Raw genomic sequence first — 142,026 nt, forward strand, 5'->3', positions numbered from 1 at the left:
CGCATGCGTGCTTCTTTCTTTTTTCAGTGTATTTGTTCAAATGTGTTCAGATGTGTGTGACTGAGTTTCATTAGCGTGCTGTGAAGCGCAGGCTCTCCTGCTCTGTCTTGTCTCCAACTGACTAACATCTCGAGTGAAACCATAAAAATCTGCTAAATGTTATCTTAAGCGTGGCATTCAGAGGCAAAACTGCAGTGTGAAAGAGCTGCTGCGAAGCGTGTCGCGCTGGAATGCAAAACACAAGTCATGGTCATCGTCCTGTCACCGCACAGGTTTGAACTGCAAGGACCTACGCTCATTTTTAACTGCAGTCTGTTAAATTTCCCTTAAGCATGGCACTTAATGGTGACTGCTGTGTGAAACAGGGGGCAATGATCATGTATCCATCTATCCTACAGAAATAAAGATTAATCAGATGCTATTTAAAGATTCTCCCATGAATGTTTTTACTTTAACTGATTATGTGACGATTATGTGTATTGTTTTGAAATCTGCAGTTCTACTAAGTTAGATGTATCAGTCCTTTCCACCCCAAGACCAGAGGTCTGTGTCATATCAAAGAGTGCATGAAGACAATGTGACAAGCCCATTAAAAGCTGATGTAGGACATGAAGTGGGCAATTTAGCAGACTAATTAGTCGATACACACTTAGAAATTCATCAACATCCACCTGTAAAGACGAAATGGAAAGTTATGGGCTGGAATAAACAAAAGACTGCTCTCTTCTTCCACAGAATAATGTTGCATGGGTTCACTTATGTTTAACTGTCATCTACACATGGCATAAAGTTCACTATGCTGTATGTGCTAAAATTATGTGAATCCTATAAAGCAGCGGTCCCCAACCCCCGGCCCTCGGACCGGTACTGGCCCGTGAGTCGCGAGAGTTGAGGCTCAGGTGTGAAATGTGTGGTTTTCAGGGTCTTTATCGGTTTTCAGTGTTATTTTTTTATCGTTTTGATCGTTAACTCGGTTTTCCTGGGTCTTTTCACGTGTGTTATGAATAAATCGTCTTTTTTTCGGTACCGGTACTAATTTTATTTTGTTGTATTTATGCAAAATATTGTCAGGCATAAACCGGTCCGTGGCGCAAAAAAGGTTGGGGACCACTGCTATAAAGTGTATAATAGATTAATTAAGCTACTATGACATAACCTGTAAGAGCCTTGAGCTGAGCATTTATCACCATATTGGTTCACTGAAATCGAGCCAGGTGGGGTCTGTGAAAGCAAGAGGTGGGAATCACCTTATGATGATACTCAACTCTCAGTACAATACTATAGCACTTTAATGCAGAGTATTACAACAACATATGTGATGAAGCATGTGAAAGATGAGGACTGTGCACAAAAACACTCAAGCAATGCAAATATTTCTCAAACATACGTCTGAATAATGTAGTTTACTGAACAGTTTTTGATGAATAAACTGCAATTAACCAGTGCACTATTTTTCCCTAAATACTCATCCAGCACAACTCTCAAATATGAGGGTAAACCCACCGTGCTTAGCACAGCCACAAACTCCTACAGGTGGAATCTGGACAGTCACCTTTGGTGATGCTGCAGACTTTTCCATCTTTAGACTGTGGCGATAACGTGGTGTAGACTGTGATGAAGTGTCAGTTTCTTGAAAACCTTGCAGAGATTTTATCAGAAGTGTAATCGTTTATGAACGTGCTACAAGTGACTATCTATTAGAGATGGACCGATCCGATATTACGTATCGGTATCGGTCCGATACTGACCTAAATTACTGGATCGGATATCGGAGAAAAATAAAAAATGTAATCCGATCCATTAAATATCACGAAAGCACCTCGCAAAACTTGCAACACGCCGTAACTCACCTCAGAACGTTAGCACTCGGAACAGTATGCATCACGTGATAGAGCGGCTGTGGCATGCTGGACCTGTCGGTGGTCTGGATAGCATTTGGAGCTTCGCTAGCAACCCGGCATTTCATCTCCGACAAAGTTATCCCCGAGAGAAGTAAAGCAAGTGTGTAAGTCCATCTCTGAATGTTTGTAAAGCATTCCTGCGTTAAGCTTAACAAGCGACTGCCTCTCGCTCTCCGGCTGCTACTTCAATCGTGAAACTGCTTAAATGATCAGCTGATCGGCTTTTCTGTCGCGAGTCCCTCTCTCTTGTTTGTTTTTGGCCCACTTTGCACCAGAAAGAGGAAACCAGCGGCTGAACAACAGCAGAACGTTTAAGCTTGATAAGCTGTTGTTAGAATTTATTTAATATTTCTTTCTACTCGAGGATCTTTTTCTACGTAGCTGATGCTGGTAACTGTGCAGGGGCGGATCTAGCAAAGTTTAGCCAGGAGGGCCGATAGGGCATGAACAGGGAAAAGGGGGCACAAAGACATACTTTTCTTTCTTATTCTCATTTAAAATGTCGAGCTTTTAATAAATAATTATCTGACACCCAAAGTTTTAATTTGATGTAAAATGAATAGAAGTCAATTACTGTATATAGTGACTATTAAGTCTAATATATACCCTAGTAAGCTATAGTACTTTTTACTTTGGGAAGGTACCATCTGTGCAGTCTGCAATTTTGTTGAAGAAAGATGTTGAATCTATTTAATATTTCTTGAAAAATAATTGATTTCTGTGCATTTTTTTCACACTGCATCAAATTAAGGTTGATTACGTCGATTAAGCATCATGAGGTGGCGCGTGAGGGGTGGTTCCCTATTTTTTATTTATTTCTTTTTGTTGTTGCTGGGAGTTGGAACCCTATTAGTTAGGTTGCTTAATATTTACGCTAAGTACTCTTTAAAATACCAGAATAGGGAGGATGGTGTAGGTCTAAGTTTATTAGATTGATCAGTATTGCTGAACTATGAAATATTTTTTTTGTATACAGGTATAACAGAATAGCTTTAGTGTAGTTGTTGTTTTAAACTTGAGTATGAACTTGCAGACTTGCAAAATGCAGCAAGATATTTTAAAAAACAGTTTTGTTGATTAAAAAACACTATATCGGATTCATATCGGTATCGGCAGATATCCAAATTTATGATATCGGTATCGGTATCGGACATAAAAAAGTGGTATCGTGCCATCTCTACTATCTATTATACATAATAGTCACTAAACCACAATCATTTGTGAAATATACACCTGACATCTTCATATTAAACATTTATAGAAAATAAAGACAGAAATATGGCTTCTATTCAGAGTCTAGTTAGAGGAAAATTTTAATATAAAAAAACTACAATTCTCGACCGGGTTGGTTTTTGCATGGAGTCTACATGATTGTGACATATTGCAATGTATTACCGTTTTGTTTTTTTTCAGGTGAAAATTATGCAAACTTTGTTCTGTTCCTCTCACTTCAGTAATTTTTATTCCTTCAAAATGGGATTATCAAACACACACACACTGACCAACACTGTTACTGAAACCTATGGTAAACCTGAGAAAGTGAACTGTTCAACTCTTCAAAGTTTAACTTACCGGTAAGTGGAAGCAAAAATGTGTGAGTTATGATACTATTAAAAGTATTTAGTCTCTAGTTTTCTGTGAGATATGAATGCACAGTCAGTTCACATGTCACAATTTAACGCAGCTCTTCCTGCTGTACTCAGGCTTTGCTCAGGTCTTCGTTAGCCCGGGTACGGCTGTGCTCGTGCAGCTCTGTCACATACCTGCATTTGATTGTTCCAGTGGGAAAAAACGTATTTCCCACAACATTTTATTAAATTTGCCTAAATGCAGTTGATGGATTTTTATTTTCACTCTGAAGTGTAAGGTAGTTTTGTCAAGCTAAGTGTGTCCAGTGTTGGTTGGTTTCTCGGTTGATTTAACGTTAGCTTTGCTGTGACTGGCTAACGTTAGCTTAAGATGGTGGGACGTAAGATAAACCTTCATTTTTGTAGTATAAATGTTGCTTTCATATGACACTTCTTGCAAATCCCACGTGACATGTCCATCTCATTTGTTCCACAGGTTTGTGATTTAAACCTGGACAGCACTTTTTTCAAATTTCTTTCTCCAAAGCCTCCATCTTTCTTCCTTCCATACACTGACCTCATGTCACTCACTAGAAAAACTCAATAGCATCTGCTGGTATAGTTAAAAGGTAATTCATTTTATTATTATAGTACTAAAAACGTTGTATTTCCAGTTTATATATAAAGATATCAACATTTGGTGTCCCTGTGTTAATAAAATATTGATATGTAAAATATTGCAATGCGATGCTGGGAACCCCTATGAACCACATCTCATGTCCATCCTGTATCCTTTTTATCACTGATGTATGTGAAATTTTTATTTATTAAACAGATGAAAGATTTCCAAACCAACCTGCCCTGTGTGACAGTCATTGACATCTATCAGTCGGGAAAGGTTTGCAGTACAAAGTCATTTCTAAGGCTTTGACACTCAGGTGAACCACCATGACAGTCATTATTTACAAATGAAGAAAAACTTGGAACAGTGGTGAACCCAGGAGTGACTGGCCTACGAAGTTACTCCAGGAGAGCATCAATGACTCGTTTAGAAGGTTAGAAAAAAAACCCTGAAAAACAACTAAATACACCATTTACCTCAGTTTCAGTCAGAGTTCATGATTCAACAATAAGAATGAGATTAGACAAAAATGGCATCCACAGTACAGCTCCAAGGTAAAAAATCATTGCCCACCAAAAAGAACATAAAGGTTGGTCACATGTTTGTCAAAAAAACAGAGGAAAAAAAACATTCTGAAGAGCCCAAAGACCTTTGGGAAAGTATTCTGTGCACTCATGAGACTAAAGTTAAACTTCTTGGAATTTTTGAGTCCCGTTACCTTTGGAGTAAAACTATACAGCATTCAATAAAAAGATCAGTCAAACATGGTGGTGGTAGTGTGATGAGCTGGGGCTGCTTTGCTGCTTCAGGACCTGGACGACTTGATGTAATTGATGGACACATGAATTCTGCTCTCTCCAAAAAAATCCTGAATCCTGATTTCTGGACATCAGTTTGTACATGAAGCTGAAGTTCACTCAGGTTAATTTAGACAGTTCTGCAAAGAAGAGTGGACCAAAATTCCTGCACAGCCATGTAAAAGACGCATTGCCAGTTATCACAAATGCTTAATTGCAGTTCTTGCTGCCAAAGGTAGCACGACCAGTTATTTGGTTTAGGAGGCAAAGATTTGTTCACAAAGAGCCAAGTAGGTTTATTTCCTTTTAATAAATAAAATCATCATTTAAAAACTGTATTTTGTATTTGTATTTATGCGACAAATATTACAATTTGTGTGATGATCTGAAGCATAACAAATATGACCGAAAATAAGAAATCTGGAAGGGGGAAAATCCTTTTTCACCTCAAAACAAATGAATTATTTTGCAGCTGAAATTTTCACCCTTAATGGCACTTAAAGACTTGAAGGTTGCAGAAACAAACCCAACAGCCCTCACTTACTAAGATCTTATTCTCGTGTAAAGCTGCCTGCATAGCTCCTCTCAGAAAACACAGTTATTAAAAAATAACAATGTCTGCAAGTGCATGTATGTGCGTGTTTCCCGGGAAATTTACCCCTTTGATGCTCTCAGATTAGTAATCCCCCTGAGTTGTGGTTGTGAATGTGGTGGTGGTACTTGTGACCTGGTGGGTGGGTGTTTTATACTGCAACCTGCATGCTAGTTCAAAGCCCCCTGTGCAGTACGAGGGGGATAAGAGGACACATGAAAGCAGCACTTGACAACATATACCGTCTAAAAGATCACAGGGCCAAATAGCAAGAAAGGTGCACCAACATAAACAAATCAAACACACCTACATTTTAGTTTGTCCATTGAAGTGCACCCACATGTTGGGGGCTCTTAACGGCACTGATGTAGCAGATGTATCAAGCAAGATAAGTACTTTGGAGGGTTACTGACGCAAAGGTTTGCAACTTGCTAATGTACTACAGAGAAAGGAAATTCAATTTTTGGAAAATAATTCACATATCTCTTGACTCGTTATACATTTGTTATCTTTTTTGGTTTTTTGCAGAAAATAGATGTTGGCCTGTTTGAAAGCGTCCTCATCATTTTTCATATATCCATCTAGTGTGTCAAACCTGACACTCGACAGCAGGAATACAGTGACATTTATGTCTTCTGAACAAGCCAGGTTGTTTGAGTATTTTAGCACACTGAGCTCCCAGGCGGGCTGTAGCTTTATGAAAGCCCTGTATTGTATTTCTTTCCTGTGCCAGAGCCCGTTTCCTGTGGCGGTGCTGTGTCAAACAACGATGACCCTCTGCTTCCTGCAAGTCGCATGTAGACAGGCCTGCCACGAGCCCTGGGGCCTCACCGTCAGCCGCCGAACAACCTCCAAGCCCCTGCTCCGTCTGTCTGTTTTCAAGTCGTTTGCCACCTTGCCCTTTCTGGATCTCACTTTTTTTTCTCCCACTTCATGTTTCCCTTAATTTCTTGCCTCCCTTTAACTGTTTTTTATTTCTTTTTCTTCTCTCATCTCTCTTGCACCTATCTCTTCCCCTCCATGCCTAATTTATCACTTGCGACCTCCTTCGTGTTTCCCTGTATCTACACCTCCTTTCCTTTTTGTATCCCTTCTTCCCTCCTCCCTTTGTCCCGCCGTCCAGGTCAGAAGATGGTCTGTCAGACGTTTCCTGTGCAAGCCGCAGTGCCAGACCACACCTCGTGAAGGGGATTTCTGCAGCTAAAGTCAGTGACGCCCCATAGAAACGCAGAGACACGCACAGTCATGTTTGCACATACAGTCATTTGATAAAGTAAAAACTTCTTATGGAAAATTGTAGCTTTTCTTAAGAATATTTGGACAAGTAGATATCTGATCCGCCTTTAAACAGGACCTTCAGTTAAAGGTATCAGCGTATCAGAACTCATCCACAAGGAAACTATCAACATGTTAGATTCTCCAAGATGTTTGTTAGTTTAGTGGACATTTGAAATCCTCCCACGTTCCTCTGAAATGCCATTCTGGGTTCTGCTTAGGCCTTTCCACAGTGGATCTGCCAACTCTTCTTTTTGGGACATTCCTTGGTGGATTTCCTAATGTGATCTGGATAATTACCCTGTTGAAATGTGCCTGTCTGGTTCAACTTCAGCTTTCAAACAGCACTCTTTGATATGATGCACAATTCATAGTCAAATCTGTAAATGCGCTCTGCCCAGTCAGTTAGGCAATAAAGCAACCCCAAACCATAACATTTTCACCACCATGCTTCATAGTTGATTTGAGGTTCTTCCCCTGAAGAATCGCCTACGGTCTGCATCGAGCTGGTCTAACGTCACTGCGGACAAAACTCTAACATCCATCTGTCCAAAGTACATTATTTAGAAACTCTAGTTTTGCATGTACTACTTACACAGAACCCATCACACCAGTTTCCTCCAGGCGCTTGAATAAGATCATGACAAATATTGAAGATTTCTTTTTGCATTAAATGATGTGCTAAGCCACTTCTGAATACCCTTTTAGTCACTCAAGTCCCTGCAATACTGCATATTAATAATTCTTGCATTCTTTATCTTTTTTATATCTTTACATTTGAGTCTTTATTCATCTCGTTTGCACACTGTGGGCCAAAGATGGAACTCTTATTTTGTCCTGTTTATATGGCAATACTGACTTTGATAGTTCTTACATGGAAACTGTTAATTGCAAATAAATGGGAGATCTTATCACAGTCATAGGTATCCAGAAGCCCCCCCCCCCCCGTGAATCCTTTTGCTATCATACCTAGCTTTTGGCATGATAGCATCACACTCTTCAACGTCAGAAAGAAAAGCAGACTGTAGATGTCAGAAGTTTAAGTAAGAGATCGTAGGGCCTGCAATTTTGACTTACTTTTTCCAAGCACCTTGGAAAACTATACTCAATAAGCAAGAAAACGGATCATTCTGAAAATGACCAAATAATGTCAGTTAAGTGTAATTTCTTTTAAGTATCTTACCTTTTTAAATAGCCACTTCAACAAAGATCACAAGCTAGCTTGTATGAACACATAATTAAAAGGCAACCAAATTTTGGTGGGGTGTATGCAAGGGATTATTTTTTACATGACTGCATTCAGTGTTTCTGTACACAAAGAAAGAATATGATTGTTTTGGGAAATGGGGTCCTACTGTGCTGAAATTGTTGTGTGTAGGATAAAATGTAACTTGTGGGAAAATAATATATATATATATATATATATATATATATATATATACACACACACACACTCAGAGACCGTCAGCAGAAAACTATCCTTTGTTAACTCACTTTGTTTTTGCACCATTAAAAAAAGTGTTTTTTAATCGTACATAAAAACCCCAGGGCCACATCTCTGCTTGTGAGTATGAGAAAGATGTCAAATTTTATGTTACCATTTTTCCCACAGAAGTCACCCACATGGCAGAGGTCAGAGACTCGTCTCATGTTTGGAATGGACCAAATCGCGACTGCTGCTGCCAGTATAGATTTTAAACAGTTGCTATGTGGGCTGAGACAAACTCTGAGGCCTTACAGTAAGTTGTCTTCAAACCGGTCTCCCGCACCACACTGTAGATAAGCTTGGATCCTGGACACCATCCCAGTGATACGTGAGCACGTGTGTGTACATTGGCACAGTCTTACATGTTCCACAGACCAGCGGGCCACTTTCAAAAGGCTTCTCACCTCCTTCCACTCAAGGTCATGAACACGTGCAGCAATAAACACACTTCACCGTGCATCTCTGAAAATTACCCTTCTGGTCTTCTTCCAGTCCAGGTCAGAGGCAGGAAGTGAGCCGAGAGAAAATGAGGAAGCAGCAGCAGCGCTCTCTTGCTTCAGGTAGTGACCCTGAACCCTGACCTTTAACCTCACCTTGAATCACTCTGACAAAACACAGACTTGCAGCTCCTAATAACCTTAAAGTATATATTTTTTTAAAAGTCAGAAATGCTTAAGATGTTAAAACACATTAGTAATATTAACTGAGCATTGAAATAAATTTAAAATAAAAACAGAAAGCTCCTTTATAATTTATCTCTTTATTTTCGGACAACAATAATAACAGTATGTTGCTTTTGTTCACTTTTTTACATTTACAGAAGTGGTGGACTCATGGACTTTGTTCCTTAATCAAACTATTGGACAATGTTTGAGGTACAGCTGCAAAAAAAGAAATGACTGTTCAGGCATGAACCCTGTCCAAATCCAGCATCCTTAATGCTCGTGTTTGCAGGTCAGAAATTCAAACCTTAGAACTATCTTAGAAGTATCAACAGTCACAAGAAGCCTAGCTGTTTTTGGACAGAGCCCACGGCTTTGGAGGGTGACTGATTTTCCAGAGCTGCCTCACCAGTTCCAGAAGAATAACCTGCTGCCATGTTTGGCAGGCTCCAGTTTGCCCTCGATGGTTTGGTTGGGCTCTGGACGAGGTCTAGAGTGGTAGGGGTTCTCTGGCAGGGGCCGCGAGGTTGACACTTTGGTGACCTAAGGAAGAAAAGCAACACACAAACCATAAATTCTCAGACATACACAGTATAAACACACTGAAGACTCACTCAAATATTAATTGACACACTGATGTCAAACATGGCAGTTATTAGGAAACAATAGAGCACATGCTCCGTGCCAATCTCTGACAAGAGATTATGCTTAAACCGCATAATAGGTCCATGCTAAAATGAAACCATACAAAAGTTGTCAACAGCTGAAGCCCTGAACATTTCCTTAGCCTTTCACTGGGCCTTCCATCTCATCCCTTGTCATGATTTATATCCCTGCACCTCTTTGTTTCCCCCAAAATCATCCAGACTGTCCCCTTTGTCCCACCTTCACACCATTTGCCTCCTAACCTTTCTTACAAAAAACAGTTTGCTAATTTAAGTTCCAAAATGAGTAACAAAAATGGAATCTGTTTTAAATATATAAGCAGCCAGAAACTTGGTCCAGATGCACATTAACTCATTCACTGCCATTGACGTCTATAGACGTCAATTACGTTTTCAATGGGAGGGGCTAGAATACAACCTCGGGCAGCTTGTCAGTGAACATCAGACTGCTTGAAATGTATTTTTCACAAAAAGCTCGTTTTCTCCCTTTTTTTGGTCAAAACAGGCATTTTTGGTGGAACCCACCTCTCTTCTACAGCTGATTACTAAAGAACGGAAAATGGTAGAAACAAGCTTTTTTTTTTGGGATGGAAGAAGAGAGTCTGTTCCTCATTTTGGTAGGTTCAGCGTTTATATGATCATAACACACAGTTTTCTGTGGCTCTTCAAAAATGAGTAAAAATGCTCAAAAACCCTGGCAGTGAATGAGTTAAACAAGAACATTTTTCACAGTTTTACAAAGTCACATTTTTGTTCTTTTCTTTGCCGGCTCACATGTTTGAGTCGGTGCACAATATCTCTGTCTAACAAATGAAAGACAGCCAGAAAGTTGATTACAACCATTCAAACGCTCCCAGGTTTTTGGGTTGTTGTTTTTTTTTTTTTTGCAGAAGTCCTTTTAAAAGACTACATAAATAAATGTCTAATAATCTATTGTTGGCATCGCTTTTTGGCTCCGTTTTGATTGCTGATACCTAAATTAGTGATTGCCAGTGTTATACAAGCCCCTTAAAAATGCTGGTTTTATGGAAAGAGAAAAAAACAAAGCAGCATAAAACTATTTGCCTGCTCAGAACTGTAGCTGAATGAGACTGCATAAGATGCAATCATACATACCCCACAATCAACATGAATAGAGCCCATCAACCGAGCTACAGTACTCACACTGCAAATGCACAAGTTAATCCCTCACCAGTCTCACCTTAGACAGATCTCCCAAGTCAGGTCTCTCCCATCCCAGTTTCTCAAGGACGCAGCTGTCGAAAGCGTGCTGCTGTTTACGGCAGTGACGGAGTTCTGCCAAGTTTGAGTAATCCAGGCAGGTCCAGTACTCCGTGAAGGACTCGGCACAGTTCCCCTTGATTTGCCTAAAAGGCACAGTGCAGACAGACACACATCATAACATGCAGAAGCAGGATTAATCTTCATACAGACTGAATCTGCAACGCATGAAGTGGAAATCTTTCTCTTAAAATATAATTCATTTTTATCCATCATCCATTATTGAAACATTAAAACCACAAAGATGAAATTCATAATATTGACTGTATTGTTTAAATGCGGTGTTCTCTGGGAAATGATCCCAGCATTCATGTGACTAGCACTTTGACGCACACCACCCATGTCGCAGACAGACACCAACACACCCACTGCTAACACCTTCACCCTCCAAAAAGTGAAAGCACTCCCCGACAGCAGTGGCCTCCACCCTGCGGAAATGTGCCCTGTCAGAGTGCAAAAGTGGCCTAAGTCACTGGCCTGACCTCCAGAGTTCCTAGATCCCAATCTGGGAAGTTTGGAGGAAGCAAACTAAGTCAGATGCACAGAAGCTCCTCTCCACATCCTACAGGACACCATCCAGAGATCCCATCAATCCAGCGACCACTGAGAGATGTTTTGGTGGGTGATAAGGGGTACCTACACAATATTAGGCAGGTAATTTTGATGTTTTGATGCCTAGTTGTATGATACTGGTGCTGACACCAGTCAGCTGACACCAATCAGCACCAGTATCCCACCAGTCAGTGGGATTTTCAAAAGAATGCATATCATAGGAGTCAATAATTCAAGAATGTAAAGGACAGAGCTGCTCAAATTTAAGAAACCAAATGTATTTAAGAACTTATATCAGCGTATGGTTACTCTGCTTGTGAGCAGTCACTTGTTGATTGAATCTGATTGCTATGGGCTGGTTTTCTATAACAAGAACACCTAAAGGTGGCTGGCAGTTGCCAGAAACACCAGAGAATCAAAACAGGCCCCTGGTGCAATTACAACTTTTCTCAAATCTATCTTCATTATCATAATTGCAGGTTTTTCTCTCACAAAAGCACCTCAGTTGCTGCACAGGCGTCACAACATAACCAAAGCTCAGAATAAAACTTTTCAGTAAACACAGACACTGCACTTAAGAGTGAAAAAGGCCAGACCACAAAGTTTTATGGACACAATACGCTTCATGGGTAATTTTCTTATTCATGTTCTAAATCGGCCACTTTTTCTACTAAAGAGAGGGAAAATTACTGGAGTGTTTTCTACATCACACTTAATGAGCTCAAGTTGATGATTTATTCTTATGTTTTTGGATAATTTAGAGAAGAGGCTGAGTAACTCAGAACAGAGAAATGACAATCTGGAACTGATTTTTATAAAGTCAAAATCAATATACTGATCAATAAGTAAAGAGAACATGATAAATAAAAAGCTTTGTGGAAACAAATAGTGACTCAACAGGACAAATGATGCAAAAGTGCAAGCGGCTGTGTGATTATCACACATTACACAATGGAAAATAACTCTTCAACGTATGCGGCAACAACCCTAAAGTTGAAGTAACTGAAATTTTGATGAAATATCTATTGAGGCTCATACTGATCTCATTAAAAAATGTCACTGCATAAATCAACCAGCAAAATACAACAAGATTTAAAGGTTTCTTCCCATAACTTAGTGCACAAGTTGAGCACTCATCCTCCCCCATCTTACATTAGGATGTACTTTGGATAATTGTCACACTGAACCACCGACCTTCTGATCAGTAGATGACCAGCCTTACAGGGAGTGCAGAATTATTAGGCAAATGAGTATTTTGTCCACATCATCCTCTTCATGCATGTTGTCTTACTCCAAGCTGTATAGTCTTGAAAGCCTACTACCAATTAAGCATATTAGGTGATGTGCATCTCTGTAATGAGAAGGGGTGTGGTCTAATGACATCAACACCCTATATCAGGTGTGCATAATTATTAGGCAACGTCCTTTCCTTTGGCAAAATGGGTCAAAAGAAGGACTTGACAGGCTCAGAAAAGTCAAAAATAGTGAGATATCTTGCAGAGGGATGCAGCAGTCTCAAAATTGCAAAGCTTCTGAAGCGTGATCATCGAACAATCAAGCGTTTCATTCAAAATAGTCAGCAGGGTCGCAAGAAGCATGTGGAAAAACCAAGGTGCAAAATAACTGCCCATGAACTGAGAAAAGTCAAGCGTGCAGCTGCCAACATGCCACTTGCCACCAGTTTGGCCATATTTCAGAGCTGCAACATCACTGGAGTGCCCAAAAGCACAAGGTGTGCAATACTCAGAGACATGGCCAAGGTAAGAAAGGATGAAAGACGACCACCACTGAACAAGACACACAAGCTGAAACGTCAAGACTGGGCCAAGAAATATCTCAAGACTGGTTTTTCTAAGGTTTTATGGACTGATGAAATGAGAGTGAGTCTTGATGGGCCAGATGGATGGGCCCCTGGCTGGATTGGTAAAGGGAAGAGAGCTCCAGTCCGACTCAGACGCGAGCAAGGTGGAGGTGGAGTACTGGTTTGGGCTGGTATCATCAAAGATGAGCTTGTGGGGCCTTTTCGGGTTGAGGATGGAGTCAAGCTCAACTCCCAGTCCTACTGCCAGTTTCTGGAAGACACCTTCTTCAAGCAGTGGTACAGGAAGAAGTCTGCATCCTTCAAGAAAAACATGATTTTCATGCAGGACAATGCTCCATCACACGCGTCCAAGTACTCCACAGCGTGGCTGGCAAGAAAGGGTATAAAAGAAGAAAAACTAATGACATGGCCACCTTGTTCACCTGATCTGAACCCCATTGAGAACCTGTGGTCCATCATCAAATGTGAGATTTACAAGGAGGGAAAACAGTACACCTCTCTGAACAGTGTCTGGGAGGCTGTGGTTGCTGCTGCACGCAATGTTGATGGTGAACAGATCAAAACACTGACAGAATCCATGGATGGCAGGCTTTTGAGTGTCCTTGCAAAGAAAGGTGGATATATTGGTCGCCGATTTGTTTTTGAATGTCAGAAATGTATATTTGTGAATGTGGAGATGTTATATTGGTTTCACTGGTAAAAATAAATAATTGAAATGGGTATATATTTGTTTTTTGTTGAGTTGCCTAATAATTATGCACAGTAATAGTCACCTGCACACACAGATATCCCCCTAAAATAGCTAAAACTAAAAACAAACTAAAAACTACTTCCAAAAACATTCAGCTTTGATATTAATGAGTTTTTTGGGTTCATTGAGAACATGGTTGTTGTTCAATAATAAAATTATTCCTCAAAAATACAACTTGCCTAATAATTCTGCACTACCTGTAGTTCCTGAGCCTGGGTGATGTCATGATCGAGATGCTGAATCACCCAGTAATAGTAATGTTTCACATACTTTAAATTAGCCATTGCAAACATTTTAGGCAAAACTGATTTCGCAACAGCAGTGCACACAGTCTCAAACCAAATGGTAGCATGGATTTCAGGATGACATACTTTGGATTTTATCATTACAATCTTTTTAATTAATTAATTAATTTGTTTAACTGATCTCATGCTGCTCTTTTAGCTGCTTTAATACACTGGCAGCATCTCCTCCTTTTGTGTCTGGAAAACACAAATATATTGTTTGCATATTGATTTTTGTATACCACTTATCGTCCCTTGGTCCTTGGATAACACCCATATAAATTTTTATGTGATATAAAAAATGTCATATCACTATATCATTGCTATAGCAACGCCATAAATTTATGTTCCCTAGTGCACAACAACAGGATCAGCACGGCCGTGTCTGAAAGCCAAGCATCAGCCTCCCATGATGAGTACCTAAAAGGCAGCTACCTCAACAAACTCCAACAGTTCTTTCCTGTTCCTGCTAAAGGTGGAAATTAACACATTTATTCGGACTGGGTTGTTTGATACCAGGCTGCGAGAGTTGAGGCTCGGGTGTGAAATTTATGGTTTTCAGGGATTTTATTGTTAGCTTGGTTTCCCTGGGTCTTTTCTCGTGTTGTAGTTGTGTGTCTTGTTTTGAAAGATATATTTACCCGTTACCATAGCGACCAGAGAGCATAAAGGGGCAGAGAGGAGGGTGTTACTCTCAATGTTGTTGGTGCATTTCAGGAGGACGCTGCTAATAAAGTTACACAATTACACAGTGAATTCGCTTATTATTAATAAATTTACAAAATACCACAGTTTTTGTCTTGGTCGTATCATTTTATTTTGTTGTATTCATCCACGGCACCTTAAAGGCTGGTCCGTGAAAATATTGTCTTACATTAAACCGGTCCATGGTGCAAAAAAGGTTGGGGACCGCTGTATTAGGTGATAGTACCAGGTACATGGTACTTTTTTAGTACCTACTCAATCGAGGTTCAAAGCAATCAGAAAATGTGACGTTGTCAGACTGCATGTCACCGATTGGCTAGTCAGTAGCATCACTTGATAAATAATGAGAGTGTCTCCTTCACAAAAATCAAAACCACCATTTTTGCAAACCAGCAACAAGGGAACTAACACTGACTAACACTAACAGAACTAACACTGTGGTCCCCGATTCTGACAAAAAGCCACTGACTGCACTGCAGGTATAACATCACCTCAATGTTGTAGCATTCATGTTGCATACAAATGATGTCACGGGACGTTGAGCCGTGTTAATATAACAACCCCACGTACACATTAGGTAGTACTCGACTGTAATGGAAAATGACTTGTCGCATTGAGACGAGTAGGTAATAATGGAAAAAATGCTTACTTCTCTAGAATCTAGTTGCTCTTCTCCATCCTTGATGTTACATGGAAACCTGATTATCACCACCTTTTTCTTCCCTTGCACTACTTTTAAGTCACATATTCAACTTTACCATGACGTTTACTCAGTTATGTTAATAATTTATTTTAACCAAAAGTCAAAAGATTGAAAACCTTATTAGCAGTAGAAGACACAGAATATGAAACTTCCCAACTCTGCAGTCTTCAACAACTTTGAACTATGAAGGCACAACTGCCCAAGAGCAGCATTGGAAACCTCAGAACACATTCTCTTACCCACATGCCCATCACCAAGAAATGCAAAAGTATCTGACCAGAGTTTCACATGGACTCCCACAGTCTGCACTTTCAGCTGGCTCCAAAGTCAAGCCACATTTTCAATCACTCTCTGACCACAAGCACACTGTTCACTTTTGCAGATGACAACAATGCAGCAGCCCTCAGCTCTAAAAATATAATTACTCTGCCTAATCACCGGAGTATCGCCTTTCTGTCAAATATCATGACAACGTCAAGCCAAGGCATAAGGAAAAATGTTATTCTCGCAGAAATGACAAAGCCCATCCTTTCACCATTCAGACTGCTCAGACAATACGTCTAAGACCTCATCAATCCAGTCCTGTTTGTATATAGTCTCCTGCTTTCAGTGTTCACTTTCAGATATTGTGTCCATTCATACCAGAACTATATGGCACCAAACTACTACCTGAAGAAGTTGAGTGCACACTCATTGACCTTTCTCCCTTCCTCTAGGCACTTCCGGGGATCCTTCTCCTCCCAACGGCAGAGCATGAACTCTTTGTTGGGTTTGTCACATTGGGAGCCATAATGGTGGGCAGCAGCCTTCAGTACCGAAGAGGACACTTTTATCTGCACAGAAAGCAACACATGGAAGACAATTAGAATGAAAAAGGAACATAACTACAAGAGACACTAACAAATAACAATTATGCAATTGGTGTTTTCATGAGACACACTTTAGTTCACTTCAATTTTATGTATATAGCACCAACTCAACAAGAGTGTATATTAAGGTAGCACTTAGTACTAGTTTTATTTTGGTATATCAACAAGAAACATAAGACAGACCACAGTGAAGCCAAAGTTTATTTGCAATGTCTCTCTCTAGATGGGCTGTGTTTAAAAAAACACAAACAAAAGCCTGGATGCAGTTCCCAGTAGGAATTGTAAATGAACCTTGTATTGATCAGTTAATAAAGAAAAAACAGCATGATGTGACATAAAGAAAGAGCTGTGTTGCTACTTTAATATTCCCATTACAACTGCCTTGTAGTGATCACTACTAATGTGATTTAATTTATAGCTGCTATATTCATTATTATCTCATGAAGAGCAGGCACGCTCAACATATTAAGAGCTTCTGCTGTGAAAACATGTCCTTGAGCATCTGAACTGTTGACTGTTTATTTTTGTCCAATAAGAAACACAACCTATACAATAAATAAATACATTATGAAGCAAAACTCTACACAGAAGTACAAATTCTAACATGAGAATGACCACTTTAGCCCACAAATTCTGGCTTTTTTAAAATCTGAATATTTTACTAGGACTGCCCCCATGGTAAAATTGCGGCCTGGTCAGTGTTATAATAAAACTTTAGCTATAGCCAACACATGCATCTACTTGTTTTGCATTTCCATTTTATCAAAGGAAAACATTTGCTTATTTATTTCTGAACTTTTTTTAATCTCCTCGTCACCCTACACATGTAAACATTTAGCCAGCACAAAATTAATGTGAGAAAAAACAAAAAACAAAACAAAAACAGACATCAACCACTGTTTGCCATTGATGCCATTTGACACATTATGAAATGTAATGATTTGTTTTATTTTTGAAAAATAATGCAAATAATGTTTAAGGTGAAATCAAATGTTCACAAATGAAACAGGAGTGTAAACATTATTTGTGACAGTTTCAGGATTTAAATATACAAAAAGCTAAAGTAAAAGAAAAAACTGAGATTAAATAATAATATCTCTGTTGCTGGTGTTGAATTATGTAGTAAAAATGACATTATTAAACGCTATTTACATTTAAATGATTTATATTATCTACAACAATATTTCTGAGGGCTACATAAGTTAATGATATAGCTGTTTTCTTTGTGTCTTCTCTTTTGGAGGGTAAGGCAGCTTTAACAATATGAATGCAGGTCAGATATATACAAGCATTGCTTCTATCTGACCCTGTTCAGCCATTACTTCCAATATAAGTGAATTTACTATCTGTATCAAATATCAATATCAAAATCTTTCAACAAGGTAAACATGTTGGTGCATTTCTACAACATATAAATATATCTGTGTATATATACACTATATTCTTCTCTTCATGTTCTCTTTAAAATATCTGCAGGGGTCTTGCCAGGTATTTAACAAAAGTCATACTGTACTTAAAGAAAGTTTGTCTCACAAGCTGAAAGAGTATGCTTTAGCAAAAGCTTGATCAAGTGCTAGGATGTTAGGACAGATCTAATTTAATGGTGCAGGCTCGTTTATTATATCCACGGTGCTATTATTGTTGGACAGGCACAGGCTGCTGCTGCTGACAGCTATCACCTGACTTCCAAGGACAAGTTCAATATGTCAAATAGCACTGCTACAACAGACTGGTATAAGAACCGAATGGAATCGAAAGCTCCTTTCACCCTGACAGGTATAACCAAATGTACATTCTGAATGCACATTTGCTAAACTTAAAAGACTCAAGACGTTAACGCCATATATTGTTGTCAAAAATAGTTATAAAGGCGCCCGAAATATTTAACACCTTCCTGTGCTATAGTAAATATTCACTCACGTGTGTATAGCATTCATCAATATAATATAACTATCTTAGCAAGTAAAGCTAGTGGCTTAAAGTTTACAACTTTTCAAATGAACCGTGCAGCAGCTATCCCTTCAGCTAGCTACTTAGCTGGCTTGTCCCGTCTTCTTCATTCATGCTAAACAATAATGGCTGCTCACCTCGTCCACCTTCATCTCCTGCAGGGTGGGGACTTCCAGCTTTGTGGGCATGACTGCGTAGATGTGCAGTTAAAGAAATCAAGAAGCTCAAATACCGCTGGTGAAAAACATTCAAGGTCCTCGTCAGACGTGCGAGCGACGAGGCCGTAAAGAAGGTCAGTTAACTTCCCCTGCTACTGTCAGCTAGTGGCCGCGCTCTGATGACGCAATTCACAGAGCGACGCGGAGCCGCATGCGCACTGTCAAAAGACTTTTGAGAAAATAAAATTGGATTGACATTTATCATATTTTATTTAAAAATGAATAAATCCAACAAACTATGAAAAAAACATTTTTTTTAAGATGAGTAGAAACCAATAACTTGTTCAACAGTCGTATTGTTGCGTCATTGCCATGGTAACGGTATACCGCTTCACTGCTGTTTTCAGTTTTTTTTATTGTTTTTAGATCGACTTTGCATGCTTTTTCCACCCTACATAGAAAGCAGGACATTGTGTTAATGGAGCATATCGGAAGCAGTTACAATGGGGCAACAAAATTTGGCAGGTAGTTTGGCCGTTGTTGTGAAAAAGAGCCACAGACACAGTGTTTGCATGTGTGCGTGTGTTTGTGTGTGCTCGTATACTCAAACACAGTTCATAAAACAGTGTGTTTTTTCTCTGCTTCAGGATGGAAGGTGAAGGAGAGTACACCTTCCCTACAAATACAAGATATGTGGGAGAGATGAAAGATGGAATGTTCCATGGCAAAGGAGTGCTGTACTTTCCAAATGGAAGTAAATATGAGAGTACCTGGGAAAACGGCATAGCCAAACAGGTGAACAGTTTTGTATGCGTGTCCATCCCTTCATGTCAGACTGTCTGCAGCCACATGCATAACTGTGTGTGTTTCACATTGGTTATAGCTGATATTATCTGATATTACATCTGGTCCCTTTTAGTAATCACTCACAGTTATTATCGTAGTAATTAGGTTTGCCTTTTTTCGGTAGGATCTTTAGCCTCTCCTGCTCTAAAGTAAACTTTCATGAACCTCACTGCAATAGCAATCACTACAATTATTATCATCACTGCTGTTGCGGTTCATTTGAAATGATAGTAGCTCTTACCCATGACAAACCTTGGCCCAGACAACCCAGCACCTGCTTTTAGTGCCAGTGAAAGACCTGCAACTTACCTCCATGCAGAACAAATCTAAACAATTCAATAAACCCAGAAGTTTCCTCCAATTTTTGCCTTTTCTATGCGATCCTTTTGTAATACCAATTAGCTTTTTTAAAAGAACTGGCAAATGTAATAAAAAAAATAAAAGAAAAATAAGAAGAGCACAGATTACAGGCGCTCAGGATCTTTATTCACAGCCTTAGTTAGAGTTGTGCAGGTGCTGAAACTGCTTCTGGCAGTGGAGAATGAGCAGGCCTGGAGGTTCCAAGGAGCAAAGGTATGAGGTTGGAGCCCAGAGAGGCTATATGTCAGAAATGTGGCTGGCTGGCACACAAAAAGAGCTCTAGAGCACAGAGAGTCATGGGAGCAAAAACTAAGCAAAGATTGTGAGTAAGCATGACACACTTCCACTCAGTCAGACAGTGGCTGCATGATTTGGTCTTAATACATAAGGAGCAGGCTTGAAAACCAGGGATCCAGGAGAAACCAGTGAGCAGCCATGCTCCTGGGAAGACCTTACAGCATTATGACCCATATATATGCTGTATAGTTAACAGCATTAATCGAAGCTGCTGCTCCTGGATCCCTATCAGCTCACTGACATGAGATAATGGTGCACTTCAATGGAGCAGATTTATTGGTTACACACCTAGTGCAGGTTTCAGAGATGTACTCTGAATATGACTTAGACTAAATGTCAAGGTCTTAGCTGTTTTTTGTTTTGGGGATATTGAATTCCTTGTGAATATATTTGAGTTTGGGCTTCTGTGGAGGTTTATTGTTATTTCAGGTGTTTCCCGTTATGATCTCTGTGTTGGATTTCTGGATTCCTGTTTTGATTTCTTTATTGTAGTAGATTGAGAGCTTTATCTTAGGTGACATTCCTGTTTGACTTTACAGTTATCCTTTTCGGATCCTTGTCCTTATTGTCCTTACTTGTATCCAATTACTTTTTTCAAGTAATGAGTAGAGTAAGGGATTACTATTGCAAAACAGTAATTAGATTACTGTTACTTTCCCATAAGCACGCTACGATACTGCGTTGCTAAACCGTGATTTTGTTTGTGAGAGTGTCTCATGACAATGTCTTACAAGTGTGCGACATCTGTGGCAGCAACAGACGTGGATCGTAGATCAACAATGGATAGTATGGAGTGAGAGAGCACGACCATGTAGCGTTTAAAGCTTGGAAGTACTTAAATTACTTCAAGTTTTATTCTGCAAAAAGTGACAAAAACATAAACTCCACTGTAAACTCTGCATAGGAGGAAAACTTCTTTCTACAGCAAAAAATTAAACTTCAAATCCGAGCAATTATCTAGGACACTGCCATGAATGTGAAATTCACAGAGAAAGCCCCGGATCCCCCCGCTGACATGACAGTTGCGGCACCTGGCAAACCCCTGACAGCCCCATTTCTGCTAAAAAAGTGAAAATAGATTTAAGAACGGCAGGACTTAGTGCTGCTGGATCGTTTATTTTATTTATTTTTTGCTGTTTTACTTGCATCTATTTGAAAGAGTGAGTGTAAACACAAAATTATTTTATATGCTGGAATATGCAGAAAATAGGTTTTGTTACGACTCCTTCTGCTAGGCGGCAGGGGCAGTCTCACTTCCTCCAAGGCCCAGGGCCGTAACAGTTTAAATGTTAAACAAATTTCTTCAAAGTCAAAGACTGTTGCATATAATTTATTTTTTGCAAGATGCGATGTGCATAAAGTTAAAAGATTTAAAACTAATAAAACAAGTTTTAAAAAGAGTATTTTTTATTTGATTACAGGTCTATTGCTTTATTATGTATTCAGGTTGTGTATCATGTTTTTTAAAAGTAACTAATAAAGTAACTAATTACTTTTGAAAAGAGGAAATCAGTAAAGGAACGGGATTACTTTCTTGGAGAAGTAATCAGTAATTAGTAACTAATTACTATTTTCAAGTAACTTGACCAACACTGCTTATGAATGGCTTAAAATATTTTTTCAAGTGGCTCAAAAAGCTTCAGTCGAGTCATGCAGAATGTAAACAACTAAATAAATAACTATACATAATAAATGCCAGGGAAGTCTGTTTATGTTATGTGTGTCTGAAAGGGAAAAAATATCCGCTGATATGTTGCAATACCAGATTTGTAAATAGCCAAATATCAGTATTAATATTGGTCTTGAAAATATCACTATAACAGTTGAACTCTAGTTAAACTCTAATTAAAACTATCCAGAGTATCTAACTCTACTTATGCACTGAAAGAAAATGTGTGTATTTTTTGGAAGATTTTGACAGTTATAAGGATATTTTTATTGGGAAAAATTAGGAAAGCATGGAAGAACAATGAAAAAATATAGATATATAGCTAAAAATGACTGGAAAGTGTAATGCTGTAAAAAACAAACTAAAAAAAACAGGCGGCCGTCTGCCGCCATCTGCTGTGACTGGTTGGGGGGGGGGGATGAGGGAGAAAAGAGGCAGAACAACAAACAGCGTCTTTCTTGTATCATCCCTTGAGGATAAATAAAGTTCACCCCAAATACCAAAAGGCATATTTTTCCACTTTCTCTTTGAGATATGTATCTGTGCAGACAGCTTTGGTTTTATCTGCTGAGGTTTGGAGATATTCATCACTGAGAGCTCTGCGTCAATCGAAAGACAATGGAGGGAAATTTAAATTCTTCTGGGTTCTCAGAGAACTCAAAACTGACATTTGAAAACCGCAGCTTCAACTTATCTTTCCAGAAACCATGCCTGGGGTATGCAGAATAACCCAGACCCAGACCTTACATGCAGCAAAGTTTGCTGGAATATTCCGTACGATAACTGTCATCAGTGAGATCTGTGCATTATCTTGGGTTTTTCACTGATTTGAGGAGCACACGTTACATTTCTTTCACTAACAGTGCACTGGAATTGGGGAGGATACAGATATTACAGCTTTGGTAAAGAAAACCCTCACTTTCCACTTGTAAGATATCACTGATAGGTGGTTTTTATTAAGCAGACTTAATTATAAGGATACTTCACAGGTCTGTGTGTGCTTCCACACCAGGGGACATTTACCTTTGCAGACGGACTGCAGTACCAGGAGAAGGACTGGAGCTACTGCAATGGTTATGACAGACGCTTCTACACGGAGAGGTGCAATGGCCTCAGACCTGCAGGTTGGATCTTATTTTCTAGACCACTCCTAAACAAACACACAAGGAATGATGAGCATATAGTGTACAAGCCAAGTCTCTGTATTGTTTGGCTGAAAGCTTCCTCTCAGTGCTGGATAATTTGTAAACTATGAGTTTTATCTGAACAGCTCTTTCTATTTCGGTCCCTGTTTTTACCTAGCAAAGTTATGCAGGCAGTTCTGTCATCCTGCTTCATGAGCCAGAGTCTGTGTTCATCACTGGCCTGACAAATAGATGGTTTTACCTCTAAGTCATTCCTCAGTCAAATCATAATAATTCCATCTATTCATACAGGAAAATCTCAGATAACAGATTTACATCCTCCACGAGCCATTCCTGATGGATGTTATGACTGTGGAGATGGTTTCTATAACCCCAGCACCAGAGTGGTCACAGCCTACACCGGCAGGTTTCTCAGGAGCGCAGGTGAGAGCAAAGCTCGCTAACCATTAGGAGAGGTGTGCTCATTCATATTAATTTTTTGTTATATACTAGTGGATACTTTGTAGCTTGTACCCCTGATCCACACAAGAAGCAGAATTATCTGTATTTTCACAACAAAATCCTCCTCTTTCACTGCTTACCCCACTGCGGTTTTGTGCACATTTTTCCACTTGTTTTGTTGCCAAACTGGCTCTGTCCACTGCTGAGCAATATCCAGGCACCGTGGCCTGTTGCGCCAAGGTAAATTAGAAAGATTAAAGGCAAGCTCAAACACAAAATTTCCATTTCAAATTATGTACACAAAGTGTTACGTCCAGTAAAGCACCTGTCAGTGATGGATTGCTTTATGTTAAAATATATTTATTCAGTAACCTAATAAAGTATGTCCATTTGTTTCTACGACTGACCATAGCTAGAAACAATATTAATTCCAGTAATCATGTAATTAATTTAACCTTAGCTTCAAATTTACCGCATGTGTATGTACAGCAAATATAAGTTTTGCACCTATGTTTAAACTAATGCTTGGATCATAGAAGAAAGCAAATATTTCCTCACAATATGGTTCTGTGTGACTGAGAACACGCGTTGCTGAATTCAAACAGGAGGGAATCAAGTAAAAAACAAGGCTGAGAGGTTAAATGATTGATTGATTGATTGATTGATTGATTGATTGATTGATTGATTGATTGATTGATTGATTGATTGATTGATTGATTGATTGATTTGGCGTGAGGTACACAGGTGAGGAGTCTCTGGTGATCGGGTTTTACTGTAACATAATATTTAAGAGGCTACTGATGGAATGAGCTGTGCACAAATATTCCCTGATGGAGGGAGCGGTGGAGCAGGGCTGAAGAGTGATGCTAAAGAATCTGGACGGATGTGATGAACTTAGTTGGAAGGACAACAACCGTGAACACTGGTGGTGATGTAAAGCGCGAGGCGAAGAAAAGGGTTGCACTAATCGGATGCTGAAATGACCGCTGACAGGAGCAGAAGACTGTTTCAAGACTATCGCGGTGCATCCAGGTGGGAGGTGGGCAATTGTGTGAAAAATATCATATGACACCAGTTGAATTTCACAAACAAGACTTTTCTGATACTACTGCACAAGCTTGATTGATTAAAAAAAAGTAAAAAGTAGGGTATGGGGTGTAGGTGAATTTTTTCACTTTTGAAATGGGCTGTTCTAGACGTTCGAGAGCTGCTGATGAGACATGGTGAGAGAGAGAATGTAAATTGCATTAGTCTTTCTGATTGAACTTTTGCTAAACTTCATTAAACTCTATTGAAGCTACTTTTAAACATAGTAAATCCTCAGTTCCTCTTTCAGAGTTTCATACGTTCTGTTCTGTGCATCTGCCTGCACAGTATGTCTGTCAGCGAGATTACACAAATAGTTCAGGCAAGCGAGACATGGTGGAAAGGTGGATCTGATCAAAGGAAAAATCCACGAGTGACTCACTTTAAAAACGTGAGTTATGGCAATGGCATCAGTGAAGGATTTGCTTTACTAGAGCGCTTTTAGGACCCTTTTTCTTTCATCATATTTAATAACTACAACTCTCAAAGTATACAGTGTGGCCATATGGAAAGGTCTTGATAAGACTGAACCCATGGAGTGACATTAATGGATTATCCTTGCATTATCTGATTGCAGATCACTGTTGCATTTCATCTGATAGGCAAGCCTCTATAGGCTACAGCAGTAATTTTTTTTTCTCTTTTGTTATTTGTCAAAAGTGGAAAATTGAAGACACATTTTTCCACTGAACGAGTGCCCAGACTGGAAGTCTTGATTCGAAGTGAACGCAGTCTGTCGGGTGTCCCAAATTCTGACATCCTCTGTTTGTCGTGTCTCCCTGCCATGATTTTTCATTACTAGAAAATGTAAGACGTATAGTCAGTGTCATGTTTCTAGGGCTGACAACATCAGGCTGTCGTCAGGTGGCTTCCCAGTCGATCCAACAATCTGATCTGGATAAATATCTCAGCTCCCACATAGATAGCTGTGCACTTTATTCAGGCCTTAGTAGGCCTCATGCCTGTGGGGTTTGCAGTCCTTTCTCTGAACATGTGCTCTGCAATGTATTGACAAACTCCTGCAAAACTCTTGTAACACTGGTTTTAATTGCCGTAAGCCTACAAGTCAGTGTTTTCTGACATTCTTTCATTGTTAAATAAGACAGAGTCCAGCTTCAATGTCTGGCTTTTTATCTAACCATTTTCAAATCTGCTTTATTTTGTGTTTGAATCTGATTGACTCTTTTTCCTCTTTAGGAATCACAAACAAGTCTTAAGAAATGATTCTTGGCACAAGTTACAAGGTGACTCACGAGCTCCCTGAGGTATTAATGTATTTCGGGGCAGGATATTTGTATTTAGATGAGCTACTTGTAACACAATGCAGATTACTTCCACCGGTACACAAACCTCATTTACATATGTGTAGAGAGAGAATCAAACAGATCCACATCCTTGCCAGATGTCATCGGTATGTGTAAGAAGACAAAAATTTGGTTCACGATCCTTTCCTTAATGCGAGTTGTTCATCATCATTATAGTTCTGGTATTGATCTGCAGAGTGATGAAGAAAGGGAGATATGGGGGAAAAGAATAAGGGAGGATAAGAAGGAAAGATTTTTTGGGGGGGGGGTTGGAAGTTGAGTTGAAAAAGAAGAGGAACCAAAAACTTTCCAACAATACTCAGACTCTGTTTTGATTTAGATAAATATGAAGTCAAACAGGAACTGTTTAATGGGTCTGTGCCTCTTTTTTTCCCCTTTGTTCATATGCAGTTTGTGTGGAGTGATGTGTTGTGTATGTGGTGAATGCTGTTACATACACTCTTTATGCTTATGTGTACTCTCCCTTTTGTCTTGGTATACAATTCTTGAGAAGAATGTCTTCGTATCCTGTATGGATTTATTTTTCAACCCTGGGAGGTGAAGGCATATTTGTCAGAGTGGGTGTGAAGACTGAATTTATTGCCTCGTGGTTTCCGCCCAGGATGAGGACTGCGGGGATGATGGGGCACAGGGAAGGCCCGCCCTCCCAGTGGAGAAGTTTGCATGCAGCAAGTAAGAGGAAGGAGATCCCTATGTCGCTGTGGGGAAAAATTGAGCCAATGAAGACAAAGTCTCATGTTGTTTTAGTTTTGTTTTGAAGGTGCAAAAATTATTATTTTTACCCCCTGGAACCACATGTTGCTGCTTGGATATATCTGGCTAAACTTTCCTTACCCGCCAAATTGGACCTTCTGCAAAGAAGCCGTTGCAAACTTGGACAAACAGTCCTTCTTGGAACAGCGCCAAGCAGCAAAACAATAGGATCTGTTGATAATTTTCCCCAAGAGGTTTTAGATTATTTTTGGAGTCAAAGCGCTTTCTTGTCAGTTCCCGTATGTATGGAGGGATTTGTCAAAAACGGACCATGTAGAGTGATAGTGATAATGGAAAGTGGTGGGAGTGGACACAAAATACAAAATAGCTACAGGGAAGAGGATTCAAGAGTGAGTTCGAACTATACGTTGTGTATTAAGACGGCTGTAGCCAAGCTGATTGTACTTTTTGGTTAACAAAGTCCATTTGTAAAGACTCGAGATAAGCATGTTTTGGAACCAGAAACAAAGAACTCAAAGGGCATTGTTACTCTAAAACACCTTGTTTTCGCCTCCTTTTGGCTGATGCTGATCATAATTTAGAAAATGCTGTATCCAATAAGAAACCAGTGACTGAGACTGCGAACCTCTCAGAAAAATGTTTACCGAGGTCATTGCTAATGCCCTCTGCTGGCCATTGGAAAGAGTGCAACGCTAATGCACTTCCATCTTTTATATACAGTCTGTTTACAATCTCCAAATACGCTGGCTGTCCACACTCATTCTCAACTACGGTGCTCTTTTGCTTTATAAGCCTCAGATACAGATACAGCTGTATTTCATGAAAGAGGATGCTGGCCATTAATAGAACGATTGGGAATTTGTTCCTCATATTCAAGTTTACTCAAGCTCAGCACAAAACCCTAAACCACTCCTCAAACGTGAGTTACTCTGGATAAATGCCAACGCCAAATAGTTGCAACTCAAACAGTGACAACAGTAATGGATGACCCTCTCTTTCTGAATCCAAGTGGTCTGCTCAGTTAATTCCACAAAGCCCATTACAAATATTCACTTTAATCATTGACCAAAATGACTCTGCAAGCCGACGGAATGATCTTTTTAACCTATAGACGATAAGTGTCCTCCTCCAACACGCTGACGCATGAAGTCAGTGTGTCGTTCTTGGCTGCTGTTTATTATTTCATTTAAGGTCATACAGTCTTGAAAAGCTAATCCGTCCTAAATTATCTGCTAAATTAGTTTTATGATTCTAATCAAGCAAAGAATTATCTTTTTTTTTTTTTTATTATATCTAAAGTTAGTGATTTCATAGCCTCAGTTAAAATAATTTCTCATTAGGATTCGAGAGGCATTTCAAAGACTGGCACAGCTCCGCACAGTTATTGTTTTTGGTTGGATGACACTGGAAGAAGGGAGTTTGGAAAAGGGTCTCGAGCAGGAGTCAGACAGGTCACTTGGATACAAAGCTACCTCCTGCTTTGAACAGAGGACCGGAAAAAAGGAAGTGTGCACTGTGCAGTTATTGAAAGCGATTCAAAATACACATTCATCTATCGCAGATTTTGTTTCTGGTTTTACTACCTCTTCTTAAGTCCCACAGCAGTTTGTAGGTGGTGCAGTAGGTTACTTATTGCTCACCTGGAGAATAGACCAAGGGAAAATAAGAGTATAGTGCATGTCAAGCAGCAGATAGAGGGAGCACCTTTGTGCTCTAACTTTAAGAGTAGGGATGGGTATCGAAAACCGGTTCTTGTTGAGAACCGGTTCCCACTGTTTCAATTCCTTGGAATTGTTTGCCATTTTTGCAAACGATTCCCTTATCGATTCCAGTCACTCCGAATGACGTCACCACGTTGCGGAACGCCATTTAGCTGGCAGGAAACATGGCGGCTCAAACGCTCAAAAGTTTGATTGTACTTTACGAGAACAGGGCAACGTGCAATACTTGCAAAGTAGATATTTCATTTAAGGGAGGAAACACTACGAATATGCAAAAGCATTTGCTCACAAAACACATGATGACTTTAAATGAATGTCATGTTTTTAATTCCGCTCCGGACTCGTGAATCTCAACCCAGCGGCAGCGGTAACGTTTGCACGTCCTCTCCCGTTAATGCGGCAGGTAAATAATCAACTAACAGTGCATATTATGTTAGCGCGATCTGCCTTCTTACAAAACCTGCCATTACTGTGCATTTAGGTGACCATGATGAGAGAGACAGACAGAGTCTGGCTGGCTCAGATGCTGGCAGTTCTCGCTGCAGTCTACCGGTAGCGTCTCCTTTCAGGCCAGGATAGACGAATGTCACCGAGCAGTGTCTAAGTTTGTGGTAAAAGGTTTGCACCCATTTGCCACAGAAGATGCCCCCGATTTTCGGTAAGTGAATGTGTTTAATTGTTGGCAGGGACATTACTGGATATTCTTGTGTAATTGCTACAGAATAATTTATGTTATACTTTGTTATTGCTACAGAAGAATATTTATTTTACAATTTTACATTTACAATTTTTTTTCCTGGGGACCCTGTGACACCCCATTTAAGAGCCATAGGCTGTGGATCTCTTAAGATCTCACTGTTGGGTTTGTAAGGCCATGCTACTCCTAAATTTCTATCTTGTTCAAAGAGAAGATATAAAACAAAGTTCTAAGCTAATCGACCTTAGTGTTCTCCTTTTTTAAAAATAAGAATTGATAAGAGAATCGAATCGTTAAACAGAATCGAAAATGGAATCGGAATCGTGAAAATCTTATCAATACCCATCCCTATTTAAGAGTGATCTCACTAAATCAGTTGAGATTTTCTAATCCAGTTTAAAAGAACCAGATAGCCTGTAGGTGAGAAGGTTTGATAAATGCACATGATGTGAAAACAAACAACACTATAGATTTTTTTTAGACTGCAGTTCTGAAGCAGTTTGAGGTTTTTTTGTTTAATAATTTCTATTTTCATTATGATGAGATCGTTACAACAGTTGTGTCTTTCCACCCTCACTGTGTCACAGACAAACACAGCTTAATTAAAACCAACAGACTGCAACACAGGGAAATGATTACTGTTAAATGTTAAATCCAAATCACACAATCAACAGACTAAATATTTTTAAATACAAACAGCTCACAAGGCTATTTTTAATCTGCTTTGCTGCAGACTTCCAGGGACATACATTAGTACTTTAATTAGCCATTGCTGATGAAGATTGCTGCTAAAAGTTTGAAGGTACTAAGACATTTTGCACTGCTCTGTGAAACTGTAATTTAAAAAGAATGAGGGATGCATAGGTCACATCTGCGCTGGAAATCTCCACTGGCGAGTGCCTGAATACGTTCTGTTATTACTGCAAACAAACACACACACAATCAGTTGTGAATACTGCATTCTGTCTTGGCAACAGGCAGCTTCAGAAGGGGCCATGTGTTGCCATATTATTTGGAGCGTTTTCCTGTTTCTGGAATAACCGCTTCCAGTTGAGACTCTGGGCAGAGCAAGCTGCACACCGAACACATTCCACTGCCAAGGAAAACACCTCTCTGGTGACCAAAGCGCGGCCCCTCCCTTTGTCCCCTTCCAGCCAAGGTGTTTCACAGACAGATAGAAGTCAGCCGGTCCGCTGGGGAGTGCAACATATCCTCACGCTGCTTTTCCTATAAAACAGGATTCCTGTGTTAATCCTGTGAGCCCTGGCAGATGGATTAATACATTTACAGCTAGAAATTGTAAAACCATCGCTGTTTCATGTTGTATGTGTGTGTCATCAAGACACAAAACCACATTAAAATTGGAGACAGATGACTTATTTATGTATGTTTGAATGTTTGTCTAAGTGTTCATTTTGTTGATTTCCATAGAGCCTTTGCTTAGAAACCAAAAGTGTGCTCCATCGATCGCACCAGTGAAGGGTCAGGTCGTTTCTCAGCGAGTCACAGAGTTCCTGTGAATATTATCCAAATTCTGGATTTACTTCAGCAGAACCTTGTTCATCTCTTATGCAACCACTGTGCTATAAGAAAACCCATTTTCGTTTTTGTAGTCAAGCCATGCTGTATATCTTTGTGTGCATGTATACGTATATATGTATGTGTGCATGTGTGCTACACCACTGCCATTAGGCTGGAAGGAAACACTTTTCTCTCTGAGTGTATTTTGAGGATTAAGATAAACAGACTTTAACAAGGTGCCATTATCGCTTGCACACACTCCTCTCCTCTCACACACTCATATAAAGGTTCTCCATGTAGGTTGTTAGTCGACCAGAAAACTGTTGATGAATTTGTTTCTGTTATTGTTGTGTTGCTTTTCCTTCTTATAATTACCCCCCCCCCCCCCCCACACACACACACACACACACACACACGCACGCACACCCCGGGATTTCACTGCAGTTATACCCATCCTGCCTGATAATTACCACCGTCAAAACTGCTAAATTTAAAAATCACAAAAAAGTGCTGTCCTCGCATGTAAATACGCCAGCCACCTGTACCCTCAGCTAACTTTAGGTGCCAATTACACGTGACTTAAATCCAGAGATAAACGCTGCCAACACTGAAGAGAGCGAAATTGCAGCAAATATGAAAATGCCCCCCAATCTAATTATCATTAAGGAAGGTTTTGGGGGGTTGGTGGTTAATTGAGGTCAGTCTCGTGGCCGCTCAGTTATGTGTGAGCTGCCGTAATTACCTTTTCCGCTAACAAAATGCGTTACAAAGATCCGCGGCGGCAGCTGCCCGCGTGTCCGTCGCGTTCAATTGACCTCCCGATCAGAGCAGGTAGAAAAGGAGAGGCAGAGAATGAGGGGAGAGGTCGTTTCACACTTGAAGAGGCTGTTAGTGTTGACGCCCTCGGCCGGCAATTACACACAATCAGCGGGAGAGCTGCAGACCTGCTCCTCTGTACAATGGAGCCCCGCGCGCGGTCGAACCTAGGGGTGAGGCCCGCGAGCCGCTCAAGTGCGTGCAGCTGTGCGCGCTCCAGAGAGAAAAGCCGACTTCCCCTGCAATTAGCTCCTCGTTTCAGTTTTTAACAACGAAAAACTGGTTTATTATCATCTCCTCTGGCAGTCGTTTCGGTTAAAAAAAAGAAGAAGAAGAAGAAGAAGAAAAAGAAGAAAGGAAAAAAAATTGGCGTCCATTTTTTGTGTGTGGGGGTTATTATTTATTGGTGTCTGAAGTGGCTCTGAGAAGTTATTTTCTGCTAATTGTCGGGCTTATCTTGCTTTGACAGATTTAACCGAGACTTAAATGGCACTTCAACGGTGCTGCCTCGCACTCAGTGCGACCTGCGGTGTGATAATGCTTGCTGTTAGGTTTTTGATTTAAACGTTTTAAGCGAGTTCAACCAAAAATGCTTCTTGCTGTGCGCCTTTATATGATTAAATCTGTACTATTAGAGTGTAGGTCAAAAGAATGGTTAAATGGTTCACTTTTATCTGGAATAAAAAGAAGAATAAAAAGATACAAATTCTAATAATTTCCCTTTGGATCTTTCCACCAGATGACCAGGAGCATGAGTGGATTGTGCGGACTTGTCGGAAGGCTTGGAATGAGGTTTGTGGCGCTGAGCCGGAAAAATCAGCTGCAGCCAGATGTGAGGAGAGCAGCAATGTTAACTTTTAGCATGTTATTTATTAAAACCGAGCTATAGGGAATTTCTGTCTTGTATTACATTTTGCATTAATGACTGAAAAGTAAATGATCAAGTCCATGCTTTTAAATCATCTCGTTTTATTTCCCCCCCACCCACATTGCTGCTGTGGCCTATGAATTCTGGGAGGTGCAACAGCCGCCTTTCAGTGCATTCATCTTAATTTCCATAATACTGTATGCATTACAGAGAGGGAGCTAGAGGAATGGAAAGAATCTGGGAAATACATTTACAATCAGTTTACAGGCAGCACAGAATACATCCAGTTTTATTAGGTGCTTTGATTGCCATACTGTATTATTTCAGATCTACATCTCACACCCAGAAGAATTAGGACAGGCAATCAGTTTCCAACTGGGTTAAACAGTCTTTATACATGCTGCCCAAACAACTCTGTTATTCTAACTTTATCCAACAACACATTTCCCATCCCTGTAATAAGAATTGACTTATTTACAGTGAATTAATGAGGTGCAAAACACCACAGATTGCTGGTGTAACACAAATGTGCCATTCATGTGTGAGGGTTGGTTTTGAGGGGCTTTGGTGCTTTTTTTGCAGGGTTTTTTTCATGCCTAAATGAAAGATTTTAGCAGGCATTCAAAAGTGAGTGTATTAAACTACAATCTGAGGTAATTTGCCAAAGATAGGAAATTAGCAGGTAACATTGACAAGGCTTTGATCTGCTGGGCGAGCGTCAGGCACTCATTAAATTACTCTTCAACATATCGCCATAAACTCCCATCAGCAGATCATCTTTTAAAAAAATATCAAATAAAATTAATAATGAAAGAACACCCTTGAGAGCAGGAGAAATTTCCCATAATGCACTCTTTGTCTTGCACAAAAATGCAGACCCAGCACACGCACACACACACACACACACACACACACACGAGGATGTACACTGTTAACCACTAATCTAAGCACAAATGCTAAAGTAAACACACAAGAAGTGAAGTTACAGCAAAACACAATGCCTGACTTTAAAAAATACACATGGAACACAGAGTTACTTTATATTTATGGATTTTATTTGTGTATTTACCATTTGAAACTTCATTCCATCTGAGCCCGATTTAATTGTCTTACACACTTGTCTGTGCTTCGCAGTTGACATGTTTTGGAAAATTAAACGTGAATAATTGCTTTGTTAGTTTATCCTCAGAAATGATCCAAAGCCACCAAAAAAATATCACATTCTATTTTATTGCATTTTATTACACAAAACATTTATGATGCACAGTCTATCAAATAAACTTTTGTTTCATTTCATGTTTTTTTTAAACAAAACAAACAAACAAAAAAAAACATTTCAAATGGGGGAAAAAGTGCTTTACAGGGATTTACCATCTCAATAAATACAAGGACATTGAGGTCTTGTTGGATCCTGTTCTTCACACTATGGCCATGGAACTAAAATACAAATGCACACTCTATACCCCTGCCAAAACTCACACATTCACACACACAGACGCACACACATCTTAATATGTACAAACCCAGTCATTTTATACTGTCCATATTGTACCAATACAATATTCCCCGCCTGCTTGTGTGGAACACACACACACATACAGAGGCTGAACAAGCAACCTTATAAATTATAAATTAGTAACAATACACCTGTGGGAAAATCTGGAAATGTGGTCTGATTTTGCAGGAATGTGAAGTTTGACTTGTATGGTCATCTCAGACTTTCCTCTTTAAACAGGACTGTAACGGTTTAAAGTCTGCAAACTCCTGCTTATAACCGGTGTTTTATTCACGCAACAGCTCCAATGTTGTCCTTTGCAGCTTCATTAAATGGTAAACAGACAAAATGCTACAACAGAGTCTATTAAATAGTTTGTGATTTTCTGCCAATTGAAGATTTAGGAGTCTCATAATTTTTCCTGCGTAATAACAGTTAAATGTTTAGTGAGAAATATCACTTTGGAAAAGATAAGGCACGTAATATTTTCTTGTCTCTAATTCTGCACCTCAGTTCGGTGGGAAAGGAAGGAGGAAGTTTCTGGTTTTCTGAGACGTCATAAAGTCAATATGTCATTCCGAAATAAAAAATATTTCAACAATCAAAGATTCCTGTTATATTTAGATTCCTTCATGGTTGCTTAGAGAGAAAAGAGCCAGGAGCCTTACCTCTAATGTGGTCTACTGTGGCCTTTGGGCCACAAAGATAGTTCCCCTTTAAATTTCTCTTCGTGTTTTGACAGCACTTCAAGAAGTTTCCTTGCTCAGTTTATCCCTTTAAAGCTCCCTTCACCTCCACATTAGGTGGTGGCTGAGTAGAGTGGAGGATGCTGTACACGTGAAGCAAAAGGGTCCGTGTGATACATAGTCTGTGAGTTTAATGATAAACGCTTCAAAGTCGTTTTTGGAAGTCCTATCCCCAGAAAAGAACATAATCACAGATGGTTTTTTAGCTTTTATCTCGTTCATCCATTTCTCTTTTTTTCTGGTTTCAGTGGACAAGGCTCCTGCAATATTTGTCTCCTCTCCACGCTGACTCCTGGATGACCTTTGAGTTGGTTCATGAGACATCACTGATGTTAGATCAGGGGTTGGGATCGGGAGGTCAGGGGTCATAAGGGCCATGTCCGAGAACTAGCGACTGAGGGGGAGCTGAGGCAGCGACATGGCCTGATGAGAGAGACTCTGAGAGGTCAGGACAGAGAAGGGATGACCTGGGGAGCAAATCATAAAAAACACACAAGATTAAAAAAAAGAAAAAAGAAAAGCAAAATGTGTCTTACAAAGTAACTCCCATAATTTAAAAAGTCAAAACAAATACTAAAAATGATGTGCCTATTTACACCACAGTAAATGATAACTCACTGTCAATGTACCCATGAAGGGCCACCATGCGCGCTCGCTCGGGACTGCCAAACGGAGAGTAATGCAGCTCATCGGGCAGAGATGAGGGTATCCTGGACTGAGGATGACCTTGAGGAGCCCCGCTGTGCTGGGGCGTGTGCTTTTTATGTCTTGCTCTGCAGTTTTGAAACCACACCTATGAAGATGCAATGTAACCAGACATCATGTGGCTATATTCTTAAAGTTTGTCTTTTCAGTGTACTGTAAGAATGTGTTCCATTAGTTTAGCATTTTAACATTTAATTATATTGACGTCATCCATTCGTGCTTTTTATACACACTGCTCACCTGTATGACTCTTCTGCTTAGGCCTGTCATGTCAGCTAGTTTCTGTAGCGTCTGGGCATCCGGATTGTTGTCCTGAGCAAATTGTGCCTGCATGATCTGCACAATGAGACAAAATATTAGGTACTGTGTCAGGGCTTTGGCACAGTAAATCAACGTTGTGTACTTCGGTGTTGCTGAGAGCGTTTCTCACCTGTAGCTGTTCTGCGGTGAACGATGTCCGTGCTCTTTTGGCCGGTTTGGGTTGACTGTCTTGTTCTGTTGGAACTGCTCCCTCTAATGTGATGCCATTGCCTACAAAAATACACACACACATGCAAGTCAGATAATAGTTCAGTGATAAATAAAGTGACTATAGATGTCAGGAGACATAGGTAGTCTACAGGACTTGAAAAATGTATCATATCAAAGGGACCTCAGGAGTTTTGATGCCCCAGCAGGGACCCAAATTTAAGAGCCGTGGCCTACTTTTCCGCTCTTGCAGCATAACATGCTAATTCTGTAGGTATTACCGTTCTCAGAAAATTAACAGATATCAATCATTTGAAATAGTTATGACAAGGAATGATTCAATCAGGCAATAAATTTGCTGAAAAGCATAGCTTCAGATATATCTTGTCATTTACCCAACCACTCACCGCTCTCAGCTGCTCGTTTGAGGTTCTCCACCATGGTGTCATAGTGGATTCGGCACAAGACCTTCTCCTCCACCAAACCAAACTCTTCTCCCGTGGACAGCTGCCTCTTACACGAGTAGCAGGCAAAACATGCCAAGTGGTATGCGTTTCCCCTTGCACGCCGCACCCAGTCGCTGGCGTATATCTGCCGCCCGCAGCGGGCACACTTAGTACCAAACCTACTGTGAGGGGGATAAGAACAGAGCAGCAGAATGAGGAATTATGGGTAAAAAAAGGGAAAAAGATCAAATTGTTGCAGAACAGAAAATGAAACATACACAGTGACTTCCTTTTCTTTGAGAATATTTTCTTGAAGTGAAGTTTGACATGAATTTGTTTTTTAATTTCTGGCAAAGCTCAGAAGCTTTAAAGGAAACCTTGGAGGAGGAGGATATGGCTTTCAGAAAAGACTCCTGAGTGCGGCTGCAAGCTGAGCCTTGAATGCAAACAAACCAACACCTGCAATTTCCTGACTGATGCATGAAGCCCCTGACACATATATACACACACACAAAAACACACATAAGCCAGGTTGGCTTTAAACACAGTGGAATATGAAGAAAAACCCAGATGACATCATTCTAGATCGCCTCGCTGTAACTGATAGCAACAGCGAGGTTGGCGGTGAATAAACCCAAACCACCTGACTTGCTGTTATGGATGGGTGGTTGGTGGGAGAGAGAAAGAGGGTCAAAGATGTAAGGCTAGAAATGCTTCAAGACAATTCCTCATTAGCAAGAAATAAGATAGCTGAACATCTGCTTAGTTTAAATGTTTTAAATGAGGGGGATAAAACGGGACACGGGGGTCAAAGAAGAAATAAAGGCTGCTGTAGATTTATAACTAATCCCACAAAAAGGCCTTCCTATCCCGTATGTCGGTGGCCATTCTTCTAAAAAGAAAAAATGTAAATCCCAAATATTAAAAAAGTATTTTCAAATGTAATAGTACATTAGTAATATGTGTGTAGAAATTAGTCAAATTGAGCTGCAGCACTTGTGCTTTATGAAATAAGATATATCAGACATAGGCAATACAGATGGAAAAATGTCGAATATCTCATATCCCTTCACGAGATTGTGTTTACTGTGCAGCTGGGTCCGTGGAGTATCCAAATAAATCTCCATTTTATTGCAACAGAAATATTATAGATGCTCCCTGTTTTGCACAAGAATAAAAAGATATTAAGCGCCTCATTTGAAGGACCCATTATGGGTTTTAATGGGTATCAAACGCTTTAGGTTGGAGATGGTTATGGTTATGTTAAGAGCCATTGTTGGGGTCGGCAGCTGCCAATTCTGCTGGAGGAGGCCAGATTTGTAAGCAGCCTGAAAGAAAGTGCTCCTTCAAGGGTAAAACTGGCGTGGAAGGGGGTGGGGGTAAACATGCGCAGTGTGCTGCACTGTACAGCCGGATTTGTGTACATTCATCAGCCGTGCTCACCCCGATATTTCGCTCGCTGCTCCATACACAGCCACAAACATGAGCCATATTTAGAGTCAGAGGTCAGTGGAGCTGGCGGAGGGCAGGGAGCCGGAAAAGAACAGTCATGGAGAGAGAGAGAGAGAGAGAGAGAGAGAGAGAGGACGTAAGTGACTGAGACAGGGAGTCGTAGGGCTGGGGGGAAATGGCAAAGTGGAGAGCGTAAGCGGCGGAGAGAGCGAGCAAAGAGAGCTGGGGGTGCAGAGGAGCACAAGGGCTGCCAAGTGAGTGGGTTTGGCAGCGTATGCGTGCACTCAAGTCCACTCTATCTAGGATGAAAGCATACTAAGGCCCTGACATCTCACAAGCTTGTAACCCTCCTTATGTGCAGGAGCTTGTTTGCCAGAAGTCACTTTTATGCATGTAGTGTGGTGCAGACTATTTATGGGGCATCATTAGGCGACTACTGTTTGAGGGTCAGCCTAGTTTTTATCATCACAGGTCAACAAATTATGTAGATATCACAACAAATGCAAAAAATGGTATTCATCAAGGGGGAAAAGCAGTGCAACTGTAACAGCGAGTCCTTGTGATGACCTTCAAGGAAAATTGGCTGACATGGCACCCACTAAGGCCTTAAGTTGTCTCTGATATGTTCAGATTTAACCAAACAACCTCTTATGTGCCATTAAAGCCGCTCCGGGAGACAAATGGAGTGCACAGCTCACTGTACGATATCCTTTCAGACTCTTACAGAGAAGTCGGGCCTGTTTCTACAGTAAAGAGGAAAACATTGTGGAACGTTGCAGCTAATGCAGCATGACAGCTTGTCAGTTTCATGGTCTGAGACAGAACCCAGAAAAAGCTGCAAACCATCCCTTGTTTTAACCCCCTCCTCCTCTTCTGTCTTCCTCCCCTTCCTCTTACTTCTGCACCCATACTTTTTCTGTATCTTATTTTCCATTTGCACCAAAAAACTGATGTTTATTTTGGATCCGTGTCAATCCTCGCAGCCCTTATATCACTCACCGCAAAACTTCCTTTGCTCCTCAGACTTCTCCTATTTGCTCCCCTTATTCTGTCTAATTTTTACTCTTTTTTTATACAGTAATTCACCTGCTGCTGAAAGAGGGGCCTGAGGAGGTACACGTTTTTTGGATTATTTATGATGTGCTCTGAGAACATGCTAATCTCTATTAGATTTGTCCTGAGAGAGGCTGTGCGGTTTGTGTGCGAAAGGTTCACATTAGGCTGACAGGATTCTGAGCTGAGAAAAAGAGGGGGAAATGTTTCATATGCTTTGCGTCTTTTAACAGGTTTTAATAGATCAGAGTTTTATGGATAAACCCTGCAGAAAATACAAGTCCTTGACACTCTCATCCGCTGCTCTTTTAGCCTGTAGTAACTAGGAATACGGGCAGTTTTCTTTGGAACAGCCAATCTGATTTTCGGCATGAATAATGTAGTGCAGCGCTTTAACTGAGCAGCGTAACACTGTGTGTCACAGATGTCTTATTATAATTTTAATTCATTCGCTTCTTGATAAAAATCTCTGTAGCTGCTGCTCTCCTTTGTTGCTATGGAGACCTAATCAGCTAACCAGAGGTGGGTGGTTGATGAATAATTATTATTGCAAAAAAATTTAAAAATTCAAGCGCACACACACACACGCATAAAGAGACATGCACACATCCACATGTGCTCTCATCTCACCCACGAAGTTCATTACATACGTGGACTCTGGTTACAGTGTCAGTGTCACGGGGTGCCCCTGATTAGGGCAACTTCCTGTGTGGCCTGCAGCTCACGGACGCGGATGGGGTTTCTATGGGGCAAGGCGAGGGAGGGCTGCAAGGAGGCGAGGGGGGAAAGGGGAGGAGGCTGATATAGAAATGGTTTGCGTATGTGTGTGTGGTTAAGAGAGAGAGAGAGAGAGAGAGAGAGAGAAAGCAAGCCCCCAAGGCCTGACATGGGTTTGAGAGGCACAGCGGGGGCTCTGTCCTGCACCCCTATAACGCTGACATCGCCCCCACCCAACCTCTGCATACACATACACACGTATATGGAGGGAAACCCACTCTGATTTCCTGCTATTACGCCCCATTAAAGCAGCTGTCAGTCCAAAGCCAGATGAGAGGCTGACACAGATGAGGAAATATCTCCAGAGGTTTGAAAGCAGCCCAAAGGATCTGGACTTGCAGCGGTGTTTAGCCTAGTTTAAATCTGGCCTAAACCCAGATTACAGTTTATATTTACAGAAGTAACCATTGCACAGGTCCCAGCCCTGCAGCAAAGCTTCAATGCAGCATTTTTTAAAATAGCATCACATTCTCAGAGTGACTTATAAGGACATCGAATCCAAAAGTACTGATGTTATTGTGCAAAAGAGGGGTTTCGTCCACATATTGTAACCATACTAACTATTGCAGTAGTTTTTAATCTGCGTATCTGCATTATGAACTCTTTTATGACTGTGCTTGTCATCCCTGTCTTTAGAGTCATAGTTCTGTACAGCAGATAGATGACAAATGTGAGGTAAACTGTGGAGCAGTTTAGGTCCTTTGACCAGTTTTTAAACTTCTAAATTTAGGAAATTAGTTGCTTAGCATTTTGTGAAAATAACTATAAGTTTTTCTTATAAAACATCTGTCCAGAAAAACCCTTTTCATTCACACCCTTTATTAAAAAACGTTTTAAACAAAATTAGGAAAAATAACAAGAGTAATAATACGTTTTATTTTAGGGGGAAATGTGTCAGTTTATGTGACAGTTTAATTTAGACCCCCAGTTTCTATGAATTAAATATTTTCTTAGCTTTCTGTGCGTTTAAATAATTAATTAACAACCATATAGGTTTAAAAATGCCACTTAACTACATCTATGACCAAATTAACCAGAAAGAGGCCCTAAGTGACCGTCATTATACACAACAAACGCATTTCATTTTTACCCAGGATGCAGAAATCAACCACTACAGAGCAAAGAAAATTAAATTAGCACAATAATGACAAATGGCTTTTAATATCTGGGGCTAAAATACTGCAGTAATTCTAAAAAGAGATTAGATTAGATTATTGAGGTCTTTTGCGTCTGATTATGTACATTTGTTGCCACTTTCAGGCCTTTAAAACGCTAAAGAGTAAGTGACTAAATATTTGTCAGATGCCTTGATGATTAAAAGAAATAATAATTGCTGCAGTGTTGCACTTCTCCTATAATGGGATGACGCCACATTGCCGAGGTTTTCTCTGTTTTAATTCGTTGGCGCACAGAGGAGAAAGAGAAGCAATCTGATGAAAGACAACTCTACCAACAAATGACAATATATCTTAAAACAATCAAGGGCTTAAAACTCTTTGACTGTAAGAGAGCTTAAACTGTTTTATTCATTACCATCTTTGGAGATCTGATACTATGACGTATTTAAGCGTCCACATTTAAAAAGCATTTCTGAGTCTCTCAGTGATCAGTGAGCAGTGTGGAGGTAAATTCTAAGGGAGCATTTAACCAGAGCTGGGCTGGTAAAATATTATGGTGCGGCAGAGCAAACACAAAAGTCTCCATTTTCGGGAAAATATGAGCAAAATGACTGGCAGCTGCTAGACATGCATAAATAAACAGAGATCTGTGTGTGTTGGTGACCAGTGTGTGCGTGTGAGTAGGTGGATTATGTGTGCAGGTGTTTGCAATGGGCATTTCTGCTAATGCCCATTGCAAAGTTTCATATTTGTGTTTTTATGTTTCTTATTACATGTTTGTCTGTGTGCAGGTATCTGTCTCAGGGTGTGTTTTCAGTTTGGACATAAGCCACATTCACACGAGTTACATGCTGACCAGGCACTCGGGGAAGTCTAATTGCTGGTCTGGAGGCTTGAGGGTCTGGGGTGGGGGGACAACTAATTGCTGGTGATTATAAACCTCAGAGCAGTGACTTGGTGTCAGATTTTGATCAGACAAACACTAACGCTCACTTGCAGCTCCATGCACTCACTCCACTCACACACACACACACACACACACAAAGCGTTAAGCACAAATTGGCACACGTGTCCATACGATTAATACACCAGCTCCAGGCTACTGAACAGAAATTTACCATACTGATGCTGCTGTGGCTGTGAACCCCATTTAACCCTATACTACCACACACACACAGGCCTGCACACATTTTTATATTTTCCTCTTGGCACTCACAAAAACACACAAAAAGGGAATAGAAAACTGAGTCAACACATCAGACAGGCTTTCTTAGTCCAGCTTGTATTGTAATAAAATTGTACAAAATTTGCCTACGCATTCATGGCATGTTGTATACAGACGGTATACAATTTTATTTTGTATTATTTTAGATATATTATCAGAGATATTTAATTTTTAAGGTTTACTAAACAATCATCATTGGGGTTTTTATTATTATTGCTATTAGGCTTGATTCTCTAATTGAAATTGTATTTGTTTTTTAAAAATGAGACATATCCTTTTATTATAGAATAGATAGGCATTTCCTTTTTTGCACTTAAGCTCTGTTTGTCTTTAGGGACCGACTAAATCCGGACAGCTCAAACTGGCATTTCCGCCAATTTCCGTTTACATCACGTGTCCCGGTCAGGGTGTTAAAACAGTTATCCGCGCGCATCGTGGCACGTGGTGTGTTAATTTTGTACCTCATTCAAGACTGAGTCATGAGAAAATGATTTCACCAGCTTTTAGGCACTAAATGCTGGAGAAAGGATCCAATGATCGGGCAGTTGCAAAACACAAAAACACGCCCAGCCAGTCTGGCACGGTGCACTGGAAATGCATAAATAAGCGAAAAGAAACTAAAGTGTGCTAACTTTAATTTGCCTTTTAAGATCTGATATGATCAAAGCGGTAAAGAGAAGCTGGTCATAACAAGGTCAAAAGCGTTTTTCTTTAAATAGCGTAAAACTACACAGCCCACAACTTTTTAAACACTTTAGGGAAATTTTCCCAGAGTGCAGCACTCCGGTGTTTTTCCTTTTATAGGCCTAGCTGCTGAAAATGTCGCGTTTTTTGGATAGCCATAACAAAACTGTGAATCTTTCAGCCCTTCGCTGTAGGCAAAAGCTTTTATTTTGTTACACACTTTCAGTTTTTGAAAAGGCTTTTCAAGAATATATGAGGCAACCCACATGCATACGTTTCAAAGGATAAGCGTGCGTGAGTGCACGTGTGTGCGACAAGAGAGAGAGAGCGGGAGAGAGAGAGCTGTGCTGGCAGAGGGGCGGACGTGGTATTTTGAAAACACGGCCATAAACTTACCCTACCTGAAATAATCCATTTTACAGAAGATCTCTTTGTTTTTGATGTAGCAGCTGCTGTGCTGACGTAGTGACGTCCTGCACACTGAGCACTCCAGACAGCGCACGTGCCAAATCAGGTTGTTCACCTGCAAAGAGACACCAAGCGTGTCAAACACACACAAACTGATGATATAAGGCCGCATTAAGGTCTGCTGTGGTGAGTAATGACTCTGTCACACTGTGGAACACTGACGTGATGCAGCAGCATGCGTTATGAACGCGCCTGCGCAAATCCGATCGATCGTGAGCTTATTTTGAATGTTTATGAGAGCTATAAATAAATTTTTTTAAACAATTTTTAAAAATGTATTTTACTCATTATTGTAAATGAATAAATAAAATACAAAAAACTCTAAATAATAAAAATACCTCACAATTTTAAGCCATTTATGAATATTATGCTGAAACTATAAGGCGCGCATCTTATCACAGATGTTTCTGTATTTTAGCAATATGCTTTTTAGGAGGGTTTTTTTTTTTTTTGCTTGTTTGTTTTGTCCTAAAACATATTTTATTGGCAATTACGATATTATACGAAATATTAAGGCATCAACCGATATTTTCTGTGACTGGATTTTTTTTCTTCGTTAAACAGCACTATAATCGTTTAGGAAAACAATAATTTAAAAAATGTTTTAAAAACTTTTTTTTAAAAATTATACTTTTGCAAGCTTACAGGCAGCAAAGCCATCCGGCTTGTCTATTTATTCATATGAGAGTTAAAGGAGGCTGCCAAAAACACTTGCCCTAACGTTAGATTTATATTTATAACCTTAAATGATTATTAGTACTTATTATTATTATTTGGCCTAATAGATATATTTTTCGTTGATGAATTTGAGTTTTTTAAATTATTATTTTGAATACGGTGTTAAATGATCAGTCCCGACATTTAAAATCATGGGAAATATGTATTACTTTTTTTTAAATGGCTAAATAAAGAAGACAAACAATTGTTGCACACAAAAGATTTTAATTGTTTAGGTTTTGAGATCGTATAAATTAAACCTATCCAGAGAATTTACAACATGTATAGACAAAACGTCTTCTATAGATAATTGCAGATAAACTAATAGTTCTGGACATGAAAAATACAATAAAATAAAATAAAAATTTCAGCGTGACTAATTTATTATAATAGCATAAACGTTTAATTTAAGACCAGACATTAAATATTTAAATAAAACAATCTCATTTGTCTTATCTGTCCCGCGGATGGAGAACAAAGTAGGCAGATAACGAACTAATGATCTTCACACTTCCTGACACACACACAGGGCCGCGCGCGCTCTAGTGAAGATTGTTTGGGGTTGGAAAGCGCACGCGACAAAAGCAGGGCGTCCTGGCTGTGAAACAGCAAAAGAACCAAAACATCCCTGTTGTGACTGTCTGCGGTCTCCCAAACACAGAGCGCCGTTTAATCTCCGTTTCCTGAAATGTTACGGTGGCGATAACATAGCTGAGATTTAGAAACAAATCGCCTCTTGTGTCTTTTCCTGTTTTCCGAGTTGGCTAGATAATAAAAGTTTTAAGTAAGTCAGGCATATAGCTGCTTTCAAATATCATTGCAACCTTTTTTTCTTTTTCTTCTGTTTTCAGTTTGAAGTTGTATTTATTTATTTTTGCTTTCAATCTCCAAATTGCGTTAAATTCCGTGCAAACTTACGGCGGGCCCCCAAATCCAAAAATAAGGGCAGAGTCAGCACAGCATCCTTCTTCATTAGCTCCCGATTGCCTTGTGCAGACGAACTATTTCTGTCTGTTAATGTAAAAAGGAAAACAAAAAGTCTAAAAGTATGGCCGGCCTCTCACCTTCAGCAAGTATCTGTCCAGGATCTCCAGACCACAGCTGGCGCACAGGTTCTTCCCGGTGGACGGCACCGAGCTGGTGGAGGAGGTCGGCGAGCACACGGAGGGGGTGGACGGAGTGCTGGGGGAAGAGCGGGTGTCCTCCCGCTCCATGTTGGACCGCTGGGATTCTCCGTCCGAGTGAGACTGCAAGAGGGCATCAGCAGAGCTCAGCACTGACACATACACACACACACACACCGATCATCCTCATCAGCGCGTTGACAGTTTTCAGGTGTCGCCATTTTTTTTACCATGCGTTTGCACTGCAGTGCGCGCATAATTCACAAATTTTCGCCAGCGCGAATGCGCGTGGGCCAAACGGTCATCCGCTGCACGCTATCGGCGCACTGAAAGAGCCTTTTTTAAACATATATGTTTTAAAGCATAAACGGGCAATAAAACTCTCACCATTGGCGTGTGCTTAGAGTCCACACTGCAGCGCGAGGCTCCCGGTGTGCTCTGGTGCTCGGTGGAGATCACCTACAAGAAAACGATCAGTGAGCGGCGGGTCATCACTTTCTCCGTCTCATCATCAGCTGAGCCGAGCAATCCTCGGGATACATTTGCGGACAGCTCTCCGAGGCTACTCCTATTTAAAGTAGTCCTGACAATAAACCCCCGGTCAAACCTGTTTAAAAGCCCCCTGCAACAAAAGGCAATGTTTTAATGAAGCTATCTCAAATTGGATTGATTTTGTTCCCCCTGCCCTTAACCCATGCCTCTCAGAATAATAGTATTTTCTTCGCAATCCAGGACACGAGACTGGAGGATGGGGAGTGGAGTGGAGTGGTGTGTGTGTGTGTGTGTGTGTGTGTGTGTGTGTGTGTGTGTGTGTGTGTGTGTGTGTGTGTGTGTGTTTTCGGTGGGGGGGACTACCTGTAATTACAAATAGCTTGAAACGCTGGGGGGATAAGAGGGACACGGAGTGTCAATTTCAACTGTCAATCAGGGTGGAAAAAAGGCAACGGTCACCCAAAGAATTGCAAATTTGATTTTTAATGGCTGTAATTAAAATCTAATTCTCTTCACGCGAGTTGGCAGCGCTCGAGAGGCTCACGGACAGCAAATCACGCCTCACGGACAGCAAATCACGCCATTCATACGCAGAAGAAGCGCGTGCAGCTGATCTCCACATACACACAAGAAACATGATTCTTGTGAGATCGCGGAGAGACAAAAAAAATAAAAATCCCCGCACGATCCCCTCCCCGGGGGGCTGCCAAAGAAACTGCGCGCTTCTGCCGTCCGTGCCGTTCAGTGAGAGAAGAAACTGGCATGTTGAAAATATCCCACAGTAAAGCTAGAGCCTAGTATAGCATCCGCACTGCACATATGACTAGCTGCAAGTAGAGTCATTTTAAACCTTTTTTTTTTTAAAGGCCCAAACATTGCGTGTCAGTACCTGCTTTGTTGGGATTCCTTCGGACAGAATTTTATTTCCCTCTGAAAGAGGGGACAACACTTCATTTTTCCAGTACATGAACCCCTGGCGTCTCAGAGTTTCCAGAGTCTGGGATCAGGAGAATAGTCGGCGATGGGCGTGAAAAAACAAAAGAAAAAGAAAACAAAAAAGTAAAAAATGGGGAAAAACAGTTATATCCGTACCATGAATGAACTGTGGCGCGCACTTTTGTTTTACAGAAAAGTGTCTCTTTAAAGCACGAACACGGTCTGTCACGGCAGTGATGCAGCCACGCAGCGCCGGAGAGTTTTGCTTGCTGCTCTTCACAACAGATTTCTTACGTTTGCCCTTGTCTCTCTCTCTCTCTGTCTTCTTCTTCTCTCTTTCCCTTTTCTGATCGGGGGTCCGACCACAGGAAGTGAATCAAATCGAGGCGCCTCGTAAAAACTCCCCCCAAAAAGAAAAGCTTTTGAGGTTCAGCAGAGACCTGAGGGGCTGCACAGGCGAGCGGAGAACCTGAGTGTCTCTGCAGAGCTGCAGTGAAAGTTGTGCGAGACTCTGGCCTGCCTTATAGTTAAAGAAGGGGGAGGGCGAGTAAAGAGTTTCATGTGCGTGAGAAGGCTGGACGCGCAGTTCGGAACAGTTCTGATTCCTCAAAGCTCTGCTGGTGGATGTTTGATATCTTAGACACTTATAGCAGCAGAGGGAAAAAAATAAAATTATACTTGTTTATATGATTGTCATTTATTTGCTACTGGAAATATACAGCTGGCGTTGACCGCGGACAACAATGCGGCAATTAACGCACAAGTTTGCGCTCGAAAACCAAAGTTTTTGTTATATACACGCTGATTGTTGTGTATATGCGGATAAAACCATATGTATGTTCTTATTACTCATTTATATATATATATATAAAAGAAAAAATAGTCATTATTAAAGAGAAGACAATTTTGAGACTGAAATTAATTTAACTCCATGATTCAAAATATAATTCCGTTAATATTTTGGATAATTTTATGCCAGTTGTCGCTATGCTTGCAGTTATTTAAAGAACATAAATATTGCGATTCAAGGCATCATGTATTTATAAAATAAAACTGGTTGAAGTTAAAATTCATTAAAAAATAAGAATAAATTCGATGTTTAAGTAATAAGTTAAAAGATGTATATTAGTAGGGCAAATATTCACGATTTACAGATCTTTCAAACACAGCTGGCGCTACGTTTAAATCCACAGATTAATGTGTTTGTTTGTTTTTAATGTAAATCCTTAATACAATTATGCAAAAGTATAAAGACATATACATAAATACATAAACTATAGGAGCTGATGTAACTGAATCTAAACGCTGACAGAAACTCAGGGAGCCATTAAACAAAAGGCTGAGCTTTATAATTACAGGATATGTTTGAGCCTACAATAGTTTAGATCGATATGTCAATCATCCCGCTTTCCACAGCGGATCCATGATTATCTGTAAATCTACACTTCAGGAATTATTCCATCAAAAATGATCCAAGCGTTTAAAAAAAGAAGAAAAAAATACACCCGAATGTGTATCCATGAACTAAAAAGGATATATTTATCCAGTGGGCCCTTTATTGAAAACAGATAATTACAGGCAAGGAAAATAAAATAAATAAATAAAATAAAACAAAAATAGAATTTAAAAAAATGCTGTAATGGATTTCACAAATGTTCTGCAGCCGCATGAATGATTTTACAGCAACAAACAAATCCCACGAAGAGCTGAGTGATGTCAAGAGGTAGGATTTGGTCCATCGGTCTGCACGAAATTGTGCTCTTCCGTCTTCTCCAACAATTAGCCCGCTGCGAGCTGTAGACCAACAGTTCCTACTTGGTAACCTCACAAAAACAGAAAAGGCCATTTGGCCAGCAAATTCAATCATCTGCCAATTAAATCCAGTTTACAGTCTCATCGGGATTTCGTCTCTTTTTTTTCTTTTTCTTTTTTAAAAAAATCATAAGAGCCTCAAACTCCAATAAAGAAAAAAATGCCCAATATGACAGCAAATGAAAAAAAAAATGCAGTTTATAATAAGGAAAATGTGTCCACATTAATCAGTCTTACAAAAAGGCCTACAAAGTATTGGAAGTATTTACAGGAACTGCACAAAAATAGTAAACTACTTAATATTCATCATACCAGAGTGGGAAAAGTGAGCCTCAAAAGGCTACAATAGCTAAGACTATATGATTATTGTGGATAATGTTGTTACATAGATGCTCTTTCTGGTAATAAATAAATGATTTGATCCATGATGGCTGATTTTCCACAAACAAAAACCCCCAAAACGAAAGGGTTACATGTGGTGAGGAGAGGGAGCAATGGAAACAAAATATTTTAATGGCAACAAAGAACACCATCAACATGAAAAACACAGGAGCGAAGTGATTATTTACCTTTAATGGAGAATTTTAAATAACAAGAATGCGACCAGGGATGGATCTAAATGCTACGCAAAAGTCATTAAAAACAGTCGTATAAAATTAGATCCAAGAAAAAAAACAAAACAAAAAAAAGAACAAAGGGGGGAGAAATCAAGCGCACCCACACACACACACTAAAACTCGCAGTGAGAGTCGCTAAGCGGCTTGTGGCTTATTATTTTTACACTCCATTAATAGTAACCAATTAGGACAAACCGAAGCCCAACCCGCCCTCCAAAAGAAACATATTCCTTAATTAAATAATGTGATCTGGAAGTTAGAAGATGTGTTCAAAACAAAACGAGAAGCAGCGTTTACACCGCTTAACACTTTCAACTGTGTTCAATCGCTGCAAATCGTGATGAGGCAGGCCGACGAGAGGCCCGACCTGCACGTCAGCCAGGTTTGGGTCACATGTCCGGCTAAATAATGACCGATGATTCTGAGACCTGAAATAATTTTAAAAAAAACAACCCAAAACCCATTTTGGGTGCCGTCCATGATGGCTGTGGTTACTCCTTAACAGTCAGGGTTCACCTTCGAGAGCTTTTATTTTCCCCACATCGGACAGTCGAAAGTACTGAATGTGGAAACTGTTTGTGTGGAGGTGGGGGCTGAGGTGTAGACGCTGGCTTTGGGTTTAGAGAGGAAGGGGTGGGTGGCTGGGGATAGAATAAGTGGGAGGATGGGTCATCTCCTGAACTTGCGGGGCCTGCTCTGGTTGCTGTGGTGTGATTTAGAGTAGGGCTCCCAGCGTTTCCTCTCTGGCGGCTTGTTGTAAACGTAGGCAGACGGGCCTGAGTAGCTATCGTCTGGATTCTCCTCCATCATCTGGAGCTTGGCTTCGATGGCGCGGATCTTAGCACTCGTGCTGGAGGAAGAAGGAAAAAATGAGAGGAGGTGTTAGCAGCGAGGCTGGGGGGGAAATACTAGTGTTGATACTGAGTGTGAGGGACAAATAGGACTGATGTACAGACTCTGGGGGACAGAAAGAGGAGGTAATAGCAGTCTTAGTGAGAGGGGGGTGGACAGGTTTAAAATAAAATACAGAAGAATGAACAGTGAAACAGAGGACTACTTTTATTTAAATGGTGAAACAGAATTTGGAGAAGCAGAGGAGATAAGATTGTGGGAAAAAAATTGCAGTGCTTGTGGGGAGGCGGTGGGGAAATGAGGGAATGAGTATGCGCGAGAAGTAGCAAAAAAAAAAAAAAAAAAAAAAACTGGAGAGGAAAACAATAGAGGGGCCATCAGGGAAAAAAAGAGAGCTATAGTGTATATTTCCTCTCTTGTGCTGTGTGGATAGAGTGACTTTGAGGTTTGCAGCAGATAGATGAGAGGTTCCTTCACAACAACACGAAATTACTTCTTTTTTTTCAACCACGACATATTTACACAAAATTAACAGCTTCCACATTTAAAGGGTAAAAAACACTCTGCTCAGTGAGTCTGCTCACTCCGGGGAACCTAATTTGGCATTTGACCGTTTTTACACTCCATTTGTCTTATTTTAAATAGGCTGCAAATGCATTATTAATCCCCCTAAAACTGTTGTTTATGTTAAGGAAAAGATCATTGATCAGCGCACTGCTTTACCTCACAATGGTAAGGTGAATCCACCGTGAGGCCAATTGCTGAGTGTCTTCTCTTTAACATCCCATCAAAATAAAGGGTAAAAAGGCCCCAAAATAGTAAAGGAAAATATCATAGTTCAGGTTAAAGTCCAAGAGTTGCCTTTTTTTGGTTGCCAGTGGGATGTATACTCACTGAGTAGCCTGCATAAAATTCATGCTGTGTATTTCACGTTTTGCTGTGACTCTAGGCTGGATTACCTCAGTAGGAGGCGAAAACGCCACAGAGTGACTTAACAGCACTTTATTTATTTAATTGGTTGACCTGCAAGTGTGTATATGGGAATAAGGGCTGCAAATGTGGCTGCTATAATGGCATACTTTGGAGTCGGACAGAATTTCAACACTTCCATTGATGTCTTTGGAGCCAATGTGGTCTTTCAATAATTTCAGCACCACAGTTGAGTACCGTGAAGAATGTTTTATAGCAGAGGTGTCAGACATGCATCCTGGCAAAGGGTCAAATCCAGTCCTGCTGGACAGCTTTACAAAGTATCAGAATGGCTGAGGAGCTAATAATAACTCATTTTCTTTAACAAATTGCACTGCTCTTGCTGGAGAGGTGGAGCTGTGAGGATAGCTAAACTTTTTCTAAATCATAAATGATTATTTCAATCATAAATGAGTAAAATACTATTGTTTAGTTTCAAGCGTGTGCGTTTTGCGTGTTTTTTTTTATAAGATCCACTTTGATCTGTAAAATTGTAATGCAAGGAAAAACTGAGGAACATTGTTGAAATAGCTCTTTTTTTCTTCTTAAGACATCTCAGACTGTTTTTAAAATGGATGTTTCATTAAATGTGAATGTTTTCAGAAGGTACTTGGACTACACTAAAAGAAAGAGAACAGCTCTTGAGATAACATTAGGCCCGTATGCGGTCCAAAATATGTCTGAAACTTCTGTTTTTCATGTATTTGTGCTGGCTTGGTTAATTAAGGTTTAATTACAGTATGTCAGAAGATAGACGTGATCGTGGATGTAACAAAAGGTCACACTCAACTGGTTGCCAACTGGTTACAATCCTATGTAAAAGTTAATAGATAAACAGAAATATCTGAATTTCTGTTTCGGATCTATGAGGTTCTTGCTAGACTCTGAATGTAAGCAGTTGAAGTGCATTTACATTGAAGGAGATAGCACCAGATTAGCGATCTTCACCGATTTATCACAGTTAATCAGATATAGACTGCATGTGTACATGCCAACTTAATCCAGTTCAATCACAGGCTGACTGGTAGCAGACTGTCTTATTGCCATTTTATCACCTTCTCAATGCAATAAAGTTTCTCTGAGGATGGCAACTGTTATGAGGCTCAGGTTTTAGTAGTTGGAGCTCTCTCTTGTAGTAGGAGACGGTAAACTTCAGCAGCATTCTCACTGCTAGAAATTCTTTCTTAGGTTTAAGCAAGACTGACAGGTAGAGAAAGAAGAAGGCAATTCGATGCCCACTGGCTCATCTTTGCACTGGGTGCCGACAGATTAGAAACCAATTCAAATCCATTCAAATACAAAAGTTCAGGCCTTCAGCTCATATGTGAACACACTCAGAGAAAAAACAAAACCTGATACAACAGCAGAAAGTTTATATGTGTGCGTGTGTGTCTGCTGTTGATGCCAACCTGAGGTGGTTGGTTGTTATGGATCCATCCTCTGTTGAACCGCTGCATGACGGTTCCAGGCTGGGAGGCATCGTCTTGTCATTACGAAAACCTTCAAACCTCTGTAAACAACATACGTGGGCAAAAACAAACAAACAAAGACCCACACAAACAATGATGGAAACGTGTATGGACAGACAGATGAAAAGAGATAAACAGAAGGAGTAAAATAACAAGTAGAGTAAGTAATGGCAGAAGATACACAAGATACAGGGAAGCAGACAATCAGTGGAAGAGACTGAATATGTCCTAAAGATATAATGTGGACTGTGATATAGATTACAGCTCACAGTACACATCAATCAAACTTTAACTTTCTAAAAATTCCAATTCCTAATCATTAATATCAGTTTAACAGCATTTTACCCCTGAGATACATTTTAGGTCTAAGTTTGAACAGGGCCAAATAAAATAAGGCAGACATTTAGAAAACAACAGACCTTCTAATAAATACTAACAGCAGGTCTCTGAAGTCAGCTCCAGTTTTCTCCCACAAATATGAACATTACTAAACTACAGTATTGATCTTGTTTGTTTCCGGTCAAACAGACAGTAACCAAGCAGCAAGCAAGCACGTCCGGCTTGTAATCACACCCTAAGGGATGATCGAGGATAAAAGTGGGACCAGCTGATGAGCAACAACCAACGCGTGCACTCATTCCTTTCAAAACCACCTTCCAAACATCTCCAACAGCCAAAACTGAAACCTGTGGAGAAAAAAAAGAAAGAAAAAAGAAAAACTAAACAAAGTAACAGTCACATGATGGGTAATGATAAGCTCCAGCACTTGGCGCAGCAGTTTCCGTGTGCAGTACGTTTGGAAACCATCTGGCGAAGTTCAGCCGGTGGAAGCGAGACAGACTCACATGACATTACATGAAGTTACATAAATGCAGCAGAGCACACGCACACACATTCCTACATACAGTCCCATGAAATAAACAACATGTATAGCCAAGAATAAGAGTAAAAACAATGACCATGCAACCAGCCAGGACCCTTCCCTTCCACCTATTCCTAAAGGCATGTGGCTGGAATGCATAGAGATCTGAATGCAGCCAATAAGAGCACACTGAATCTGAAAACACTCCAAAACCTGCAAATAAAGCTAAATTTGGGTTGTTAAATTTGTTTTTCAGGAGATAGCATTTTAAATTAGGTTAATAAAACTAAATATCTAAATAACTGCACTATAATTGGCTGACAAGTGAGAAATGCATAGCAAATGTAGTTAAACTTTTGTTTTGTAAATTCATTCAGTGTTGGATGTATCACCTTACAATATGACACCAATAACTTTTACTTTCTAACAAGTAACAAGTTCACCCAACCGGGTGGTAAAATAGTTGAGGAGGTGCTGGAAATATCATGAAGTAAACTCAATATACTAAGAAGACTTCACACGCTCAGGATGAATAATCAACACGGACAAACTAAATGAAAACAGTTTATTGTTTCTGGTAAAGCAAACAAACTCAAACGAGTAACTAATGCATACATGATGCTTTAATGTAATAGATTACTTTTAAAATATCAAGTTGTTTTAAAAGTAAAAGCCTATTACACAACACGGAGTACAAACAAATAAAGCCAAGAAGAAGTGTACAAAACCGTAGTTCCTCTCGTGACCACTTGAGGTTGGCTCGAAAAAGGAATGAGACCCCAAAGACTCCCATGCTAAAATGCTCCACTTTGCAGCATTAAAAAGAAAACTTGCATACCTGGTATTAAAAAAAATAATAGTTTACCCTCAGATCAACTCCGAGTGAGGGTATTTTTTTTTACTCATCCAACTGGGTAACTCAGTTACAGGTAGGGTCACGGCAGGCGCCCTGACACAAGCATAAAGCTGATAAGTGTGTTTGTGTGTTGCACTTGCTAACTAAGCTCACTAGGATAAGCTGATAAATTAGCACTGCACCCTTTTAGCCACACAAATCATTTCATCTCCAAAGGTGGCATGCATCATAGATAAGCTTACTTATATAAGTATGGGTATAAAATACGCCATCTTTAACAGTTGCATTTGCAGGTTTGGAAATCTGAGGATTGTGGACATCCTTAAATAAATGATCATCAGAGTAATTCCCTCCATTTCAAAGCTTTAAATAAAGTCAAGATGTAAGCCTGGATGATTGGATAACTTCAACACCACCTGTCTGTGACTCACATATCCCAGCACATCACTCCTGGGTTGGACTCAATGAAGACAGGCTGGCAAAAATGTAATTCATTTTTAATTTGACCTGAGCCGGCTCCATCAGTGGAAGATTGCTCACAAAGACGGGACTGCAAAAATTAGTGACTCGCACTTCACAGACTAGTCCACTTGAAATATCAGTATACCGGCTTCACTGGAATTGGCAGTGATCTGCAATTGACCCCATTTTGTAATCTCTGTAGCTAATAAGAAACATAACCCTTGAAATTATGCATCAAACAAAGGTTAAGAAAGGGGAAAAGCGCACATATTGCATGCTTTAGAAGGAGGTTTAATGATCAGATACCTCTTAGGAAAAAGCTCCTGAGGTGATGGGTGAAGTTGAGCGTTGCGGTGCCATCTTTTTTGGAACATACGACATGGGTCATGCTTAAACCTCTAATCTTTTCCTCGCCTAAAACTCACAATAAGAAAATGTGGGGGAGTCTACAACATGAGGGAGAAAGATTGATGAACAATGTGAAGATGACTGTGGTTGAAATATTAATTTATTTTCACAAAGGTCATGATAATGGTGATGTGTGAATTCATTTCTGCCAGGAGGGAGGCAAATCCATGTCTGCAGGCTAGGCGGAGATACTCCCTGTTGTGAAACTTTAATTATAGCAATCAAGTCTAGCAGGACAGTTTGCTGGGTCACATGATCACGACCGTCCATCAACACACTGCAGCAGAGTGGAAAAATGGGGTTGCGCATATCTAGCTTACTTTAACAGAACAAAGCTTAAGAATACCAACAACATTCGCTGGAAGCCGAGGTCAACCCCAGTCTATAACCCACTGACAATTTAATTATAATTAAAAAACTAATTCCTAAAAAAACTTGCACTTTCTCTGACTCTGTTAGTCACGTATGCGGCAGAGAGGACAGCAAGATAAATATTCTTCAAGACTGTGTTTTAACTGCCTGAGCTGATAGACAGAAAATGGTATTTACTGAGAGGAACCAGCATTTACTGTATGCCTGCCATGCAGGCAAAGAGTCAAAAACCTGTTTATTCATATAAATCCTCACATTAACAAACCTGACGCTACAGTCTGGGGTCTGTTGAATCTAAGATGACCCCAACTTGACCCTGAAAAATACTGTTAATATGTCATTTTAAGCTTTAAAAGAATAAAACAATTATTAAGTTTGAGAATTATTTATATTAGCCTACACGTACTGCTAATTATTAAAAAAAAGAAGAAAAAAAAGGGGTCAGAACCAGACCCCATTCAGCTGATTATATTCACTCACTACAGTACACTAAATTATTCACAAGATTAACCGTGCTCTCCTGTTAGTATAACCTACGCTAGAGATGCTTCTTGCATGGAAGTGTTTTTACATGCAGCAGTTATGCAAGCTGCATAACTGACTTGCATAACTGGACAATAGTTATGCAAGGAAATGTTTGATTTCATAGTACCGCACCTAAAAAAGTGCATGTGAGCTAAGGCGAGTGGCAAAGATGTTGGGAGATTGTTACTTAAGTGGTTCAAGGTCATTTTTATTAGTGGCACAAAAATTGTTTTTTTTGTTTTTTTTAAATGAACACTTGTAGAAGCATGAATATAAACAGCCACTACTTTTGCTTGAAACGGTTGATTGAACTGTTATTAGGTAAATCTTTGAGCAGATTTATCTCACAGCGTGTTCTCTTAAAGGCGGCAGCGTTGACCTTGACCCCCTTCTACCATGTGTTTGTGTGTGTGTAGGGCGTGATTCGTCTCTATACAGGATATCCTTTCACCCTTCGCCAGTAGGCTTTCTATTGTTAACAGACAGGCATGCTGGTTGTGCTGGGATCCCTGTGCTCTCTGTAAACTGGCTCTGACAGCAAAAACACTAAAATTAAAACCACTACTGGCGGATCATTTTTATCTTTCACCCTAAGCCAGATTGACCTCTGCCATCACATATTTTGGTGATTTCTCCCAACCCTTCGGTCATTAGAGAGCCTAACATTTTTCTAATGCACAGATCTAATATTTATATTTAGTCTCTATACCTGCAGATTAAACCCAAAATGTCAGCCACATTCAGAGCAGTATTGTATGTTGGGAGTGAGCGTGATACTTACCCTCACCTGTGCGTGCGCCCAGCGCACAACCAACTTCTTGGACAAAGCTAGCTTCCCATTTAAACACTGGATAGCCCTCTCAGCCTCCTGCATGCAGCCACAGAAACACAAACGCAGAGAAAACAAGGAAGAGGAAAAGAGAGAAAGACAGAGGGGCGGCTTTTAAGTCGTGATTAAAAATCAGCTTTGATGATTGCATCCGAGTGATTAAATCATTAGTCCTCATAACAGCAGAAGGCCATAACTGAGGTGTCTGAGTGTGTGGCTGTGTGTATGAGAGGCAGTGTGAATAAATACAGTTTTATCTAATCAAATGTGCAAGTGGCTTTGTTGCTAAATTATATTAATGCAGTTCTTTATCCAAGAGTGTCTACATGTAAGTGTGTGTGAGTGTGAAAGATAAACACACACTTCCTCTGTATAATCCTTTTGGGAGGGCTTCATATCCCACTGATAGACACTAGCTGTGAAACTAGATGCTTATCTCAATCCCACAGCACGCTCCAAAACAACCTGTGAAGCTTAAACCTGCTCCCTATAAAGCCCACTTCAACAGGACACACACGCACACTGCTTCAGGTTGACTCATGAACGTTTTTACACTCAGTTTGGGTCATTTTCATAAAACATCCAACTCATAGTGGATGAAAATTGTTTCTCATCAGATCTTTAAGTTCAAATATTTTTCCTATATTGATGAAATGACTCGTTTTACTCCTGCCAACTGAGGATTTACTTTTAGAAATGATAAATCTGGTATTTCATGCATCTGAGTTTACGTACTAGTGTACAAAGCCACATTCTGTGGGTTTAAAAAAAAACAAACAAACTTTAACACAACTGACATTTATATGCAGATAAACATGCTGCACGTACCTCCCTGGTGCTAAAGTTGACAAAGCAGTAGCCTCGTGGCTGTCCCTCCAAAGGCCCAGACTTGTGAAACAGGAAGTCAAACTGTTTCACTTTGCCAAACTTCTCTAACAACTTCACCAGGTGATACCTGTCGAGAGAGAGCGAGAGAGCGAAAGAGAGAGAGAGCAAAAAAAAAAGTGTAAGAAAAGACTGCTCCGTAAAGACAGAAAATGGGAAATAAGAAGGCAAAATGACTTTGATATTTTGCAAAAGGGTCTCAGTCCATGCTGTATTTGGCCCCCGTAAATCTGTCAAGTGGGGCTAATGAGAATGACAGCTTTCTCTCCCTGACACCTTTTTAGCAGCAGGCCAGCTGGTGTGGCAGGCCGGTGACAGTAAATCTCTGACTGAGACAATGCTGAGGATACAGTAGCAGGACAATGAGGGAATAAAACAGAGGAAGCTTAAAATCCCCCCTGAGCACAGAGATCTGCACAAACAACCTCCACTGACTGTGCGGCGCTGCTTAGGACTACAAATGAGCATACATATGGTCACTGAAGAGCTATGCAGTGTTTGTGAGATTGTAGGTGTGTGTGTGCGCGCGCGTTTAACCAGCAATTTGCAGCCATGGGAAAAAAACATTTCTTTTGACAGTACAGAAAAGAGCAATGAGTTCAGGGTCACTTGGAGACTAGATTCGCTGCTACACTACTGTAAATACCCCGGGGCTGATTGATTGTTTTCAACACAAACTGAGCAGCACGTGCTTTTCCATTTCGTTAAGAAGAAAATAGGAAAAAGTGTCCATCCCAAGTTCCAATATACTGACACATTCGAGATGCTGGGGTCAACTGTGTGAGTCAGGCTCAAAAAATGACTGAAATGGTGAAATCAATTAGCAAAATTGTTGCAGACTTCTTTTAAGAGTGTCAATGGACTCATTTACAGTAACTGTTTGAGGTCCAAGAACAAGTTTGAATCACTGTGAAAACTCCTCAACAAGAAACAACACATCGCCCTGCTGATTAGTCACTGAAACCACCACAGAATTAACTCCTCATGTTCCTGAGTGAAGGCAAAGAAACGGCTTTTAGCAGTCCTCACTGTATGAAAGACGACAACACCCGTAACTGTTTGCAAACCAACTCAATCAGCAGTTTACGAAAAAAAAAAAAAAAAGGTTACAGTTACACATTTGTATACTTTAATATTTTGTGTCAACCCAAGGAGCGTGCACATGCACAAACAGTTGAAGCCAAACATTTTCAGCAATTCGTTGATTTTATTTTTGTTTACATGTTCTTGTCTTCTGTCACAGGGGAAAAAACTGAAACGCTCGAAGAAAAGAGTCCAACAGACGCCCTCCTGTGTTCTTGATTTGGTGCCATTGCCTTGTGTGACTGTCCAGGCCTCAGAGTGACCCCAGGTGTTTTGTATAACTGTTAAAGAGAAATTAATGCTTCAGCCTTTTATTGTTTAGGAGCCTGTTATTTTTAATCCTCAAGTGGTTTGTGTGTGTGTGAGAGACCAGAAAAATGTCAATGTGCAAGTGTGCAGTGTATGTGCAAGGGACTTGATGTGGCATTCTCAGAGTGAAGCGAGGTTCTAAGCTACAGGTTGTACTAATGTCTTCTACGACTCCCTGGGGGGCTTTAGACCGACGACAGTTTCTGCTTTTCCCAGACAACACCCTGCAAGCCTCCCCATGTGACAGTGGCTCATCTAGCCCTAGATTACACTTAAGTTGTTGTTTACACTTCAGTAAACAAAAACTGTGCACTAGTGAACTATGCCGTCCTTTGAAAAAGCTATATAGTTAGACGTTTGAGCATATGTGTATTTTTAACAGAGGTTACACACTAAGAACCTTATTGGATGCTAAACCACAATGGAGAGCTCCTCCTGGGGGCTGTAAAACCCACCAGAGGAAGAGGGGAAGAGAAGGGGGAGGAAAGGGAGGGAAAGGTGAGCAAACGGAGACTAAAGTTCAGAGAGGGGATATTGATGGCAAGGTGAAAGGTGTAGGAAGAGGAGCACAAGGCAAAAGAAGAGAGGAGGTGAGAAGCCAGGTATGACAGATACAAGAGTTAGGAAACAAGAGGAGAGGAAGGAAGGGACAGGGGGGGATGTGAGTCAAGTCCAGAAAAAGATAAGACAAAAGGTTCGGTCCAGAAAAGTGCAGGTCAGAAGGGAAGAATTTGGAGAGGAGGAGCTAGGGTTTGACTGTTTGACAATGCAGCTATCTGCAGTTGTAAAGAGTAAAAGAGCGTGCAACTGACAACTAGCACTGTGACAGGAACTGTGGGATTTTTACTGAAAATTTAAAAGGGAAACAACATCATAGTTTCCCCATAACCCAATGGATATCTGAACAGAATGAAAAGCAGAAAAGGTCAATTTAATTATCACGCGTGGAATAAATTCGTCTCTCTTCATTGTATGATGAACTCATAGGAAAATTTCATAATTCTCTCAACAGGGAAGCTTATAATCAAACAGAACGGTGCACAGGACTTCACACAAAATCACAGTGCTGCTTTTCACTGTATTCAAATTAAGTGTAACGTTTTACCCTGAACCACCTAAAACAGCACTGAAAACATGAAACAGAACTAAATCTCACCTAAACGCCAGCACTGAAAAATGCAACAATTTTACAAGAAGTCTTTAGGAATAGTTCTCCAGGCTTCCTGAAGGATAGTCAAAGCTCCTCTTTGGATGTTTCTGCCTTTTGTTCTGTTCTCTGTCAAATATGATCCCACACTGCTTCAGTACTGTTGAGGTCTGCGCTCTGGGGAGGCCAGTCCAGTGTTCAACTGTGTCTTTGTCTATCCAGGTATGCTTTCACTGCATTGGTAGTGTTTTTGGGAAGCCGCTGCTATTCAAATGTTTTCCAGATGGTATTGCGTTGTGGATCAAAATCAAAATGCCAAGTTTTCAGCTGATAGTTCTTTGGAAATCACCTTGCTACTGCAAAATACTGTTTCCTCCAAGTCAAACCCAATTATATTTGGCAGTGTAGATTCAACTACAGAAATTGGAACAAACTATATACTTTTGTGACAGGCTGCTAGTCACAATATACCTAAAGATACACATTAAAATTGGTTCATTTCTAAGTTGTGTGTTATGTGTAGACACAACATTGGTTCATCTAGTTTGTTAGGTGCCTTTTTAAAACTTTTCATAGGTGAGTGTTAAGTGTCATAACAAACAAAAAACATTCCTTTGGGACGACCAGGTACAAGGACTGGACTGAAGATGGGTGCAATCTAAAAAAAAATAAAAAATCATTCAAAGACCTTCAGAAAGCCTGGAGAACTACTGCTTATAAAAAGACAAAGTGTGTATCACTGGAAGCAAAAGTGTGCAAAAGTCTTAAGTGGGGCTTAAGACTTTTGCACACTTTTGTATTTTCAAATGATCCAAGCTCAAAGAAATAAAATTTCACCCTCGCAGAATAAATTACTCATGTCATCTTTTGTAATAAAATGATATAAATTAAGATTGGGGGCAGTTTAAAGTTGTATTGATTTTAAATGCTGAGAACAGTTTGTTTCAGTTCAATCACTTTTCCTTGTGGCATCAGCACCTTGCATCTGCAGGGAGTTTGGCTCACCCAGACAAACACAGGGGGTACTGCGTGCTATCCCGGAGCTAATTAATCTTCCCAATCAGCAACGGGGGCCTTGAGCATTTCTCTTGTTTTCCCTCCATACTGAGAAGTAGAGGGCCATTTAAGAAGAAGCAGAGCAGAGCAGGGAAAGGGGAAGGAAACGCCTGTCTAGACGCCCACCAGAGCTGCTGCCCGTACATTCTCCAGCAGCCCCCACAGGCGTACAAACACACCCCTCACCCCAAAAAACTACCTCCTCTTCATCACAGCATATGCAGGGATGTCTTTAGCATTCAGCAGCAAACACAAAGAAGGAGGAACAAAAAAAAAGGATTTGCATGTGATGCTCTGTCAAGACTCTTCTGGGTGTCAAAGCCTCTACCAGCTGCCACCCAAACATCACACACACACACACACACACACACACACACACACACACAGAGCTCCAGGTTGACACAGAAACAGTAAACAGGGCAGGTGATTGAGGAATGATGGCTGCTCCTTAGCCGAGCAGGTCTCCACGCTTCACTGCCTCTCTTTCACACACCCAGCCCTGTCTGCTCAGTCTCAGCTTGTGACACACACACACACTCTACACACACAGTTAATCAATCATATACGGACACACAATACATTGCCTTTCTATGGGGTAGAAGGTACAAACCAATGCCTCAGTTTCATACCATCTATTACAGTGACCACAGATCACCCACTAAAAGCCATCACTAAATGTTACTCCATATTAAAGTGGCGCTTTCGCACATTTGACGCTGAAAACGTTACATTTAACTCCTAAAAATGCTCACTATGGCACAGCTCTATTGTAATCCCAGTGGCTCTTTGACTATGAGCTCAGATCCCTGTAATCATTACTAACGGATTAAAGTGTTGTAGATAATTTACACTATCTAAAGTGATATCTGGTGGATCAATGAAGATGAAATATGAGCTTGCGTTAAAGCAGAAGCTGACTTTTTTTTTTACTCACTCTGTGATTTTGGGATCAATGTTTCCTATCCACAAGCGGTTTCCATCATGGGCCGTGCTCTCTGAAATAATAGAGGCATTTTCGACTGTCTCTGCTGCCGATGACATGTGGAATCTGTGGGATAAAAGAAGCAAAAGGCAGAGTTTTTGATTATCGCAAGTATGAATTTGCATGGAGCTGAGGAGCTCAGACACTCAACAGCTGGGCGTTTGCCTCTGGAAATCTCTGGAACATGAAGGAACCTACCAGAGAAGACCTGGACACCTATTGGGCATCTGCACGCTCAACCAAATACAGATATTCAGCTAATTATACCCTCATTGAAGGAAAAATCCAGGAAAGGTCAAAAAAGTAAAGCGTCAGATAAACAGCTTCCACATTAACTGCACATAAATAATAAAGAGTCTCAAAACTTTGCCTTTCAGCTGCCCTTTATTGGACGCCACAGTTGATCATCTTCCTTCATCTGACACTATCCCAAGCATCCTCCTCTGTCACAACAACCCTCCTTGTCCTCCTTCCCTACATCCACGAACCTTTTTCTTCCTTCTGCTTGGCAGTTTCACCACCAACATGCTTTCTACGACATAGCCACTACCACGCCAATGATCTAATCTCTGAAAAGTGTCCAATTAAACAGTGAATTTTAGGGATTTTCTAATCTAACTCAGTTAATTTCATTCAATTAAAATTTAAAGCAGTTGTGTGCAATATGTGCGCAAAGGTTGTGCCGATGTAGGTATTCATAACAGGGGTTTTAACTTAATCAGGAAACAGAATCAGGAAACGACGTAGTGTGGGTTACTTCCTCGCACTGTCAAATAAACACATAGTTCCTGAAAACATCTGAAAAAGCAAAACTCCGACTCCACATCTGGGAAAAGCTAAGCAAATAATCTTAGTTTAACAAACCGTACAATTCTACTCCTTAACTCCGGAACTTCTTCGGATAGATCCGCCCGGGTAGAGTTAAACCAGACACGGTTATGCAGGTGGTAACATATGTGATGAAGATGAGCTCTCAGTCACTTCGTTATAGAAGAGCAGTGGATTGCAGCAGTTAGCTAAGTGAGTTTCCGTTTACCTCGTTGTTTGTCAAACTTCCTCTTCGCTGGCGAATTCTTCGAATTGATTTACCACTGATCCCACCTTCGGGATGATTCTGGTGCGTCAAAACGTCAAATTAATCATTTCCTAAACTGTTTTCGTTCTATATTAGAGACTAGGCGAGCTAGCTCTGACGATACCTCGCTACCGTCTGACAACAAAGGCGCGGGGTGATGACGTAGTTTGTTTGAGCATGCGCAGTCCTATGGGAGCACTCGGTTACTGTTTGGTATCGCCTATATCATTCTCCTACAACGCTTCCAGTGTCCTCTTAGTCGGTAACCCCGCCCAGTCAGTGTAACCTGTACAGATATCGAACATCTACCAGGTGGCCATAACATACAGTCTCGTGGTGATGACGAAATAGATGTCAAACGCGTTTTCCCCGATGGTTGTTGCCCAGGCTGACACGCTTCTGTGAAGACTTTTTGAAGTAAGTGTGTGTTCTGGTGCACTTTACAGTTGAGGCTTTTATTTTGCTGGGTTGTTGTTGAAATTAAGGGTAGCACTGTGCTGAACACAGTTCACTTTGGTTCAGTTTGCCCCCTGTAAGAATGGAGAGAAGTCTTACTGACCTTCTCAACCCCTCAGCTATAGAGTCGTACAGTTGGTTAACCTAAATGTGCATGGGCTTGTATGATAGCTCCCAACTGCTGTAACTGCTGTGAAATTTGCACCGAATCGTTCTGGTGCTGTATGCAGGAGCGAGTCCACAGTAATATAAAAACATATGAATTTTTAACGTCATGTTAAGTTGCGCATGTGATGTGCCCCATAGATGGCTGGGGCGCACGTTTCTTATTGATTTGTGTGTTTGATTTGATTAATTGTGAATTTACTGTTGGTGTCAGTAAAACTAGGTGATGCTGTGTCATGTTGCTCTAGTTTGTCCTCTTATAGTCGGAAAAACTACAAAATTATCACTTTCATACCCAGCTGGGTAACAGGAAGTCTGTGAAAAGGTCCATTAAAACACGTACATAAGCAATAGTTCCTGTTTTTACATATTTAGACTCACTGGATATTAGGTTCATCTTACCTGTATTGGATTGGGGGCCATTTGAGTCCAGTAAACCCACTGTCATTTTCAAGAAACCAGTGCTTTCTGGTGTTATTTGAGCTATTTGAAACTGTGCCATGGGTTGCATCATCATTGCTGATTTGAGGCAGGATGGATGCTTGCTGCAGCAGAAATCAAGACTCATCTTCCATTCTTCTGTTGTCTAATTTTGGAGAGATCGCGTTTATTATAGCCTCGCTCTCCTGTTCTTAGCAGACAGGAATGGCACCCAGTGTGGTCTTCTGCTCCTGTAACCCACAGTGTTCGGCGCGTTGTGCACTCAGTGATGCTGTTGTCTATACCTTGGTCGTAACTAGTAGCTATTAGAGTTATTATTATCTTCCTGTCACCTTGAAGCAGTCTGACCATTTTTCTCTGGCCTCCAGAGACAGTTCAACCAAAGAACTTCTGCTGACTGGATATTTACTCTTTTTCTCTGTAGACAGAGTGTGTGGGGGAAGCAGGGATGAGACACGTGCCTTTGTCTAATTGTAAAGCCATGTCATTTAAATATGATGTGTGACAAAGCTGAATTATGAATTGTTGCTGTATAAATTGTGTTCATTATCACAGATATAACATTCTTCGTGACTTTTTTTTTCAAAATTTGGGACTTTTTTCAAAATTAAATTCACAACATGAGACAGTGTGGCAAGATATCAAACCTTATTTTAATCGCGCACAGAGTGTAAAGACAAGAAGGTTTAGTCACGCATTCAATCACCCAAAATAAACAGCTGTGTGCCACTCCTGTTTTTGTACTATGATGGTTTAAAAAAAAAAACAAGAAAAAAAACCACTTTAGCAATAGTAGCACTTTTGCTTCGTTGAGTAAAGCTCTGCCAGAGAACCTTTTCTCTACTCCAGCTGCACCTTTCAACACTGGGTACTAAGACTTGGTCACAAGAAATGAGTCTCCATTTCTACATTATGCTGTGGTAAAAACATATTCATCAACACATTATGCTGATTGATTGTTATATCAGTCGAACTGCAGTGCTACTATGTGATGAAATGATTAGTTTGAATTGATGGCATCCTCAAGCCTGTAACAATGTGAAGTATTGTCTGGTGCCTGCTTCTAAAATTTGGGGATCTTTTGCATTTTTGGTATTAGACAAAAAAGAACATTTGAGGAAAGTTTAGGAATTCATTACACACTAAACCAGGTGCGCTCAATGGTTTTTAATGAGAAGAAAATAATTTGTTTCGCTCCCAGCATGAACATCTTGTTTGAGGAGGCAGAGCCACGCAGAACATCATCAGATACTCTGCTGTGTTGTTCGCTGCTCAGGCTGCAGAGCGAAAGGAGAGAGAGCATGCGGGTTCACCAGCTGGTTTCTGCTGCTGGAAGACACAGGGTGTGTCTGCAGCTGCTGCCGTGTGTGTGAAATCTACAGGACGTGAGGCTACAGTATCCCACTGAACACCTGTGCCTCACTCTTTCTGCTCGGCTGGCTTCTTAAAGAGATCTGTCACCGTCCCGCATCTCGGCCTATCGTCTCTGCCACATTGTGGCGTGTCGCATCATACTTGCTGGGAAACCTGCCGGCCGTGGATGCCTGTTTTGGGCTTGTACTGGAGGTGGTGGTGTACTGTGTAGCCTAAATATTGCCAAAGGAATGAGTTTGGATGTTGGTTAATATCTGGAGTGAGCGTTGGATTGACTCCGGGGGATTAGTGGTAGCTGGAGGTATAATGGCGAACAGTGAGGTCAGTGTCATGTCTGGTTGGAGACAAACCACACCCAGTGGCTTGTTTAAAGCTCACTGTGACACAGCCTTTGACTTAAAATGTTCAATTCGGGTATTAAGACTGTTCAGACGGTGTGTTTCCCCTCACAGGTCGCAGTTATAAATACACGAGGCACAATAGAAGATGTCAGGCGGGCAGCAGTGCACCGCACGCTGTTCACAACCACTGACTGTGAAAGACAGGCTTTAGAGTCTTGTTTGTGTCTGGGGGGCTTAAATATCTCCGTGTTTTTCTGCACTTGTGTGTGCACACCGTGGGTCAGTGACACAGTTCACAGTCAAGAGCCTATTTGTGAGGTGGGGTGTGATTTGTCCATTGAAAGGCAGGGCCTGCTGTCATATTGTTGTGTTTTGGGGGGTTTTTTGAATAGGAGGTTCCTCCCTCAGGAATGCCCAGACGAGTGCGCGTGGGCTGAGATAATGGTTAGCTTTATCCCACAGATTTATGAGAAATGGCATGTTTTTAAGTGTATGAGTGTAACTGAATGTAATGTAGGTGGTAGAGCTGACTGTTGAAAGCTTCACAAAAACAGTGACGTGTGGATGGATTTATAAGAACCAACCGTCTGTGTTCTACTTCGAGAGAAACTCTGGTCAAATGCATGGGCTGTAATTCAGGTGGAAAGGATTCATTTTTTTTGGAATACCAGAAAAATAATAAACTTTTATTTATTTAGATCAGTTGATGAGTAATTTTTGAGCTGCTCTCAAGAATTTCTTATTCATAGGCTTTTATCTCTGTTTCACAACCCAAACACGCACATGATTATTCATGAAAAGAGTTTATTTCTTTTTTTTATTATGTTCTAAGGGGATCGTGCACATTAACATGCACACCGAGACTCGTGTAAATGTGCTTTAGTTACACTGGCTGATTTTCATCTGCAGTCCCTGGCAGGTTTACAACGTTTGCACAGAGTGGGGAAAAAGAAAGACTTAGTTACACTATAAAGGTAAACGTAGTTGGCCACCTACACAAACCCACTCCATGACACTTTAAGCACACAGTTTTTGTGCTGATGTTAATACCAGAGGAGGTATGAACAGTTATCAAGACCATTCACCTTCGCACCTGCGACCAGTTTAGAATCACCTAGCAACCTAACCCCATGCGCATCTTTGGACTGTGTGCAGACACAGGAAGAACATGCAACAAAGGCCCCAGCTGGATTCAAACCCAGGATCTTCTTGCTGTGAGGCGACAGCACCGTGCTTCCTTGGCTGTGTTGCTGTGGTATTTAAAAGCTTCTATTTTGCAATAATATCACTCCACTCAGGGCTGATTGTGGAATATCTACAAGGGAAGAACTTTCACAAAGTGACTTTTTGAAACAGCGGCACCCTTTTACAGCACCACGCTCGAGCTCTTTAGAGTGAACATTTGTAAAGACAATCTGCACGGCTAGGTACTTGAATTTACACAACCGTGGCAAAGGGACTGAAAAAACCTCTATCGGATAGTGTAACATAACAGCATGTTCACAGTCAGAAACAGAGTAAAAGATCACTTATAAACCTCACAGGGAAAAAAATTAGTTACAGAACTTTGGAAAAAAATTAGATCAGATCAGCTGTTTATCAAGCAAACAGTTTATGATGTCATTATGTGCTCTCACTTAATAACAGGTTTCATTTACTTACAAAAGAGCAAATATTGATCATTCATCTGCAAGTCAATCCCTTTTATTTGATTTGAATGCTTTAATAATTTATGGAGACCGTAACAGAAATGCTACAAAGCAAATGTAGCAGATGACAGATTAGTAGGTTGCATTCATTTTGATTTAGTTGCACTTCTGTCAGAAATTATCATGCATTTACTGAGGTGCACACAGACTACGGTGCCGTACTGTTAGAAGAAGATGAAGGCCTACCTCCTGCTGGCTGATATGAGCTATTACCTCATTTTGATTAATATTACCAGCTGTGCTTTCAACTGCTTTTCTGATTGAATTGTAGCTCTGTCGAATGTAATCACATGTTGCCCTTCCAAACTCAGCTGTATGGCATTTATCTACTTTAAAATGTTTTGTTAATTTAAACTCTTCCCCCCCCCCCTTTCCGGTGTCAACAGTTATGGCTTTGAATCATCTGAGCTTGCTGCGGCCTCTCCTGTGTCAGCCCCTGCTGCGACATGTCAGGTCTCCGCTCACATCCAGAGTCAGCCTTAGGCCTCTTCTGGCTCCTGACGCTTTCCACCACCCTGCTCCTGCTGTATGCATCAGGCTCTACGCCACCAAAAAGGCCAAAGGTCAGTGAGGAGATTTCTGAAGTTAACTTGTACAACTTCCATGACTCTGCTGGCACAAATGTGATGTTATTTATCTAGATAAGTCTCCACTCTTCCCTCGGTTTTTTCCTTCTTTCTCTCGTTTAATCTTCAAAGCCAAGGCAAAGGGCCAGTCAGGGAAGGTGAACATTAATTCATCTCTGGTGGAAGACATCATCAGTCTGGATGAAGTGAAGGAGGACATGACCACTGTTCTCGATTCGCTCAAAGATGACTTCACACGAAACCTCAGCATCCGAACCTCGCCAGGTAGTGAGCTTATCGTACTTTTCTTTCTTTCTTTTTTGGACTGTGCCTTTCATTCCTCTTGTTTTAGTACAAAGTTCAAAGCAGAGAACAAAGGGTTACCAACAAGGCAGATGAAGCATGAAAGCATTACCTCTAAAGTTAAAAGAAACGTTCAGACATCACTTCATGTACGTACAGTCCAGACTGAAAACATTAAGACAGTTAAACACGTGGCAGCTAAACTTTACCTGTGTGCTCGTCCAGCTTTTGTTCATGCACAGAAAAGCTCACCAGTGCCTCACATAACAAGGATATCACAAAGAGGAATCTTCCACAAAGGCCTGTGGATTCTGTGTGAAATGTGAATGGAAGCAAAATGCAGAAACAACATTTTAAAACAGAACATAGATAATATCAACTATTTCAACTGAGGAAATCTAACATTTTAAGAAAATTATTGTCTTATTTTGAATTTGAGATGTGGTTGCAGCAACAAGTCTCATAAAAGCTTTAAACTGCATTGCATCCTCTCTTCTTTTAACAACAGTCTCTAAGCATCTGGGGACTGAGGAGTCCAGCTGCTGGACTTTTGGGAGAGGAATGTTGTCCCATTTGTGTCTGCTATGAGTTTCTAGCTAAGCAGTCCTAGGTCTTTTTTGTCATATTTTTCATTTTCAGCTGGTCAAAGGTCTGAAATGCCAGCAGGCCTGTTCAGCACCGCACCCTTCTGCTACAAAGCCGTGCTACTGACTGGTTGAGATATGATGTCTGAATTGAAGCACATGTTGCTCTAAAACCATTGAGCGTTGATGGTACCTTTCCAGATGTACACGCTGCCAGTTCTGTAGGCTTTAATGCACCATCTGAGATGCTGGCTTTTAAACTGAGTACTTATAATAAGGTGGACGGTCCCTCTCCTGTGTAGTCCAGTGTCCATATTTTCCAAATAGAATTTCACATTTTTATTCATCTGACAACAGAACAGTTTTCCACTTTGCCGAACAGAGAAGATGGCAGCATTCCTGGATCGCGTTCACGTGTGGCTTCGTCTGACAGAGCTTTAACCTGTATTTGTGGCCATCACGGTGAACGGTGTTCACACACGGTGGTTTCTGAAATGTTCCTGAGCCCATGCAGTGATTTCAAAGACAGAATCATATCAGTCTTTAATCCACATTGCCTGAGAGCTTGGAGATCACAGGCGGCCAATATTAATTTTTGATGATGTCACCATACAGAGAGTCTTTTGATGATATTATGTACTGCAGATGATGTTGGAGAAACCTCTGCTCATCTTTACCACCACCAGGGAGGTTATGTTTTTGACATTCTGTCTGTAAACCCGATAGTTTGAAAGGTCTTCAATCAATTCTGATCAAACTTTGTAGTAAACGATCCATTAAAATTGAACGAGAGAGAAAGAGAGAATCTAAAAGACGATGACGATAAACAGTTAAAGCCTTGGAGAAGTCGATAGACATCATGCTGGTAATGGTGTAAATGATTCTAAGCATTTATTATTATTGTTTTCCTTCACGGGCATCTTTCCATTTACTTTTGTGCTCCTAAGCTGTTAAAAGAATTACGTCTCCCACTTAGTTCTTTTCAGATTTCTGCAAACCTGCTCGAATTACAGCTGAAACCTTAGAGTGTTTAGGTGAGCTGCATGTTTTTGAGAGGTGGGGTTGGGGCTAATTTTCATCCTAAAATGTGAAAACTTGCTCTTGTTCACATCTTTAAAGGAAAATATGTATTTATGATGAAGACAGATGAGTTTTTAGGGGTTATATTAATGCCAGAGGAAGACATTTAATGTGGTATCCATTATTTCGTTTCAGAATTAACATACTGGAGGGAAAAAATGGGTAAGTGTCCAAATATAGTGTGCACAGCGTGCACTGTAGTTAACAGGGGGGCTTTTTCTTAACGTTTTTAAAACTTTTGGAATCAAAGTCTTTCTCGGACACTGCGCCAAAAGGCTTAGCATAAAGAGATCCCTATTTGATGTTACCTTGACCCCGCCTTGGCCCCTGTTTCCCCAAGTACATCCAGGTCACAGCCTTTTTCTTTTTTTTTTTCCTCTCTGCATTTTAATAAATGGGGGCGTGCTCGGGGAGTCAGAGGTGGGGTGTGTAATGGAAGCTCCCCGGGGACGAGGCAGCTGCCTGAATCGGACTTCAAACTGAAATTACTTTGAATTTGTTCCACTTTTCTTCCGCACACGTATCTGATTTGCTTTTAGTGTAATATTCCTTTTTTTCTTTTTTTCTTTTTTTACACAGAATGAAGACACATACAATATCATGAACCCTTCAGTGTCCAGCTTTGCTTTTCACATTCCCAACTTTTCTTTTTTCTAATCCGGTTATCACTCAATTGATTTTTGCTCTGAGTCATTTTCTGTGTGGAGCCCTGCCTCTATTACTTTTGTCTTATAATTTTCCAGTGCTTCTCAGCTTCATACTTTGTCTTTTGACTAGATAAGACCACATAAGAAATTTTTAAACCACCTTTTTACAATTTTATAACACGTTTCAGTTAAAAGTTCCCTTCATCGCTTCCTCTTTTTCCAGTCCTTTCTACCGTTTTTTTGCATCCATCCCTCTGTTCTGTCATCCTTCCTGTGTTCCCTCCCCCTAATCTATATATCCCTCGCTCCTTTCCTCTGGTCCATTCATCCCCCTCTCCTCTGTCCAGCTGGACAGTAATCCAGGGAGGCAGCAGGACTTAGAGTTGACAGCAGAGATGAGATGGTGGAATGGGATGACGTCAGCTGTCCGAGCGTATGTGTGTGTGTTGTTCATGAACCTCTCATCTGGCTCTCATTAAACTTATGAGAGTGAGTGTATGACTGTATGTACTGCTGTTTGTTGCCATGAGTCTGTACTTATGTGTGCAGCAAACACATAGCAGAAAGTCAGACAGATAAATGCAGAGAGAGGGAGATCAGTGCTACGCCCACCATCTCATGGTCATCGCAGATGGGTAATGTGACTTGGAACCTAGCGCTGTGTCCAAGAAAACATTGTTTAAAGTAGACTTCACATTCTTGTTTCTCGCAGACGGGTAAAAACAACAAGCTGAAACATGGATATCGCCATTTCTTAAGCTTTTAATCAGCATATACTCTCATTGCGGTAATTGTAATCCGCCCAAGCTGCAATGCATGTGGACACCCGCTGCTCACATCACATGTAGGAAATCATTAAATTACCGTTTTGGAAAGAGCACGGCTATGAGGATGCACTCATTGGATGCATGTGTGTGTGTGATTGAGCTGGTTCGGAGCGTGGATCTGCAGAAATTAAACTGAATAAAAACATGTCCAGCTGTCTTTGTGAGAACTGGTTTTGGACGTCAGATTTATGAAATTTTTACAGGTTTTTGTAAAAGAGTGTTTTGGCCTGCCTCCTTTTTTTCACACTCCTTCAAAAGCCTGTTTGAGGGTGAAGACTTGGTTTTAGGGAAACTTTAGAATTAGGTTTACCGAGTTTTTCCTGGCTGAAAACGCGGCTCTGTGCTGAGACTACACACAAAAGCACATCAGTCCACATACGGTAATGAGTCTTACTTAACAGAGCTATATACATTTTCCTTTTACCCCTGGCCATTTGATAAAGAAAAGCATATTTATCCTGGAGTAAATAAAATAAAACCACTTTAAAAAGAAACGTCTGAAGTATTAATTTATCACAGCCCTGGTGATTTTCTTTTGGAAGAAGGCCAATAGAACAGAATTTTATATGCAGGAAAACCCCAGAGTTTAGTTTAGTTTAGGTTTGGACTGGAGGTCTCAAAGTTTTCATGACTAAGAAGCCGATGTATGATTTAGGACAGCGCAAAAAAAAGAAGAAGCACTAATCCAACATATTTAGTGTTTGTAGCGCGTCAGAAAATGGTTATGTTGGTAATCGCCCTTTTTGTGCTGTTGGCATTTCTCGACAGCACCTATATTTGTAAATTTCTTCTAACAAGGACACTTATAATCAGACACAACCGGGCACAGGTCAGAGCACTTACACAAAATCATAGTGCTGCCTTTCATTGGATTCAAATCAGTGCAACATTTTGTCCTCAACAATCTGAGCAGAAGTAAAGCTTTTCACGTGTAAACGAGAACACCGGTCAGCACACACAGATGCAGTATTATTACTCCACAGCTTTGCTGTTATGTGAAACAAAAACCATTTACACTATTGTTCAGAAGTTTTAAGCCGCCCCTCGTTTTGTTAATTTGCTAGGAAAATTGGAGACTTGCAAATCCAAAGTCAGTTTGTACAAGTTTGAAAGTCAGTATTTGATGTAATCATCTTTATTCTTCAACACAGCCTGAACTCTCTGAGTCACACTTTCTAAGAATGTCTTTATGTAGTCCTCAGGAATAGTTCTCCAGGCTACTTGTAGGACATTCAGAGCTCTTCTTTGGTTGTTGGCTGCCTTTTATTATGTTCTCTGTCAATGCGACCCCAAGCTGCTTCAGTAATATTGAGGTCTGAACTCTGGGGAGGCAATCCATGACTCAGTGTTCCAGTGTGTTTTCTGTGCAGATGTGCTTTTACTGCAGTGAAAGCATGCTTGGAATCATCGTTATGGTGAAAAATGAACCACTGTCAATCAGAAGATGACAGAGACTCCACTGTATTTTATAGATGCCTGTAAACACTCACTGTTGTAGCCTAGTCTTGATCTCCTTCATACATACTGATGATAATTTGAAAAATTTCCACTTGGATTTGCATCCCATTAAGAACTGTTGCTAAGAATGGATTCATTCCTGTTCTACTGTAATTTGGCATACACTGCACAGCGCTCCATGCCAATATATGACAGGTTTTCAGTTAGTAACTCTTTGGTAATCACCTCGTTGGTGCAAAAATATAAATTGGTGCAAATTTCATTTCAGCAAAAAAGTGCATTTAAAATTGGTGTTTTGTTAGGTTGGGCGTTCATCCTTGAACGATTCTTAGGACAGTGTTAAGTGACTTAAATAATTACAAAAAAATGGGGTGCAAAGACTGGACTGAAAATGAGTCATTGTTCAAAGAAAATGAGAACTATTGATCAAGATCACTTTTATAAGAATTACAATAAAGTCTGGCTTCTTGGAAGCAAAATATAAAGCCATGAGAGGTGGCTCAAGACTTTTGCACAGTACCCCTTTCCTCAAAAAACTGACTGGAGCAGGCAGCAGTCACTCCAGGAAAGGGAGAACTACCAAAAGGCGAGAACTGCTCATCCAAACAACCTCAAACTGAGCATTGGGCTTACTCGGGTGAACGACATTACAGCCAGCAAGTTTGCAACGGTTCAGACAAACACTCGCTGAGATAGGCGAAGGAGATGGGAACTGATATAAATTTTTACTGCACCTTTTTAAAAGGAGAATTTGACATGACAAGACGCAGAGGGAAAAAGTGCAAATTAATGTGGTACGTATCCTGATTACACCAACACCCAGACGCAGCATACAGCTTAAAATCTGTTTTTGGTATCATTAAAAACTCAACGTGTTTAAAAAATAAAGAGCATTTTAGCCAAATTTCATCCGATATCTCAACCAGCTGCCACCCCCTCTCACCATCCATCTTTGTAGCAATGACCGACTGTCTGCCGGCCTGCCTGCTTAAAGTACTTGCAGATGTGCTGGTGCTCGTTGTGAAGGTGCAGGTAACAAAGTCAGACAGGCAGAGATATGGGCATGAGCAAAGTAAAAAAGGGAGACTGTATAATTGGCAGCAAAGTAGGCAGCGTGTCAGCTGATATCCATGTTATCACATCATACCAACCTTTTATTTTTAATTCCTTGCAGCTGTATCTTACTTTTTGATTGGATATGTCTCTCTCTTTTAACCCTTGAAATCATATGATAAATTGATCTTTTAGAGAAAACTACACCACTGGCTCACCTTCGGTTCACCTCACATTTCCACAATCACACACCACTAGCGCAGCCCCCCACCGGGTGAGCCGGGAGGGAGTGATGTAAGGCAGAGGTGGAGAAGAAGGAAACAAGCGCGTCTGAGGTTAGCCAGATGGAGGATGGAGAGGAGTGGGTGGATACAGAGAGGGAGGGAGGGACAGAAGTCAGCTTGTGTTGGCAAACATGCATTAGTTTCGTTCAGTGTTGACAAAGTGGGGAGACAATAGATCATGGAAACTTTTAAGAGTCTGACAGTGGTCTCAAAATGAATATTTTTTTACTGTGCTATTGCACGTTCCTCTGTCTATCTGTTAATCTGTCCAAAGGACTAAATGATTTTTCCCCACATCTATTCCATTACACCATAGCAACATCTTATTATCTGTCAGTGCGCCCCCAGGGTGGCTGTGGCTACATTGTAGCTTGCCATCACCAGTGTGTGAATGTGTGTGTGAATGGGTGGATGACAGGTTGTGTAAAGCGCTTTGGGGTCCTTAGGGACTAGAAAAGCGCTATACAAATACAGGCCATTTACCATTTACCATATTAACTATGTGCCAGTGCTGGTGTTAACACACAGGGTGAAACTCTATAGTCAGACCATTTTTATTTTTCAATTTGAGCTATTTTGCTTCCATAGCTTAAGCTCCAAAATACACATTTGGGACCAAAACTGGTCTTTTGGTCGTTCTTCCAGAGTAGTTAATATCTAATGATAAAATACTCCATCTGTATTATCATACATATATTTTCAGAAAGGTTGTAATGAAAAAAAGCCTCTGATTGATTTTTAAAGTGATATAAAGCTACTTGCAGCTGCTTTGTTACTCGTAAGTAGTCGCCGTAGCATCGCTCCGCATGTTTGATTTGGTAGATTTTCTTTTATCTCCTGAGACAAGCCCAAAGGCGTTGTTTGCCTCCTCCATGGATCAGACTGGGAATCATTCACTTGTTAAGCAAATGTGCAAATCACTGCAATACAAATGCTGGTTTAAAATTGACAAATCGAATGTTACAGTACAGGATTTTAGAAGACCCGATCAAAAAGAGATCTTTTTTCATACTCATAGCTTGAAATCTTCCAATTTAGGAGCGCTAACAAACTCTTATTTTCCTCTCTGTTTATATTTTGAAGGCTTTTACAGAAACCATTTGATAATATATCTTTAAGAGACAAATTTTACTTTGTTTGTAAAAGACTTGATTTTTTTTTTATGGCTCTTGAAAGTATTTTCTGATTTATGGAGTGATTAAAGATAGATTTCCCTCCATCTGTGAAGCAAGAATGAATGATTAACCTGGCTTTAACCAGAAATACAGTTACTGTTCTGTTAGTAATCAACTGGGCTGTTTCGTGGTGGTAACTGCTGCTTTTTTTTTTTTTTTTTTTTTGATTTGCTTTCACCTGATTTTAAAGCTACAATTTACAGCTTTCCTCTAAATGCGTCACAGAGAGGCGATAATTAGGTTACTGTTTTGAAAAGAGGACAGCCATAAGCATGCATGTGAATATGAATGCATGTGTGCGTAGAAATGAGTTATTAAAACATGTCCAGCTACAGTGCTGTGCAAAAGTCTTGAGCCAGCCTCCGTTTCTTTATATTTTACTATAAAAATGGGGAAACGGGTGCAGTTATTCACTCAAACATGTTGAAATATACATGGAAATACAACATTTAAGACATTTCATTTGAGTTTAATTCAAAGCTCATCTTTGAATGTTGGCTGCCTTTTGTTCTGTATCAAAATGATCCCACACTGTTGAGGCCCAGGCATTGGGGAGGCCAGTCCACGACCAATATTCAATTGTATATTTTTCTATCCAGGTATGCTTTTACTGCATTAACAGCGTGTTTGGGATCATTGGCATTGCTGATAAATGAATAACTGCCAATCGGATACTTTCCAGGTGCTGCTGGAGCAATTTTGAGACGATTCTGCCAACACAACTCACTTAAATGCGTCCCCAGACTGTGACCGAGCCTCCGCCGTGTTTTAAAGATGGCTGTGGATGCTGACTGTTGTACCTCTCTCCTAACCATGATTTGCCAAGTTTTTCGCAAAGAGCTCTTTGGGAATTACCTTGTTGGTGCTAAACTATTATTTCATTCCCATCAAACTATGTTACATTTGGCTTTTTTTTTTCCCCCCAACTATACAAATTATGTGTTTCTGCTAGTAACAAAATGCCTTAAAATACATTTTAAAATTGATTCTATGGTTTTTTCCATTATGGAAAAAAACAGCCAATGTCCAAAGAGACACTCTGAAAGACCTTCAGAGTGCCTGGAGAACTACTACTTAATACTACTTAAAAAAAAAAAAAAGTCTGGTTCCTTCAAAGAAAAATGTAAAGAAAATGAGAATGAATCTATAATTATAATTCTGGGGTCAATGCATATCATATCTTTCTGAAAGATGGATTTCATAATTAAAAACAACAGTAAGAGAAAAAGAATTAAAGTACATTAAATGTATAAGTTAAATCTGCCTTACAGTAGAACGGTTAATCCTGTGATACGAATACAAAGGAAAAATCGGGATGCTACAGTGCACACAGTGAGAACAATGATGCCTAAACTGTCCATGAAGGTAAATAAATGAAGAAAGTAAACACTGGCATTGACCATTGACCTGTATTTGTTTAGGAGCTCTGGATCACATTGTGGTGACGACTCAAGATGGGAAGTTCCCTCTCAAGCAGCTGGGCCAGATCTCCATGAAGTCACCTCAGCTCATTATGGTCAACATGAGCAGCTTCCCTGAAGTAAGACGATCTCTCTCTCTCTCTCACACACACACACACACACACACACACACACACACACACACACACACACACACACACACAGTCAAACAGAGCACACACAGCTATGATTTCTTCCTACCGGTATCAGTTTGTCTCATATGGACAAGCGCGCAGTAACTAAGCTTTGTAAAAATAATCAGACGCACAGACAGATAGATGGTCCTCCTCACAGAAGGAAAAGTAAGCCAGACCAGAACTCGAATCTCACATCACTCTGTAAATGAAACCTGACCTACCTCTCTCTCTCACTATGCTGTGTCTCAGATGCTAATTGATTGATCACTCGGGGAGCCCTTTGTTCTGGGGTGAAAGATAGCAACAAAAGTCTGTATGTGTGTACTGCAGCGCGGATATGTCTTAGTGTGAGTTGTCACAGAATAGGAAATGACCTCATTTTACCCCCAGGTTAGGAAGGAATGGATTATTTTTCTTTTTTTGCTTCTTTTCGCTGCCTCCTTTGCTTTGTAGATTTTCATGTTTTTTGGTGGCCAGACTTTCTGGTGGTCTGGAAAAGCTGAATGTGCTTGCATGTGTCACTATACAGTCATATATCCAGAGACGCTAATGACCGATATGCTCAACTTTTTCTGCTGTCTGCTACATTTTCTTTGATCTCATTAAATATTGAACGGAAATATGTGCACAGTCCTTTATTCTTGCAAATGACAAACAAGAAAAAAATGATCTGAAAATGTTGCAATGAAAATATCTCCACATATGTATGAATGAGGAAAAGTGCTTCAGACAGGATACAATACGGAAATATGCATAACCAGGGTTTTCCTGGCTCATTATGGGCCTTTGGGGGATTGGCTGTGCACAGCAATAAAGCACGGTCACCGGTTTCACTACAGAGACACAGAAATGTGTGCAATTTCTTACTGTTTAGGACTATTTCATTAATAAAATTGACTATTTTGCCTGTGTAAATAAACCCAAATTAACATGTATTTGTTTTCCATTTGGCTCTGGTTTAAACCCCTTTGGATGGATGCCAAAATGTCATTTATGTGGAGGAAAAACTAAAAAAACCAAGCCCAGCGGTGTTGGTATAATCTGGAAGCACACAACAGGAAATAAATGATTTCACTTCTTTAAACAGTTTGCTTTATTTGAGGGTGATTCTTAAACTAAATTTAAACTCTTAGTCTGAGTTTAAGCCCTTATACCAGGTCTGAACTCTCAAACAGACCTGAGAGAGGTGGAGTGAAAAGTAAGGATGGGCTGATTCTGGTAATAGTTTGTTCTAAAGGCCCATTTCAGTCACTCTGAATGCCTATGAGGTGTTTAGAGAAACTCTGCCCACGCCACCCACAGCCACCATATTATCAACCTGCGGAAAACACCGCTCTGAAATTCGGGCACTTATGAAAAAAGAATGACTCAATTCTCAGGAGTTATGTCTAAGATCGTAAAAATAAAGTAAAACTAAACTTCCCGACAGTCTATTTTTTTTCAGTTAAGTCATCACAGTGACATCATCAGACAATATCATAAGTTGGTGTTTTTCATAGTGGAAGGTTGGGAACAACAGAAACTCGTACAAACAATCCGCTTTAGTCCTTCTTGAATCATAACCACCAGTGTTTTCCCAGCAACCAGCAGCCATGCTGAGGTCTAATTACTGTATTCTGTTTATTAAGAGACACCGACACACGCATGAACTTTCAATGATTTTTAATAAAAATGCATTTATTTTCTTTTGATTCATTTTTTTAAAAATTATTATTTATACTGGTTTACAATTCTACTGTTTTCTACTGGGATGGAGTTTACCTGGAAAACTACATGTAACATAATGTTAGTCACTGGACCGCTGTGCATACCTGAGAGGAAGAGGCAGTAAAGTAGAAGGCTGATGGAGGGAGACGATGAGGATGAAGGAGACGGAGGGAGCTTGGAGCCAATAAAGAGAAAGTGGCAAGGAAGAGGAGTTTACTCCACCGTCCTATCTGCATTTTTTGTGTTTCAGCTGCTTCCTCTCATCCTTTTCTGTCTTTCCTCACATCTGGTCCAATTTTCAGTCTCCATATTGGTCTCCTTCAGGTTCTTCCTCACCTCCTCCACTTTCTTTCCATCACTGCCTATCCTTTTTTTCTTGTATCTTCCATTTCTTGTTTGACTGTATCCAGTTCACTTTTTTGCCCTCGGTTTCCTTCTGCACTTCCTTTTAATACTTGTTTTGTGTCCTCCACAACTTGTTTTTCCTCACCAAGTTTATTTTTCTTTTTCTGCTTCTCTCAGCCACTCTTGCACTGCCTTTTGCACTTCCTCCAATTCTTTCTTGTCTTCCCACGGTTGCCTGTGCTTTTCATTAAGTCTTTTCTTGGCCCCTTTCAGCTTTGGTCTTTTCATCTTTCTCTCTCTCTTGTCATATTTCCTATTTGCTTCTGTCACGTCTTTCTTTACCTTCTTCAGTTGTTTTTTTCCCTCCTCTTTCAGTTTTTTGATTGCCACCTTAACTTCTTCCTTTTCCTCATCCAGCACTTTCTTTCTTCCTACAGTTTATTTTGTTCCTCCACAGCCTTCATCTCCTTCTCCAGTTTTTCTCTCTCTCTGCCATCTCCTTTGTCAGACTCTCCAGAGTGCTACAGTTTGGCATCCAAGTCTCCTTTTTTTTTCTCTTTTTAAGGTTTACATTGAGCCTCCCAGAGAGACTCCTTCTACTCGTTGAGCTCCAGTATTCCTGAGCTGCTCCCTCAAGCATTTCCCTTCCACCATGTCTCTAAACAAGACCCCTCTAAACAATCTTCATCTTTCAGGTGGTTGTTTTTTTTTCTCCCTCCAAAAGTGTTAACATCCTGTCATGGTGCTGCTGGTTTTCTAGTTTTACAGTTATCTGTAATAGACTGTATTTGTTTTGTTGTTAGGAATTTTCCTTGACTTTGTTTGTGTGAAGGACACAAGTATTGGTGTTAAGACTCGCAGGTCTAGTGCTCATCGCTAATGACTTGTCAATCAGAGGTTAGTAAATGAGCATATCCTGGGTAATCCTTCTTACTTAGAATGACTAAAATATCACCTGAAATGGGTGCTTGAGTGAATAATCTCAGCAGGAAAGTGTTTATAGAGGTCAGGGTTAAAGGTCATTTTCCCATAGACTTCTTTAGGACCGGGTGTCTGTCTGTGACCACAAGCATCACACAGAAGCTACATACTTCTTTGGTTTTAATGTAAAGGCTTTAAAAGCATGCAGGACCTGAGCTGCATGTCACATAAGTTGGCTGAAACGTTGTCAGAATTGAACATTTTAACATTCTTTGTTATTTTAACGTTTTGAACTGTTGGATGTTTGACTGAGATAAAACCCAGCACATACTTTTAAAACTGTATTCCTGTACTGTTCACTTGCACCGTCATTTTCTTTTCTCCAAAAATACTCTACATTAACCAATGTGCAGTGAATCTGGGTGGACTGCGAAGGATCCACCTGACGCATTCTTCCAATTGCATGTTTGGACTGCCTTCGTTGCGTCGCTGTGACATAACTTGAGTTTGTACGCAGCCTACCTCCGTGTTTTGTACTTTTTGTGGTCGAGGGCAGTTGAGACAGAACTAATGGATGCTGCTTATAATAGAAAGTGTACTTTAAGCTGAGAAATGACCGTGGAGGATAAGTTAAGAATGGTTAAACTTTTATCGTTTAGCCACAATTAATGCAAAAAATGTGCCAACAACACAGTTATGCAACTATATTGGCAAAAAAATACTTAAATGACATTATGAATGAAATGTAAAAGCACTTATAATGCTGTAAAACGGTCCTTGTCAGTGTTTCACAGAAGCCATGTTGACACAGATTAGTTGTAGTAAACACAGGTGTGACTAATCCGAAGATTCTCAGACGGAGTGTTCATTAAAACAGGGCTGAATGATGACGAGTAGAGTGTGAGTCACTCAACTTTACACAGCTTTTTCATGCTACAGTCACACGAAGGGGGAAGCCGTAGTACGCTGTCACAGCAACGAACTCACAGTCATGTTTCCTGTGAAGACGGGGACCAGGCCTCCAACGACTCGCAGTAAATTGTCTTCAAAGCGGAGGACAGTCAAGTGATGGAGTCAGTCTGCTGTCAGTCTCCGATTGAACAGGGCCAGTCGACAATCATGTGTAATCTGTGTTTGATAACACAGGGATTGGGATCAATCAGTGAAAATCACAAATCTGTTGTTGTTTGTAGAAGATTTTGTTGCTGTCTGTATACATAGAAATTCATATTAGCATTTACATTCAGATTCAACCTCATCAGAATAATACTCATTCAGAAATCCCTCCACAGATCGTGCCACGTTTGCTTTAGAACAGCAATTTAACTGCAACAAGACACTCAGCAACCTTGCTTCTATGTAGGAATATAACCAGAATATATTGAGTCGAGTTTCCTGTGGCAGACAAGTTGCACTCACCGCTGCAGACTGACTCAGATCAGTCTGCAGTTATTTGCAAACCTTAATAAATCTCTCAGTCCTTGCTCAGGTGGATGAGCAACACCCTCAAAACATGGGTAACCAGTTGGTCACCCCAACTACTAGGAGTCAGTCTCCAGCAGCAGCAAAAACCTCATTGCAATCACCGGGCAACCATTAATTCTTTTCCTAGGAGGTTTGGAAGAGGCCGCCATACTATTTTTACTCTGTAAATAAGTGTGATTGAACCACAATGGGTAATAATCAGGCTTTAATAATAATTAGCAGAGGTGGGACCAAGTCATTGTTTTGCAAGTCTCAAGTAAGTCTCAAGTCTTTATCCTCAAGTCTCAAGTCAAGTCTCAAGTAATGTCAGGCAAGTCAGAGTCGAGTCTCAAGTCACTGGTGTAAAAGTCCGAGTCAAGTCACAAGTCTGAAATTTTGAATTTCAAGTCCTTTCGAGTCGTTAAAAAAAACGAAAAAAGCATGTTGCAGTTATATGCTAAATGTAAATATTAGACCATGTAATTTTTAAATCTGTGTTTTTCTCAACACATGACAAAATAGTGAACTTAGAAAATATACACAAATTGTGAAATTGCACCTCTTTAAAATGCAGCTCAATTAAACCTAGAATAATTTTCACCGACAGTTCTGAGATAAGCTGCATGTTATTCTTGGATGTGGTTGTAGGACCGGCTTTAAAATCGCATGACAAAAATATCATACATAAATAAATGATATTTTTAAAATATATATCATTTAAAAAAAAACTGCATCACCAACGTAGCCTGGAAAACATTTGCTAGTTAGATGAAGTCAGCTATCTCATCTTAGCATATTTATATGCATATTTATAATCATACGGCTCTTGGAGTGAGTGCATACACTCATGAAGTTTAGTAACTTCAGGTCACTGCAACAAGCCCAGGTACAGTTTACCGACGGATGGGTGCAGGACCTTGAAATGTACCGTGTAGAACGAAAGACCATCGTACATATCATAAGTTTACCAGTCTCACAAATCGTCTTCATAAATACACATTCGTTAACCGTTTATTAATAGGACCTTTGAGCTCAACGGTAATTAATTAGCAGTGGAAATAATTTCTGGTAGCGTCACAGAAATGTAGCAGTGACAATAATACTGTATGCTGTAATCGTACTGGGCAATTAGTGATACAAAAAACCTGTTTTATCCTGTGAATAAAAGTATATGTTTTTGTTAATGTACCATAATAACAGAAGCGAAACGCAATATTGTGTCAGGACAATTCACTATTTATGCACAATAAATAAAGGAGCATAGCGCGACAATTTCTGTTCAGCGCCAGACTTGCTTGTAACCTATATCACCAATTATGTTAAGAAAATGACGCATTAACTACTAAAAAACACTGACCTTCGTGTAAATGCTTGGAGCAGACTAACCTGTGAGCTGGAGTGTTCTGGGACGTTATATTTGATCTTTGAATGGCTGCAATCCAGGCCATCCGTCGCCTCTTTGTTACTTCGGAAACATGGCTCGAACAATTTCTCCTCAATGACGTAATCCGATAACAACCGATCTCTTTACCCGTCGGCTTCCCGTGGCTGTCATGCGACCGGCTATTTGCAGTTAATAATACAACAGCTTCTTGACATTTTTGTGTTTCTTTTTATCGCTGTGTAACTGATTTCAATTGAAAGCCTGCGTGCGCTAGTACCGCTTGCCACGAGTTCCCAGAATCCTTTGCGGTTCTACCCGTGAATGACGTCACATTTTCAATCTCTATATAATATGCATGTTAAATTTTATATTTGGGGTAAAATATCAAGTCTTTTCAAGTAAACCGGTTCAAGTCCAATTCAAGTCCCAAGTCATTGGTGTAAAAGTCCAAGTCAACTCACAAGTCTTAGAACATTTTTTCAAGTCAAGTCTAAAGTCATAAAATTAATGACTCGAGTCTGACTCGAGTCCAAGTCATGTGACTCGAGTCCACACCTCTGATAATTAGCTTATAAATTAGCACTCTACCTTTTCAAATATGGTCACTTGCGGCCCCAAAAACACCAAAAATATTTTATATGCAGTCTGTCGTTAAAAGTGTCTGGTTATGCAGTGTGTGGACAAACTGCACAGCTTGCTGTTGTGCTATGTTGGCTACAGAAATGTTCCTGAACATTAACCTCCTAAGATCCGAACTCTTCAATGGCATGCATTTGTAATTTCTCTTTGATATTTGGGCTGATTGGGACCTGATGAATGTAAAAACAAAGAATTACCAGGGTTTTTTTAACCTAATTATTGTTTCTAAGAAAAATAAGAGCCACACATGAGGATATTCGTTTAAAATTTCAATAGAACAGTGGCAATTTAATGTCCTCGTAAGTGGATATCAGGCCCTTGTAGAGCAAAATTGAGGATTTTGGTCTAAATAACCCAAAATGTGATGTCCACATTAGAGATGGACCGATCCAATATTACGTATCGGTATCGGTCCGATACTGACCTAAATTACTGGATCGGATATCGGAGAAAAATAAAAAATGTAATCCGATCCATTAAATATCACGAAAGCACCTCACAAAACTTGCAACACCCCGTAACTCACCTCAGAACGTTAGCACGTCGGAGCAGTATGCATCACGTGATAGAGCGGCTGTGGCATGCGGGACCTGTCGGTGGTCTGGATAGCATGTGGAGCTTCGCTAGCAACCCGGCATTTCATCTCCGACAAAGTTATCCCCGAGAGAAGTAAAGCAAGTGTGTAAGTCCATCTCTGAATGTTTGTAAAGCATTCCTGCGTTAAGCTTAACAAACGACTGCCTCTTCTTGCTGCTACTTCAATCATGAAACTGCTTAACGATCAGCTGATCGGCTTTTCTGTCGGGAGTACGTCTCTCTTGTTTGCTTTTGGCCCACTTTGCACCAGAAAGAGGAAACCAGCGGCTGAACAACAGCAGCACGTTTAAGCTTGATCAGCTGTTGTTAGAATGTATTTAATATTACTTTCTACTCGAGGATCTTTTTCTACGTAGCTGACAGCTGGTAACTGTGCAGGGGCGGATCTAGCAAAGTTTAGCCAGGGGGGCCGATAGGGCATTAACAGGGAAAAGGGGGAACAAAGACATACTTTTCTTTCTTATTCTCATTTAAAATGTCAAGCTTTTAATAAATAATTATCTGACAGCCAAAGTTTTAATTTGATGCAAAATGAATAGAAGTCCATTACTGTATATAGTAACTATTAAGTCTAATATATATATATATATATACCCTAGTAAGCTATAGTACTTTTTCCTTTGTGAAGGTACCATCTGTGCAGTCTGCAATTTTGTTGAAGAAAGATGTTGAATCTATTTAATATTTCTTGAAAAATAATTGATTTCTGTGCATTTTTTTTCACACTGCATCAAATTAAGGTTGATTACGTCGATTAAGCATCATGAGGTGGAGCGTGAGGGGTGGTTCCCTATTTTTTATTTATTTATTTTTGTTGTTGCTGGGAGTTGGAACCCTATTAGTTAGATTGCTTAATATTTACACTAAGTACTCTTTAAAATACCAGAATAGGGAGGATGGTGTAGGTTTAAGTTTATTAGATTGATCAGTATTGCTGAACTATGAAATATTTTTTTTGGATACAGGTATAACAGAATAGCTTTAGTGTAGTTGTTGTTTTAAACTTGAGTATGAACTTATACAAAATGCAGCAAGATATTTAAAAAACAGTTTTGTTGATTAAAAAACACTATATCGGATTCATATCGGTATCGGCAGATATCCAAATTTATGATATCGGTATCGGTATCGGACATAAAAAAGTGGTATCGTGCCATCTCTAGTCCACATATGTGGACGCCAGGTCCTAGGAGGTTAATGTGACTGTGGCAGAATAATTCATTGCTCTCATCTCTGTAAAACAGAGATTCCTTAATTGGGGGCATTAGCAGGTCCTAAGTAAAGTGACTGTACACTGGCTATGATGACAGCAGATACAGCCTGCATCTTTTCTTCTATATATAAAATGGGTAGAAGAGGCAGTGAAGGCAAACGATAAAAATCTGTCTCAGTAAAAAAAGTTAAAAGAAGCGTCTTTGCACACGACATCCAAGAGCTTTTCTTTTCCTTTTCTTTTTTTTCCAGTACAACTTGCCAAACAAAAACCTGTTTTTAAATATCTTCCTGCACCTTCTATTTCCACAGCCAGTCACCTGAGGGCTGTGGTTTCCCTCATTTGTTCTCCAGGTGAAACCACAGCATACAAACAACATGCAAATCCAAGTATTTATCAACACCTCAAATCTGTGAAGTCAGTTTTCCACCTGAATCCGGAGTCTCTTTTTTTTCCTTCCCAGAAACACTAGAAACCACAGACCACACACACACTGACGGACACACTCATCCACACGCACGCTACCCTGTCATGTCCCGTGTTACCCATGTACCACACAGAGGTGAGTCGTCAGTACTCAGAGCTAACAGGCTTATAATGATGCCTATCCATTACCAGGAACTACAGAGGCCCTGCCATTGTTTTCCATTCATTCATTAAGAGCAGGCTGGGACGATACAGAGAACAACATCTAACCACTACGCTCGGATCCGGAGGCAATTTGGTGTGTGTGTGTGTGTCCATGTTTAAGCATTAAATTTTTTTTTAGACACACACACACATTCCTCTCCCTTCGCCTATTTGCTTTGAACCAAGTCGTGAGCGTTTGATGTGAAACTTCAGTGTAATTTCTCTTCCTTTCCAACATATTAACCAGAACCTGCCCAGCCTTCACAGAGAAATTCCACTCGGGTTTTAGTAACCACCGGAGTGGTCGTCAGAGAGGGGAAATGGTGATGAATTTGATGCTGAGAACAATCAAACATAGGTATGGGATGAATCTATCACCCCTCGCTCAAAGAGTGCAACTGCAGGCCTGTTTCCCGAATGACTTTAACAAAAGAAAAGAAACCCCTTGAATTAATTTAATGCACACAAATAAATTCCTTTAATGTTGCTGCCATTTCTTTCCCCCAGTGGATGAGGCCAGAAGGAGCTGTTGAGAAAGCAGGATGGGTTAGTGACGGTTGAAGTAAGAGGAGGAAATCTTTTTTCTTTTTCTTTTCTCCACATGCATTGCACATTTGCTCGCTTTGCAAACTGAGTTATGAGGCTGTTGCGCTAGCTTGAGGAGTGTGGCTTTGTTCCTCTCCATTGTGTCTATGCACTCTTTTAACTGTAGCTTTATGGTCCTATGCAGTCATTGCTTAACTTAAGCTTCACTTGGTAGATAATGTCTCAGTTTTACACATGTAAACATGTCTTAATATGTCATTTTGAGTTTTAAGTGTATTTCTTAGTTCTGGGAAAAAGACCAAAATCCAGCTTCTCGCGTAACTGTTGTTGTTGTGTGTTTGTGGTCCAGTAGTTTCTCTGATCCTGTTGTTCTATCTCTATGCAGCACTGCTGCCTCTTCAACCAGTGTCCACACAGCGCTCTCCTTTTAATCTCCCCGAATCTTAATTCATTATAATGATGACAGCTCCAGTCTGGGGGGAAATTAATAAATCTTGATAAATTCAAGACAGATCCCAAGCTGTTGTTTAAGGATTCAACGGTTACCATAGAGATGCAGCTAACAGTAGTTGGATGTTGTATTATTATAAAAAAAAAAACGATCCATTGGTGGGGTCTTACTTCTAGACTGTGACTGATATAGCTGCAGGCTGATATCAGTATCTGCATTCATAAAAGTAAAAATGAGAGAAACACCCTTCAACCATGCTGTGAGTGTTGATGTTGCGTAGTTTGTCCACCAGAGGGCGCCCTGCAACAAACACAGCATCCTGCTGATCTGAGCAGAGTTGAGCACTTCCTATTTTCTTGGTAAGGACTCGTAAAGGGCAACAGGATAACAAGTGTTAAGGGAGGAGTGTTTGTTTTGTGTATCCGAAGCGGGGGGGGGGAAAAATTATACACAGTAATCATTCTACATATACTTCAATATAACTTGTGTAGTTCATGCTTCATGAGTCTTTCACATCTGTAACTCATAATCTTATAGCTCCTGTCTGTGTCATGTACATATGTAAAACATGTTTGCATTTCCTGTTTATTAAGGTGAATAAATATATACATGTTTGTCATTGTAATAAAACAACAATGCATAAATACACCCCCCATATACACAGGCGAACAAAGTATAAATAACTTTTATTAATAATAATAATAATAATAACAATAATGTGGTAATGATTCTACCAGAAAACCTTCAAGTACAACTGAGCACAAACTCACAAAGTTTGTGTGTGTTGATCTATCATCCACAAGCAGACTCTCCTGTGGGGTCACCAGGAGTCACCACCCTGCCCTGCAACCTCTCAGTCCTGTCCCACGGGGCCGAGTGTTGACAGTGGCCCGAGGCAATTCCACACTACATGGGATTTCCCTGACACACACACACACACACACCATATACACACCACACACAACACCTTAATGATTGCCAGCTGGAGCTAAGCCACTACCTGCACTTGTAGATTTGCTTTTTATTCACTCCAGTGTGTGTGTGTGTCTGTGTGCATGTGCCCCCAGGCTACAGCAGCGGCCACCCGTGCCCTCAGAGAGAGCAGCATGAACTTAAACCCAGAGGTGGACGGGACGATCATCAAGGTGCCCGTTCCCAAGTGAGTCTCTCTTTGACGCACTCGCAGACAAACACGCCGGAGGCCAGAAAACATTTTTGCTCCCTTTAGCACTTTCTGTCTTTCACTTCTTTTTTTTCTCATTCACCTTTATTTTTCTTTTGGTATTCCTCTATTTTCCTCCTCCACTCGTCTCCGTGCTCTAAACTGACAGGTTTATTGACTTTTGCCTGTACATGTATAGAGACCCCCGGTGTGACGACGTGAGGGTTGGGCCAGTCTCTTTCTCTTTCCCCCGGCCAAATCAAACAACCCGACACAAAACAATCAGTCACTCACTCACTAAACCGCTCTGCCTGTGTATATAAAGTATGTTTTTTTACATATACACACGTGCACGTGCGTCTCAGTGCATGAATGCTGTCTTGTGGTTATGTGCATGCATTATCATGAGTGTGTGTGTGCGCATGGAGCAGCAGGTGTTATTCTGGCAGAGGAGGGACACGAGAGTCAGACTGCTTTTCCCCCTGCAATCAGTCTCGGCACGCTCCAAGCCTACATTTGCATTTCCAAAGAGAAGGCGCTTCTTGATTGGCCCTGGAATCGGTAATTAGGCCGTATTGTTTGCAGTAAATAGACGGCGCACTTGGATTGTTTGCAAATAGTCCCTGAGGCAAAAAACAAGGGGAAAAAAAGCCAATTAAGGACAAAGAGGGAGAGTGAAATGGGAAGTAGGACTTTCTAAGTGATTAACAAATGCAGAGCGAATGCAAAGTTGTTAGGATGACGGATGTTTCGGCTCTGCTCTAAGGTCTGAGGAAGATTGTTTGGTGGTTGCTGCAAGTCAGAGCTAAGAGGATCAGACGTCATGCTTATAAGCACTTAGCGTCCCCATCTGCACAAGTGAGGACCTTAGTTTTCATTATTTTGTTTTTCAGAGTGTATTTGCTCGTGCCACACAAAGTTGTGACTGCTTGTTAGTGTCTCTTACTGAAATGTTGTCGTTTCCAGGATATTTTTAATAAAACCTTCTTACCGTACTCTACAAAACACAGTAATTACTTCCTAGCTCGTGCTTAAATGCGGTCAAACCGAGCTGGTATTAGACTTCATCTCGTCTTAAATAAACATGGTAAATACAGATGCATAACAGGCGGTTTGTGCTTGCAGATGGCAGCATACGCCAAAAGTGATGTCAAAGCTGCTGGCATGCAGCAAGAAGTCTCATTTAAGTATTTAGACCATCTCCCTTTTTTTTCCCTGTAACTTTGAATTCTATATTTTTTTGTACTCTCGTTTTTTTGTTTTGCCTCTCATTTCTGACATTTTTCCCGTTTCCCTGCAGAGTGACTCGGGAGCACAGGGAGAACCTGGCCAAGGTAGCCAAACAGCTCGGCAACAAGGCTAAAGACTCACTGAGGAGAGTGCGCTCTAATGCTGTCACACAGGTCAAAAAAGCAAAGGAAGCACACTCAGAAGACACAATACGACTCGTAGAAAAACAGGTAGGAGACGAGGGATTCCCTGAGATTTAAAAAAAAAAAAAAAAAAAAAAGTATAGCTTGAGGTGAGGAAAAGATCAAATAGTTTTTCCTCTGTCAGATATGTTTCCCTGAATGCAGCACGACCAGAAGTCACTTTTGTTGTGCTGCACAAAACTCTAAGAAAATATATTTGAAAAACTCATCAGAAATGTGTTGCTCCGAGGTTTTCCCTCCAAACCCCCCCCCCCCCACCAAACTGAAGTGCCTAGTTAGAGTTTACCAGCTGTTGCAATCAAAACATGAACACTGAAAGGATACAGCTGATGACAAATGATAACTTTATCATCGCAAAGTTACAAAAAGTTTTATTTTATACGGGGACATGGTGAAGCCTCTCAGTTCATCTTCTATCCAATTCAAGCAGTTTTAGCTCCTCCCACTTTAAGAAACATTTGCCTGATTGGCTGCCCCTTGCAAACAGGTTTGACCAGCAGGAGCTGGTGAGACGACCATAGGATGTCAGCTCTCTTTGAGCTTGATCAGCATGCACTGTCATAAGAGCACATATTACAGAAAATAAGGAAAAGTGTAGTGAGTCCACTTCACTGATAAGTTAACTATTGATCGTATTTTCTTTATTTGAAAACTACATTCAAAATGAGAAACTAGCCTCCACCCGAATGGAGCTCACCTCCGCTCACCCTCATCCTTTTCTGGAGCTGTTTCACGCCACCTCTTATTAGACCTCTGCTCTCTGAAGCGTTAACTTTCATTACTTTTGTTTTTTTCCTCCCCTCTCTCTGCCTACACAGATTCAGCAGATGGCAGACAACATTGCAGCAGACATCGACAAGCAGCTTGCAGCCAAGACCAAGGAGCTGTTAGGCTGACTGGAACTTGTTATTTGTGTCACTGTGAAACAGAGGACACACTGAAAAGCAGCAACATATCCTCCTTTTTTTTTTTCATCTTGTTAATAGACAGTGACTGGATCATGTTGGGGAGGTAGTTTTTGTTCAAACCACATCTTGGGCTCTTGTTCCTGCCCACATCACTGGGTAAGACCACCTTCTTCTTTTTCTTTTTTTTCTTTTTTTTTTTGCTGCGTCGTGATATCTGCATAAACAAAAACTGGTACAAAAACGACAACAGACTACCCGTCACCTCCCTCCTCCCTTGTTACTCTTCCTGTCTTCAAACAAACAGCGAGAAAGCAACGAATGGACTTTTAATGGGATTTGTGGGCCTCCTCCTAATCAAACCCTTTGCCACAGGGCCTGTCTGTTTATATAAAAGCAAGCGCACCCGTCTCAATGTAAACTGGCTGCGGGTTTGTCTTGGTGGCAAGAGCGAGAGCGAGTTTGTTCCAGAGACGTAGGAGTCGACCGAACAGATGCCATTAAGATGCTGCCAAACATTTGTTTCACATTGATTCCAAGTCTGTTAAAAATGCACTTGAGGGGGGGAAAAAGGGGGCTTTAATTTCTGTCCATGTTGAGGATTGATAATATGGCTACTCTCTTTTTTAAACACAATAAAGTTGGGAACGTAACGTTATTGATGGAGTCCATTAAAGAAACGCTGCTTTGTACCATGTGCGTCATCTTGTTCTCTCTTGTTTTCTTTTCATTTTCTCCACTTTATGTTTGAAGTCGCTCCCTCCTCCATTAGTTGGAGTGATAATGGACTTTTCCTGCGCACAGACCCCTAGGCCCTGGCACCACAATTGTCCATTAGGAGAAGGCTTTTAATGTTGTGCACTTGGCCTTTGCCTTGAAATAGCTGCACTCAGGAACTGTAGCGCAATAGCTGTTGAAACCAACATATGTTTGAATGAGAAACCCAGCGACACTCACACACACAAACCCTGCTTTCATGTATGTGCTGTTTACAGCCATTATGTGGTCGGTGTCATCGTCTTTATCGTGATTTGTTTTGCTTCTTCCGCTACTGGTCACAGGCGGCCCACAAGTCAGACAGGTTTTATTTTAAGTTTGCCCACACACTTGGTCCTACAGCTACACAGTTGATTGGAAACCACAGAGCTCCAATTTTGCATCAGCTAATTACATTTTAATCAGAGTGCCTTCAGACTTATTAAAAATGAATTGAGAAACCGTAACAAACCACATTTCTCTTTGGTATTTGGTAGCCACGCTGTGTTTCTGGTTAGAGGTTGTGACTTTTTTATGTTATTATATTTGCTCTGTCTCCTTCAATGGCTTTTCTTTAATGGCCTAAACAGTCCAGAGTCACTGGATAAACAAGAGTTTAGCAGAGGAGTGGCTGGGTTGGGACAGAGGAGGGGTGGGGTGGAAATGGCAGGTTTTCGTGGTGATTCTAGGTCCATATGTCAGCAATTTGAGGGCATTGTGTACCTTGGCCTAAAACAGAGGCTTCATGATCGATGGAGGGGTGAAAATCTCCCAAGTTCCTGGCGCAGAACACAGGCAAGCACAAGGAAATTGCTTTCAGCTGATAGCTTCATTTTGGTTGACATTTATCAAGTGAATTACCCCTGTTCCTTTCAAATGTTTACTACTACTACTAGCACCGCCTTTTGACGTGCGTGCATGTGCTTGAGACTGCGCTCGTGTGCGAGCGAGAGCGGCGGAGGTTTGTCTTTGTGTCTTTGGTGTGTCCTTTGGCGATTCCTCACAAAAATATACAAGTCTAAATTAGTTCAGTAAACGTTTGATTTGATAGCCGAGGCTTTTATCCCAGGCTGGTGTGCAGAGGAAAAGATAACCAGACACACACCCAAAAATCACTGCTTTTACTCACAACGCCCTTTATAAAAATGTCATTTTACTGAAATAAAAAGTTTTTTAAAAGTGTTGACTATTAAAACCAGGTTTTCAAGAACAAGGACCAAAACCAACTGAAATAAGAATAATTTCTACAGCAGAGGAGTTAAAATCCATGAACAACCTTTATGACTGATATAAGTAGAAAATGTGAAGTTTGCTAACATACAGTTAGCCTGTAGGTGCTAAGCTATTTGCAACTGTTGCACCCTAACAGCCCTGTTGATGGACTAAAACCAGGCTGCTCATATTCAAACTGATAATTGGATCTATACTACTGTAAGTCTCTCGAGTGCTGTTTGTTAAACGTCTCTGCTGTCCACAAGTATTAGCTTACTGCTTTAACCAATGGAAGCATTGTTTCTGTATTAAAAAAAACAAACAAACCTTTGCCACGCAAAGTTTAATTTTTGATGTATTATTTCAATCTAAGTTTTAGTTGGTATGTAAGTTGAGTTTTTGACTTACAGATGGCAAAATTATCTTTTTTCAGCGGTGGAAACTAGCTTTCATGAATTCCTCTGTAAAGAATGAAAGGTTGAAAGGTTTGTACTGCAGGCTAACAATTTTAGTGATGTTTCTTTTTTCTTTTTTTGCTATTTAAATTGCTTTAAAAAAAAATTAGATATAATCTTAGCCAGTGTCTATGTATTTCAGCAGGTATTCACTATATTTACTGAATTAGTTTTAATATATTGTTAGCTAAAAGTTTAGCTGCTAGCTATACTTTTAGCATAATCGCAACTTTTTTTTAATGTTAGTTAGCTTCTGTATTAGTTATTCACTATGTCTAACTAACAGTTTCATGTATTTACACATACAGTATATAAGCTTGAGTGATGACATAAAAAAAACCCTGAACTCTGACAGAATTTCAGCAGAAATGCTGATATAAGTTTAACTAGCAAGAGGGAAAAAACTAGTCTCAAAATGCTCAATGTTTTTGAGCATCTTTGTGATATTTGACTGAACATAAAGCATCTATGTGACCAATGAAATCAATGTTTATTAAGATAGTGCTTCAAATTAACTACCTAGGTAAGTGCCCAAAAGCATTTCAAAATGGCTGCGAAGTGTAGACCCTTGCTGCTGTGAAGACTTCAGCATTGGCTTATACATGTGAAGTGTTTACGAGGTTTAGTAAGTTCAGCCTATTTATCAAATATTCTTGGCTGTTATTTTCTATGACACTCAATTAGTTGTGATAGTAGCACCCCTGAAGAACAGGTACCATCAGACCTAGAGAGGCTAAAGAAAAAACGCTGTACGGTAAATTAACTAAAAGTGCATTTTAGTGCTCAAAGTGTTTATTAGCAGGGAAAACTTTCAGGTTGTTTTTAAAAACATATATATTCTGGTGTCTGAGCGTAGCACGAGAACAGCAGCTTCCGTCCTCTCTCTGTCTGCACAGGAAGTGTTCAGGCCCAGAGCTTTAGGTCACCCGCGTTTGGCAGAACTCGTTGCCCAAACACACAATTAATTTAATCACAGGAAAATGGACCTGAAGCATTAAAATGCATTTGGGCATGGACATATAGTGCAAGTAAAACTAAGCCAGCGTGCGTGACTGAAAAGTGCATGTGAAATGCTTGGGTGTGGTGCTCTTTCTCTCTCACCTTTCATGCAGATTTGTCTCCTGCATTATTCATACATGTTGAGGGAATCTGGTGACAATAGCGTAATATGAATTCTGTTATGTTGTGTATGTCTCGAAAAAGGAGCAGGAGTCTATATTATATGGAGGCTCTCTGCCTGCTCTCTTCCTTCTGTGCCGCCTCTGATTATAGCCCGAGCCGCGGCGCTCCTGCTGCAGCTGAAACCGACGAGGAGGACGTGGAGTTGGGCGATGACGGAGCGGACCACTTCAACGTAGTCAGAATTGGATTGATCCCACATACACACCTCTCATCTCCTCCTTCTCCCCTCTCTCTCTTCTCATCTCCTCTGGAGTGTGAAGAGCACCAGAGTGTGAGAAGCCACCCTGAAGATCTCATCAAGGATCCAATCAGTGTATGAATACAAAATGCAGGCTCCTCTTGCGATGTGATGATGGGGGAAACGAGAGCCTGTTTGGAAGGAAAAAAAATCTCTGCATATGCAAATTGAACTTAAAATTTAAATGAATTAGAGTGTCTCTGACCCTTTCAGGGATGTACTAACAGGCTCTGAGGAAAAGAATCCGCGCAGATTAGCCTATTAATATTTATGCGTGTAATTGGTGGGCTGCGTGGCGTGAGGCCTGGTTGCGCCTGGTGGCATGTGGACCACGTTCAGGCTTAATCCAGGTGGGCGCTCTTGCTGCCTCTAACAGGGAAATGATCGACCATTTTAGGAGGAAGCTGGATATCCTAATAATCACGTAAACCAATACTGGGTAGTGAGAGTGTTTCCTTCCGGAGCTGTTGGCACGTCAGTCATTCACAGAATTGCTCCTGTCTGGTCTGCGAGCCATTTTAACTCAATGGAGCGGCCGCCGCCCCACCCCCTCGGTGCGTTTAGAGAGGACCACACGGGGCCTCTTTGGATAGCTACTACACCCGCGAAGAGGCTCCCCAACCATCACAGGGACCAACCAGACGTTCCAGCGCACACACACTTGCGCGCACACACACCTCCCGGTTCTCAAATCTGAACAAAGCGTGCCTCAGTCTAAAGTGGTTAAACTGTCATTTCAAATCGTCTGGACATCGTGATTACCGGCATGGGAGGAATTATATATTTAGCTTTATGTCCGTCGCCATTTCCTCCCCCCGCCCTGATCTGAAGTGACTAGCCAGTAGTGCCCTCGATATTACTATCTCTGAGGAGTTTAAGCCTTCCCCCAGGAGACGAGAGTAATCAACGGCTGCCAGCAGGAGAGAGGGAGAGGGAAGGAGAGAGGATGAGAGGTGTGGGGTGGGTGGTGCTGGAGGCTTGGAGTGATGAGATGGTGGAGGGAATGGCAATGGACTTGGTTTCTAGATATATCAGTTTATTTAATAGAAAGCATGAAAAAAATTCTTTTTGAGCAATGTTGTTATAACAAATAATTTTTTCCTCTTTTTTTCTTCCATTTTCAAATCTAAAGATTATTAGAGCCACCTGTGGTACAACAATATTATATTGTATATATTGTACTATATCCACAGCAGGTAAAATATCCTTTGGAAAAGGCTCTATTTTAGTAGGTCATCTGTCATTAAGACCATTAAGTTACATTTTATCATTTTTTCAGCACCTTTAAGACATTTTTAAGAAGTGAAAAATCCTGTTGCAATGAACTGCAAAACATTTAGCCTTTATTTTACCGATGACCTAAATGTAACCCAGTTTGTACTCTGTAAATCCTCATGATAAGGGACAATAGCTGATAAAAGGAAAAGTGTAAGTGTTGATGCTGGTAACACTGTTTTCTCCACACTCCCGGCCAGTCTCCAGCATTTCATCCATCCTGAAGAGACCCATCCATCCTCAATAACGTCACTGCTCGGTCATCAATAAAAGTGACCTGTAGGAAAGCAGATGAACGCAGCCAACGGACTGGACAGGAAGCCTGTTAATCTGCAACTCAATCCAGCCCTAGTCTAGTGAAACCTGGCTCAGCTTGGCTGACCGAGGCCTGCGAGGAAGGAAGTGAAGGACTCAGGAAGCAGTGTTCAGAGCTTTCACCAGTCATATCCATCACATAGCGCAGTGTTGGAAGCATATGTGTGTGTGTGTGTGTGTGCGCGCCTGTTTCGCCAGTCATATCCATCACAGGGCTCTGTCTCCAGGCCTGGGCAAGAAAGCTGGAGGGTCATTAGAGGGGCCGGGCTGTAGGCTGCTGCGCTGCACTTTAACTAAACATCTTTTCCATAAAATAAATGCTTCCAGGTTACCGCGGGTCCTGGAGGAACCCTGGTCGCTTCGCTTTTGCTGCCACTCATCTGATCCCAATTACCAAACAGACTGGGTCAGTGCCAGCACAGAGAGTGTGTGGATATTAACTGGAGTTGTGTGACCAGACTCCAGTGAGGATTCAGAATGGACCTCAACAACCCCAGTGGCATCTTCATTTCTTTCTTTTCTTTCTTTTTTTTTTTAAGCTTTGTGGCACATCAAAGAGGGGTACTCACACGTGGCTCCATCGTTCCTAACACTGTCCACTACTGTAATCTAAGCAAAAAATAATCCCTCAAGTGACCTTGTACATTTAGGTTAACCGTCCAGGGCTTAAAATCTGACATCTCGATCAAACCTGTGACCTATTTGCAATGAGACTGAACCCACAGTGCCAATTTAACTGCCAAGAAATTTGATACTTGAGCTCTGGTGTCCTGGTTGACCCCTTTCACTGTTCTCCAAGCTCATCTTTTACTGAATCTACTATTTAAAAGAGATATGTTTTTGTGATAAAATGCAGCGTCAAACCACTTCAAGACAATTTCTAAATTATTTGTTTTCAATACATTTTTTGTATCTGCTCTTTGGTCTTCCCTGCTGTCCAGAACCTTGCATAAGCTGTAGTAGTGTATTGTGCGTTCCCATAACTTGCTGCTATGTGCTGTCGTGGGGGTGTTTCATATCAATTCCTTTCATGAGCTGCATGCATGTAATATATTGTCACGAGAAACTTTTAAAGGAGATTTTGATTCTATAACCTCCTCACAGTGTTTGCATTGATATTTAAAATACTCAGTCTGAGTGAACGCACCGTGCTGACCTCGGAGTACACTGACTTTTTTTCATTTTCTGGTGCTTTAATGTGATAAACGAAGATGCACGTTCGCAAACAAAGCCGATCAGCTTGCGAGAGCTAAAACCGCGGTGCTCCGCGTTGGATTTTTGCACGAGAACACCCATCACAGCTGAATCTCTGAGTGTTTGTGTGCAAGCCAGCACATTCATTGCTTTCACTCCAGTTGTATTAATGTATGAAGGTAATCTGATCTTGGAATAGAGGAAGAGTCGATCACAGTGATGTATATGCCCTTGTGCATATGTGTGTGTTTTTGTGTGGAGGGAGTGTGCATTTACATTCATACATTATTGAATAATTGTTTCCTGATGCTCCCCTCTTTCCTAGAATATTAATTACCAAATGATGAAGCTTTGTCGGTCTGAGAGGTTGACACTGAGGGAGGAAGTGCGGGAGGGGGGCACACATGAAGGAGATCGTTCTTTTTGATGGGGGTTAACTCTCGTTTTGCGTGTGTGCGACTTGTGGGTCTGTTGTGATGTGGAGCGTAGAGCGGCTGAGTTTGGTTTCAGGGCAAGGTTTGGGTTTTTTTGAATGGGTGATGAGAATTTTCTGGGACAACTGGACAAAGTGGATCTTTACTGTTACTGGCGAGTGATTGATCGCTTATCAATAGATTTACGTTGATTTCAAAGAAAGTTTTTTTCAATTAGAACAAAAAGGCATAAAACCAGATGTCTAATAGTTGTACTGTAATATTTATGCGCTCTTTTGGCCACTGTTTTGATATTTTATGTACTCTTTTCCTTGTTAAATGAAGTTCAGTACAGGACCATTACATTTACAGTGACAACAGTTTGATCAGTGACTTTAATTGATTCAGTTTAGGCAGGTTTTTGGCAGACATCAGGGTTTCTTAGGGGATAAATCACTTTGAAGATAAGACAGAAGAAAGGAAGCTATAAAATCCTTCCCAATGAGAGAATCACAGCAAATATTGCTTGCTTTTGTTCATGTTTTCTTTTTTTGAAATCCAGATTAGCCACACAAGTAAATCAAATTTCATGGATTGAGTAGCAGACCAAGTCCACAGCTCTCACTGTGAGCCTGCATGAGAAGTGCAATTGCACCATCTAGTGGGACCCTCGTGTACAGTGGCTAAAGAAAGTGTCTGTTTTTGTGTGTGTGCATAAAAAGTGAGACCAAGATCAGTAAGTTCAGAACTTTTTCCACCTTTATCGTGACCTGTAACTTAATACAGCTGAAAACTGAAATCCTTTACCTGGTTGGTAAATAAATACGGACACCCTTAACCTCCTAAGACCTGAACTCTTTCACGGCATGCATTTTTAATTTCTCTTTGGTATTTGTTCTGATTGGGACCTGATGAATGTAAAAACAAAGAATTACCAGATTTTTGTTTTTGACAAAAGTGAGATCCACATATGAGGACATTTGTTTTAAATTTTGATAAAACAGTGGGAGCATAATGTCCTTGTAAGTGGATATCAGGCCCTTGTAGAGCAAAATTTAGTATTTTGGTTGAGACAATCCAAAATGTGATGTCCACATATGTGGACATCAGGTCCTAGGAGGTTAAACTAATTCTTTGTGGAAACACATTTTTGGTTTTAACACAGCATTCACTTGTTTTAGGGAAAGTTTCTTTCATCGTGGCACATCTTAACTTTGTAATATTTGCACTGTCTTCCTTGTGGAAGTGCTTCGGATTGTGAGGGCATCTCCTGTCCACAGCTCTCTCCAGGACCCCACACAGATGTTCTGCTGGGTTCGGGTCTGGGCTCTCACCGGTCCACTCCAAAGCTTTAATCATCTTCTGGTTCAGCCATTTTTGTTTTTCCGTGGGTGCATGTGTAGTGGTGGTGTGCTGAAAGGTGAAATTTATCTTCTATTTCAGCTTTCTAGCAGATGCCTCTGTTCTAGCTAAAGAAGAATAGTCACTACCTTGTTCAGCAGATGTTTGGGCTCATCAGATCACACGCTTTTTAGTGACTTGCTGCAAAATTGAGCCTAAATGGATGTTTTTCCTCTATAAGAAAAAGCTTCCATCTTGCAACCCAACTCCCCCAGGCTAATGTATATACAGAATATGGAGCTTGTTGTCACATATAGTACATGACCCTGCTACTTCTCTAATGTTGCTGCAGGCCTCTTGGAAGCCTCCCTCACCAGCTTTCTTCTTTTCTTTTCACCAGTTTTGGAGGGGCTTTCCAGTTTTTATGTAATGTGCCATATTGTCCCTGTTTTCTTCACTTACTGATGACCGTCGTCTTTGTTTTCCGTGACCCATCTCATGTCTTGGAAATTCTTTTGTGTTCCAACTGATCTCTTTGATGCTTACGCAGATGATGGATTTTGCTGCAACTAAGTTAACGTCTGGAAACTCCTACTGGAAAGTAAACTAAGAGATGTTGGTTTGTTTTATAACAGGACTGTATAGCTTATAGGACACATTGAATGTGGAAAAAGTTCTGAAATGATTTATCTTGGTTTCTTTTTTCTTTTCTTTTTTTTTTTTTTACATTTTTTACAAACATTTTAATGACTTTTTATAACCACAGCAGGCAACGATGGATCCCACAGTAAGTAGGCTTTAATGGCTGGACCAACATGCTTGTAAACACTGATTAAATGAACAGAAATCTCTGAAAAGTAAATTCCCAGTAAGTACTTAGCTTTGGTTTACACTCACCGTTTAGCTTTATAAACCCAGACGTCACCCAGACTTAAAGCCATGAAATACATGAGGCTTCTGATGTAGGCGCAGGCTTGTAGCTGAGAGAGAGCACGTATGAGCTCAGTTTTTGTTTCTTTAGCAAATGGTTTTCTGGCGAGAGCTGAGGGTGGTGAAATTATGTTAACACAAAGAAGAAGCCCCTCTTGCATCATTAACCACTTCTCTTCTGTCTGTAACCATCTCCAAAATATCGCAACACATTTGGTGCTTCCTGTAAATTTGGGTTTTCCTAAGAATAAGAAGATACTAAAATGTGGAAGCTATGGAAGAGGCATTTTTGACTAAATGAAGCTGAGTCCTGATGTTTCTGAAAATGTGGTCAAACTGCTTCGATTATGCGGTCTGTTATGTGTCTAATGTAGAAGAATGAGGATTGATGGATTTTTTTTTATGACTGTGTGTGTGTGTGTGTGTGTGTGTGTGTGTACACTAAAATGTAATGATTCAGAAAAAAAAGGTTATTTCAGCTCCTGACTCTTTCATGGCAGTAAGTGTTTTTCCCTCCTCTTCACTCAATCCCAAATGATGAAGCCCTGTCAGAGACAAATATAATGAAATTTCCAGCAGTTCCAGTGAACAAAGTAAAGGCGCAATGATTAAACTAAAAAATGATCCATTTTTGAATTTGCTGCGAAGAGCAGAAAATCCGAGGCTTACCAAAACCCCCCGAATAAGCAGATTCTGCTTTAGCAATTTAGAGTTTGGGGGAAGTTGTTTTAGATCATTTACAGGCAGCTGCTGATCAGAACAAGGCAATAAAATCTGATAATGTGTAATAATCGTGGGTGGCTTTGCTGTTCAGTCTAGTCATATTTATTGCCTTTCTTATCTATTTCTCTGATCTCAAGTAAATGTGGCATTTATTTGGATTTGTGTTCGTGGTTACGAGGGTCTGATATTTCTCCTTTCAGGGCAGATTTTCTGTTGCTCACTGCCAGGGTAAAACCCTCTTTTGGCTTTAAAGAAAAAGCCTCCTGTCTGTGATGGTCCCTGGGATTTGTTATTTTTGTGGTTTATGGTAAGGTTGGTTTCTGTTTCTTTAGTGCTGTGTTGTTGTTTTTTTTTGGTCATTATAACTTCCTGCTTTTGGCTTTATCATTTGAGACTCAGTCTTGTATAACATTTCGCTTTCTGTTTTGACTTTATTTCTTATTATATTATATTATACTGTTCTTTCAAAACTTCTGTTTTATAAATTGTCGTGTTTAAATAATTGTCTGTCAGAAATCAAACAATGGTTAAATGACAATTTCCTCCAGTTAAATGCAGATAAAACAGAGACCTTGATTATTGCACCTGATCACATGCTCTCAGAAATTAAGCAGCATATCAGTTTTTTAGACCCTTCATTTTAGTCGAGTCTCAGAAACGTAGGTGTTATATTTGATAGTTCAGTGTCCCTTGAGAAACACTCTAAACAACTTGAACTGTTTTTTATCATCTAAGAAACATTTCTAAACTCAGACTACTGGTGTCAAAGGCAGAACTTGAGATGATTATTCATGCTTTTATCTCTTCTCGTTTGGATTATTGTAACGGTCTTTTTACTTGTCTTAACAAATCAGCTCTGGATTGCCTTCAGTCTGTACAGGATGCCGCAGCAAGACTTTTAACTGGCACAAACAAGAGGTCACACATTACTCCAGTTTTGGCTTCTCTTCATTGGTTGCCTGTAAATTTTAGGGTTCATTTTAAGATTTTAGTTGTAACTTTTAGAGCTCTGCACGGTGAAGCTCCCCAGTATGTCTCTGACCTGCTGAAACCTCATGCTTCATCCCGAGCACTTAGGTCGTCGGGTCAGAGGTTACTGGTGGTCCTGCGTACTAGGTTTAAAACACGTGGGGGTCGGACTTTTCAGGCACTGGCACAGAGGCTGTGGAACTCCCTGCTGTTGTCTTTACACTGTCTAGACTCCATTGACTCCTTTAAAAAGCAGCTGAAGACATTTATAAACAAACAAGCTTTTAATTAATTTTTTCACTGTTTTATATTATTTTATTTGTATTTCTGATTTTATTGTGAAGCACTTTGTGATTTTTATATGTGTGTGAGAGAGAGAGAGATAGCCTTTATTTGTCAGTTGCAGGTCTTTTGCCCACAACCGAGATGACAGACCTTGCCGACCGTACATACAATACACAAACATCACATTGGGGAGACAGGTCAGGCTAGGGGGAAAAAAAACGTTGAAATGTGTAACACAAAAGGATAATACAGGAATGCACAGATATCAACACACCATAGCACAATAAACACAGACAAGCAACATGGGAAAGAGTTCCAGTGTGAAATGTGCTATATAAATAAATTTTACTTACTTACTTACCTTCCCACTCGATTAGTTTGTTTCCTTTCTGTTGTCTGTGTGTTTAGTCGATATATTTTGGATTGCTTCCTGTTTTGTTTTATAAAAGTTTTCACTGGTGCCTTGTTTCATTTCTGACCTTCTGATTGTCGGATTGTTTCTTGTTCCCATCGAGTTGTAAGTATAGGCTATAAATAAAACAGTCCTCCCTTTCTTCTTCGACATGTCATCTGCTTTGGGTCCATTTCTGTTGTACAGAATTACCTTGTCTGACTCGTAGTGTTTGATTATATCGGAGGTTTTTGGACTTTGTGTTTTTGAATTTATTTAATCGCCAATTAAAGCGAGAGTTTTATTCGAGTTCTCTCCCTCCTGCGTTCTGGATGTTGCGTTTTCCTATCTGCAGCCCACAAAACCACCTTACTGTCTGCTGTCTGGCTTTGCCGAAGAAGTTCATGAACAAGTTTGTGACTGAAAGGCACGTAAACAGATTTATTGCGTATGTCGTGTTTTCCCTTTCACATCACTAAATTTTGGGAGGAAAATATTTAAGTGAATCATAAACGTACCCAGTACGACACATGCAGGCTGCCAAGTTGCTCTTTACATTGAGCATGTTGAGTGTGTCAGGGTGCGTCCGGTTTTAGTCTCAGTTTTACACAGAGATCAGTCAATAATGAAAGCTGGAAGAAGAACCAAAACGTTTGCAGAGCTCTGTGTGCAAACTGCTGAGTTTGCACACAGAGCTCTGCAAACGTTACAAATGTATTCTTAAATACATTTGGCTTTTATTTTTCCTCCCCTTTATTCATGCTTGAATGTTTTTCAAGATTGTATCGTGACTGAGACAGAGCTGAGTTAGCAGACCAGCAAATTGTAAGATTTAGACTTATTCAGCTGTTCAGATTTTGCAGAAATTGTTGTTCTCAGATGACTCTGAGTCAGATTCTTCCCTTTGACTTAAATATCTGCAGCCTCACAAGTGGGGGGAAAATGATGAGGATGATACCATGGCATAGTAGTCATGACTTCACCAACTTAAGGATTTCTTAGGGTCTGATTGGAAGTAATGATCTGTGTTTTGATGACGTGCCAGTTTCCAGTTTACACTGCACCCTGGTTTTGCATTAAAGCAGGTTTTCTTGGATAATGCCTGCGCTCCAGATTGTGTGCCAGATTTTTCCAGGGAACAGCAGCCTCTAAGATCCCACCCAGCCCCACCTCAGCTTCTTACAGAAGGTTTGCCCTTACATCACAGTGTATAGATTATCTGTTATCTGCCTTTACTTGAGCTGTCTGTGAAAGTGAAACACATGCATAAAATTTAAAAAAAACAAAACACTGTTTTATGCTTGTTATGTTTGCCTAATGAGGACTGTGATCATCTAATCTACAGTGCTCTTGTTGGTTTGCATTATTGAAATAAATTAGTCCACATCGATATTTTTTTACAGGTCATCGGCAAAGGTTTCCAGGATTGTTGCTTTTTGGTTCCCCCTTATTTGCTGATCTAATTTAAGCCTTTTCTTTTAAAATTTCAAAAACATCCAATAATCTTCCATTTTAATGTATAAAAAAAGTTGTTGTTTTTTTCACAAACAAATTTGTATACAAATTAATTGGCTTTAGAAATCAACTGTAAACTACTGTGGAACTGCTTAGTTTGAAAAATGATAGAGATGTGAGGTGAGCTTAATGAAAAAGGAGACATTTTCTCAAAGAAAAAGTTTGTTTGCGTTAAGAATATGCAAAAACACACACACATAAAAACACTTTTTCATCTTTAGCAGTGGTTGTATTGTCATAAAAGCATATCATCTAAAGAGGGGATGATATTCTGACCAGTAAAAACCATGAAGTCACAGATTGTTTCAAAAATAATCAGTTAATCAGTTCTACTGGATATAAAGAGGGAGTTATATAGAAGAATTTTTTTATAAACTCCAGGAGTTAGACAGCTGGGTATTCCCAGAGTTGTGTGTGATTTTCCACACAGATCTGACAGAAGTTTGTATTTTTAAAAAATGGTGAAGAATTGAAGTCAAAGTGCACAAGGGCAAAGCCTGGAGTTGGGTAAGTCTTTTTTTTTAAACAGATGCTGTCTGGGGTAAAGGTCTTGTGCTGAAAGAGAAGTAGATGGCTGACTAGGTTGCATGCGCTCTTTCTCATTTCTGACCATTACAACAGTTCCTTCTACTGAGAAACGGCCCCATAACATGATGCAGCCTCCACCGTGCCTTAGCATTGGAGTGCTATTAGCCATCTTGGCTTAGAAAAAAAACAACAAGTAATAAAGTGCTGTTGAGATGGTTCTCCTTCTTCTATCCCACTTGTAATGATCTTTTAGACACTTCTTGTACATGGACTCTCAAAAAAATCTGTCAGGAAACCGAGCCAATCAACTGCCAAATGAGGAAATAAAGCAAACATATGAGGTCTTTTTGTGACAACAATTTAAATTTCTTTTAGGGGGCGTTGTTTAGTTTTTTTTACTGGGTTTAACTACTATGGCTGCTAAATGACAAATTGCTTGGATGCTTCCCTGATTTAGGCCCTTCTTCCCTACATGTAAAATTATGTGATGAGTCTTTAGGGATTTGGTCTTGTTTTAGCTTTCTACAAACCCATCTCTGCTGAGTTTCCTTTTTTAAAATCACATTTTAGTTGTGTATTAGCTTAAAGACAACAAACTACTTTGGTGGAATATTTCCCCGTCTGTTTTGTTGCAGTGTTAATCGCACATCACGTGTGTGACTGTAAACTACAGTAAGCCACATTATTTGGATATCATTCTCTTATTTAAAGCATGTTTTCTTTCACTTCTCTATTTACCACACAAACGTTCATCGCTTTTTGTGCATTTGATAAACGAAACAACAACATGCTGTTTACTGCTGACTCAGGACTTTTTGAGATCATGTAAAGTCACCAGCCGTAGCGAAAAAGCGCACAATCGAGTTTAGTAAAAGATGATGTCGACCAGTGCAACAGATCAGGGCTGAGAGAAGTTACTGGCTCGATGCCATTTGAAATTTTGTAAACATGCTAGCTTTTCCACAAAATGAAGAACCTACAAAAATTTTAAAAAAGAATTTAAAAAAAGACCCTTTCTTTTTTTTAAATTAAATGTTACTGGCATAAATGATCTCTTGTCAGGAACACTCAAAGTGTCACTTCCTCTTACTCTTGACACCAGAGAGAAGCTGTTGCTGCTTTGATTGCAGTCTAGCTGATGCCTTAACTATGACCTTTCTCTTTTTCATGCACACACACTGAGCTAAAACAGAAACCACTGCTGTATCTGAACTGTTACATGTATTGAAAAAGGAGATTTTAATTGCCGCGTTCATAGATTCTGCAAACACCAGTTTCTTATCACTGCTTTCACTATGCAGCTTTTCCAGTAACAATGATGTACTTTCTCTAAAAGAATTTTGAAAAAACATATTGCACAGTAATGAAAGTGACAAACAAGACAACAAAGAATACAAAATTATAATTTGTTGCACGTCTATAACTTCCCAAGCATCACTTTGAATACACATCATCATGCAGTACATACATTCTGCAGCATATCTGGGCTTATAAAAAATCTAAATGCCTATCTCTCTCTCTCTCTCTCTCTCTCTCTCACACACACACACACACACACACACACACACACACACACACACACACACACACACACACACACACACACACACACACACACACACACACACACACACACACAAAACTCTTGCCTCATTTGTTAAAAATCTAACTCATGTACAGTGTTTTTTTTTTGGTCACAATATTATTTTTAAACTCAGTACTTTGCAGGTTGTACTTGAAGCTTTCGAACTCCTTCATTCCCAACCGTTTGCCTGAGCACGGGGCAGTGTCCTGGGCTGGCCGTGACCAGCACCCTGCAACCTGTTCGTTCACTTAGAAACTTCCTTAATGAGTCGTCGAAATATTGGTTTCCTTCTTTGTAGCTGTCCAACAAAAGCAGAGCCTTGCCAGATGTGATTAAAAGAGTTCTCAACTTTTCTGTTGATATATTTTTGGTGAGTGAAAGCTGAGTTGTTATCTCCTGAAACAAGTCGTCTTTCACGGAGCTGCAGTCAACATATAAGAGAAGATGAAGTGCGCTGAGGTCGAGGAAGTTGGAAAGGGAATCTGTGGGCCATTCAGTCCAGGATGAGATCAGGATGTGGGCTACAGTTGTTTTCCCGCTTCCGGGAAGTCCCTCAAGGAAAAATGTCTCACCAGGACCCGGGAGTAAAGCAGGAAGATTCACAGGGTGGCCTTCACTGAAAATAAAAAAAGCAAAGTCGAGATTGTGAAGTCAACAAAACCCCAAACAAATTTAGAGCATGGTGTGGCTGTGAGGTTTAAGTTCTTTTTCGAGATCCTGGGCTTATTACAGATTACTTTTACTTTACCTCACAGTGACTTCTGCATAACAACGTTTGCATTTAAAAACTTTACTGCGATACATCGTCATGTACTGTAGCTATCAGTGCATTCAAAAAATGTTCTTGAGCTGAGCTTCACAAGCTCGCTCACTGATTTCGCAACTGCTGCCTTGGATAAACCGATAGCCATGACAATGTCAGTCAACTATCATAAATTAGCATTAAATAGGCAGAAGTACTGTTCGCAAACACAAATGTAGGAACGAAAAAAAGAAAACAAAAGCCTTGCCATGCCATGGTCATTCCCTTTTGTGTATTATAAAAAGTTTTTAGCTGTCACAGGAACTGTGTTTAAACCCAGCATTATATAGTTTCATTAAGTTAAATCTGTAAGTAATCGAAGGCTGTGGCTGAATATACAACACAAATTTAGTTGAAGTCCACACAGTAAATTAATTGTGACCATAAACTTGTCTTTATGAGTGACTTATGTATGTATATATACGTATATATTGTACTATTCTTAGTTAGTGTATTGTCTGTCTTGTCTTAATGTTGGTTTATAATGGAGCACTGTAACAAAAAATAATTTCCCCCAGGGATCAATAAAGTATTCTGATTCTGATTAATAACCCCTAAAAATACAATAACCTCATTATTTTTTAAATGTGCTATCCATTACTGTAGATTCATAGAGGATGGTGTTACTGCTAACAAGGACCACTACCTAATAGAACACTAATTGAGATGACTTCATGTAGCACGCCACACACAGCTCTGCACAATGCTGGGTGGTTGCAAGTAAACGAAAAGAGGATTCATTCAAGGCGATTTTCTGGAAAGAAGAACAATTTTTTTTTAAGGCTGCGTGTACGGGAAATGATATCGGATAAATGCATAGTCGTCTATTTCCCAATCATTTTGGACGCATGTATTTATGACTCACTTGTTTTGCAGTCTGCGAGGCAGCTCCTCCGCACTGAAAGTGGTGCATTGATTCCTTCGCTCTGCACTGAGAAAGCTTTCTGAGTAATGCGTTTTCACATTCAACCCCAGATTTTCCTCAACGTCGCCTGGAGACAAAAAGAAGTCCAGTCAGTCATTTGCTGAAGATGTGAAATATCCTGCAGGTCTTTCTTTTCAGATAATCTTTCAGTGGCACATAAATCCTGTAAACTATATTTCTCAACTTGATAAGCTACCTACCTTCATTACAAGGAGCTATCTCGTTCTCATAGTTGTCGTCATAACTTCTCAGACCTGACAGGACGGAACAGCATTGTTAGAAATATGACAACACGGAGGACAGTAAGATAAAAAGAAAAACACTGAAGAACTCAGTTTTATTTATAACCAGTGTAGAAATTCAACAGCAAAACAGCAATAAAAACATAACCACTGAACTCACGGGAAGCAGCGGTAGGAGCAGGTCTTTCCAGGAGGTTCCTGGTGCTGTGAGTGCTGTGATTGTGGGACCCTGTAACAAAAAAGTGCACTTTAATGCAACGTACTGGTACAGCAGGTGATGTAGTCTTTAAGCACTGATACACTGAATGTATGGAGGTTGTTGGGTTTGTTTTGTTTTGAATTATACATTCTTTAATTGATCTTATATTTGCTAAAATAGGTACGTATATTTATACCTATATCTCTGTATTTCTCTATATTTTTGTATCGATATGTCTGTTTCTACACTTTATTTTAAATCAGTGCTTGGTGCAATGGCAGATATGATCACTCAATTTCCCTCTGGGATTAATAAAGTCTCTGTGATTCTGATTCTAATATTTTGGCTTTGAAGTTTCAATTATTCCTCAAAATGTCCAATATTATCATATGCTCTTGAAAGCACCACAATAAAGATCCATGCCTTCCTGATAACTGTGTGACAGTTTCCTGATCTATCTGTAAGTAAAACGTCATTTTTACACATTCATATGTGAAAATATGTTTAATAAGTTTTCCAGTGAACTTGAGTGAGGTGTGTGAACAATAATATAAACTCGTGCTGAAAAAATCACCCATGCGTTTACAATTAGCTTTGAATTCCCCTTGTAGATAAACCAAAACCACACTGGGTGTTTCCCACAATCTAGCCGGTCTGGTCTGATAGTTGCGAAACGCAGTAGAATGTAAAAAGCTAAGTCATGGTCACACGAAAAAGAAAAAAAAAACACTGCAGGTCACATGCTAAAGAATTTCCAGCAAAGTTTTGTTCAAATCACAAGCATTATAGAACAAATCGGACAAGAACCTCCTGAAACGTTCACAGATGCTTCCTCTTTTACATGACCTACAGTGTCACCAGTGTTCCCGGGAGTATGCATGTGTTGTTTTCTTTTCTTTTTTTCCCAGTCAGAGCTGCGCAGCCTTTGACACAGGAAAGATACGTTTTGCAGTGCTGAGTAATGAATTCAGATTGTCTGTGAGCTGTTTGGCACAAGACCAACAACAAAGTTTTGGTTTTTCTTGGGCATTAAAGTTAAAATCATTTAGCCGATGTCAGCTCTGTCGTTGCACATTTTATGCAGTTTTACTGAATGTTTAAAATGAAACCAGAGCGAGCATTTGCAGCGAGGTGTTAAATACTTTGTCTGTTTTTGTGGCAAAGGGAAATGCAGGTTTGCATTAAGATCACCTACATGTTGTATTACAGGTTTTGCAAGATGACTGGCTTTCATTTTGAATTTGTTTCTTAAATATCTTGCAAAGTATCCATTGTTTGAGATAACTGTTTTTATCTAAGCCCATTATTCAAGATAACTGCTGCTATCTGTGGTATTTTAACACCTCACTAAATTGTTACCCATCATTTTGTTTGAAACCAACATTTCTGTCTGCAGCACGACACAGGATATGTGATATTCCTGTCTGTGCTGAACTGAGGGACTGATTGGTTACCTTTTCGTCGTCGATAGGTGACCACTCCGACAGAGACGAATGCCACTATCACTGCTATGCACAGTATAATGATGACAGCATCACTTTTTGCAGGACTAAGTGGTATTTCATCTGTGAAAAGAGTCAAAACATTGTGGGATTAGTATTTCATGGTAATATCTATGCTTTAGCAATTTTAGCCGCTCTGGAAATAACCAAACATACCAAAGGCATATAACCACAAACTTCCCCTTTGCTGGTCAAGGACAAAACCTTATGGCAGCTATAGTGCCTCGTTATGCTGGTGCAATGGCAGATATGATCACATAAAAATATCTTCTTTCACATATTTTATGTATTTATTTATTTGTTCTTGTATTAAAAATACATTTCTCTTACTCTAGCATTGAACATTTTATATGTATAAGAAATGAATTAAAATATATTTCTCATTTCCCTCAACAGGATCATCATTAAACCCTTTTGTGTTTATCATTACAATATGACTTACAATAAAGCTTCCTGTGGGAAATACCGCATGGGAAAATGTGGCTAGTTTTTCATCAAAGAAATAAATATGACACACGCAAAGCAAATTAAAAGTGAAACGGTTTCGATACGTGTTATGATTAAATATATATTTTTTCCATATTGGTGTGAAAACAATGAGCACCCTACATGCAGACACGGAAAAGTCTCACATTTGAAGATTTGCTACGCACCTACATCCACACACCAGACACACACCACCCACCGGCTTCACAGAAACACATGGGAGGGTCTTTGAATTCCAGGAAAGCGGTGGAAAAAGTGGGGGAATCATATCTACATATCTAAGTCTCTGCAGTTTGATGTAGGGTGGGGATAAAAGCCAACATGTACAAATCAAAATTCTAATCATAACAGGAAGTTGGTGATGACAGGAACACAGGTTATGAGAACATATTTCCTGTGGTAGCTTTGAACATTTAGAGCTTCACTTAAACTTTAGTGTCGTCTGCTCTTTTGGGGACTGTTTAAAAAAAATCTATTTCACTTTCTGATCAGTTAAACAGGCACAGTATGTAATGTTGGAGCCTTTTCTCTCCTTTTTTTTAAAGGAGGCACACAGTACAGCTGGATGATTCCCACCTGGAAAAGCTGGGATTATGTTACATCCCCCTTCCTGTTAAATATTGTGAGTATTGTTTTGGAAGAAATCCACTTCTGCAACGCCTTCCTGAAAGGAAGCCCTCCTTTTGATCTCAAAGGCACAGCTATAAGCTGCATCTAACTCTCATGCACACGCAGGAGGACATGTAAATACCATGTACCATTTCAAGACTGGAAACGAACGCTTACCTGGAATATAAATTGTTGCAGAGCTGCCGTCTTTTGTAAATTTACAGGTGTAGTTGTTTTTTTCTGATGAGCTGACTTTTATCTGGCTGGTGATTCTAAAAATCTGGTCTGGTGTTGATTCAGCAGTGGTGTTGGGATTGAGTGTCTTCAGGTTTCCATTCTGCCATTCAACCGTTGACTTAGGGTATCCCTCAGACTGGCAGGTTATCAGGACCTCATCACCTGTTGCTGCCCTCTCAATGTGTTTGGTCACTGATTTATAAGATGCTAGGGAAGAAAATGACGTTCTATTGTAACGCAAGATTGATAACAGCATGTGCTGAGTTTGTCAAAGATTGTTTTCTTTTTTCTTTTCTCTCTTTTTTTCTTTTTTTTTTTACAAAATTGACTAATAGTGGTCTTTATTTCATTTTCAGTTTGAGTGAAACTTTAACTGGCCAGAAATGACCATGCGCTTTGGCAGTTACGAGACCATTCCCAGAACAATGCTTGTGAAATCTTCAGAAAAGAAAAGTAACAGGCCTACACTGCAACACATGTACTTCTCACCTTCAACAGACAAGGCTATAGTTTTATAGTCGGCTCCATCCGCTGAATGAACCACACACTGGTACTTCCCGGCGTCACTGATTCTAAGACTGGACATCTGTAAAGTGACAAAAGAACAAGAGTCCTCTGTTATGCCCTCTTAAAGAAACCAAAATGGAAAACTTTTCAGCTCTATCCCTCCCTCTGCCTCTCTTATTAGGGTTTTATTCTGTACTATAATATAAAAAATTAAACAGACTTAGTCATTTTATGAGTATACACCCCTGTAAAGTTCCAGTAAAGTTATCCTGTGGCACTTTCTAGGGAATTTAAACCTGTTGAGAGTAATTTTTAAAAAGATGAAGAAAAGCTGGCAAGTTTAAACAAGCTTAATACTCGGAGTAAAGTTAGTAGGAATTAAGTGGTAAGCCGTCCAACATGTGTTATGTAAGTCTGAGTAGCTCAGTGCCAGGAATTACCTTCAGCTTAGCCCAGCCTTCCGCCAGCTCCTCGGTCAGAAGCTGCACTCGTCCCCGATACTTTGGAGATTCCGAGCGCGGCACGCCATTATCCAGCCGGATCACGTCCTGAACGGAGTCAGAGTTGATCCAGTGCCAGGTCACGTTCAGGTCAGGATGAGGATAGGAGGGTTTAGGGTTGAACTTGCAGCCCATCACGACACTTTCTCCAAACTCTGACGTATACATGCTTTGCTCTGCCTCAACAGTGAATAAGACTGCACGGAAATGACACAAAATAATGCCAAGATGAAGGTAAACACTCCAGTCTTAAAATGTTTACAAGCATCTTATACTTTTTACATAATCTCACTCTGCAGCTGTAAGTGCCTCACGTGTCAAATATGTAGTTATTGTTCTGACTTTGCTTCTACATATCCAAAAAATGTATTTACCACCCACCTGAGAGAGAGGGCTGAAATAACACTTGTAAAACTATAATAAGGGCCCAGTCCATTGAGATCTGAGGATGAAAAAAGGGATTATTACCAGATGCTGAGATTCTTTAGTGATGAAACATGAGTCACTTTACCGAAGAAAACCAGATGTGCAGTGTGACCTTGTTTGCCTCTTAATTTGGCAAAAAGCTGTGTGACACTATATCACATGGTAATCCCAATCTAGCATGACTCAGCTCCAAAGAAGTACTTCCCTCTTCTTTATCTTTTATAACAGGAAAAAATAACACAGGGAAGTTTTTGTTTTGACACTGAAGCCATGCCAGCACACTTCAACCGCACCATCCTCACATAACAGCCCACCTCTCTACATAAAACATCTTTCCACCACACCATTATATCTGGAAGTGTAGCTGTACCAGGCTTCTATGGAAAAAATATAACTGAACAGCAACTGCAAATGTGTACAAGAGCATCTTTGTTTGCTTACACAGTAAGCAACTTTGATAGGTGAGTAAGTAGGATATAAATAGACATTTTCTCCGGGATTTCCTCCCCAAGTGGAAAGACAACTACAGTTCTGCAGAACTCTGATTGTTAAGATCTGTCATCTGTTTGGTTAACCATAGTCTTATCTGATACGTGATAGTAAGGGAGTTTTAGAGTACGTGTATGCATACACAGATAAATCAGATGAGTCGAAACAGAATCCAAAGACAAAAATAAATGTTAACGTCAAAAATAGATGGCCCGTGTAAAAACAGAAAAAATGTACATGGCTCATTTGTACATGCAAAAAGATACCGAACATAGAATATCTTTACATTATTATTTTTTATCATTATTAATATTGTTATTATTGATGGTGTTGCTCTAGTGTTAAAAATATATATGTGTATATATATATAAATGTTTGAGTTGTCCTAAATAAATAATATGTCCTCTTACCTGTAGGTCATTCAAAAACAGCCAGCTGTGTTCTCATTAGTTATTTCCTTCTTCCTTGAGCTCTAAATGTGATCTGAACTCCCTCCGTCAGTCCCTTCGAACAGTTAAGGCAGGAGAAGTGGCCACGCCTCCTTCCTTTACTGTACTCAGCTCAACTTCTTTATGAAATTACGGCGTGTTTTTTCGTGGAAAGCTTAGACGGCTCGAAATTAACTCTCCGCTGCTCACACGGAAGCTGACTTGTGATTACTGTAACACACCGATAAAGAAGCGATCAAAATGTTCCCGACAGTAAACTCCTCCAAATATAGTGGCTCAAACATTAATGATCAGCAAACACATATTGAGCAACATTCGAGTCCTGTAGCTTGTGTCCGAAACTAATACTGGTTAGTTTTTTGTGGGTTTTTTTTTTAACGCACTTGTTTCTGTCTATGTGGTCAGGACTCCCAAACTATGGCGTCCTTTATCGGGAATTTTTTATACTACCTTAGTATCACCCAGTTTGACCACTTACTGTAAATATTAATCCAGGTAAAACTCATAACAATATCATCATTAGTGATGAAAGAGTTAGCAAAGATATCCTCTACTTAAAGAAAATAGGCTGTGTAAATATTTTAGTGTAAATAATAAGTACAATTCCAGCAGCAGCACCTGAACTCTCGGTCTAAGGTCATAATCCTAACTCTATAACTTGGGGGAAAGAATCAAGAAGGACTTTTTTCTTAGAAAATGTATTTATTTATTTATTTAATGTACCACTTATAATGGCTAATGGTTACATTTCTCTGGTTATCAAGACTTGAGAAAACTAATTAACTACTACCATGGGTTGTGGTTAAGATCAATCAATCAATGATGTCGTTGGCTTTTTTTTATACTTTGACTCAGGGTTGAAGCACCAAAAATTAAATACTATACTATAATACTTTGTAATTTTTGTTCATTGTCTTCATAGATGTTCTTTTTAAACTGCATGTAACTATTTTAATTTCAGTATGCTAAGTTAAATATTTATCATTTACAAATTGCTTATTAATAGCACAGTATCACTTTATTAGTAACTTATTAATGCTTTATCCTTCCTTTCCATACTTAACACCAGCAGGGCCAGTACCTAAGGTTTTCCCCTCTACTACATCATAGTAATACGCTGTTGATGGTAAGTAATGAGCAAGACATGATCTTATTAACCTCAGCTCAGTGTTTGCCATACTCATTCCCCTTAAACGTGTTTAGTATAGTTTATTATCACGTAACACCTCTAAAAACTACAGTTATTAATAGTGTCTCTGTAACTCTTTGATTAAGTTTTTAACTCAGAATCTATCCATCTATCGATCTTCTTTTCTGGATCTGGGTCATCAGAGTTGAAGTCTAAGCAGAGACATATCCCCTCCTAGGCCACCAGGCCAGTGTGTCCTGGGTCTCCCCCATGTCTTCTTCCCAGCAGGACATGCCTAAAAACCCCTCACCTAGGTGGCTATGTGTCTACACGTTTACAGTCTATATGTGTTTTGTGGGCTTGGAGAAGACATTTGACTCCACCAGGGTGTTGCTCATTGTTTCAGTTCCAGTTAGAGCTTGGTTCTTGTGCTGGCAGTAAATCAGGCACATTCCTGGAAGAAGTTGGATCCCACCAAAGCTTCTCTACTAAAGTTTTACTTTTTCAGTATTACTAATGACGGCAACAATAAACAATATCCAGAAAGAAAAAGAATAAGATAAAATACATAACTACTTGATCTAAATTAGGTTGGGTTGCAAAATTCATATAGCAAAGCCAACGTATTAGTTTTAAGGGGATCATTCAAAGTCAACCAACAGACCGATTGACTGATGAAGTTGTGTAGTGATCATGCATTAAGACCATGAGAAGAGCTATAGGTGGGTGCTGAGTCCACCTTTGGTTGTGAAGCTGTTAAATGAGCTCTGAAAGTACTGCTGCCTCAGCATTTCTTATCCATCCATCCACCCGACTGTGAGAGGAAGCAGGAATACCCGGTGTAGACCCACACACGGGGAGATATGGGGAGAACATTCAAAGTCCACGCAGGACCCAAACCCAGGACCTTCTTGCTGTGAGGGGACAGTCCTAACCATGACAGCACTATGCCACCCTAACATAACAGCTACTCTGATGAGAAGTATTGCATATAAACACAAAAGCCATAGTGCAATATTAACAAGTAAATTTAAACAAAGCAGAATTTTGCCCAATGAGTTTAAGCCACATGTATTTGACTCAATACCCCAGAGCAGTCAATACTGTGGAATTTTCATTTGGCATGTAAATGTATTTGTAAAAAAGTACCGTTTAAATCAACACACGCGCAAAACCAAGATGTTTACACAACACTTAACAAGTCATGTGCTGAAAGCTGGAAAGCTGGAGTTGAATGAAATAACCTTATCTGAGGGAATTTTTACCTGCATGTCAAGTCATCCCTCATGTGGAATATACAGCAGGGTGTCATCCAGACATTATCCTGTGCCAACCTGCATAACATCGAACCATAAAACATTTCTGGGTTTCCCATGTGCTTACCTCTTGGCTGAATCAGGAATATCAGCTAATGTGACGAGAAGCTTTATTTTCACAGTCTTTTTCACTTACGGAAAACAGGTAAAATAGCTGTCTGTCTGTAAAAGGTACTATGACAAAGACACGGTGTTGGCGAGGCAAGGATATCTGAAACACTGACATGACATCTTTTATTTATTTTTCCTTTAAATGTAATTAATTAAAATTATTAATAAGTAAATTATTGTATTCAAAAAGAAAAATAAACAGATGTAATATGGAGAAGTTTTGTCCGCAGTGACGACCGTTCACACATGTACTTAACACTGTGACTTCTCTGTGTGACATATCTCTACACGGTTTATTTAAGTTAGCATTTGTCATGTGAAGTTGCCAGGAAGGTGACAGATGAGAAGTTCCCACTGCCGTTGTAATTCACTGATGGTACATGATAGCTTGGCTTGATATGAGTCACTGCAGCATGAAACTATCACATAAGTCCAGTTCATTTTGCTTTTGATTCATGAATTCAGAGGGGAAAACTGAAGAAGAACAAGCATGGGATGCTATTTTTCCCACAAATTCATGGTAGGATCATGTCACACCTGATGGCTCAGGTGGTTCAAAGTCCAAAAACTCCAGCCGTGACTAGATGAAATTTCATCTGGCAGTTTAACTTCTGTTTCACTTTCAGGAGAGAAGAAGTTTCAGAATTCATCAAAGTCCACCGCAGCTCTGAGTATATCTCAAACTATATCACTACTAGTGCTAAATTAATGCTACTCCGTTATTCAAATACAAGAATAAATAAAACTGACAGGAATTCATTTTGAAAGTCAGTCCCTCTCTCTGCTGGTCATGTATCCACCATCCACACTGTTAAATATTTAGCTTACAAATTGGTGTCATATGCATTAATATATGTATAATTTTCATTGAATCTTGAATGATCATCAATGGAAGATCATTCAAGATTAAAACTATACTGTCAATGATTAAAACAAAGCTATCTGAAGTAAAACTCTTGTATAATTAACCCAGTTACCATTCAATCCAAAGGTTTTAAGAGACTACTAGGCTGCTATATTATTATTATTATTATTATTATTATTATTATTATTATTATTATTATTATTGCTTTAATAAAAACTATCCACCACCCGGAGTTTACGTATCTTAAATCAAGCCATTCATTCAACGAGTCAACGTGTAACGCTACTATTTAAGTGACCCATGAGAACCAATAGAGGGAGCCAAACTACACCATCTAAGTCACTTTAGCCTTCAAGTAATCATTCTGTCCCTTCCTATACTTTGACAAAATCATCATAGATTTGTTTTGTTTTGGTTGATCTTGTCAACTTGCTTTTGTGTTTGTTTTAAAATAAGTGTTTTACAAATGTGACTAAAATTAAAACTGAAATGAAAAGCTATAAAAACTATTTCCTGTGTGTTTTAATTTTATTACAGTCTTTGTTGTTGTTGTTTTCTATTATTTATGTTTTATTATTTATTATTTTCATTTCGTTCAACTTACTGTTTATATTTCGAATGCAAATAAATGAATGAATAAAACAAAAAAAACAGTTAGTTTAGCCGGAAGTAAGACGTCATTTCCTTCCGCTAAAAAGGCAGTGCGCGTGGCTTTTATTTTGACGATCCACTCCGGAGTCCTTTCCCCAGCATTTAGCTTACAGTCTTCAAAGTGTTTGGGGTATGTAAAGCTTTTATTTTAAGTTCTCCAACTTGTCATGAAATATAAAAGTTTATACGGACAACAGTTTCATTTAGGTTAAAGACAGTAGTCGTGTTGTTATTCGCTAACTTAACGGGAAAGCTTAAAATGAGTTGAGGCTTAAAGCTAAAGCTGAAGTGAAGAGACACTGAAGGACTGAAGAGGTCACTACATGCTGAAACAAATCCAGTTTGAAGCAGGTGGCTTTTCTAAGCCCGACTCTGGAATTTTGTTTGCTGTTGTGATGAGAGCAGAGCAGCACGTTTGAATGACTGCGTGTTTAATTCACAGAAACGCCAACGCAGCCATGGGTGTCCTGCTGTCCAAATCCATGGATGACAATTTAAAAAAGCAACAAGAATTCATGCTAACGAATGCACGGCTGCAGGTGAGTGAAAGTGCACCCACTCGCACATCACCTCTGACCTCTGCTGTGACATCTTTCACTAGTGAAAGATGGTGAAAGTGAAAAAGCAAAAAAAAAAAAAAAAGCAGATTTTTAATTATTTTTTAACACATAAAATTGCCCCAAACCTTCCCACCAAAAGGTTTTACCTTCATACTTTGAAATTGTACTAGTTGCAGATGCTGAAATGATGTCGGACTAAGTTTAAATTGTGCACTTGTTTATTTGCATTATTTTTGTATCAGCTCCATGAGTACAGGAGACATCCACAGCAACTGTAGGTCTGCAAACATTTTTAATCTCTATGACTACAACCAAATCCATTTAGACCCACTACTTTCCCACTACTCTCTGGAGGAGGTAATTAACTACACTGCTCATTGTCTGAGTAGTGTGATCACTGTGCGTTACTTCCTTTGTCCCACACACTGACACAAACCCCTGTCCTAATGACGACACGCATACTATCTTTCTTTTAGTGTTTAAGTATTACTACACACCAAAGTCAAAAACCAGCCCAAAGTGATTTCACAGCAGGTACCACTGTGATTCTACTTAAAGAGGAAACTTGCACAGGTAGAAAAAAAGTTTGTTACCCTGGTGAAGATCATGCTATGGCTTCTGGACTGGGGTGAGCATACACTCAGCTTTAACCTCACTCTTCCTCAATTTTTAGTCACAAAAAGAAATTCTTCTGTGGAAATACACCACTGGGCTCAGATGTTCATATTGCTGTCTTAAGCAGGAGGAACTTTCCTTGGAAAGATGGAGTCAAAGAGGGTCAAAGCTTTCTGAAATCTTTCCAAATTACTGTAACTGTAAGATGCTTTTTTAAATGCCTATTTTCAATCCCCTGGCAATATTTCAATAGAATTGAAATCTTAGCATTGGTTAGGCACCTCAGGTCCTTGAGTCCTTTCTTTGTGGATTTACTAGTGCATTTAGGAACATTACTCCATATCCAATTTTGGACAAATCATTTTTAAAAGCATGAGAGCATACAGAGTGCCCAAAAGTCAAAGTTTGCAAACATGCAAAAAAAAAAAAAACCTTAATCCACAAAAAAACCCTAACATGAAATATTTTGTATTCATCAGGAATACCTGCTGCACATATTTTCCGCATGTATTTGCTCTGCTTTTCTTTATCACATGTTATATCTGTTTCTTTTCCTTCTTCCAATGTGTAGATCATGATGATTTGTGTGCATCTGTTTTCAAGTTAGTGTCCCGCTTTGTGTTCATACTTGCACCCTTCACAAATGTCACCCTCAGACTGCGTTGGTTCATTTCTGCTTTTTCCAGTCCTGTCCCAGAGTCACAGTCTGCTGCTTGTCTGAGCTTGCCAAAACCAAATCTTTTCCTTTTGATATTCCCACCAGCAGATATGTTTGTCTAGTTTTGAATTGCACATCTACACTAATAGGGCTAATTTATCACTTATGGGTTCGTAGCTATCCCATACAAACAGCCTGTAGAAACAGAAAATGGTAAAGAATGTTATACAAAGACCCTGAAGTCTTTAATGTAGATGACACATTATCATTATTATTGTTGTTATAAGTGTTCATTATTATAAACACTCATGAGTCATTTGGCATCAGCACAAAAATGAGAGGGAGATGGGCAGAATATTGAAGGAGCAGAGGCAGTGAAAGTGGATGAGTTTAAATAGCATCCAACCATCCAAAGTAACAGTGGGTGGAGACGAGTGTCAGCGGTAATTTGTGATGGATAGTTGCAGACTGAAAGGAAAGGTTTTTAAGATGCTATGATGTGTGATTTGGAAAACTGGAGGTGACAGAGTTGAAGATGTTAAGATTTTTTTGTTTGGAGTGACCATGAAGGACATGATTAGGAATGAGTACATCAGAGGGCCATTTCAGGTTGAGTGCTTTGGAGACAAACTAACTAATAATGTGAAACTGGTGGCTGAGCAAAGATGTGCAGTGATCTTTACTTATGTTACGTATTTGTGTATATGGGCATATTGAACTGCTTCATTTTTATAAGATGGAGACCCTGCAGCATCTATGTACTTAGATGCTGGAGTGAGTTTCAGGATAGTTTATTCAAATTTAACATCCTCTATCTTCCATTTACTTCCTTTTTTGTGACCCAGATGAAGCCGTCATGAAAGCTGACCTTTCAGCGATCGTGTCACCCCATTTCCCGTTCCTGCAGCTCATACACATGGTGTGGAGGAGCGGGAAATGCTTTCTTTTCATAAATGCATTCTTCACTCATTCACAACATGGGCCGTTAAAGGGGGACACCCTTAAGTGTGCTCAGACTACTCACTAGTTTGTTTCAGCGGATGCTGGCTTTAAAAGAACAAACACTGTCAATTACAGAAGTCATTCCTGTAATTTCCATTGAACCTAAAGAGTGTACAGCCAAGAGTCGATGTCAGGAGTACGAAACACCCAGATTGTGGAGATGAAAAGTTTGTCACTTCCTCCTTCCCTAGAGCGTAGTGTTTGTAGTTGGCATGTTTACAGCAGTGGATTCCAGGGTTTAGTTTCATGACTTAAAAAAAATTCCAAAGAAACTTCTCAAGCATACATAGAAGTTCAGTCTGTGCTCCCAACTAATCACATCTCTGTTCACGTAATGTACACTTCCTACAAGTTTTTAGGGGCTTTTTTTTAAAAAGTACTAAGCCTTTGGTGCTTATGGAGATCTCTTTTAAACTGTCTGTACTCTCATAAAACAATTAACTGATGAATCAGATGATTATTACAGCTCTGATCAACAGTAATTGACTGAAATTGATTATAACTGAAAATGAAATCTTACCAAGCAGGGAAAATTTTATTTCATCATTTCTTCTTAATTTATTTTTGTGTGTCTGTGTGCGCGCGTGCATGTGCCCAGATGGAGCGCCAGATTCTGATGCAGAACCAGATGAGAGAGCGGCAGATGGCGATGCAGATCGCCTGGTCCAGAGAGTTTCTGAAATACTTTGGCAGTTTCTTTGCGGTGGCCACAGTGGGACTAACTGCAGGGTTAGATTCTAACACCTCACAAAGATCTGACACAAACACACACAGACTCATCTCTGTGTTGTGCTTTTATCTTTGCAGTTAAATATTGTCTTCTGTTTATCATCATTTTTCTTTAGAGCTATTAAAAGAAAGAACCCAGGCATGCTGGCTCCCATCATACCTCTCAGTTTCATATTTGCCTACCAGATGGACAGCGCCTATGGAACGCTTATTAATCGTATGAGAGGTAAAGCTACACACTTACAGGCATCATCATCTTAAGGAAACCTGTTTAACATTTAAAAAGAGGGTGCACAGACGGGTAAATAAATCCTTATCAAGCATTATATAGTGATTCTTTGCTTTGGTTTTCGAGGATTATTTTACTTTGAACAGCAGAACACAGACTCACTATATCCAGAAAACACAGGCTCTAATATACAGTTAGGTCCATATATATATATTTAAATACGTGAATAGTGTCTGTTTACCAAAACAATTTCCACTTTCCGCTATGATGGGCATCTATATAATGTGTAGACGCCCAGCTTTCATATGAGAAAATCCACATTCAAATCGGATGAAGGTTTTGGAGTTCCGGCCCCTTAACGTGTGCCCCCCGCTTTTTAAAGGGACAAAAAGTAATTGGACATTTGACTGAAAGGCTATTTCATGGGCAGGTGTGGGCACTTCCTTTGTTATGTCATTATCAATTAAGCAGATAGAAGCCCTGGAGTTGATTTGAGGTGTGGCGCTTGCATTAGCACGATTCAAATGAATACATTTTATTTTATTTGTCCAGTTACTTTTGATGTCCTGAAATGATGGGATTGCATTTTAGTTCTCACATTTTTGTGCAATCTTTTTGTTCAACCCACTGAATTAAGGCTGACAGTCGGCAGTTCAACTGGATCTGAGTTAATTATATTTAAAGTTGTTATATTTAAAATTAATTGTGGTAATGAACAGAACCAAAATGCTAAAAAAGAAAAAGTCTCTGTCCAAATGGACCTTACTGTTTACCAAATAATGCATCTAAATGTTTAACAAATATTGTGTTTAGTTATTCATTAATGACATTTTTAAAAAAAAGATTGCAGTCACTAATTATACCCATTAAATGTGTTTTTCATGATGTCTTTAGGGGAAGCTGAGAATATCATGGAGACTGAAAATGACCGTCTACAGTTACCTCAAGGGACTCCAACCTTTGAGAGCATAGAGAAGGCCCGCCGTGCTAAAAGCAGCCTCAGCGCCTTCTTGGAGAAATAATGTAATTAGTTATTGTCTAACAGCGTGGTTCCAGAGAGGAGCTGCAGCCACTGTACATTTCGTTTTCAACAAACCACAAAGACGGGGAAGTGGCTCACAAAGAAACCTCAGGTTTAGCTGTCCAAAACATACCCACTCCCTAAACGATACACAACTATACTTTATGTAGCATTAAGGTAAAAGCGGCCTCAGCTCCTTCTTGGAGAAATAATGTAATAATTTATAGAACAAACGTCCTCTATCATGGAAAATTTTAAGGCTCTGCTATTTCTCTCTGTCAGGGTGACCTTTATTGAACGAAAGGCTCCTTATTCTGTCTCATTTCAGTCTTTCAGATACACCAATCGGGCATTACATTATGACTACCTAACTAACACTGTGTTGGTCGCCCTTTTGCTGCCAAAGCGGCCCTGACCCATCACATGATATCTGGCACCAAGATGCCAGGTGTGGCCTCCGTGTTGAATAGTCTGAATCAGTGTTACTCACTTTGCTAGTGGTCATAATGTCATGCCTGATTGGTGTATGCCACATGTTGATCCATGAGTTAAGTTTTATTACAGTGTTATAAGAGCATTGTGTGACCACAGCAGATAACTTGTCTCTAAATATTGCACAATTGCAGTTATATCATCAGTGTTTTCTTTAGGTTGTTATTTTCTAGGGTTTGCTTTGATTATGTATGATGGACTTGAAGGGAAATTGATAGTAATATTAATCAGTTTATGTTATCTCTCTGGGGGGTTTTGTTGTATTTAGATGAACAAGAATACCAGCTGCTATAAGCCTGGTTCATGAATGTAATGATGATGATTGAACAAAGTGGTAAGACAATGATTGTTGACTTTGGTCAAAGCTGCAATTAGACCAGTGCAGAGCAGAAATTCTCTTAAACACTCTTCATAACAGCTCATTTTATCTGGCTCTTATGTGTAATACGTCGCCTTTAAAAAGCTCCTGAAACACTGATGACTGTTGCAGGTCACTTGCCTCTCTGTTTAGATGATAGACTGTATGCAAAAGATGGACGTAGCATCCAAACCCTCCACTTTTTCTCCTTTACATTCAGCTCCTGCTGTCCTGGAACAGCAAAGGCTTGCCCTTTCTTTCTCATTTCAGTGGCTACAATCCATCCTTTGTATTCAGTCTGTGGTTCTTTTCTATCCAGGTCATAGACGTGATACTTTCTAAGAAGCTTTGTTTTGATGAAATGCCCTCTGCCAGGCTGGTAACTTTTGCAGTTGCCGATAACCAACAGCTGAAGTGATCAAAATGTAATGGTGCATTATTGGTAAAGATTCTCAGACATTTGTATTGACAGATAAAATGTATTATTTTCAACACTAAAATTTTAATTGTAGGTGTGAGGGAGCTTCAATACAAAGCTGTTGGACCTCCAACTTTTTTAAGCCATCACAGTAGATTCCAAGGTGCTGATATCTATACTTTGTGTTTGACATCTGGAAAATTTTTTAAATTAATAAAAAAAGAAAATTGAAAAGATTTCAGTGTCTGAATTGATCTTTGTGACAAGGACACCCCCTGAATGCAAAGCTGTAGAGCAGGGATGTCAGTGTTTCTGTTAATGTAATGAGATCTTTTAATCTCAAAGAGCAGCAACTTAAGCAGTATGTGGGGTTTGTTTGTTTTTTAACGTGATAATGAAATGCTGCATATTAAATGACATTTCTCAGGATGACTCTTTGGGCTTAAATTGTTAGAAGTTAATGTGTAAAGTTATGTCCTCTTTCATATTTTCCACAGCCATTCAGTGGACTGGAGTGGAGCATATTTCACAGTTTGAGTGTGAGAGGATTCCCCAACAGAGAAACAGTGAAACTAGCAGAGCCAGAGCTCAGCAAAGGCCAGAAATATTAAAGATCCTACTTTGTGCATCCTCAAAACACGCTGGCACTCCATCTTCTTGTGAGCCCTTGAGGGTCGGCCTCTGTTTCCTCCCAAAGTTGTGGGGGCCTGCTGCATCCTCCACATAATATCTGTGTGGCAACACTTGATGTCTACCAAGAAGAAGGAGAGGAGGCGGCACAAGCAGGACAAGCCAAAACAGTTGAAGGCACAGGTGCAGACGGGGAGCTTTCAGGAACCTGTGTCTGAGCCAGGCTTGCTGCACAAGTGTCTCCTGAACAGCTACCTGCATGATGTAGTGCTGCAACTGAGACCCGCCGTTTGTCTTTTCTGGTCGGCGAGTGGAGAATCGCACAGGCTGGTCTGCAAAGAGAGCTTTAGGATGCTTCCTCCCACTGTCCACTGCATCGTCCATCCACAGGGTTTGCAGGGCTGGCTCAACCCATGGCTGCCACACCACTAAGATGTTTTCAGAAATATGCAAGCATGCAACAATCATGTTTTACAGTCCTGTGGTCTCAGCCTCAGATGCTTAATAAATCACACAAAGCTCATGTAGAAACAAACAAACAAACAAAATATGTTCTCCTTCATTTCTGTCAACCACACGTTTCCAGCTATCATGGTTGCTAGGCAACCTGGGCAGCGCAACGGAGGCTAGACCGTCCCATTTCACAAGCCTCGCACTTCCGGCCTTAGCGGTCTTTGAGTACGCGGCCCTTGAGGACCATCGAGGCTGCGTACTTTAAGGCTGCAGACCCTGAATTGGGATACAGCCATAAAAACCATGAAAAAATATTGCCGTAATATGAAGCGATAGACTTTTTCATATTGTCATCCATATGTGTCGTTATATCGAACAGCCCTATTTTGAACTCTCCTCGTCCTTTGAATGCACAGTCGCCTTTGTTATATAGCAAGGTATTTAAAATGAATAAATAAATATCCCGTTCATTTCAATACGCATGATCTGAGCATGCGCGGAATGACACGGAGCTATTCTTTGATCTTCTCAAAGGGGAGACTGTGACGTGACGGTCGACCGCACGTCACAGTCTCCCGTGACGGTTGACGTCACCATCTCTGCCACATGAGTCTATAAATAGAGGTGCTTCAACACAATTTACCTTTAGGACGGTCGCACGTAGAAAACAGTTTTCATTGATCTTGCGCGTGTAGTTGGCAAATATAAACAAATCACGTCTTTCAATCGTACAATACTGCAAGAATCAAGGAAAGCAATAGAGAACTCGTCATCTGTAAACATGTCAAACTCCGTTTGGGGCGCGATTTGCACTGTGGGCACTTATGCTCACAAAATTATGAGAAAAACGTTGGGATTTGATGACCAACGTTCACCCACTGCTGACCAAACTGTATGCGAGGCACCTGAAGTTCGCTGTGGTAACCAAATTTTACACGCGGAACATGAGGCACCATTGCCAGATCGGCATATACCTGAACCCCGCTTCAGCAGCTGCAGAGGACAGCATAATCAGAATAGCGGTTTAAACCAAGTGTGTAAAATTCTTCACCCTGAACATATACAGCAGCAGCCTTCTGTGATTCAAAGACATCAGCTATGGGAAAATACAAATCGAGATGCATCAGACCCTGCTGAATCCACGATCCCAGACCTAAGACCTAGTCCCTTGGAAGGGAGAGAAGAACATAATGGGATTCTTCATAGAGGGGTTTCTATCATCAGGAGAGGAACTGGATTTTTAGGACAATCCATTACCACAGTGTCTAACATGTGCAAGTTAGCAATTGTGGCTATTCATCACATGTTCTGGAAAATGGTCCAAGAGGTCAGACATTATGTGGCACACCTGATGTCACGTGCTGTAGGATGTATTTGCGTTTGCCTTTGCATTTTATTGTTCTTGGTCAACAAAATTCGAGCTATATTAATTTATTTACTTTCATTTTTAGCACAATACCTTTAATTTTCCTCTATGGAAATGGAAAAGGTGAAGACAAACCTAATGTCAGTGCCAACTTTATTTGGCTCTAACTGGACTATGACGATTTTAATAGGGAAATAACTAATAATTGGGGTATAATGGGGTTAATTAGGCTCTTACCATCTCAGTCATGCAAACAACAGTTGAGAACCCAGCCAGTCACGGCAGAAGGCTGCTCCTTCCTGAGCCTGGTTCTGCTGGAGGCTTCTTCCCAACGGGGAGCTTTTCCTCCCCACAGTTGCCAAGTGCTTGCTCATGGGGGATCATCAGATTGCTGGCCTTGTCTCTAATACTGTAGGGACCACCTTACGTTGTCTCTAATGGGGACCACCCTACAGTTGTCTCTAATACTGTAGGGACCACCCTACATTTGTCTCCAATACTGTAGGGACCACCCTACAGTTGTGTCTAATACTGTAGGGACCACCCTACATTTGTCTCCAATACTGTAGGGACCACCCTACAGCATTAGAGACAGGCCAGCAATCTGATGATCCCCCATGAGCAAGCACTTGGCAACTGTGGGGAGGAAAAACTCCCCGTTGGGAAGAAACCTCCAGCAGAACCAGGCTCAGGAAGGAGCAGCCTTCTGCCATGACTGGCTGGGTTTTCAACTGTTGTTTGCATGACTGTATTTGCGTTTGCCTTTGCATTTTATTGTTCTTGGTCAACAAAATTCAAGCTATATTAATTTATTTACTTTCATTTTTAGCACAATACCTTTAATTCTCCTCTATGGAAATGGAAAAGGTGAAGACAACCTAATGTCAGTGCCAACTTTATTTGGCTCTAACTGGACTATGATGATCTTAATAGGGAAATAACTAATAATTGGGGTATAATGGGGTTAATTAGGCTCTTACCATCTCAGTCATGCAAACAACAGTTGAAAACCCAGCCAGTCACGGCAGAAGGCTGCTCCTTCCTGAGCCTGGTTCTGCTGGAGGTTTCTTCCCAACGGGGAGTTTTTCCTCCCCACAGTTGCCAAGTGCTTGCTCATAGGGGATCATCAGATTGCTGGCCTGTCTCTAATACTGTAGGGACTACCTTACAGTATTAGAGACAGGCAGCTGTTGTTTGCATTCAAAGCCACATAAATAAATTTGAATTCTCAATGAAATGAATGGATTTGATTTGATTCCTTTACCTTCACAGAATCCTTTTACTTCAGTTTTGTCTTCTGCTTCTTGGTAGCAATAATAGTTTTGTCAATTAAGCTTTCTTTCCCCACCTGCAGCATGCACCTATTTTCCACTTTTCTGGATTTGACAGCACTAATTAGAGCATCTGAGTGCTCACCCATCATTTGGTTCAGTCCAAGCCATAGCTAATTGTTTGCTGGTGGTTTAAGTTGGTTGTCAGTCCACGCAGGAGTCTGATTGCTCCGTAAGGTGAGAAACATCATCATAATAAATATACATTCAAGTGAACATTAAATTCTCTTACTTTAGGCTTAATTACGCAGAACGTTTGATCAGGAGGACATCAGGTGTTTTAGGAAAGTGATTTGGAGGTATTCATGCCATTTAGGGTCCAGTAGGTGGCAGCATTGACCAAAGATTCTCGTCGCAGTCTCACAATTTTTAATCTCCTTTTAACACATTTTTCACACATATCCTGTTAGTCAGACAGCATCTCTGTATGCATGAATCTGCACGCATGTATCACCTTCATTTAAAAAAAAAAAAGGAGCCAGCTATTTTATTACTGTTGACCTTGTAACATTTATCACTTTAAACATAGCACAAGTCAAAAAGCATACCTGATCGGCAATCATAAGATAAAGCTCGTAAGCACTTACCTGTGGAAGTGCTTCAGTATTTATTGCATTTGGCAGTAACTGTGGTTCTAGCTGAAGCATTTACAGTATTTTTGAAGGAGATGAATTCATCGTCTTATCTGACAAAAATCAATGCCTTTTCCTGTTATTTGTGACCATTTTGTAAACAAATATGCTTCTTAGAGTTGACATTATTAAAGATCCTGAATTGGTGTAAAAGTAAAAAAAAAAACAAAAAAACGCTTTCCCCTCTTTTTCTCTGGTAAAACCTTTTTGGTGGGCTGCAAATACTTCCTCTGTGTAGGAAAAGGCCCACCAGGTAGTGAGCTGAGCAGAGCCAAGTGTGTAAACTACCAGTGGTGATGTCATGCGCTGCATCTTTGAGCTGCAGTTTAGACTAACTTGCTGAAACCACAGAATTTCCTGTGCCATGAGATATTTTTACTGCAGCAGAACTGATGCATTGGAAATAGCAAAACGACAGACATGCAGAAGAAATGTTAGTGATAATATCTTACAACCTACAATAGTGTGGCTTTCACCTTTTAACATCATTTGGTGGTTTTCAGTTTGATTCGTTTTAAATCACATGGGTAAAAGTGCAAAGGGAGGATGTAAACTTTGGTGATGGGTGACGAATTAAGGCAAATCTCAGCAAAAATGTCTTGGTGAGGTGTTCGGCTACCACATGTTCTCTTCAACATGTTATTGATGTTAATCTTAAGTTCCCTAGAGCTTTAATGCAAGGACTGAAAATCCTTCTTTCCTGTATGTGGTGAGAACAATGCAACACACCGGTCTAAAGCTGACTTGGATTTAGTAGTGACCAAAAGGATATGATTTACATAACTGCCAATGATGCCTCCTGTGGGTTGAGGTAGTGTCATCCTGGAAGAGAAGATGGATATGTTTCATCATTAAATGAAGGTGATCACTCTGAACAACTCTGAAGTCAGTAAACTGTCAGTGTAAGGGGACCAAAACTATGCTAATCAAATGTCCCTGTAAAGAAGCAACTGGTTCCTAATAAAAGGCTTTGTTCTCATGAAATGTCATTAGCAGAGCTAAATTATGACTTTTCCATACAGACTTTGTGGCATACTTTCAGAGGTGATCCATGCCGTAGGCAGACCAAATTCCATCTTCAAGCCTGAAGTTGACTTAAGCAGAGGAGAAATGTTTCAACATGCCCTTTATTTGGAGGAGAAATGTGTTCACAGGGCAAGCGAGCCACTCTTCCTTATAAGATGGCTGTAAAATGTAGAGAGGGAAATCTGACCGTAAATAATCTGACAGCACTATGAAGTATGCATTCCTAAAGACTTAGAAACTTTTAACATCCAGATTTGTCTTCTAAAATTTGGCATCAGCAGGCCTCTTCCTTTGTTCTTTAAAGTGATTTTTTTTAAACATATGGGAATTACTGTATGTGGTTTGTAAGCAGAGGAAGGCTAAAAGATGCACATTATGCCATTTTTGTATCTGTTTGGGAACTGTGGCAATTTTGATGAAGGATTTTAATCATAATTACTCTCAGTGCAAATAAATCTGTTGAAACTTGATCAAAAACGGCTCAGAGAGATCTTCAGATAGATAGATAGGGATGTTTTCTATTTGCACTTTTTCTGTTTTTATCCTTAGCATTTGGTTTTCAAACTTTAACACAGCTGCTCAACTCTTCTGCCACCGGTCTTTGATTTGAACTGGCTTCTGACTGCTTGCCTGTCTCTTCCCAGAGAGTAGTAGTGAGTGGGTGTGTGGCGGGGGCTTGAGTAAATGAGGCCATTTGGCCGGTTTAGCATCATTGTCAAGGCTAGACACAAACTCTCAAACAGCTTGTTCTCAATACACATTCAAAGCTGCCGAGAGGGGTCGTGCCCCCCCCCTCCCCCCAGCCCGCATTTTTTTTAAATGGTTGCTGTCCGTTTTCTTTGGGAATGCAGGAGAAAAGTAGGGAATTAATATTTTTATGGGTTTCAGGTCTAGTACACGCATACTGTGTGCCTTGAACATAGCAGAACACCAGTTCTTGCATCAAAGCCAAATCAACCGCCTTTCTGTCTTTGAGGGCTTTAAAGGTGTGTTCAGACGTGATTTCTACCATCTACGTGTAAATGCAGTCAATGGACCAAATAAAGAATGGAACATACTAATTTATTGGATACATTTATGGTTTAATATGATGGAAAAATCTTATTTCTTCCCAAGACTCAAATTTAAATAGCAGTGTTTGGAAAAAAAAGAAGCAACAAATGGTTGCACACAAGCCCTTTAAAAAGAAAAATAAAGAAACTAAATAGCAGGTAACCCCCCCCCCCCCTCCCCCAAAAAAGGCCACCCCTCTTCTTATGACCAATCGAGTTCAAGGCCCACAGATCAAGGATATAAACTCCTGAGTGTTCTCACTACAGTTTGACCATTTCAAGGCTGGATTTGGTTTAAAAGCTTGAGGGATTCACAGGGTGATTGTGATGGAGATGACAGGAGGACATGATAACCTGCACCATATCGCTGGTAAGTTCAGTTATCACACCATGTACTGCATGAATGTGCATGTTTAAAATGACACACAAAAAATCTTCTAGAAAGACAATAAATTACCTTATTTTTCGAGCCATAAGGCACACAGGGTTACAAGGCGCACTGTTGAACAGTCTGTTTTCATACATAAGACGCATTAAGCGAAACAAAACCATCAGATAAGTCATTCTTCTTGCTTCCTCCAATTCCGTACCATTGATTCATTAATGTTGAATTCTCTGGCAGCTGCTCTATTCCCATGTATATCAATGACTAATACAAAAAAAACTCAATTTTCATCCTCCAGCTTCACTATTTTTTATGCTAACATAGCTATGTCGTTAGCCATCACGTACCACATCATTATATACCAGGTAGCCCAACTTCAGTAACCCTAAAAAAGTCACTGCTGTTTACTTCTCTGTCTTCATTTATGTTGGAAGTGATAGCAGAGCAGTACGTTTTACTTGTTTCAGAAATCTCTCAGTCAGAACATGCTATATCATGTTTAGGTGGAAACTAGCGCGCTAACTTCTAACTTTGTTAAATTTAATAAATTCTGTTTTCATGGATGGACAGAGTTTTGGGCCAATCCATCAAGTGGTGCAGGTTCCTAGCTTACCAAAGTTGTACTAAAACATTTTTGACAGATTTTTGAGCGCCGTCTACCACATAAAATTAGTTTGAGGTCAGTAAGCACAACCAGATTCATACATAAGGCGCACTGTCGATTTTTGGGAAAATTAAAGGATTTTAAGTGCGCCTTATAGTCTGAAAAATGTAATGATTTGTAGGTGAATAATAACTTATGCGAGATGAGCACCCAAACTAACAACAATAAAAAAAAAAAAGGGTAAACTCTTACAGAGAGAGTGTACATTCATATTTTATTGGCTTGAGGAGAACTGTTGATCCTGTGGAAGGCCTCTTCAGATGTGGAGGCTGGCTTTTCATGCTGCAGTAAACCATTCCCAGGTTCTATCAATACAGCTGCAGAACTGTTTACATGTATACTTGTATTCTTTTTATTCATTTCCAAGACTCCAGTTTGAATGAGAGCATGTCGTTGTCAGCTCACCCATACCAGCCCAGTGGCATCAGGGTGACCCTGGAGAACGCTGATCTCTGGCAGTCCTTTCACAGCATCGGTACAGAGATGATTATCACAAAACATGGAAGGTAATGAAGCTGATACTTGGAACATGTTCTGCTCACTAAAGAGTGCTTTGTGTTGTCCCTTCAGCAGTTTTTCATGACATCAGTATTTCTCACAACAGCTGGAGAACTGCTAGAATGACTAGTTTGGCTCACTGAAAATCTTGCTGTCTTTCAGTTTCAAGAAGTTCTTTTAAGGTGTTGCTATATTTTTTTTTTAGCAGTCTTTTTCACTTTAATTAACTTTAGTTAAATTTTAGTTGACTGCATTGGCGTTTCTGATACTATGTGTTATCTGCTTATTTGAACGTTGGGCGATATGATTATTTGATCCCCCTGCTAATTCACTTCAATAGAAATGAACATTTTAATGGTGAGAGACAGAACCATAAAAGTTATTAACTGATGTGCATGTAATGGAGTGAAATAAGCATTGAGTGAAATAATCTCACGAGCGATTTTGGCCCACTCCACTTTAAAGAAACTCTGTAACTCCTTCAGGGTTTTTTAGCTGCCACTTGGCATTTGATGCTTCAGCTCCCTCCACAGACTGTCTATAGGACTGGGGGCTGGAGAATGGCTAGACCACAACATGGCCTTAGTGTGCCACCTCTTTGTTGCCTTGGCAGTATGTTTTGAGTTACTGACCCATCTTCAGTGTTCTGGCTGAGGCAAGAAATGGTAAATGGCCTGTATTTGTATAGCGCTTTTACTAGTCCCTAAGGACCGCAAAGCGCTTTACACAATCAGTCATCCACCCATTCACACACACATTCACACACTGGTGATGGCAAGCTACGTTGTAACCACAGCCACCCTGGGGCGCACTGACCGAGGCGAGGCTGCCGGACACTGACGCCACCGGGCCCTCTGATCACTACCAGTAGGCAACGGGTGAAGTGTCTTGCCCAAGGACACAACAACCGAGACTGTCCAAGCCGGGGCTCGAACCGGCAACCTTCCGATTACAAGGCGAACTCCCAACTCTTGAGCCACAATCGCCCTGCAGTAGCAGCGTCTGATGTCTTTGAGTTAAATCCTAAAGAATACACATATAAAATGACTTCTGTCAGTCACACTATAGCTCACTTGATTGAGTGACACGTGCAACCCATACATGCAACAGGGGTCTGGTGTTATTGTAAATGCACACCTGTGGCAATTTAGTAGGTATTTACAGGTAGGAATAATGAAAATACATAAATGGATGCTGACTCTTATATTGCTGCTAATACCTGAATATATTAATGTATTTTACTTGTAATGGTATATTGTGGTATTGCTACTTTAAATAAAAGAAGTACTTCCCCTACCATTAATAAAAGCAGATAAGAAAGCTTTAAGTTGCACCCATCTTTAAATCTTTGCCTATTGATTCAGGAAGAGGTTGCTTTTGTTGTTTAATAAAGCAGACTGTCCCTTTGCAGGGAGTTCACTGTGCTATACAGTTAAATTTTCTATCGCTGCTTTTACTTGCAATCAGACAACGCAGATGCATTCACTGGAAGACAGACACGGGCACTTCAGGGAGTAAACTTGACTTGCGTCTTTCATAGTCATGGCCTGTCTAGCCTCTCCATGGTATTCCCTTTCCTTAATCTGACAGCAGCATGTGAATGGCTTCATGTCTCATTGGATTGAAACTTGAAACTGCTAATTTCTAGTGTCAACGCTCTAGAACACAGAGTAGAAAATAACATGTGTAACTTTGAAGACGAATGTTACACATCCAGTGGGTACAGTTAAATAAATAGTCAAAAGGACCTCTGTGTTTTCCTTAAAACACTTCCATGACTCCAAAATAAAATATTATTTCCAGGAACGATGTGAAGCACACAATCTGGTTACTAATCCAGCAGCATTTTCTCATTTTACTGAAAATTAGAAAAGACTGCTTTTCAATGAATTCAGTTTATCTTCATGTAGCTTCCAGAGTGTATTTTCTTTTAGTTTTCAAAGATCTCTCTTTGCTCTACAAGGGCCCGACACCCACATTCGAGGACATTATACTGCCACTGTTCTATCGAAATTTAAAACGAATGTCCTCATATGTGGATCTCATTTTTCTCAGAAACAATAAGTCAGGTAAAATGCCATTAAAAGCGTTCAGGTCTTAGGGGGTTAAAAAACCTTGGTGGTGACAATACAAGGTCCTGAAAAAGGACTACACAAAGTGCATTTTTACATATTGTTTCATGCAGGCCACATAAAAGTGGATGACCTGTTTTGTGCGTCATTTTGTTTTTCAGGTTTCTGGGTAGAAGAAACTTTGAAATGGACCTGCATGCAAAAAAGAAATCCCCAAATTAAGTGTTTAAAAAGTTGTTTATTTTTAATTTGAGCCACATTTTTGCTTCTGACTTGGTGCGTGCCTTTTCAGGAGGATGTTTCCACACTGCAGCGTCAGGGTATCCAGGCTCCAGCCTTTTACCAACTACGTCATCACGATGGACATTGTTCCTGTAGATGGCTTCAAGTACAAGGTATGATCGCATGCAACAAGCGATGATTGTGTGCTGTAGCTAGTTCGCTCCCACCCACCCCCCCTCTTTCTTGGCCTTAAAGTGAGCAGAGTGCTGTTTGTAAAAGGCTGCAGTTTGGAGCCAGACCTCAGTCTGCCCGTTCTGGGTCGTTCACTGCTGCATATCAAAGCAAGCCTATAAGTGCAGTCTCGGCTGGAAGCCCAATCAATTAGCATCACCGATCAGTGAATGAGGAGTAGTTGACCTTCCATAGATTCAGCAGCTCATGCATTGTTCCCTTTAATCATCCCCATCCAACTGGGTCACTCCCTTTTAGCATAGTGTATTGGGTTGTCAAGTACTGTAAGGAGTGCTTTTTTTCTTTTTCTTTCTCTCCCCCATGTGTGAGTTTGTAGGGTTTTCTTGTGGTTCGTGAAGAGTTTGCTTAATTATACACATCCTGAAGTCTCACACTTGAATCTGCCCCACTTCACTATTTCTCTGTAGTGGAAAAAGGAGCATTGGGAGATCGCAGGAGCAGCAGACCCCCACCCCCCGTGTCGTACATACACGCACCCAGACTCTCCTGCGCCAGGAAGGCACTGGATGAAGCAGCCACTATCTTTCCCCAAGCTTAAGCTCACCAACAATACCTTGGATCAGCATGGCCATGTAAGACCCCCCCCCCCCCCCCCTTTTTTTTTCCCTATATTGTCGTCTTCACTGTATTTGACCATTTGCTTTCTTGTCCTTACAATCAGATCATCCTACTCTCCATGCATCGCTACTACCCGAGGTTTCATGTAGTCCAGGCAGATAACCCGTACACTCTCCGCTGGGGCTCTGTGCAGAGCTTCTCATTCCCAGAGACGGCGTTCACTGCAGTCACTGCTTACCAAAACCCAAAGGTTCAAATCTGCCAGAAACAGTCAATAACATTCAAATTTTTGTGCAGAACATCCTTTTTATTTAACAGAATTCTGCAATGCCAATTCAACTGTCTTTTCTTGTTTCTTCAAAGATTACCAAACTGAAAATTGATCACAACCCCTTCGCTAAAGGCTTCAGGGAAGGAGGCACTCATTCTCACAGTAAGAGGTAAGAATGCCTCTCAGGAGACTTAAATTTTGTTATACTTTTCAATTTGTTTTTCTTAATTTAGGTCATTGTAAACATGAAATTAACATTAATTGGAAAGAACATGTAAATTATTATATACGATATATTTTAGGTTGTCAAATAAAAGCCCCCGTGCTAAGAGACCCACACTGGACAGGGATGACTTGAGCAACAGCTCTCCAAGTAAGCTTCTGTAATGTTTATCTTCAAGTTTTTACTAAATGAATACTAAAAGAAAATGTAAGAAAATAATTTATGGTGATGTAAGTTGTGCCAAAGCAGTGTGAAAATGTGGCGACACTCCCGAGATTTAAATGTTGCATTTCCCTCTTAGGCCTGCAGAGGATGCTCTCCACCTCTCAGTTCACACAGACTGAGGAGAGTCGGGCCTCCACACAGCAGTCACTGAAGGGAGGTCACCTTTCAGGCTCAGCTCTGGAGCCGTCTGAGAATATACACGTTGAGCCCCTGGTGCTGCGGGAGTACAACTGCAGCAGTGATGAACAGATGGTGCCTGCTTCCGTGCCATACCAACCATACAGGTCTGATTTTAAAAATAACCAGTATTGTTTAAATGCTTGGTACACTTCTACCCACTCAAAGACTACCTGAGATCAAGATGAATAGCACCAGGCATCAGTCACATTACATTTAACCTCCGTGTGACTCTTCCATGCAGGTCTGAGTATGGTATGCTCCCATACCCTTCCAGAGATCCAGACGGTGCGCAGATCATCCTCCACCCCCCTCCTAATTCACGTTCTGCAGTTGAACCTTGCATCCAACAACATGGCTACTTCCACCAGTATAACACCACAGCAGACTGGAGCCAGAGCCCTGTCCTGTCATACACAACTTGGTAAAGATTGATCTTTTTTTAAGGTAGTGAAATTGTTGGATGATGACGATACGAAAGAACTAAAGGATTGTGATAGACATGGAGGAATAACTGACCTTCCACTTGTTTTATTTCCATTAGCTTGGATTATATACAGCAGCAACTTAAAATAGTCTGTTTTAATGGACGAAAAAAAAAATCTGTTTAGCTTGAGGTTTTAGCTTTTGTGTTATTTTGTATTTTATATATATATATTTTTTGGTCAGTCTAACTTGAGATTTGTCTATGCTCAAGTTTAGTTTTTTTTTTTAAAGTTAACATGTGTATTGTGTTTTTGTTTTGTTTTTTCTCTCTCAGCTGAGAAATAAATGTGAGAATGAATGTAAAAGTGAAACGATCCATTCTGTTCTATAACACACCTACAGACCGCTCTACCTCACACTTCAATGAGTCCAATTAACACCATGTGCAACAACATGTCAAACACCGTTCAAGAAGAACGGAGCTATGATAGACTGCCCTGGCGTAGTGTCTGACTCGATAAAGAAATGACAGACTACTAGTGTGGAAATGCGATCATAGCCTGGCATGCTTCCCTAGCAGAAGGCAGGAGCGTCTGTCCTGTAAATGTTTTACGAATGACAGGGCAAAGCCATATCTGGGACATTCATAAAGCTTTAGGGAGCAGACACTGCAGCAAGTAGTTTTCTAGAACATGCGCGCAGACTTGCATCTTTTTGTGTTGTAGATTTGAACTCCTTTTTTTCCCTTCTTCCTTTAAACAAACGCACAGACACAAATGGTACCAAAACTGGAGCAGTGTGTACTTGAAGGGCTAGCTGTGACTTACTTTTAGTTGGAAGTTAATTTAATTTAACCCAGGCAAACTCCTTATTGTGTTTTTGACTTATGGAACATTTTTTGCCAAACATAACTTGTAGTCCTTTTAATTTTAAGTTGGGCAACTCTAGCTTCTGAGAAACTAACCTGGAATTTTAACATGCACTTTTTAAAGCGGTGGAAATACACTTGTGTAAGTGACTGATTTCTGACACCATTAATTCATGTTTAACGGGTCATCTTTCTGAATTCTATCATCTTTTTTTGATTTGGTACCATTTATGCTGCCACCAAAAATGTACATAACACCCATATCTGATAAGTTATTGCAAAGCAGACTCTGCTCCTGTAGTTGCGAACATCTCAGATTGCACTGAAGAAAAATTACCTTTGGATCACTTGCAAGGAAGTGACAAGATCCGAGTGACTTTCTCGGTCACCGGTTTCAGGTCATACTTCATAATCATCAGTGGTCATCATTCTAATCACATGTGAGGATCAGATTGGGGTTTAAAACGCCACAAGGTTAAAGGGAAAAATGCTTGTGCCCTTTGGGTTTTTTGTTTATGGTGTTTGGAAAGAGTTGACGTGCCATAAAGTCAGTTACTGCTTCTGCTGAGTGTCCAGAGGGCAAGCAAACCACATTCATTACTATACCTTATGAAGATTAATGTTGTGTATTTGGTCGGCTATTTTAGATGAATTCAAATTAGAATTAAAAAAGGAAAAATTACTGTACGTTCACTTCTGCGGGCCAAGTGCTCTACAGCACAATAACTGCCATCACAGCTAGCTTGAGGGCGGTGGCCATAATGGACTGTAGGAAGGCCTTTATCGACCCTGCTGCACATCTATTTAAACCCTCACTAACGCACACTGTGCCCCGAAGAGAGGTCAGCATCAGTCAGGTTTGATTCATTATGGTCGTTCTCGCTGCGGCCTGTGCCTTACACAGTGCAGAGGAATACATTGATTGGCTTTAATGGCAACTTAACCCACACATGAGGTACAAGGGATCCAGACAAAAAGGACAAAGAGAATCAATGTGGAAATTCAAACTGCCTTATATGGATACATATTTGCCGGTACACTTTCATTAATATCCACGAAGTGTCAAAGAAATGCTGCTTTTGATGGTTTGTGTCATAGCAAGTCTAGATCACTTGACAATACTAGGTACAACACAAAATTAAAATTCGCAAATATTTATCCACTCAAGCCTCCCCATTTAAAATTTGGTCAGGAGTACGCCTCAGATTTTCTCTACCAATAACAGCTTTTAGTAAAAACTAGTGCCAGGTTTATGGGTTTGCGCAATGCTGCTTGCATCCATATTCCCCCTCGAGTCATTTGACGCAATGGTCAAAATGCAAAAAAAAAAAAAAAAATCAAGGCTACAAAGCATCACTCTGCAAACAGGACAGTTCAACCTCTAGTGTTTTATGGACAACATGTAAGTTTCACCAACTTGAAGACCGCTGCTGTCTGTGTACAAGGGTAGCACTCAATACTTGTACATACATTCGTTGGTGTGCCTTGGACATCAGCATTCGTTTCAGGGTGTGGACTTTCCATGCAAGATGAGAGCTGGTTATTGTATCTGTGTATAGGTCACTGCAACAATATCCACTTTTCTGAATATGCGTCACGATGGATTAAATATTAGCGTGCCAAAATGTCTGGGTTTTGTTCATAATTCACCAGATAAAAAAAATAAAAAAAATAAACCTGATACTATGTTAAGAGCAGTAATGGTTTGCATAAACAAAACTAACACGAGCAACCGTCTGTAGGCTCAAGCTAAGTTATTAGCATCATTAAATTCCCATTAACCTGTCCTAGTCAGTGGCAGGAATCATTTTAGTGCATTTAGCCAAGCGCATCAGCAGCAGTACTGTCCCCCAGCAGCAGAAAGGATCATCAGAGACAGCAGGGCACTCATTTCTCACAACACTGTTTGCAGAGACCTTGTTACAGAAGTCATAATAGCACATACAAAGTAGAAATATTGGTGGACCTGCTGATTTATACCGCTCAGTACCTGGTTTGCAAAGTGCGGAACAAACAGAGCATGACCACCAGAAACATTGCCCTTGAAAACTTTTCCATTCCCCCATCTGCGGGTCAGCTGACTGTCTTTTATTAGCACTTCATTAAAATTCATTAATTGCTTCCTTTCTCCTGGGCACGGGGAGAATCGAAACTGGAACTGTCAAAAAGAAGAAAAAAAAAAAGCAACTGTCCTGCGCTCTACATACACAACTGTTAATGTCGAGCCGCAGCCAACACGCGTCACACCCAACCATCTGTTAACACGATGACAGAACCAGAGGGCAAACTTAAAGAAGTAAACATTTTTATTTACTTGTTATGTACATAAAGGGTCTTTACCAGCACAGGTGTTAACCATGGGAAATATTAACACATGTAAATGGAATAAGAAAATAAAAGGCACAATCTTTCAATTTTTTTAAGTAAAAGACAAGCTTTCCTAAAATATGTGAAGAGAGCACAGTAATACTGTTAATGCCATTACAAAATAACTCAGAAGCATGAGGAAAAAGCAAAGTTCATCTCAAAGGGAAATTATCAGAGTGTATTGCTTAATTAGTAAGATTTCATTAAGCTTGACAAGGAAAACCCCAACACGGTGCGTCTGTACACAGCAGGTGGGATTAAACGAGAAACTTTTATTTAATGAGGAATTTAATGACATCAAGCAGCATTTGGCGAGGGGGGAAAAAAAACAAAAAAAAAATATGATCTCCCTGGCTAAGAGGTCATGCACAGAGGCAACCAGCAGGCATTTATTCGTTTTCCCTTTTTAAAATGTCACCCATGGTTACTTTTAATAACATCACTCATTAACAAAAATACTTGATTTCATAGCTTACTATGAACTCACCGAAAAGGAAAACAGGGATACAACTAAAAGATTTCTAAGTCGTTTGCTGAGCAATGATTTTCTCCTTTTCCTTTTGTTAACAGAAAGCGCTAAAAGAAGTGACAGAGAGGGGGGTAGGATGGGCAGGGGTGGGATTGATCAGTTTTTACAGCACAGACCTGGGGTTCTGCACCGTTTGCACATCTGTTTAATCCTCGGCTCGACAGAATCGGCTGTGGCACGGTGTGATGAGATTCTTTCTACTACTCAGCATGAAGGAGAAGAATAATTGGTGTGCAGACCGAAAATACTCAAGGAATAAAGCTGGTTGAAAAAAGTTAATAAAAATCCTACATTGAGAGGAGTATCATCACAATAAAAACTAAAGGGCCAGAGATGGGATTGCATGCGCTAGAAGTAAGACTTGTCTTACTTTGAAAAGGCATTGATGGGATCTCATTGGCTTGCTCAGACATTCCTCCTTCCCCGACCTACGCCACTGAGTTCTTCATCTCAGTGGAAAGGCTTCAAGTCCTCATGCCCACACTGTGTGGACACTATGTTTTTAGTATGTTTAGCCTTGTAGTCAGATGCTTGTGGAAAGTGCTCGCCAGGGCTGTTGCTATTTGGCTTTAGAAACCCTGCTCAAAGCTTGGCACTCCTAATGCATATAATCTAAAATGTGTCTTAGTCTTCAATGATCTCCAAGCAAGTAAAGAGGCACCAACGTGGAGATGCAAGGTTACCCCACTATCCATGTCAACAAATCCAAACAAAAAATAAAATTAATCATTGGACAATGATTTAGAAAATAGCAACAATTATGATGAAGTCACATGGCCGTGTCATGTCTTAGTAACATAAGATAAATAAGCTATCAGCCAGTCAGGATGTAGAATGGATGGGATAATGAGATCTACCGTGCCATGTTCCAACTCAAATCCTCCACACACCCCATCTCTTTCTACTTCCTCCTAATCTGTAACACACACACACACACACATACACACACAAAAATCTGTCTACCTGAATAACTCATGGCCAATGTGTACAAGTGTGTGCTTGTGCAATGGTTAAGGTACAACAGTGACTTGATTGTTTGGAGAAATAACATGACTGGCTGGTTAGCTCCTCATTGCCTCAGTGCTCTCCCTAGTCCATAGGGATAATTCTTTCTTTCCCTATTTCATACAAATATTCTCACATCAACAAAACAAGCATACATCAACACTTCCGAAAGTCCCAAAGACGTCAAACATAACAAATATTAAGAGAAAACTTTTTTTTCCTTTTTTTTTTTTTTTTTAAAAGACGTGATGTTATATGCTAACTATCCATTGTGGACACACACATACACAAAAACATACATACCCACACACACAGTCTGATGCCCAGTGATCTGGAAATGAAAAGAACACTAATGCAAAAATGCCACCCAGCCTGGAACAAAGATAAGGGAAAAGGGACCTGGGAAAGTGGGGTCAGGTTTTAGTTTGGATCTAATGTCCAAAGCTGTAAACAGTCAGAAAGCCTTGCAATGGCTGGCAACAACAACAGGAAAGGGGGAGGGGGGTTGCTATCATGGTACAGCCCCAAGCAGGCAAGCACATAACTGTGACACTGGCAGGAAAAGATGGAGACAGCCAGCAGATTCGGGTACTCGGCGATACGGGAGAGAGGCTTCAGCTGAACGCCTAGGTCAGTCACTCTCCTCTGGATTCTGGGGGTCTATGATTTTGACATGGGTGAACGGGAAGAGACCCCTCCGTCCGTTCACCTCTCCCTCCCACTGACCGCTGATGTTCATCCGCGTAACCTTGACAATGTCACCAACCTGAGAAAAGAAAGCAGAGTTACAGGAGAACTGGTGTCAAAGTCTAACCTAATTACACACAAGACATTCTGCACGATGCAGTATTGGGGAGTTGTTTTGTGCCATTTAAACATTTTAGTCAGAAACTTGTAAAACAAAACTACAATCCGTGTCTTACAGTAGTCAGTCATAGGCCCAATTAAAAAAAACGAAATCCTTATGACAAGTGGCTTATGTTTGTTTTAAAGCCTGTTCCAAACTACAACAATAAACCCTTTGAGGTTTAGGGCTGCCACAAACGATTATTTTGATAGTCGACTAGTCACCGATTATTTATGCGATTAGTCGACTAATCAGATCATCATCCACTGGACGTAAAACTACAGCTTATTGCACCAGCAGCATCTGCTCTTATATAACTATCATTAGCTTACAGCTTTAAGCTTTTAAGGTGCTAACTAAAAATAAAGACAAGATGATAGTTTATTCAATTTTAATGAAATTAGCAGATTGTCTCGGTGGAGTTTAATAAACTCCTTGCTATCTAAAATATAACAGGACACCGGAGTAAATTCTCCAGCATCTCACACTTCTGATGATCAGCTGTCTGCTTGACGTTTATTCAGCTGTGTAAAAACTATAACTTTAATCTCAGACAAACCGATTTACTCAGGAACAACTAAAATACTGAAAAAAAAAAGCCAAACAATAACATTTTTAAGTTATCTAAGTGACTCATATATATTTAACCTGAGTAGCGAAAGACAGCGGTGGGTTTGAAAACAATTTGCCGGGAGTCCTGTGTTCTCACAGCGCTAGTGACCTAGCCCCCGGCTAGCTATCGAGCTAGTGGGTAACAGATGTCTCCGAAAACGTCGGAGCGCTTTTGAAAATATGTGGTGTCCTGATAAACTGAGCCGATATTTGAGGTTTACACAGCTACATTCTCGCCTGAAAATATGTTAAACGTTTATTTTGTGACCCAGAAAGAATAATAAGAGTAATATTAAAACTAACTAGCTACCGCCATTGTTGGAAACTAAGCTGGGCCGCGCTATGAATTCTGGGACAAAGCTGCTGCTGCTGCTGCTTCTTCTTCTTCGGGGTTTAACGGCAGCTGGCATCCTTGTACA

The 142,026-nt window shown here is 40.2% G+C and overlaps 9 protein-coding genes across 22 annotated transcripts in view; 4 read left to right on the top strand and 5 right to left on the bottom strand.

Moving 5' to 3' along the window:
- Nucleotides 1-8,985: 8,985 nt before the first annotated feature.
- Nucleotides 8,986-18,846, bottom strand: ndufa8 (NADH:ubiquinone oxidoreductase subunit A8). The gene is made up of 4 exons (XM_026174016.1): nt 18,623-18,846; nt 16,336-16,499; nt 10,770-10,935; nt 8,986-9,446 (listed from the first exon to the last, which is right to left on the bottom strand). The coding sequence occupies exons 1-4, from the start codon at nt 18,671-18,673 to the stop codon at nt 9,309-9,311; spliced, it is 519 nt and encodes a 172-aa protein (XP_026029801.1). The 5' UTR covers nt 18,674-18,846; the 3' UTR covers nt 8,986-9,308.
- Nucleotides 18,847-18,950: 104 nt separating this feature from the next.
- morn5 (MORN repeat containing 5) lies at nt 18,951-58,368 on the top strand. Of its 2 annotated transcripts, XM_026174031.1 has the most exons (6): nt 18,951-19,168; nt 19,291-19,438; nt 22,828-22,939; nt 23,252-23,383; nt 32,021-32,073; nt 58,217-58,368. In XM_026174031.1, exons 1-6 carry the CDS (start codon nt 19,122-19,124, stop codon nt 58,316-58,318), a joined length of 594 nt encoding a protein of 197 aa, XP_026029816.1. In that variant the 5' UTR covers nt 18,951-19,121; the 3' UTR covers nt 58,319-58,368. The 2 variants fall into 2 exon arrangements, with proteins under 2 accessions (XP_026029816.1, XP_026029817.1); XM_026174032.1 differs by lacking the exon at nt 32,021-32,073 and having other exon boundaries at nt 18,952-19,168; nt 58,217-58,337.
- Nucleotides 32,139-46,533, bottom strand: lhx6a (LIM homeobox 6a). Of its 3 annotated transcripts, XM_026174017.1 has the most exons (9): nt 46,009-46,533; nt 45,015-45,086; nt 44,568-44,750; nt 42,720-42,841; nt 35,971-36,191; nt 35,526-35,626; nt 35,336-35,431; nt 35,009-35,183; nt 32,139-34,857 (listed from the first exon to the last, which is right to left on the bottom strand). In XM_026174017.1, exons 1-9 carry the CDS (start codon nt 46,084-46,086, stop codon nt 34,778-34,780), a joined length of 1,128 nt encoding a protein of 375 aa, XP_026029802.1. In that variant the 5' UTR covers nt 46,087-46,533; the 3' UTR covers nt 32,139-34,777. The 3 variants fall into 3 exon arrangements, with proteins under 3 accessions (XP_026029802.1, XP_026029803.1, XP_026029805.1); XM_026174018.1 differs by lacking the exon at nt 46,009-46,533 and having other exon boundaries at nt 44,568-44,779; nt 45,015-45,345; XM_026174020.1 differs by lacking the exon at nt 32,139-34,857 and having other exon boundaries at nt 35,094-35,163.
- rbm18 (RNA binding motif protein 18) lies at nt 48,552-62,795 on the bottom strand. Of its 5 annotated transcripts, XM_026174030.1 has the most exons (7): nt 62,587-62,792; nt 61,503-61,616; nt 56,917-57,043; nt 56,041-56,127; nt 52,348-52,460; nt 51,715-51,815; nt 49,277-49,334 (listed from the first exon to the last, which is right to left on the bottom strand). In XM_026174030.1, the coding sequence occupies exons 2-6, from the start codon at nt 61,607-61,609 to the stop codon at nt 51,731-51,733; spliced, it is 519 nt and encodes a 172-aa protein (XP_026029815.1). In that variant the 5' UTR covers nt 61,610-61,616; nt 62,587-62,792; the 3' UTR covers nt 49,277-49,334; nt 51,715-51,730. The 5 variants fall into 5 exon arrangements, with proteins under 5 accessions (XP_026029810.1, XP_026029812.1, XP_026029811.1 ...); XM_026174025.1 differs by lacking the exon at nt 52,348-52,460 and having other exon boundaries at nt 48,552-49,334; nt 62,587-62,780; XM_026174027.1 differs by lacking the exon at nt 52,348-52,460 and having other exon boundaries at nt 48,552-49,334; nt 56,047-56,127; nt 62,587-62,779.
- Nucleotides 62,511-90,781, top strand: mrrf (mitochondrial ribosome recycling factor). 4 transcript variants are annotated; one of them, XM_026174022.1, is made up of 9 exons: nt 62,511-62,570; nt 67,498-67,674; nt 67,810-67,962; nt 69,551-69,598; nt 69,780-69,806; nt 76,510-76,628; nt 87,650-87,741; nt 89,045-89,204; nt 89,996-90,781. In XM_026174022.1, exons 2-9 carry the CDS (start codon nt 67,500-67,502, stop codon nt 90,071-90,073), a joined length of 852 nt encoding a protein of 283 aa, XP_026029807.1. In that variant the 5' UTR covers nt 62,511-62,570; nt 67,498-67,499; the 3' UTR covers nt 90,074-90,781. The 4 variants fall into 4 exon arrangements, with proteins under 4 accessions (XP_026029807.1, XP_026029806.1, XP_026029809.1 ...); XM_026174021.1 differs by lacking the exon at nt 62,511-62,570 and adding an exon at nt 62,967-63,042; XM_026174023.1 differs by lacking the exons at nt 62,511-62,570; nt 69,551-69,598 and adding an exon at nt 62,968-63,042.
- A 14,619-nt stretch (nt 90,782-105,400) lies between these two features.
- On the bottom strand, nt 105,401-113,021 carry LOC113025841 (programmed cell death 1 ligand 2-like). The gene is made up of 10 exons (XM_026174033.1): nt 112,724-113,021; nt 111,780-111,840; nt 111,339-111,595; nt 110,881-110,977; nt 110,332-110,598; nt 109,012-109,122; nt 107,519-107,587; nt 107,317-107,370; nt 107,057-107,183; nt 105,401-106,005 (listed from the first exon to the last, which is right to left on the bottom strand). Exons 2-10 carry the CDS (start codon nt 111,832-111,834, stop codon nt 105,519-105,521), a joined length of 1,524 nt encoding a protein of 507 aa, XP_026029818.1. The 5' UTR covers nt 111,835-111,840; nt 112,724-113,021; the 3' UTR covers nt 105,401-105,518.
- Nucleotides 113,022-116,865: 3,844 nt separating this feature from the next.
- plgrkt (plasminogen receptor, C-terminal lysine transmembrane protein) lies at nt 116,866-123,152 on the top strand. Of its 2 annotated transcripts, none has more exons than XM_026174034.1 (5): nt 116,866-116,964; nt 117,277-117,373; nt 120,268-120,398; nt 120,515-120,624; nt 121,522-123,152. In XM_026174034.1, the coding sequence occupies exons 2-5, from the start codon at nt 117,293-117,295 to the stop codon at nt 121,647-121,649; spliced, it is 450 nt and encodes a 149-aa protein (XP_026029819.1). In that variant the 5' UTR covers nt 116,866-116,964; nt 117,277-117,292; the 3' UTR covers nt 121,650-123,152. The 2 variants fall into 2 exon arrangements, with proteins under 2 accessions (XP_026029819.1, XP_026029820.1); XM_026174035.1 differs by lacking the exon at nt 116,866-116,964 and adding an exon at nt 116,971-117,185.
- A 3,623-nt stretch (nt 123,153-126,775) lies between these two features.
- LOC113025843 (T-box-containing protein TBX6L-like) lies at nt 126,776-135,592 on the top strand. Of its 3 annotated transcripts, none has more exons than XM_026174038.1 (9): nt 126,776-126,873; nt 130,823-130,961; nt 133,318-133,420; nt 133,907-134,071; nt 134,161-134,307; nt 134,421-134,497; nt 134,631-134,701; nt 134,853-135,060; nt 135,198-135,591. In XM_026174038.1, exons 2-9 carry the CDS (start codon nt 130,843-130,845, stop codon nt 135,379-135,381), a joined length of 1,074 nt encoding a protein of 357 aa, XP_026029823.1. In that variant the 5' UTR covers nt 126,776-126,873; nt 130,823-130,842; the 3' UTR covers nt 135,382-135,591. The 3 variants fall into 3 exon arrangements, with proteins under 3 accessions (XP_026029823.1, XP_026029822.1, XP_026029821.1); XM_026174037.1 differs by lacking the exon at nt 126,776-126,873 and adding an exon at nt 129,620-129,776 and having other exon boundaries at nt 130,856-130,961; nt 135,198-135,592; XM_026174036.1 differs by lacking the exon at nt 126,776-126,873 and adding an exon at nt 129,621-129,776 and having other exon boundaries at nt 135,198-135,592.
- A 2,943-nt stretch (nt 135,593-138,535) lies between these two features.
- Nucleotides 138,536-142,026, bottom strand: part of crkl (v-crk avian sarcoma virus CT10 oncogene homolog-like) — a 10,840-nt gene continuing 7,349 nt past the window's right edge. Inside the window, exon 3 of the mRNA XM_026174039.1 lies at nt 138,536-140,914. Coding sequence (XP_026029824.1) covers nt 140,780-140,914 — 135 coding nt within the window. The 3' untranslated portion in view covers nt 138,536-140,779. The remainder of the gene's footprint in view (nt 140,915-142,026) is intronic.

Source organism: Astatotilapia calliptera, chromosome 7 (assembly GCF_900246225.1).
Source record: "Astatotilapia calliptera chromosome 7, fAstCal1.2, whole genome shotgun sequence".
Taxonomy (NCBI): Eukaryota; Metazoa; Chordata; class Actinopteri; order Cichliformes; family Cichlidae; genus Astatotilapia; species Astatotilapia calliptera.

Coding starts and splice junctions, on each gene's coding strand:
- ndufa8 (XM_026174016.1), bottom strand. CDS start 18,673: ATGCCCACAAAGCTGGAAGTCCCCACCCTGCAGGAGATGAAGGTGGAC. Junction 16,500..18,622: donor AGGAGATGAAGGTGGACGAG/GTGAGCAGCCAT, acceptor CTTTCTGTGCAG/ATAAAAGTGTCCTCTTCGGT. Junction 10,936..16,335: donor TGTGCACTCAACTTCTTCAG/GTAGTAGTTTGG, acceptor TGTGCCTTTTAG/GCAAATCAAGGGGAACTGTG.
- lhx6a (XM_026174017.1), bottom strand. CDS start 46,086: ATGTACTGGAAAAATGAAGTGTTGTCCCCTCTTTCAGAGGGAAATAAA. Junction 36,192..42,719: donor TGTAAAATGGATTATTTCAG/GTAGGGTAAGTT, acceptor TCCCCCTCACAG/TAGGTTTGGTACTAAGTGTG. Junction 34,858..35,008: donor CCTTCATGGGTACATTGACA/GTGAGTTATCAT, acceptor TTTGCTCCCCAG/GTCATCCCTTCTCTGTCCTG.
- LOC113025841 (XM_026174033.1), bottom strand. CDS start 111,834: ATGGACTGGGCCCTTATTATAGTTTTACAAGTGTTATTTCAGCCCTCT. Junction 111,596..111,779: donor ATTTCAGCCCTCTCTCTCAG/GTGGGTGGTAAA, acceptor ATTTCCGTGCAG/TCTTATTCACTGTTGAGGCA. Junction 109,123..110,331: donor TGCAACAATTTATATTCCAG/GTAAGCGTTCGT, acceptor CTCTTTTCACAG/ATGAAATACCACTTAGTCCT.
- mrrf (XM_026174022.1), top strand. CDS start 67,500: ATGGCTTTGAATCATCTGAGCTTGCTGCGGCCTCTCCTGTGTCAGCCC. Junction 69,599..69,779: donor TGAAACCTTAGAGTGTTTAG/GTGAGCTGCATG, acceptor ATTTCGTTTCAG/AATTAACATACTGGAGGGAA. Junction 76,629..87,649: donor ACATGAGCAGCTTCCCTGAA/GTAAGACGATCT, acceptor ATGTGCCCCCAG/GCTACAGCAGCGGCCACCCG.
- morn5 (XM_026174031.1), top strand. CDS start 19,122: ATGGAGCATATCGGAAGCAGTTACAATGGGGCAACAAAATTTGGCAG. Junction 19,169..19,290: donor GGGGCAACAAAATTTGGCAG/GTAGTTTGGCCG, acceptor TCTCTGCTTCAG/GATGGAAGGTGAAGGAGAGT. Junction 32,074..58,216: donor GTCGGAAGGCTTGGAATGAG/GTTTGTGGCGCT, acceptor CTTCTGTCACAG/GGGAAAAAACTGAAACGCTC.
- plgrkt (XM_026174034.1), top strand. CDS start 117,293: ATGGGTGTCCTGCTGTCCAAATCCATGGATGACAATTTAAAAAAGCAA. Junction 117,374..120,267: donor TAACGAATGCACGGCTGCAG/GTGAGTGAAAGT, acceptor GCATGTGCCCAG/ATGGAGCGCCAGATTCTGAT. Junction 120,399..120,514: donor ACAGTGGGACTAACTGCAGG/GTTAGATTCTAA, acceptor ATTTTTCTTTAG/AGCTATTAAAAGAAAGAACC.
- rbm18 (XM_026174025.1), bottom strand. CDS start 61,609: ATGTCATCGGCAGCAGAGACAGTCGAAAATGCCTCTATTATTTCAGAG. Junction 56,128..56,916: donor TCAACTTTAGCACCAGGGAG/GTACGTGCAGCA, acceptor GGCTGCATGCAG/GAGGCTGAGAGGGCTATCCA. Junction 49,335..51,714: donor ATAACAACCAACCACCTCAG/GTTGGCATCAAC, acceptor TTCTTCCTCCAG/CACGAGTGCTAAGATCCGCG.
- LOC113025843 (XM_026174036.1), top strand. CDS start 129,734: ATGGAGATGACAGGAGGACATGATAACCTGCACCATATCGCTG. Junction 129,777..130,822: donor TAACCTGCACCATATCGCTG/GTAAGTTCAGTT, acceptor TTCATTTCCAAG/ACTCCAGTTTGAATGAGAGC. Junction 133,421..133,906: donor TAGATGGCTTCAAGTACAAG/GTATGATCGCAT, acceptor ATTTCTCTGTAG/TGGAAAAAGGAGCATTGGGA.